Here is a 144179-nt window from a genome sequence, read left to right on the forward strand (position 1 = left end):
CAAATACTGAATAAAAGCAATTTGTTAAGTAAATAAAAAATTATTGATATCAAATGTAAATATGTTTCTGCAACTGAGAATTAATTATTGTAGATTATCAATTATCACCCTGGGGCATGTGTTGTTTAAGGGAGAGGCATCAGTGTTAAATTACTGGTATACATTCCCATACTTAGTATCATCCAACTACTTGGTTCTCTGTTGGTTCATTTGTGAAATTTAGATACTTGGTGATAGCTAATCTTGGTTATGATAGCTAATCAAGGTTATGGTAATGATAATTTTACTGGTTCCGAGATGTGGTTTACATGCATAAAGAAGGTCAAATATTACTCACACTACTTGAGTCATATTTAAACGATTACATGAATTTTCATTGGAGTGAAATGTAATGCTTCCACTATATTGGTATAGTGTAGGTTTGAATTGTGGGAAGTGAGAGTTTTCCCCTTTTTTTCTCATTGTTTGGCAGTTTACTGAAAGGTTTGCTGGCGTGCATTCAACAATCTCTTAGTAAGAGTTCTATACAAGTGCTAATTAAAGATATTGTTACTTTATAGATGAGAACAAAAAATTCTATGATATCCATTAAGGGTAAGTAAGGCTAGAATGATACTTCGTCCGTATCACTGTTTAATCTGAAAGGCTGGATAACCCTGTTTGAGGTAAAAATATGTATCATTGTAACGGCTGCTACAATGGATGAGAGTATAAAGTGGACAATGAAAAAGCAATATAATTAGTGTTGTCTACTGTAAAAATCTTGAACATACTTTGCTTAAATATGGAACTGCTGATGGGATGGGTGCATTTAGTGCAGGTCTTATCTGCCCAGAATCTCCATGGAAGAGGTATGTATACCATTGGAAGTTCACACTGCAGTTGAGCAAAGTAGTAGAATCTAGCCCTAGAGGATGCCTAGAATATTATAGCGGAATTAGAAAATGATGTGCAAATGTTGTCTGGGGAAACAAAAAGCCCCCCCAGGGTGAAAGACAAGATAATGTTATGAGAATGGTAGTGACAAACGATCTTAGAGCAGCAATGATTCAGGGAATGTGTTCTAGAAGAAACTGGAGGAAACCAGATATGGTCATTTTTACCCAGAGGAATAGGTGGGCAATATGGTTAGGTTGGATAGCAGTTTGGCAGTTAAGGGAAAGGTGGAGAGAAATGCAGCATATGCTTCAGCATAATTTTAATTGTAGTTGCCATGGGATCCACAATCAAAATACCATCTGACGCAGCTCATTAGCCCTTGTGTGCTTCCCAAGTAAGGATCACAATACAACAGAAAACCTTCTATTGCTGGGATTCAAATCTATGCCAAGTTAGGGAAAATGTCCTAATTCCACACTTGGAATGAAATATAACCACTTGCATCTCAGAAGGGCTCCCTATTGTGGACACCTGCCACTATGCTGGACCTCACTGAGACCTTGAATGCAACCAAAACGCCATGATTCATGCAATATATCCTTTGGTGCTATTGAACCAGGTGGCATGCTTGGACAAACCAGTACCATTTGAAGGTGTTTCCTTGCAGTGAAACCAAATATGCAGGAAATAAAGATGTATGAGGACAACACAGTGCTGCTACTTCATCAACCATTCCCAGTAAACTATTGCATTCTGTGAGGGTTGATGAAGCTCTCAACCTGGTGATGATGAGACTACAGGAGCAGGATAACACCACCATTTCAAGCATAGTTTTTCACTTCCTTGGATTAGGGGTTGGATATAAGAAGTTAAATTCTCTTTGTTTTGGTTGCTTTTCATTGATTGTCACCATAATTATTGTTTAAAGTTGAGAAGAGGACTTGATACTTAAGTATAATTTATTTTGTTTCAATAGCACTAAGGCATATTGATTAGAATAGGATGTAAATGGTTGTGTGCTATAAAGAGGAGTAAGTTTGATTTTGCATGTAGCTAAAGTAGTTCCTTGGATTAGTAGGATGGAGAGCTAAGCAAATGGATAATTAGATCAGTTGGTATTTAGGAATGGGAGAGGAACGTGGAGAAATAATGCGATCACTTATATAGAGGTGATTAGAATAAAAAGATATTTTTTTGTGGATTTCACGGTGGTTCTCAATAGAGTATTTGGGAAAAGTGTTGTAGGAAAAACTGCACATAGAAATGACTAGGAGTTTGTAACTAAGACTTACAGGTGATCAAACATAAGCTAATCAGTCAAGGGTTGACAATCATTGCTAAGATAATTAGAAAATCTGTATTTTAGGTATAAGATTTGAATCAATGTATGCAAAAAAAGATGACTAGGTTTGTGAGGAAGACAGTAATTTATATGTTGAAATAGGAAGGCAAAATATAGAGCTGTTGGAATAATCTACGTAATTTTGCAGTCATATAGTCAACAGTTGCAGGATATAGAATAGTGTCGGAAAAGAAGCTTTTACGTGGTAGGATTGGATAGCTAGAGCGTTGAGTTAAGATATTTAGTTGAGGCATGGAAAATTTTGGTATGGAGCAGTTTTGTGTGGCTTGAAAACTTTGTGAAACATGACAGGTGTGTAGATTTGAAGCTTTCAAGATGTGGGTGAGGAGGATGGAAATAGTAAAATATAGAAGTTAAGCGTTTTCGCTACATACAGGCTTTGGAATTAGTATTTTACGATAAATATGACTAAAATAAAATTAGTCCTTTTACCTGTACCGTGAATTTCTTATTTACATGATTATATCTTTAAATCTCAACTTATTAAGTCCAATACATTCTTAGAAATTTGTTATTAAAATTTCATAATTTTACTTTTATGTAAAAAGACTTCAATTGGGGACTAATGTATAAAACAAGAATTAAGAATTTCTCTATGAAAGAAGGAGAAGAAACCAACTTTTAAACATGAGCGTTCTTTGATATTTGGTAATCACTCTATGGAAGACTAACTGAAGCCACTTTGAGGTGGTATCGCATGGTGTAAAATTTCTTTAAGATTTGTTTTGAAGGAATTTACCTACATTAGCTTACATTTCGAGCGTTGGGCTTCCAACCGCATTCGATTAAATGTTAACCTTACGTCTGAGGATCTTGCCCTTAGACTAGGGGTCAAGGATCCCATAGAGTAAATCTTCTGTTTTCCCAAACTCAAACAACACTAGCTTATGAGCAAGTAAGCTAAATATATTTTTTTTAATATTTCGTTTGATATCATTTCCTATTGCCTTGATATTTCTATTTCCCTAAAAGCGGTCTGAGTTCCTTTTTTCTATTGGGATAATTTATTTTTCGTACAAGCAATTGCTTATGCAGTTTATTGGCGTCTGCGGTTCGTGAATTTATGCAAACAATTGTGGGAATTGCAATTGATCCCTCCCTTAAGTGTACCTTCAAGATGAAATTAAAACGGTAATAGGGTTGAGCTCCTTTTCAAAAATTTCCATGACTGATTGATTGTTTATTATTAGCGGGAATGATATGTGACGCGGCGATCTATACGAAACTGAGAATCTCTTAGGTTGAAATCGTAGCAATCGAAATGATGGTGCGAACGAGATATCGTTACATCCAGCTGTCAAAATCTACGGCGGAAACGACGACGAATGTGGAGTCTGAAGCCGAGTATTTTTGGGCCCTAGGAACTTAAATTGAAATTCGAACTATCCTAAATTGTTGCTTAACCCTTTTTTATCCACCCTCAAAATTTAACTCCCAAAAATAGCGTAGCACGTACTTCTGTTTAGCTTACTGAACATATCCCTTGCGAAATATTGTTGTCTCACAATGGCGGGAACTTCTAACTCTTCTCCTGATAAAATTAAAGAGTGCCGTGAAGGAGATGATAAAGGTCTCACGATGTTGGAAGTACTCGAAGGTGAGCAAGAATTGGAAGAAGACGCTAATGCCGTGTTGGGAGGTTCAGATGACCTACACTGCACATATACCCAGGTGAGTAGGGTAGTAATTCTCATATTTACATGAGTGAATTTGTAAAAAAAATAATGGCGTGCCAATTCCCATTGAATTCTTTGTATCAATGGTATAATTTTAAATGGGCATACATCCTTAGTTGATAATCATTTCCGCGGCTCATCTGCCAATATATTTTGCTGTTGGACCGCATTTGTCCAATTAAAATATCAGAAATTGTGTTTGAACTTAATTCTAGAGTTTTATCTTCTAAAATGTTCTTTAAAAATCTTTGGCTGTGTAGGGATATGTGAAAAGGCAGCCTCTTTATGCATGTATGACGTGCATAAATGCAGATGAAGAGAATAAAGGTGGCGTGTGCTTAGCATGTAGTTACCACTGTCATGAAGATCATGAATTGGTAGAATTGTACACAAAGAGGTAAATTTGGTTGATGAACATCGAAGATTGGTATGAGTTGAAGCCTGTGTCCTAACTGGTTATTGCATTGTGCATTTTTAGGAATTTCCGATGTGATTGCGGGAACAGAGCCTTTCCCAGCAAATGCACTCTTCAACCTGTGAGTAGATCGTTGAATCATAAATTAAGTTTCTATAAGTGACCAATGTTTACATTGTCCTTTATAATTTATCTAGGAAAGAGAACAGGTCAATGAACTTAACTCATACAACGATAATTTTAGAGGAGTGTACTGTTCTTGCAAGAGGCCATACCCAGATCCAGATGATGATATTGAAGATGAAATGATTCAGTGCATAATGTGTGAGGATTGGTACCATGGACGGGTAATTTTCTTCTTTATACTCTAATGGGTAGCTGGTGTTACTTTTCCTGAGAGCTGGGTATATTTTTAAGAATTCTTAAATATTATTTATCAGTAGTTTTTTTCTGAGTTTGTTTGCCTGAATTTATGCATATGATTTTGCCAAACTCTTATTTTTTTCGTATCAGATTATGCTTTGAACTGAATCATTGTATTAATATTCAAGGCAAAAATTGCATTATGAAATTATAAAACATGTAAACTTAATGGATCTTCTAATTAGCACCATAGTATTACCAGGTAGTAGCAATACATATTTCTATCTACTTTTCCTTCAAAAATTGCTTATCCATTTGTGAATAAGTTGGGATTTTCTCACAATGAAATCCCATAAATAAAAAGGTAAATAAATTTAGCTCTATTAAAAACCTGCTTAAAATTAATTTTCAGTTTTACTGAAATTTGGCACATCTAATTGACTTTAAGATAGGTTTTCTTGGCAGAATGTAAAAGTTTTTAATTATATGTCCATGCACAGTCTTGTGTTTTGCCTTTTCATGTCACAAAAGTGGTGATCAATATGAACTAGAATCATAGTGCAAATTAAATCAGATATTAAAAATCAATATTGTGTGAAGATTGATGATATTTTTATCTGCATTAGAGGAAGGTAATATGAAATAATTTTTTTATATTTTCTCTGCATCTCTAGTACAGTGAGGGAGGTCAAAACTGCTGTAAAACACTCTTTTGTGGCATTTTCTTTTTGTTAAAGATGGAATGATTTTGCATTCAAAGAGTACAGTTAGGAAAGAGGAAAAGTTGGGGAAGGAATTCAAGACATTGGGAAAAATTTGGAATAACTTCATTTCAAGAATAATTTTGGAAAATGGTCACAGTTTTAAAGAAAGTCAGGAATTTGATTCCTGACTTCCTTTTCCTGAATTTTTATTCCTGTTAATAATTATAATAATGAACCTTTGAGTTTTGAGACCAGTTTGTGTTAGGTAAAGGCCATCACATTAGGCTATCCTTGGGAAAACATAAATTATGTGGAGGAAGAATTGCAGTGACACCAAAGGCATTCTTGGAGATGAGAGATAATTTATAATAGTACCTTATCATATTCCTGATTCTGGAAGAGAAATTATTGAGCCATCAACAGAATGCACTCAAATTGTAACAGCATTGGTTTTTAGAAAAAATGTAGTGTCTCAATAATATAAAGATGGCTGGCACATTAAAGACCTTCATTGAATAAGAATCTGCATGCTTGTCCATTACTATTAGGCCTTCATAAAAATAACATTTTTATTGTACAATGACTATACATATCAAATTAAAAAGGAACAACTCCAATTACTACCTGTCATAGTCATACTGCTAATTGTGTGTGTTAATTGTACAATTGTATGTACATATGTACCTTCCCTAAGCATTCCCTCTCCATGGAAGGACTGATTAGTGCCTGACAGAAGTAACATAGTAACTTTGAAGATTCACTGGTTTGATTGATTATGATTTCTCTTCCAGTTATGTTCATGTTGCATACTATTTACAATAATTTCATTACATTCCAGCACCTGGGAAGTTCACCTCCTGCTGAAAACTATTCTGAGATGATATGTTCACACTGTATGGAAAAGTATACATTCCTGAGTTATTATGTTGGCTATTCAGGTCAGTGATATTTTATTAGGTATGCCAAAAGAAATTTGGAAAATTTAAGTGACTATCATTTACATATAAATCGTTTTTGGTTTCCAACAATTTATGCATCTGTTTAACCCAAGGTTTTCATTCAAGGTATTTTGGGGTTTGATAGTCTCATTTTGTTTTGACTTAGAATGGTTTTAGGCATCACTTTGTGGGGGAGCGATTCATATTGGAAAAGAAAATACTTAGTTATTCCATATATTTTATTATATATGATCTATGTTTCGACCTGCAAAGTCATCATCAGGTAAAGTACAGAGGACACAGCTTAATGGGGATTGAGATGGTGCGGTTGCGATCGTACTGGCTTCCCACCCGGAGGGCCCAGGTTCATATCCCGGCAGTGTTGAGTATTTTTCAGTGGTATCTCGATCCCACCTTGAGGTGCTTTGTGGAGGGCACTGTGAGTGAGTACGCTATCTGCCGAATGGAACGTTAAGCTGTGGACCCCCTGGCAACTTTCGTAAAGATTAGGCTAATGCCTAATGGTGCAAATGACCTCGGCTGTCATGTCGCCTCCCCTAAACTACTACACAGCTTAATATCGTAGACAGAAGAGGAGGGGGGAGGTGTTTGTGAAGTGGGAGGAGGAGAAAGAGAAGGGATACTGGTGTGTGTGTATGGGGGGAGGGGGAGAAGGTGGTTGGGGTCAGGGTGGGAGAGGGCAGTTAGGTAGGGCATCAGGGGGGAGAGGGGCTGTGGAGCAGAGGGAGGTACAGGAGGGGGGAACAGGAGGAATACGTTAGGTAATTAACTAACATACCCTTATGATGACTGTTCTTGGAAATTTCCAACCGTTCCAAGGCATCTAATCTCAAGCCTTTTTTCTCTGAATGTAGAGTTTATTAATTGTGTTGCGAGTGCTCTGCCTTTAACTTTGGACAAACTGGGAGGAAATTCAGTGATTGTGTGAAAGAATGCTGCACCTGTTTTTAAAAACAGAAATCTTTCTTCCAATTTTGCACAGACCTTATGGACAATAACCACTCCAGCTACTTTGTCCCTAAAATTGTACATTTAGAGAAAAAAGGCTTAAGATTAGATGCCTTGGAACGGTTGGAAATCTGCAAGAACAGTCATCATAAGGGTATGTTAGTTAATGACCTAATATATTCCTCCCGTTCCCCCCTCCTGGACCTCACTCTGTTCCATAGCACCTCTACCCCCCCTGACGCCTTACCCAACAGCCTTCTCCTTCTCCCCCAATGCATACACACCAGTTTCCCTTCTCTTTCCTTTCCTCCCACTTCACAAACACTCCCCCCCTCCTCTTCTCTGCCTACCATATAAAGCTGTGTGCCCTCTGTACTTTACTTGATGATGACTTTGTAGGTCTAAACCTTGGTCGTGTATGATATAATATATGTGCAATAGCTAAGTATTTTCTTTTCAGATTGTTTTGACATGTTCAGAGATTGATTTTTTCAAGTTCTTCCCATAAACTGGAAACCAATTATTGAAAATTTGCCAAACCCTGGTAGTTGAAAGTAATCTACAATTTTACTCTTAGTTTTCCATGTAAAAACTGCAGAAGGCACGTCATCTAATAGCATAACAACCGAAGTTACCAAAACAGATGATTCTGTACCCAAAGGCTCGCCGTCAAAAAAATCAGCTGAAAGCGAGGAAGAAGGTAAATAAGTTGTCATTTCATGACTAAGATCTTTGATAATATAGTATTGAATGAATGTCTTAAACAAATGCTCAACTCTCTTCCAGTTTGTAAACTATTAACATATAAGGCAATACCTTCTAAAGGTGCAACTTATTGGGGAGAGGGATGGAGGAAAGTACTCTGTTCTTGCAAAAAATGTAAGGTATGTTTAGTCTTGATTTTTATTTTACCCTCTATATGTTATATTTACTGTGGCTTTGGATAGGTTTGTCCGTCTTGAGAAATTTAAATCATTTGATATTCCATGAGCATGGGTGAACCTACCTGGAGCAATCATCATTGCTCCCTCCAGCAAAACTCTGGGGGTCATTGGAACACAAAAGCTTTCCCCCCAATGTCAAGGTTGCAGTCCATGGGAAGGAAAATAGTATATATACATATATATACATATACATTGCATATACTAGTTGTGGTCTGGAAGAAATGTTCATTCTTATCCTGCCCCATGGTGGCTATTCAACTTAAAGAAATAAAACTCCTCAGTTCATTTTTTGCAAATAGAGGAATGAAGATCGTGTGAATGGTTATTGGGAAATTGATATTTTTAACAACACATGACTTTATGATGACCATCTCACTGAGAGTTGAGATTGATGAAATTGCAGCTTAGAAAGTTGGGTGAAGTGTTGCTTCTAAATTACTCTCCTGTCCTGATTGTAAGATGGGTATTTTTACTGGTAAGGGATAAAAAATGCAACCCATATTTATTTTCGTATCATGATAACCTATCTCAAAATTCATCCCAGTAATAATGATGATGCACTACTTATTACTTGTGATTGAAAATTAATCCCGCCATGATTATAAAAGAAAAATTACATTTATTCAAGCCAGGCGCATATTGAAAAATAGATTTGTATTCTGCTACTCATATCACTGGTCTATATCATAGCTGCCCTTGGCCTATTGCCATGACTTTGCTGTTGAAGGAATTTAGTCATGGCATATGTTTTGTGGATCATTAATTACTTAGGTGTTCATATAAAATTTGTCATAAAATATCACGAGTTCATAGGAACTTGTCTGCATGTTTTTCTTACCAATCATATGCATCAAAAGTTTAACCATTAATTGGCTGCTCAAAAACTCAAACCATTTTATATTTTTCGCTGTCTTTAATTTGATTCGAAATGGCATTTCAGGTCAGTCAGTTTGTTTTTCTTGGACATCAGCCACGAGGGCTTAAATGTTTTGATTGTGTGAAATCAACTCTAATAATGCTAATCAAATTAAAACAAAAATCATTCATTCCATATTTTATGTAATCATTGGACCTAAGTAAACGCCATGAAGTGGTTTGTGAGGTAATGTAATAAAAATTGTAGGTCCAAAAACCAAAAAGATCCATTGTGGTCTGTTTTCAAGAAAGTTCATTTTGATGCTCCAACATTGATATTTTACTTAATGATGTGGTGAACACTTCAGTGTATTGAACATAATTAGTTACCAGATGTTAGTACTCTCTTCACATAATTGTCGACATTGAATGGGCATTGATCACTGTCCTCGTGTATCCTTCAATTAGTCTTAGATGTGCAGTAAGTCCTGTGGCTTTGCATGACATTGAAACACTATTAATATATTATTACTTGTTTTATGTTCTATTATCATGCCTTAACATTTTATGATGTTGTGTATTCCCTCAGGATATGTATGAAGAGCTGAAAATTAGTTTTCTCACTGATGAAGATGATCCAGTTCAAGTGTACGAGGAAGCAGCCAAAGCAAAAGAGCATGGCTCACAGTATGAGGAGGGAATGAGGGCCCTGTCCTCACTGGGTCATGTTCAGAAAGTGGAAGCCATACAAGGTCTCATAATTTTTTTATTATATATCATATAGGCAAGGCAAAGAGGTAGTCTAGTGGTAGTGCATTGGACTACTGACTGGAGGGCCTGGGTTCGACTCCCTGGTGTGCCTGAAAATAAAGTAACTTATGAGATTAGTACATAAGAATGGTGGCGATATAAGAAAACGGTAAAAGTAATTTTGAGTGTCGAACAAGGGGAAGTTTCTTGAGAAATTGAGTGCAGATGTTTATTTAGGGGTTGTTGTTTTTCTTGATACATTCCAGTCTGAAAAATGAGAAAACTACGGTCTATTTGCTTCTAGGTTTGAGTTGTATTTCTACAAAATGGAAATGGAGGTTTGGAAAATTTTCACAGGAAGATGAAAGATAACTAGGGGATTCCACAGGTGATATACACAAGGATGTCTGGACATACAACATGTAGCATAAAAATCTTGCCAAATATTTGCATGCAAAGAACTTCACTGCAACTAGTAGTTGTGTCTGGTGGATTAAGAGTTTGCTATGGTCATTTAAATTGTTTAAAAATAAAAAAATTTACCCAAAATAATTTTTTTCCTTTTTTCATTAAGGACTAATTGAATGACCCACTTACTTGGTCACAGGATTTAGCATCCCATTGGATCTACTTAGATTTCAAATGAGCACATCTGAAAGTATTTATTCAAGTCATTGCAATGTAGAGAGTTATTATAATTTACTTACTTGGTTTAGTGACTCTTTTGATTTCTGAATGCTTATTAAGGTAGATGTCTTCATTCTTCCTTAGATTTCCATAATTCACTAAAAACTGATTAACTTGACTTTTGTCAACCATTAGGAAAATTCCTGCAGCCGATAATAAGAAATTGAGGAAGCTCCGATAACATTATTTAGTTCAGCTGGTGACGATCAATGGGGAGAAGCAAGGGCTTGACAGCGAAAAGACATCAGTACCATAGCACTGTTTGATATCAAGTGAGTAGTGAATTAGGTGGGGGGAAAAGAGGAGGTGTAGCAGTGTGGAGGAGGGAGAGGTGCATTGTTAGAAATTTCTCCTCCCTTCCCCTTCCCCCACCTTACTAAACCTCCCCTCTCCTCCCACCTACTTCATTACACACTTGACATTGAACAGTGCTTACGGTACTGACATCTTCTGCCGTCAAGTCCTTGCCTCTCCCCATTGATGACCTCCGGCTGAACTAAATAATGTTATTGGAGCTTTCTAAATTTCTTATTATTGGTGATTGGAATTTACTCAACTTCACGTTTACTGCCAAAATCTCACACATCTTCTTTCCATATGAGTTAGTATTGGGTAAATAATATATGTATTTAATATATTTGCAAGGAGATCCAAGAACAGTGTTTGAGAATTTAAGGGGTGTCGGCAACTGAAGAGGTTAAGAATCATTGGGGTAGATACTTCATATCAAGAAACTGTGACTGCTGATTCTAAGATGAATAACATCCCCTTTCAACTACTCTTATTCTGTGTATATTTATTATAAATGAAATTTTTTCTTAATATTTTAGACTTATCTTGTCCGAAAGAGAAGGTTAAATGGAAATTTTTTGTGGCATTTTTTTATGCTTCAGCACATTCTTCATCTGATTTTGCAGAAGCATTGGTTTCGTAAATCTGAAATTTGAACATTATTTATCCCAAACTAATTTGCATTCATGTAATTATAAGAATTTTTTACTTTACAAAGGTATATTATATATAACAGGGTCCTATATACAAAGGTATATAGGACACTGTTGGTCCTGTATAATGGACAATCACGGTTGTGTATTAGTAAAGTATTGGTACCATGTTCACATTGCTGGGATTAACAAATCTATGGTTTTACGTGTGATTTTTAAGTTCGGATGGAAATTATAATTCTTCTAGGGTGAGACTTAGGGCCAATGAATGGAATATTGTTGTTCACTGTGGCAGTGTTGTATTTTTGCACTTCTCCCTTAATATTTTCCTCTTGGTTAGCCACTGATTACATCATCTGTGTTTTTCTGCGCTCTTCATATTTAAAATACTACTGGAGCTTGATGTTCCCATTGCTTTACTGCTTTTCATAGTTATCTATTTTATAATGACATATTAACAGTTAACCTTGTTTTACAGAGTACAGTCTGATGCGGGAAGAGCTGAAAGAATACTTAAAAAAGTTTGCTGATAACAAAAAGGTGGTCAGAGAAGAGGATATAAGGGAATTTTTCTCAGAAATGGAGTCGCGTAAGAAACAAAGGGTGGATGCTAATATTCCTCATTATTGTAATCAGTAATCTTTTTTTTATACTTGGACATAACAAAATTTTGAATACTTATAAAATACTGTATTTGGTTGACCACTTAACCTTGTATAAGTTATAATTGTTTGTCATTTTAGAGGGTATTTAAAAATTATATAAATGGTTGAACTTAGCAGTACTAAATTAAAATATTTTAGTAGTCTTACATGTGATTGCATTTCAATGTTTGAGACTGCCGGTCAGGTTGAAAATTTATGGACTTGGGTTAATGTATTCTTTATTATAACACTAAAATGATCCCTGGTTGATACTATGGCAATCAAGCATGGATACATTCTTGATCATTGTTAGTGTATGTTTTCAGCAAAGTAATAAAAAGAATATTTAACTTCCCATCTCTAAATTTGTATGATTTTATGACATATGTGTAAATATATTCCTGCTACTTTACCACACACGTGAAATTTTGCATTTGCTAAATTAAATAGTTGAACATACTATGATATGAACTTGTCACCTGAAAATTCACTGGGAAACTACGAGGGTCATCCGGAAAGTAGTACCCGTTCGTGAAATAAAGACACAAAAGTAAATATTAACAAACATAAAAAATTTTATTTGAAAGAGGATACTTTAAACTACTTCTCAACATAATCTCCAAGCAAATTAAGGCATTTGTCATAACGTGTGACAAGTTTCTGTATTCCTGCTGCATAGTCCTTCGCCGCCAGCTCATTGAGATACGCGAGGGACCCATCTTGCACAAATTTTTGCATAATGCAGATGGTGTTTAACAATTTCATGAACAATTGTTCGAGAAACATTGGGAAAATGCTCACAGATGTCATCAATTGTGACGCGCCGATCGTTCCTCACGAATTCGTCAACTGAGCTCACCAGTTGGTCTGTAATGACAGACGGTCTCTCCGAACGCTCATCGTCGTGTGTGTTCCCCCTCCCCATGTTGAAGTTGCGACACCACCGCCGAACAGACGACTCGTCCATTACATTGTCTCCATACACCTCCTTTAATTGGCGATGAATATCACATGGGCGAACGTTTCTTGCATTGAGGAATTTAATCACTGCCCTCACTTCACAACTGGCGGCGTTCTCAATTTTTTTAAACATTGTAAACAATCACAGAAACAACACAGGCAATGCTAGCGTCACGCAACTTGGCTCAGAGAAGGCAGACAAGCCACTGAAGCTATCTGACCTCGTCCAGCGGCTACTCGCGTCGTCAGCACTTCATGTGGCACGAACGGGTACTACTTTCCGGATGACCCTCGTATATGTATACAGATTTACGGTCACTATTCTTTAACTTGTAAATTTAGTAATTAATTATGCTGTCATTGAAAAATAAGAAAAATATTCTCCATGTCAGACTGCAAAAATATTGAAGAATATAGACTGATGAGCCCAAAGAGACAAAAATGTTTAGAAGATTGCTAAGTACTGTAGGGGTGCAAATCTTTAACACAGTGAATCCTGGCTAATTCGGACTCCATGGGACCCGAGGTCCAGATTAACCAGGAAGTTGACTCTTGTAATTTCATGGAGTATATTTAACCTCTCTTTTGCACACTTAATCGCAGAGGGAAATATGACCTGATATTGTGTTATGGAAAGTTAACAAATTCCTCTTTGAATAAAACATATTGCAGGATGCCCAAAGAGAGTAGCTTGGTTATTCTCAAGTAACTCCCACCAAAAATGATATTATTATCCCATATACTCGATCATTTTACATCAAATGAATTGATAAGGTGTTTATTTAATAAATGCATTACAGTGCAACAATTTCAGTGTGTAAAAATCATTTGTCTCGACTGGGATTCCAACCGACTGAGTGCTTTAGCCAAAGCAATCGCCCAGATGTCGAGGGATCTGGGTTTGAATCCCAGTCAAGGCGAATGATTTTTACCCTGAAATTGTTGCATCGTGATGTATATTAGTGGGTGACTCCATCAAAAGTTAATGTCGTGGCATCTCCCACAGTTTCTTGAAATTTATGATAAATGTAACAACTTTAAAAAATTGTGCTGTTTTCTTTTGTAAATTTTTGCACTGTTGATGCAATACTTGGTCACCTTTATTCTCAGGTATGCTTAAATCATGCCATCCACAAAAGAAGCATACATGCATGTATAAACTAGCAGGAAATCTTGCAGAAATATTTAAAGGTAATATTTCTGACAAATTTCTATGCAATAACATGATATGTTTAATGACAAATGGATTCCATTGTCGCAAGTATGCGACATAGTATTCCTTCCCTGGCTCCTAAGTTGGGTATAAAAGACCTGGTCGTGGGGCAAAAAGCAGTTAGTTGGTTATCTGGTGGTGACTGGTAGGATGTTAGGCCGGGGCTGTGTTGTGCTTGTTGCAACAGCGTGTCTTATTGCTGACACTCCTTTGGACGAGGGCTCTGCCTGGGTTACGAGTGTCGTGACCGCATCCATCCTACCTTTATTCCTTTCTTTCCGACGAATGAGGGCCCAGCCTGGGTTAAGAGTCTCGTGACCGGGTCCATCCTGCCTTTACCCTGTCCCAGGCAAATATTCCACCATGCTTTATCCGTTCTCGCTTTTGGTTACCAAGGGTCTAGCCATCCAAATACTCAATTGCTTATACTTACGTAAATGGTGTAATATGACTGATGTTGTATAATGCACAATTGTTTTGGTAAGACTCATCATATTTAATGTGACTTTCCCCGATCCCCTTTGTGTCACACTGGAAACGTCCCTTGGGACACCATTGATTTTATTAAAGGTAGCAGGATTCTACGTGCATGTGAATTTGACCAAGTTAACAGTTATTTGATGAAGAAATAATGCTGTGAGAACAAGTTTTCATTCTTGTGATCATTACAATAAAAATGTATCAATAGTAATTTTATTAAGAGTTGAAAAATGCATTTTCTTACGCTAAAATCATGTGAAGAAATTCTAGTGCTAGATGACTTATTTTATATAAGTAAAAGCTAGGTATCAATGCCATCTTCCAGAAATGAATTTTATCCAACTCAGTGCGTTAAAATTATAAAGACACATTAGATTACATAAAAACATTAAAGAATTTAGACTAAGGAAAATTAAAAATCACATTCGGAAAAAATTCATTCTTATGATACTATATATGTATACTAACTTTCTAAATTACATCATTGGTGTATGATGTAGTAGGCTGCAGAGATGTTTGGGAAGATGAAGGAAATATGTTAAAAGAGCCATGTATTTTACTTTGCTTGCTTCTTTGGAATTCCTTATGATTTACAATCTCAAATAGAGTTCTCAAATGTCAATTGTTTACTTTTCCCAATGAGTTGATTTTTATCCTCTTTCAGGGATTTAGTCTAAACTATGTAGAGATGTCACCTGGTGTTACATTTGCGCCCTTGTTTGTAAGTGGCTACATCATGATGTGTTCGGAAATTTGTCAATTTATTCATGAGGTAAAAACAATGGAGGTCTGGAAATACTTAATTTTACATCCAGTCTGTGCATCTTTAATAGTTTTTGGAAAATCACCTGGTAAAACTTAAGAGCAAAACCTAGAGCAAATAGAAGAGTGGAAGTGTTTTGGACTGAGTCAATCAAAGTTGTATAGACATGTAGAGAAGAAGAATGCCATTAGGCAAATAAACATTTTCAAGGAGGAGGGCATTTATGACCTTGAGTGAGGGTGTTAAGGAAAGATTGGTGAAAACATTGATATGTAGCATATTTTTGTATGGCAAAGGTACTTAGTCATTTATGCAATATAATAGGCTGAGATCAGCATTAAAGTTAAAGTAATGAGGTTCTCTAAAATTGTTAGGCTAAGGTTAGTGTTAAAGTTGGGGGACATAAGATAGAATAGGAAGCCATTTGCCAGAGAATGCCTAATTACAAAAGATAAATATTATAAACTTAAAGAATGCAGAAAAATCCCAATAAATGATGGCATTGCGTTCTATTGAAGAAGCTGGTTAATTTAGTTCATTCTGATAGTCTATTTATGTCAAAAATATTAGATAATCCTGAAAAAGACAAAATAATTTTTTTTAAACCACTTGATCACTAAATCTTTAATACTTAATAAGTTATAATTTAAATCACTTGCTCACAAAATCATCAATACTTAATAGGTATTAATTTAAGTTTTTTACTCCAAAATATGAAGATTTAGTGTTTGTTTTGAAATATAGGTTAACAAAATATTAAGAGCTAAGCAAGGAATGAATTTATTATTAATCATTGGTCATAATGACCCATTTGGGCATTGAATGATGTCACCTTTGGGAATATTTTTGTTGAATAAGGAGAATGTTAAAATCCAAGCAAAGTCTCAGAATCAGTATGTCTGATTTTGATAGAATTGCAATTTGATTCACTTGAAAATGTTGCTCACATATTTTTTTATTGCATAAAAATTGATTCCTAGATTCTGTACAAGCTATTTTGAGAAAACAAAATATGAATGTTTTATTTTACACTTAGTTTTCAATTGCTACAGAATAATTTATGCTGAATGTGTATCAGCAAAATATTGATTAAAGAAATCATAGTCTGCTAAAGCATGAATGGTACATCAATATTCTTCTTCCCATCACCAGTATAGTTGAAATAGTATTCAGATGTCCCAATGACATGAATGAATGTCATTCCAGGCCAAAACAGGTTTCGTACAATTAAAATTTGCCCTCCATCTTCATACTGCAAGCTCCAACAGCCTGTAAGTTTGCAAGTGGGTCTTCATTTAATGTAAAAACCCTATGATGATGGTTGATGAATAGGTGAATTTGGCTATTTATTACCAAGCTGATGAGAAAAAAATGATGTGGATTGGAATGCATTTTCCAGCAATGCATTCCAAAACCAATCTCACCAATTAGTAGTTCTGCAATCTCAGAGTCCTTCAATTCTAAGTTTCACTCTTTGAGACTTTCATGAATGCTAGAAAGAAATTAGTAGTTGGAGAGTATATTTCCATCCAACATTACTTGATCTGGGCACAATGCCTGTCCTAAGAAAGGCATAAATCTATATTGAAGGACCTAAGTGTTAATAATTTAAGGAAGTTTCTACCCACTGACACAAGCCAACTTGAAGAATATTAGGACTATTGACTGGCCAGTTTGAAGTTAGGAGTTGCTCTGCACAGCCTTACCCAGGTCTAAGCAAGTAAGAACCCTGATTTAGAAATTTTGATTGAATTATGTAAATTTATTTTTTCAGACTTGCCATTTTCATGAACTTGACTTTTTAGTTTATTATTATTTTTTTCATGTATCTTTTAGACTATCTCTTAGTGCATGCTTAGAACTAATCAGAAGACAATGCTTCTAGAAGTTGGAGGTGCACTTCTTAGAGTAACGGCAATGTTCTATGGAAATCCCACAAGGAAACAAGCAAGTGAAGTGAAGCAACATGAAGAATCAATTGAGGTTGCCAGACTGAGAGTAGTCACAAGCAATAGGGTGATTGTTAATCCTTGGTTGTTAATCTCTTTACAGGTTAGCTTAATTTAGCAATTATCATGGGTTTTCGTGAGCATAAATTTATCTGGAGAAGATGACAAGACCTTAGTGGTCTTCTTATTATTCTTAATACATTGTTCAAAAATACTTCGTAAGCCCAGGAAGAAATATCCTCATGAGGTGCGGATCAAAGAAATAACATCAGGGTAATACGAAGACAATAGAGGAAAGGGAATGAAAGGAGGAGGATGAGAAATTGAAGGAACTATCTGGTGTGGATGTTGAATGAGAAAAGGGATGAAGCAAGAAAAGCACCATGGAAAATCGAATGAGCAAAACCTGCAGATGCTTGGCTTCCACCACCTCGAGTAACCTGGGTTGGTCTCACTAAAAAGTTCTAGTAACACTATTTTGGCCTTTTAAACAATATTTTCAAATATTTCCAGGCAGAATTCGTTCCAGAGATTGGACCCTTATCAAGAAGTCTCAAAATTGAAACCTTTTGAGTAAATGGGCACTCTGAGTGAATGTTGCTGATAATCTTCTAGTTATGCAATTGTGAAAAACTTTCATCATAATAACTTATCAATCCAAGGATTAGTTTATAGCAGCTTACAAGTAATCCTGTTTGCCACTCATGACTTCATAGTAAATTTAGTTCTTAAGGCTGATATCCTTCATTGTTTGCTTTTCATAAATCATCCTAGTTCTTCCAAATTAGTATTCTTTATTTGTTTTTCCTTCCATATGGTTTTCACTTTACAGAGGTCTTCTTCATCAGTTATTTTGTCTAATCGTATCATTAATCTTCTGTGGCAAAAATTGTCAATTGCTTCTGATCTTATTTTCTCAGAAGCCATTATTCTCCATGACTAATAGTCTTAGATAAGAATATTCCATTGATAGAAATTCTTAGGATTACAGATGGTCACAGGATGACAGATGTATTACAAACTTGTTCTGAGCTATGTATTATAATTACATGTGATGTGACTTTGATATAGTTACTTTGGAAATCCGTCATCATTAGGAAAGAATTTAAATAGATTTGGGAAACCTTTCTATCTGCTTAGTGACTGTAATCTGCAATTGACAACATTAATTATATATTATGTCTAAATAACAAAATTCTATCACTCTTTTGTTTTCCCGGGTTTATTTTAACATTGTTTGTTCAACCTGATAGATTCTAAGACTAGTTATGTATAAAAAGAGGGTGAAAGGTTTTCAAGTTGGAGTCATTTGAAAAAGCTTTAGTATCATCTCTCAAATATTCCAAACATGCACTTTATGTCCCAATATCCACCTCAAGAAAGTTATTACATTTGTCCATCTCAAGGTAAGGAACATCCCAGTTGTCCCCATACCAAATGTTACTGAAAAAATAATTTAAATATTCATTAAATGAACTTCTTTTTGAAACGATACATTTTTTTAGTAATCCACTAAGTAATTTTTTTAAATACTTTTAAATTATCCAAGTTGATACTTAGTTTAATATCTCCTCCTGACTCATACCAGATGTTTAAAGTTTGGTTAAAATTTAATAATGTCAAAAATTGTTTTTATTACCTGGATCAATATTTTTTGTCAAGGCATGAGGAGTGAATTTTATTATAACCATTTCTCAAAATGTATGCATACATTTTTTGTTTTTGTGGGACATATCTTATATTTTACCATTATTATTATTATTAAAATTATTAAATAATTATAAAAATAACAAGATGAAATAATAACAAATAAATTTCAAAAGACTTCAAGACAGTAAAACGAAAGTAAAACCTGGTACAACAACATTGCCAGGACCTCAAATATATTTTATAGTGCTATTACACGTTTATTCATGGAAAACATGCCTTCATAAAAAATTTGGATTCAATTATTGGTCAGAATAATTGGGAAAAGTCTGGAATTACTCTACTAATTCTTTCAAAAATTTGAGGGAGGAATGGGGAAAAGTACTGAATGTCCGAAAAATGTTGGAAATTGTTCATTCAAATTGGGATATGACATGAGAATCTGGATATCCCAATGACAATGATGTTCCTTTTAATTGTGAGATCAGTGCATGCTTAATGTAGCCCTTGCAAGAACCTGGAAAAAAGAAAACTAAACCATTGAAACTAGAATTGATAGAGAATAGAATTTGCAATTGATGTTGTGAAACACGCCTGTAATCTTTTTTGTGTGAATAACGAAATGCTATTTTGAAAATTCTGAAGAGCTTGTGTCCAAATAGGGGATTGCCAATGTTTGATTTCTATGATATTATTAGATCTTAATGAAAACAATAAACTTTATATTAATTACTTTGATCCTCTCACATAATAAAATTCACTAACTACCAAGAGACACATTATTCTCATTTACTGCTTCCTTGAAATACAAGCTAAAATCCCATTGGAAGCTGTAGTGAGAATTACTAACAATGGTCAGGCATACTTTCTGAAAATATTAGATTATTTACAAATCCTGCACTGTTCATTGGGGACTCAATTGTGTATAGTTGTGGTATCAATAGTTTTTCCTGGAAACTTGAAGATTAGGTTTTTCTCTGTTAAATATCGATTTATCAAATTGTGTTTGGACTAAATGTTTTCCTATTTATTCATTTGCCTGAGGGTCTGGGTACATTCATGTTCCATGATATACAGCACGTCAAAGATCTTAACATAAAATACAATACATTGTTACATATTCAGAAACTCATCAATAGTGTAGAATAAGTGTAGCATGAAAAAGTCCCTCACTTTGAATTTTAAGGTGGACATTTTTTCTATGCTCTTGATAACCAGAGGAAGGTTATTATACAATAAGAGTCCCATGTTATGGGGGGAAAAAGTGGACTTGCAAGTTCTGATGAAGTTCACATGTAGATGACTGCAGGTCCTGGTATAATGATTGTGAATGCTATTGTTATTGGTATATAATGAAATATGGCGTTTAGCATAAACAATAGCACTTAGCATATACACACAGGGAAGAGGGAGAATACAAAGTTTTTTGAAAAGGGGGCGGCAATGTGAATAAGTGCTAATAAATAGTGTGCACCACACAATCGTATTTTTTAAACAAGATATAGAATGTATTTAATTTTTTACTGCCTATATTTTCTTTATACAATCTCTTTCTTGATTTACCTTTTGGAACATCTCCATCAATTGAGTCCAAAAAATCCATCTCATATGAAAAATCAGCACGCTTATAAAGGTTAGCGCTCCACTTATTCTTTGGAATTCTGTAATGAAGGTATGATTCCAAATGCTTACTCTCTTCCAAATTTAACCCTGTTTAGAATTAAGTGTTTTTGTTTAGTTATACCAATAGATAATTAAGATGAAAAATGTTCCTATTCCCATTCGTTGAAATTTCTTAACAATTCATACCTCGAAAATTTTCATTTTCTATCACAACTCCATTGACATTTTTGAATAATGCCCCCCTTGGTACTATCATAGCCTCATCGTTTATGAGCGATATGGTCGCGGCTAATCTGTCCTCCTCCTTAATCTTAATCAGCGGCGCCTGTATGAAAACATGCATTTATTAAAGTTACAACAATTGTTTTGAAATTGCTTATCGTTCACTAACACTACCTCATTTGCGAAACCATTTTGGCTATCTTTCAATAGCGCTGGATCTCCAGAAAACGGAGTAATGCAATATTTTAAGGAAGATGAGTCGAAGTCCGACGATGATGGCAACATACCCCATTTCACGCAATCCGTGCTGAAGAAAAAATGCAATTACTGACCGTTAACTACGACAGATTTGACCATATAATTATAATTTTACCTGTAATAAAATATAATATCCGCCAAAGCGTCCTTTTGGTATCCATATGAGATGTAATAATTGTGGTCTGTACCATATATTTTGCCCCAAAAATATACGTTACGAAAATGATTTTCATTCTGGAGAATCACCAATGAGCACTTCAGCATTGTACGTTCCTCAATCGATAGACAATTTACGGAATGTGCTATACATTCGATATTTCGGGCTAATTTATTTGCGTCCATGAAAACTCCTGAATCAATTCAATTAGGGCACGTAAAATTAAAAGCAAAATCACCGCCAACAGCGCCGAAGATGCTTGACTTGTTTCTTGATATACCACGTGACATATGACCTCATCGAAACGTTTACATAAATCAACAATCATGACTTATGATTGGAAGAATTCGTGAATACGCAGTACCTTCTGACATTCTGCCAAAGGATTTAAAAATGATTCCCCAGTACTCTCGGAAGAGTAAAGATATCCTCACTACTATCAAGATCTAGACCCATCTTTATCTGAGGAAGTAGTTGATTTGAGATATTTAGTTTAGAAGTGTCCCAATTATAGCCGTATAAAAATTATCACTCGGGGAAGGTGTAGTCACGCAAATATCTCATTTATTTTTATCATATAAGTCATAGAGAATTACTTCCCGGGGCATTGTCCTCTGTAATTAATAAAGAGCATTCAAATAAACCATGTTATATTCAAGAGGTAAATTGCATTATACGGAGAGGTCTATTTTCATGGCAAAACATCGTCCGGTAAAGTCAACTGCAATGGGCGATTACATGGATGTTAAATAATGGCGATAGAGCAGCAATATGTCACGGTCATGCAGCTGCTACGCCTTAAAACAGTTTTAGCCGAATAAAAAGTTTAAAACACTGATTTACCCTAAGATATACGAGAAATCCTGGGCACAGGAAAACACTAATCAACACAGTTAAGGCTTGTTTTAATTTCGCTCTATCATTAATTATAATCACTGTATTTACTTATTGGTAACAGCAAATTCATCACTTTTCCTGGAGTATCGCGGACCTATTTTACATCTGTACAGGTGCTATAGCTATTGATTAATATAAAAATTGTTAAGAATATTTTAACGGAAGATTTAACAAAAGATCCAATTTAATATCGTGAATCCCAATTTTTTCTTGATAGAATTGACTTCGCAATTTTGTTTGAAGAAATATGCGCTTAGACGAGAGTCATTTGTAACAATCATGCTCGAAACGTTTGGCAACGGGGCTCGATTTTCATGCTCTGGCATTGGAGAAGACGGAGCAAGTTGTGTTGAAAATTGATGACATCACTCCCAACCTAAGAAAACTGAGTAGGCCCAGTATGTAGTATAATGTAGTATTGTATGTTAAGTTATGATCTCGAATTTGTTTCAGAATATTTTATTCATCAGTTGTCAATCAAATGAGTGATCATTTTGAAAGGATTCTTGTTGGCGTACCTGTATCTAAAGTTTATGTGTGTGATAAGGCGTACAGTGTGTTGGGAATGCAGCTAATCAAGGTACATTTTTAGTATCGTAAAATTATATTTTATTCTAGACTTAAATTTGTTGGCTCAAGGTGTATATTTTTCCTCGTGCATGCCATTGTTTTTCCCGATTTCCACATTTTCAAAGGGTTGTTGTAACCTACGATTTTCCTGTTCATAATATATGTATGTGATAGGCCCGATGTCGTACAATAGCGTTCTACTAATGATTCCAATTACGTGGCTGTAACTGTAATTCCTTGAAGTAAACGAAATATAATATTGTTTCGTGAAAATTATGGGCCTTAGGTTAATCTTTTTAAGGTTCTTTAATTAAATCTATGAGAATTTTCGCATTAGTTTTCGTTCAGAACTATGACCATAACTGTTTTGCTATTATGTGTTGGCTGTTTATTGCCTGTCACAACACCTCGATGTAAATTAGAATCAAATAGTACAAGGCATTACAACTTTTTTACGAAATGTCTGAATTTTTAGATTGGGTCCATCGATTTATCTTCGCGAGACCGTCAATAAACGTGTTCGTTGTTGGATACATTTATTGACCTTTTTTGCCAGTTCTGAATTAAATTGATTTAACCGTGGAAAGGCAATTAAATCAAATAGTCCTCTTTGAATGCAAGATGATGCATCATAAAACCCAAATAAGTCTACGCTGGCTGATAGTACTTTACGTATGAATAGGTTTCTATTTAGAAGTTTTTATTATTTAAATGTCAATATTGATAATGCTCAACATATTTGTTTTCATTATAATAGCTTACTATTAGGCGCTTCAACTTTCCGGAAATGAATAACTTGTAGCCCCTACGAAGGAAGTGTCAAGGTAAACCATAGTTTGTTCATGTTTTATGCTCGCGATATAGATTTGATAGAATAGTGCTAATATATAGCGTCTACTGATACTAATACTCGAATTAGGTGTTACATTCATTTTATCTTTTAAACATTCCGAGTGATTTTAATCAGAATGATTTTTGCTAATTCACCCAGACGTTATTTAGAAATATTTGACTTCGTTTGACATCTATAACTAGTACTTTTTAATGTCTTGATATTTAACTTACATTATCGTCAATCTTTTCCTTTATTTTATTAAGCCTGCTTTATTCGACCTTGACCACGTCCGTCGTATGTATTATTGTGTTTGAGAAAAATTGCGAAAGTCAATGTGAAAATATCTTCTCTCCCCTGCAATAAAGGCGTGTTTATAAATTTTGTGAGACATATTAAACGGTAAAAGCTAGTCTGTTTTCACTGGTAATGATTTCGTCTAAGTTTAGTATGTCAGTTGTTCAGGATTTATTGGGCAAAGTGAAAATTTAAAAAAATGTGTTTGTGGTACCTGAACATTAATCGGCGGTTATTGTTGTTGGTCAATGCTTTAAGATCATGGGTATGTTCTGGGTATTTGATTCTCATTCCATTTAAATTTTATCAACCATCAACATTACGCATTTGGTGTTTCGGACTGAATTTCTACAATTAACAGAAGTTTTGTGAACCGTGAAATATTACTTTCTTGTTGTATTAGTTGATTTGAATAGCCTGTCGAGATGTACTAGGTGGGATCATTTGCAGAACAGAATGTCTTAATAGCTGTTTAGGTGCATATTAGAACGCATAACTCGTTTGTGAGAATTGATAGATATGTAGCCTATTCACTGAGGTGTAGGATGTAATAATACCGTTATTATTTGGTGTTTGGTTGGTCTTAGGCTCCCTAATAATAGATGGGAGTAGTGAAGGCATGACCAGAGGGAATATGATGGGGATTTTCATAATTTAATGAGAAAAGCTCGTTAATTAACCATAGATCTGTAGAGATTTATACATTTTAAATATTACCTGCGTCAATGAATATATGGTTAATTAATTATTTTTCTACTTTTAATATAAAGGTAAATTGCATAAAATCCTAACTAGTTCTGAAGTCGATACATTTACTGCAGGGCTTGTAAATGAATTCTGTTAGGTAGATGATATGCATGAGATATGCAAGCTTTCTCTTCAACTGTCAGCATGCCATGGAAAAATTAAAGTGAAAGGACATTAAATGGTGATCTCAAGAGTTTAAGGGTTGATTACATTTAGGAAGAAATAGCTTTCAATGCCAAACAAATTATATGTGTATAATTCCATGCAGGCTACCATGGGTTGTGGCTGGGTGGTATGGTGTTTGGACACCATCCTCCATCATGTAATTTTGTGTGGATGTACTGTGTTCACTGGATATGTTTCTGGTTGCAATTAGGTGTTTTGGAGTGTTATATGAGAATTTATAATAAAATATTTGGAAATATTATTCCTTTTATAGTTACCCTTACACTTCCAGGCATGATAATATAATTTGCCATTCCATATTAAAGGCAGAATCGTTAATATTATTTTCAGCAAATTTATTTGTAATATAATGCATTTTTCACCAACTTAAATGCAGCCATTAAGGTGGAAGTGTAAACTCATTAACATTGAGTTTTACCAAGTAATATCTAGTCTTAGCCCAAAATTATTGTTTTTAACAATTTCAGAGATAAAATAATTAAAATATTTTGCTGTGGTAAAACTCTGGTTTTTACTGAACATATATTTTGTTCTTTTCTATTAATTGGATTTGCATATAATCTGATCGTGATTTTTGTCGAATTATCTTTAAGCAACTAATAGTATGTGTCTATTTGCGTATCTTTACCAAAATTTTTTAATTAAATATATTAGGTGCTTAAGGCTCTACAATCTAACATTCTATCTAATGTACAGCATACTCTACTTGAAATGCTTTCCAAATGGCACACCAAGTAGGGCTCTGGATGCCTTGGAAAATTTCATCACATCTATTTGAATCTGGGCCCTCAAGGTCGGTAAACTATTCACAACACACACACACACCAATCTGAACCCTCAATTATTTTTTGGCTTGGGTATAAATGTTTCAGTATATATTGTGTGGGGCTTCATCCAGTAAGTGCTATGTGAGATTGCATCATCTCTGAGAAAAAAGTCTAATATTCTGATAATAGTAAAATACAAAGAAATTTAGAGCATTTGGTTATTTAAAATAATCACATCATTGCCTTATTTAGCCCTTGTGAGTTTAGCTTCCCGAATCACTTGGTAGTTGGAACCTGGCCGTATACCATGTTCTTTCAAAATAATTTTTTATAGTCTGAAAGTCATCAGTGGTGAATTTTGCGTTCATAATTAATCTTGTTAGTCAAATGTGATTTTAAACTGTGAATTCCATGGTTCTTTTTACTTAAGTTTAGGCAAATACTAATGCTGGGTTTTTCTCCAGTCATTTCTAAAAAAAATATGATCCTGTTTAACCACTAACCACCTAAGGGATTAGTATATGTCAAAAGCCATTCATCAGCTCTCTGGGTTGTAAGTAGCAGACTAGGTGCATATAGTTTTCACCATACGATGGCTATTTTGGCCAGTAAGTCATGATTTAGGGAAAACAGGATGGAATCAGTCAATATTTTCAAAAATTAGGGAGAAATGGGGAAAAGGGTCAGAGTAAAAAACGTTAAATGAATTTGATATGCAGTCCAGGAGTAAGGAATGGAAATTATGGATTCCCAATGAGGAAGAATTTAGTTAAATAGTCTTATGTAACTTAGTAAACCGTTGACTGTAAACTACCAGGACCTGGCATAACTCAATATTATAGTTTTAAAACCAAATTGAGTTGCATCAGCGGCATGAAAAGATGAGGGATGATCCACAAATAATACCGAATTGACTTCAAGACACCTGGGAGAAATGTCTGACAAAAGGGTGCATATGTTGGTTTGGAAAATAGGGAATGGGAATCCATTAAATGATGGACCACCCTCATAAAAATTTTAACTGTAACCGGGTTGCACCAAATGGTTGATAAGCTTTAGGAATGAAATGATACCATATCTGTCATTCTCCTTTTGCTAAATCGTTTTGATTCATATCTTGTTTTGTTATATTTCAGGACTAGGTTGTAGCCAGAGGGCCAGTTTCCTTGGGGCCTGGATATTCTGTCATCAAGGTAATTTAATCTCTAGTTACCTTAAGTCTTAGGCATCCTTCCTTTGGCAATGTAGATAAACTTTACTTGATGTTGTTCATTAGATAGTTTTTTTCACATATGCTTAATCATAATACTCTCTAAATTGTCACCATGTAAATGTGAAACATCATACTGTTGTAGCTTCTGACAGTCTTTCATGTTGAAATTGTATGCAACTTCCCATCCATACTTCATGATTCTTTTTGTATAAAAATAAAATTATTTCATTGTTCTAGGGCTAAAATGTATGCCAGGGATAAATTATACATTACTATTTATTTCCATGAAATATTTTGATTAGAAAATGTCACCAATTATGGACTTATTTCCGTTTCTGCATGGAAATTTATTCAAGCGAGATTTAATACAGGGTGCATTCCAAAAGTAATGCAATTGAATTTCCTGCACTGCTCCTATAGGTCGGAGTGGGATCGAACCACTAGTAGTAAATGGGGAGACTTAAGCTTTGTCGTGAAACTGGTCTCAGGGCTTTCTAAGCTGTGGAAGCATCAGGACGTCAGTTATTGTAAACCTCTGAGTGCTGTGTCATGAAAGGCCAACTGAGCAGAATTTTCAAATGAACTTTTGCAACATATTGGAAATGAACTTGATTATTTGGACAACTTCGTCACTGGTGATGAAACCTGGGTTTTTGAATACGAGCCAGAAACAAGATGGTGAAACCCTTCAGTGGCACACTGACCAGTTCCAGAAGCCCAAAAAGGCAAGAATGAGCAAATAAAAATTGAAAACAATGCTCATTGTCTTTTTCGACAGTAAAGGAGTGGTCCATTAGGAGTTTGTTCCTCAAGGACAGATAGATAACGCTGCCTAGTACGTGGACATGCTGGAAAGACTCTGAAAAAGGGTGATTAGGATGAGGAAAGACATCTCCTTTACCTGGCAACTCCATCACGACAACGTGCTACAAGTCCGCAAGTTTCTGGCTGCACACCAGGAGCCAAAGCTGCCCCACCCCCCCATATAGTCCTGATTTTGGCCCCGCAGACTTCTTTTTGTTCCCTCAGGTTATGGCTGTCCTTAATAGACCCCATTTTTCGTCCCTAGAAGAGATCCAATCAGCAATGACAAATACCTCGCAAGAGGTTCCTGAAGATGCCTTCAGGGCATATACCGGTCACAACAGAGTCATTGGAAAAAATACGTAGAGGACCAAGCACAGTACTTAGAAGAATTTTAAGTATTTGTGCAAATCTATTAATAAATTACAAAAAAATAATGGCATTACTTTTGGAACACATGCTGTATTTAAAATGTCTTCCAGTGTTTCACTTTTTAATTACTTAATGAACAATAATATCTGAAAATTGAAAGCTGAGAAAATTATAGACAAATATTTCCTGTAAGAAATGTTTAGTTTTATTTTTGATCGCGTGTTGCAGCAATGTACAGCGGTTATCTCAGGACAAATTTTAATTTGAATTTCCCACCAAATTGTAGTTTCACTGGTGGTCATGATTGGCGTTCTTGAAAGCTATAGGCATCTTGTAAACATTCATAACCTCAAAATAGCTGAGATGTTACGTACAAAGGTGGAGTACAATTTAAGAGCCACTATTATCAAAAGTGCTTGGCCTGGGTGTTTGCCCAGTGAAATAGTTCGATTCTTCGGGTACCCCAGATCAACTGTTAACGATATTGTGACTAGCTATAATGCTTAAGAGAAGTCTGTGAAAGCTTTCGCTAACCCAGCGAGGGGAAACACTCAGGTGCTTATATCAGTGGAAATTTTCAAATTTTTGCAAATTTGCAAATGTTGACAAAAATTTGCAAATTACCATCCAATAACCTTGGATGATAACTGTGGCCTTGGGATGACAACATGTCTTTCAACAGGACAGTGCACCTGCTCATACGAGTCATTTAGTCCAAAACTGGTTCTCAGATAACTCTGACCTGTTCTGGCCCATGGAGTTCTGGCCCCTGAATAGGGTGGACTTGAAGCCCACTTGACTATTATGCTTGCAGTGTAGATGCAAGAGTTACTATTAAGATGAGGCACCCTAATGTCACATCTTTACACACCGCTATCATAGCAGCATTTGCGAATATGGCCAGTACTGTTTTAAAGAGTACGTGTGATTGATTCAGGACAAGATTGTAAGTGGTAATTGCAGCTGAACGGGGCTACATTGAGCTGAAGGGGGTTACATACTCTTGACAGATATCGCTACTTGTATGTAAAAGGATTCTCATTTTCAACGTATTTTTTGTACTACATTAGCTTTTAAACAAAAGTTTTATTAATCCAGATTTAACTGCTGTACCGTATAATCCATTTTGTGGTGAAAATAACTGTTTGATTCATTGAATAGCTCCAGAAATAGTCTGATATGTCAATGGCATAATTCTAAAAGAAACATTTGCTCGTGTATTTTACTTCAAAGTGAAAAATATTCTTTTTTATGACTTCTCTAAAATTTTATTGTAGAATATAATCTCACTATGGTAGATGTTGATGACACTATGTAGCTTGTGCCCTGAAACATAAATTTGAATGGAAAATAAACTACAATGATATTATGCAAAAACTTTACTTTTGTGGCAGGAAATTCTTTAATTTCCGTAATGGTATTAGGGTACGCCTTCTAAATTCTTCAATGTATTGCTCTGGGTAGAATCTGCTGCTGACGAGTTGAAACTATTATCGGAGGAGAGGAAGATTAACTTTGGAGGGATGTTTCGATGTGCTGGAGTAAAAATATATTTTTCACATTTCCATGCAAAGATTTTTCCATTCATGCATTCATCAATTTGTAGGGCATAGTGGCTCATATGATTTATTACACACTCCATTTGTTTGGACACCACTTCCACACATCTATTATGGCATTTTTTTAGAATCAACTGGTAGCCTGTCTTCATCTTCAACTGAAAAATTTAGGTCATTAGTCATTTTCATCTCAGTGATCACAAATGCCAAACTTGCCCTTCACTATTATTTCTTATTCTGTCATCACTCCCAAAAGGAACCTTTTCAACTTGAGCTATTGTAAAGATCTTTCCTTCGTAATGGCCAGAGTTGATAACGGAAGCTTGCATGGTAATTTGACCTTGAGTTGTTGTGGACACTAACATGTTTTATCATCTGAGTGCTTGTACCATGTGCAGCAATCCAATGTTGTGGTCTGACATTTCAAAGTACAAATAAAGGTGATGAAAGACAAAAGTAATTTCATTTTGAAAGTGAAGGATATTAAATTGTCTTTTACAAAGCTTATTTCCTAGGAATGCCCCGGAAGAATTTTGTTTTCATGCTCTGATGGTGCTAATCAAGCTAATAAAGCCATATAATGCCTTCTTTATTGTAGTGTCTTCACAAATATGTAATATCGGCTATAATGTATCAGTGGATGACAACTGGTCAAGGTTCTGGATTGGATTCAGACTTATCATGAAAGTAACCCCTGGCAATGTGAAAACATTATTCACAAAATGATTGCACATACAAGAGTCAAATATGAAATCATTTCATCTTGGAAAAATTGTGATAAAAAAAAGGCTTGTAGGAACCAAGCAGTGAGTGTTTGAATGATTTCAACACTGAACATAATTTAACAAGATTGAAAATAAGGGGAAATGTCGAAGCCTTTTGTTTGTAAGCCAATGGGTTGTTTTTTTTTTACAGGTAGAGAGAGTGTATTGTAACTTTTGCTTGAAGAATACACTAAATTCACCTAGTATAGTTTCAACCTATGAATAGTAAAATGAGTATCAATTACAATGTATGTTACGGAGATATGGTTACAATTATGTTGAAACATGTGCATGGTTTTTTTTACAAAGATTAGAGATATGTAAATCAAGATAGGTGGAAGAGTCACCATTGTTATAAGACACTATTTTCCAAGTTCCAAATAATACAGATTGCTTCTTTTGACATATACAAGTTAGTGCATGCTAGGTTGTACATGGATTTAGGTATTTACTCATAAATAGTTGTGGAATTCACCCCAACTATATTTTTATATGAGTGTATTGTTTTAGTATCTACTGATTAAGAAATGAATCTAGCATTTAAAGTTTTTAATGGAAGCACACAATACAACAGCACAATATTACATTTCCTAGGCTCTCCTTCAAACTGCAACCTGACATGTGATGCTGCCAATAAACCTCTCAAATTCGGCATACTTCTATTCTTCCTTTATTCTGTCCAGCATCTATATCCCATCCCCTTCCTTGGCTATCTAAATTCCCTCTATCCCAGTCTTCAACCTTGCCTTACTAATCAAAATGCTCAGCATCCATTTTACCTGCCTCCTCTAGAGTTCTCTAAATAATCCCCTCTCTTCGTCCTTGTTTGTTTTCCTTTCCATACATTTAATCTTTTCAATTCTTCTCTGCATCCACATTTCAAAAACCTTACAATTCATCTAATTGTCTTGCTTCAACAATCATTTTTCTGTGCTGTATAAAATTATGCTCCTCAACTTTGACCATTTTGATTCAAAACACTGAGTAAACTTCAACCTGCTCTATGAACTACTATTTTAATATTTGATTTTGCTTTCCTCTTTCAATAAAATGGCTAAACCATAGTTTTGCTTAGATTGATTCTCAGCCCTTGCCTATTGCACTGACTTTCCTATGTGCTGAGTAATGCTTGCAACCCCTTGACAGACTGGCAAACTAAAGCTTGATAATCCACAAATGTCCCTGATTTAATGGATAATACACCACCTTACCTCAGATTTTCATTCCTATCTACAATTCTTCACATTCCTCTTCAACCATTTCCTCCGCTTACGTTGAAAAGTACAGATGATAATGGACATCCCTGGCGTGCTCCTTTGTAACACTGACCATCCGGACTCTCCATCAGCCATTCCCACCTGAGCAGTCTCAGACATGTACAGGTTGCAGATAAATGTCCCATCCCTCCATTCCATTTTAAATATTCCCAATTACTCTGGGAAATGCCTCTTTGAAATCTATAGAACGGATGAATACATCATGAATGTATTCCATGTTCCTCTCTATTATTGACTGCATTACTGCTATGGCATGATGGATACCTCTCCCTTCCCTGAAAATTTGATCATCCATAGTCATTTACCCTGCTCTCCATCCCTTTATTGTTGATCCAGAGAATCACTTAGGCTTCTAGAAAAATCAAACTTATTTTTCTGTAGTTCTCATGGCTTCATTACCTTTTTTAGAAATATGAACTAACACCAATCTGACAAATTTCCTCCCTCTTAAATGCTGGAAATTAGAACATAAAAAATCTTTCTTTCATGTTTTCTTAAACTTTTAAGTAGTTCTGGCAAAATGTTGTTTAAACCCACAGACTTTGGTTTCATTTCCATTGATGCTCTTTCTATCTTGCTGTCAAGTATCTAGATCTAAACTATCCTCATGTAAGCTCTATTTTTTTTCTTTGTCTAAACTTGACGGCATAATGTCTTTTTCTATTTGTCTAAAAAATATTTCCTGATTCAGTTGAGAATTTTCCTGATTTATCTTTGATTAGCATTGATTTTTCCTACTTACTTTCTGATAGTGCTTTCACCTTCTTGTATGGTGTACCAATTTAACTCTTTCTTTATAAAATTTTCATATCCTTGTACTGTGACTTTCATCATGAATTCTTTGCCCTCTTAGTTTACCCCCTTTTTATCAATCAACTCTATACTTTCTTCTCCCTATCTATGTGTTTATGTTCTTCCATTTCCTTCTCTTATATATCTTGGTAATCATCTCATATGTTATTAATCATTTTCTTCTTCTTGTCCCTTTTAATAACTTTATACTTTAGTTTGTGGCCTTTGTTGACTGTTTTTTGATATGTTCTCACTTTTCTTTTACTGCCTTTTACTTCGTTAATGATTTTTTCTACAGCCTGCTGATTATCCTTTCTTATCATTTCAGTTAATACTTATACATTCTATTTCCTCTGCCACCGTCCCTATTTTATAATTTTGAATCTGACACTACACTTCATTATTACTAAATTATGATCTGAATCTGCATCCTCCCCCAGGAAATCAAATTAATCATACTGTTTATAGCTCTGTGCCTAACCATAATCTAGTACAACTAATCTCTGGGCATTTTCCTTGCATACCTATGCTAATTGTGGCATTTCATTATGATTAAACCCTATTTCTTGCAGAACTCTATTGGTTCCTCCTTGTGGTCAATCCTTGTTCCTAAACCATAATCCACTACCTCACTCATAACTCTTCCTTTGTTTACCACTTCTTTCCAATCTCCAATCAATATGAAATAATTCCTTCCAAGTGCAATGATGTCATGTAACGATCATAAACCCTGTTGACTTCTTCCTCCGTGTAATTGGTTGTGGCATGTAGACCTGAACAATGACCAAGTTCGTTGGTTATACTTTTATTTATAGTGATGATATTGTATCAGCTGCTTGCTATGTTTCTTCCTACCGTATTGTTCAACATTATTGCCAAACATTGCTGGCTCTCTTCTTCTATGCTTGCTTTTACTCTACAACTATTGCTAAAGTAATCTCTGCTATTCTCCCATATCACTTTGCCAAGAACTGAAATATCTTTATTTCCTCTTTCCATCTCTCACTTTATATTCTCTAATTTTGCTTTTTCCTTAGCATCTCCTAATATTCCAAGTCCCTATTGTATTTATTTCAATCCTCTTCTGTGTCTTCTGCTACTGCTGTTGATTATGCTCGGCAGATTTTCATGATATGACGACCTTAGAAGCCCTTCTTCTCCCACTGTCTAGCTTTACACATGGCCTAGTGGGCTAGTAGTATTTAGGGAAGGCGACCAAAAACTGAGGTCATATGAGCCATTAGGGATGGACTGGAAAGGATGAAGGGTGGAGATAAAACCGGCGTTGGCATAGCCTACTCTTGACGAAAGGTGCCAAGGGGTCCACAGTTCAACGTCCCATCTGATGCATGGCATACTCACTCAAAGTGCCCTCCACAAAGCACCTCAAGTAGTTATCGAGATACCACTGAAAAATATTCAACACCTCTGGGTTTCAAACCCAGGCCTCTGGGTGGTAAGCCAGTATGATAGCCACCGCACCATCTCAATCCACGCCATATCCCATAGTTGCCAAAACTCATGCTATTATCTTTGTGTAACATAGTCATATAGGTAATTCAATATAGGTGGCTTCCCATCACCTTCCTTAATAGTGCTATTAACATGACACCATCACTAAAATGGCCAACCCACTGGGGTCAAATTATTTTGAAGCCTTCACTGTGGAACGGAAGCCACATTCTTTGGCCTTGTTCCTACCTTTCGACCTATCTACTTTGGGTGAATCCCACTGGAGAAGTTATCATTGCTCCTATTGGTAAAGCTCTAGGGATCATCAGGACACAGAAGCCCTTATACCACATAGGCCATGAGGAGGAAAATGAGTTTATATATGAGTACAATAAAACTATAATAATTTGTTGAACACACTATACTTAGGGATCATAATACACAGTTTGAACTTTTTATTTTATTATGAATTTTTTTATATATCTGGAGACAGGTTCAGGACAAGTGGAGGTTTATCCATGAAAAACCTATATTATTAACCCCATTGATTGCTGCATAGTATTGTTTGAAAAGGTATACAGAGAGTTAAAAACATTTGATTTTTATTATATTTTTCTTGATTTTATTAGGGTTAGTGCCTCTTTCCCTTGCGTCTTAAAAGTGAATGCCACTCACGAAATTACTATAGTAAACTTAATTTTTTCAAACTTACATTGTGGTACTTCCATGTGCAAATGAAAGTAACTTAATACATACATATATTCCATAGAACTATTTTCCCTCCCAATGTTATGACTTAATCTACCACTTTGAACTTTGAAATACCTGTTGATAATACCCTGGTTTAGAATATAATTGCTTTCGTAGACTGTGTTAAATTTCTTTCATTTACTGCATGTGAAGCGTTTGCTTTGCTTATAAAATTTGCTGGGAAAATGTATAAGTAGCATTGGGTGAATTTATATTCATGAAAGGGAGAAGAAACAGTGGCTTTGTATTGAGAATACTATTGAATATGCAAAGTTGTTGTATTGGTGTTTGATTTGAAATTTGTTTTAGATGGCGGAAGTGGATCCAGAAACTCTTTTGGAATGGCTGAGTATGGGACAGGGAGAGGAGAGAGACATGCAGTTGATTGCATTGGAACAGCTTTGCATGTTGCTGCTCATGTCTGACAATGTGGATCGGTGTTTTGAGAGGTATTGGATTTGTTTGCTTCATAATCGTCTTTAGAAATGTAATACGTAGGCCTGGTTTAGGTTTTTGTTAGTTATTTTAAGTGTGGTTTTAAGGTTGTCTAATCACTGAAGTCACTTTTCACTGCAAATTAGACAAAGAGAAATACAGTCATGCAACATGATATCCATGCTGTAAATATAACGGTAAAAATTCTTAATGTAGTTTGTAGCTTTGATGGCACCATGCTCATCTCTAAAGTTGACTGTGTGTGATTCACTCAATAGGAGCCATTAATGATGGAGTAAAATGTTTCCAGAAAGTTGGTAGCTATATTAAATACCTTAAATTTTATTCAAGCTGCAACTGCATCATGGTACTCTTCTTCACCTGTGAAAAATGTGGTTAAATCACAAATGAGCAAGTGTCGGAACATAACTTAATAAAAAATAATATTTGGACAGTTTAAATTGATGCTAGATTTCACACACACATGAGATTGGCACTCGGTCGATTTTAATTTTAAAATTTGTCACTTTATGACACCTGTTAGTAGATATAGATGGGTTGATAATACATTAATACAAATTAAACATTGTAAAATTATTATGTACAAATCCAAGAAAGTTCATCATTCAGCAGTGAGATGGGAAGATAATATGAGTTCCCAAGTGCACTTTTAATCTTTGTTCTTCTTAGCATCCCTTGCCATACTTGTTGGTTGTTGAGAGAAACTGTTAAAATTGCAAAAATTTAGGCAGTTGTTCATGCTGTATGTGAAAATTAAGGTCCAAGCAAGGGGTTTTATGCTAAAGCATTATTTTGTACTGTGTTCAGTGGGTATTCACCAATTCTTCATTTTTATTTCAGTTGTCCTCCACGTGCCTTTCTGCCAGCTCTCTGTCGTATATTCCTTGATGAGTGTGCTCCAGACAATGTCCTAGAAGTAACAGCTCGTGCAATTACATACTACCTTGATGTCTCAGCTGAATGCACTAGAAGGATAATAGCTACTGATGGTGCTGTCAAAGCCATATGCAATCGTTTGGTTGTGGCTGAGCTTGCATCTCGTACATCAAAGGATCTTGCAGAACAATGCATTAAGGTTTGTTTTTGTGAATAGGAGGCAATGTTTTTTTTGTCATGTTTGCAGTTATGCTAAGGAATATTGGCTGTAATAATGAATTGCATAGTTCAATGCATGATCATAAAATGAATGTGAAGTTCGTGAACCCATATTAAAGCAACAGCCTACCATATTGATTTACAATATCCCAGTTACACCTAAGGAACTATTTTATTATTTATAACCCAGGGGTGTTGTGCTGGAACTAGCAATTACTTATCTTTACTTGAATCTTTTAAACCAAAAAAATGCTTCCAAGGAACCTTTTAATTTATGATGTATATATTTACTCCTATTACATTACATTAAATCTCAGATATCAGAAGAATGAAAAGTGCACAATTTTATATATTAAAGCGCTCAGCAGTATTATATATGTATTTACATTCTTGTAATATTTGTTGGAATCAATAGATCTGTTAAAACATTTTGATGAAACCTCTATTTGTGTTAGGTGTTAGAGCTGATCTGTACCCGAGAAGCTGGAGCTGTGTTTGAATCTGGAGGTCTTGGATGTGTACTTTCATTTGTAAGAGAAAATGGGTGGCGTGCACACAAGGATACCTTGCATTCAGCAATGGCTGTGGTGTCCAGGCTGTGTACCAAGGTTGAACCACAAGATACATCTCTACCTCCATGTGTTGAATCTCTATCTACCTTGCTGAAGCATGAAGACTCTCACGTGAGTGATAAGAAAATTGTGTGTTGTTTAAATCATTGGGAAAAATGGAAAAACGTATATTCTAACATGATTCCTAAGTGGTCGTGGAATTTAAAAACTGTGGTTTATGAATGGTGTGACTTGATTGCTGCTTTGATCTGATGCATATCAAAGAAAAAGCTTAAAAATCCTTACAACAAAGAAAGATAGCAGACTATTTGGAATATAGCAAATATAGCTAATGTATATACATTAGGTGTTCTCGTACTATGAAAAACATGAAGGAAAATGATGGATTGAATGCTTTCGAATTATTCTTGCACTTTCTCTGATATTATAATCCGGTTATTGTTATGCATTTCTTTTTAATGTGAAAGTTTGAGAAAAAGAGTATGAGGTGGGTGTATAAAATTCTGTTGGAAATTTCCCTTCACTCTTTCAGTGACTTTTGGAAAAGCAAAGGCATACAGGTTAAAGCTACTCATATAATAGCTCTAGACCATGCATTTAATTCGAAAATATACATCCTAATAATAATATCTCATATTGAAGTTGTTGTACAGAGTTTTGGTGGGACCAAGTGCTGTTTGTTTGTTGATCAGAGGTGTTCATAGAGAAGTCTGTTAATGGAAAGTTTTACTTTACTTGAAGTCCATGAGAATGACTGCTTTTTCTATCAAAATGCACCTCTTCTCTTTTATGGACAGTTTCAAATCCATGTAACATATTTAGCAAAATCTTTCATGAATTGTTAAACACCAAAAATAATGCCAACTAAACTGAAACTCCATAGTTACATTGAAATAGGGAAAAGTGTCTGAGTGTTTGACTGCTATTTTTGGACACTCTATATTTTGTTAGTTCTTTTGCTTTGATATTTAATCAATAGCTGTCTACTCAGCTATTCAGACTTGATATCAAGTGGAAAAGTGTTACGATCAGTTATTCATTCCCTGCTAAACATCCTTCTTATACTGCACATGTAATAATCAACAGTTTTCCTATCTCTATCATCATAGCATGGATACATTAAGAAATCAACCTTTCTGTTAAGAGGAGTCATACCTATGAAAAGAGTCTTTAATGGGAGAGAATCAGTAATATTGGAATAATTCTCTGAAGGTGTAGCTTTATTGTTTACCAAATTACCAAAAAGTTCTTTTTAACTCCCGAAATTGGCATCTTTGCATTTCAAATTATTTGTTTTCAATTCAATTGTTAATATGATTGAAATGGGCAGCTGCAATATTCCAGTTCATTTATTCCATTCCAGTTAATTCCATTCATCTGTGTGACTGCAGTTTGCCAGTATAACATTTATCTGTGGGTATTACCAAATTGCATGCTATATTTCAGGTGTCAGATGGGGCACTGCGCTGCTTTGCTTCCCTTGCTGACCGTTTCACTCGCAGAGGCGTTGACCCAGCACCATTAGCAGAGCATGGTTTGGTGAACGAGCTCTTAACTAGACTATCAAATGCTGCTGGACCAACTACAGCTACTGGAGCTGCACCTGGTATGTACTTGACAATGTAACAATTTGTGGGGAATCTGTGCTTTTTACTTGAAAATATATAATTGATTTATGTACATTATGATTGAGAATCTATATGCTACAGTATGTGGTTTCAAACTTCTTTACATTAGAAATGTGAAGATAATAGAATTGTCTATTTTTGCAGGAACTCCAGGTGTCAATACATCTACAACCACTTCAGAGACAAAGTCATGTGCATCAGTTTCCACTATAATTAGCTTGCTTTCCACTTTATGCAGAGGATCTCCAACAATAACCCATGTATGCATATTTTGTATAATTCTTACTCAAGTCTCATATTCCTTGTGCATTTTAATTTCAGCATTTAGATAGATAGATAGATAGATAGATAGTTTTATTCGCCATAGAACAATACATAATTGTATGGGCTTCGTCAAAAATTCAATTACATCAATTGTATACAGGTTCTTAGGAATAATAATGTACATGACATATGTGAGTATTAAGGATTTAAAAAAGTTGATTTTCCTACATTGGCTCTTTCTGTGTACTCTTGGACGCTATAAAAAACATTATTTAAAAAGAAATGTTTTAACATTTTTTTGAATTTATTTTCTTGGGGGAGTATTCGTTTTAACTCTTCAGGAAGCCGATTAAACAGTAGTCTTCCTGAAACCTCTGGGGTTTTTTTTAGTACTGCTACTCTGTAATGGCCATTATGAAGATTTTCCTTGCCCCTGGTGTCGTACTTGTGAACGTCCCTATTTCTGATCAGTGAAGGTGTTTTCGTGCAGGCATACAATATCATATTATACATATATATACTGGGAATGGTCATGATTTTGTGACATTTGAAATACTCCCTGCAGGATTTTCTTGCATTTAGTTTAAATATAACCCTTAACGCACGTTTTTGAAGTGTGAGTATTCTATTGATGTTTCCATGTGCTGAACTCCCCCAGCAGACAATGCCATATCGAGCTATGGACTCAAATATACCATGATATACTGGGATTAATACTTCTGTATTACAATAGTTGGCAAGATTTTTTAAAAGGAATAGGGCTGAACATAATTTTTTACTACATTTTTCCATTTGAAACCTCCAGCTTAACTTGTTGTCTATTTCTAAACCCAATAAAGTGGTATGTTCTAACTCAGAAATCAATTGGTTTTCTATTTCTACAGAAATATTTGACTGAAGGTCTCTATTACTAAATACCAAGTAAACTGTTTTTCTTGCATTTAGTTGTAAATTATTTACATGCGGCCATTGAGCGACTGAATTCGCCATAGCATACATGTCTATTTCTAATTGAGATGATTTAGTATGACCTGCTATTAGACTTATGTCATCTGCATAGAGCACCACGTTATTATTCTCTGGAGAGATTATAGCTTTTTCAATGTCGTTCACATACACCAGGAAAAGTAAAGGCCCTAATACAGAACCTTGTGGAACACCATATTTAATTTAAATGAGATAGAATGTTAACACCTTGATCAAGTCAGTGATTTAACGGTTGATAGTTCATTCATAATCTCTCAATTGAGTCCCAGGCATTAATTGCATAGCAAAGAAAATAGAGGTCAGATGTCCTGAGAAACTAAAACAAAAACATTAAGTTGATTTCACACTCTGAAATGGCTGATCATTGATATCAAAATTCAAAATTAACAAAAGGGTCTAATTCCATTTAATTATTACTAATATTGTATAGTTTATATTATTGAGAAAGGGCTATAAAAATAAATTTAAACTTTCTGACATTTAGGTGAATTCTGTTATTTTTCGGTGGAAACATTTTACAATTGCATTCATTTTTACTACAGGATCTGCTGAGGTCAGAACTTCCTGATGCAATTGAGAAGGCTTTGAAAGGTGATGAAAGGTAAGAATTTTTTAATATATTTAATAATGTATTGCATCAAGAAGTAAACTTCTAATCTTAAGAAGGATAATCTCAAGGAATGTATCAATCAAGTTACCTATGATATCCAGCTTAAAATTTTTGAGAAATTCATGTCTTCTAATTTTTGTGAAAGATAAAAATTTGCATACAAATTAAAACGAGGTGATATGGTCAAGTATAACTGTATATTTCCAGCATTAATATTGAAGAAATACTTGGCTCAAATATAAATCTAAGGCAAGAGCAGTCTATGTCTATCTATTTGACTCGTATAAATTTGAGGCAGAAACAAATTAAAGTTTTAAATATTATTAAAATAAGAATAGTGAATAATTATAAGTTTCTCAAAGTAATCTGTATGATTCAGCCACAGTTTTCTTCTAATGAAAAAAATAATGCTGCCAAAGTATGCTCTTTGTTTGGTATAAATTTTGACGTATTGAACACAGCAACACAACACTATGCAAACACTTTTTCAATTTATCACTCGTGCATGTCCGACACTTGTTGATGGCACAACAAAATGGCATAAGTGTCTAATCATTATCCCACAAACTGAATTGGTGCACCATCTGTTGTTTGAAATCCATATTTCATACTGTACACATAGTTTATTTAATTTTTTCTTTAAATATTATGAAAAATAATTTCTCATAAATTAAGACAGATAAATAAAATGGTTGATAAGAGCTGTCTAATGCATAATCTTACTGTTAGTGTGTCAACATATGATGTACCATTCATTGCTCATTAATGTCTTTCTCTTAGGTGCTGTTTGGACTCTATGCGTCTTGTAGATCTCCTCCTAGTGCTTCTTTTTGAGGGTCGCAAAGCTCTCTCTTCAAAGAGTGGGTCTGGTGTACATTTGCCCACTGGCACTGGAGTGACTGTTGTCCCCGGTGGGCTTGGGAGCAGTGGGGGTAGTGGTCAGTTGCCACGCTTGCGTCGAATGGATGGAACAGGGGAAAAGACCCACCGCCAGCTAATAGACTGCATCCGCAGCAAGGACACAAATGCCTTAGTGGAAGCAATTGACTCGGGTGGGGTAGAAGTGAACTTTATGGATGATGTAGGGCAAACCCTTCTCAACTGGGCATCTGCCTTTGGTACTCAGGAGATGGTTGAATTTTTGTGTGATCGTGGAGCAGATGTAAATAAAGGTGAGGCTCTGTTATTAGTTTCTTTTGATATTTTGTTAATCCATATAAAATTTCCTATAGATGCATCAAAATAAAGAATATTTGGTTTTCCTGATGGGAACTCAAATGAAATGTATTTGATTGCACTTGAATCGGAGTAATTGTCATAGAGTTTTGATGTAATAAGCATCATACTCTACATGCTAAGTACAATGGTAATAGCAGGGCCTAAAATCTGCACCCTAAGTGGCTGAATGTTTTTACGAGTGATAGTTAATGCCTGCACAAAAATTAAAATTTTGAAATTAGATACTAATTTTATTGTCAAGTGCTCACTATTTGCTCGGAAGAATTAATAATGATAATTTAATATTTGTTCTTTTTGTGGCCCCCTTTTTTTTACTTGACTGAACAACTTTCCTGACCTGGTTACTGAAATGGCTTATAAATGGATTCATATTGAAATTCTGCCTATCCACCAGAATCTTTATTCATTTGAAATCAGAAGGATTTTTTAGCAGCTGATCTAGGCAATTATCATGATGCTTATTTCCAGCTGTATCAGCAGAGTTATTTTGGCAGATTAAAGTACGCCTCAAAATTAAATTGAATCTTTGTACATTGGTGATAGGATAAACATTGGAATTCAACTATACAGATGGTTGACTATCTGGATTAAACAGGGAAAATGCATGCATGCAAATACTGTTGAAATCACAACCCTAAATGAAAGAGATTCATAGAAAAACAATCCCTATATTTTATATAAAGTTAATGTGACAAGACTTTTGCAAAATATTTACTGATAAAACACCCGCTGGCTAGTTAACACCAAAAGGCGATAACATGATAACTGCATGTTCAGATATAACATTTGTTTTGCACCTTCATATGTGTTTCCACTGTAAAGGAAAGTAAAATTGGCCATCACCGGTCACCAGACAGTGACATTCAAGTAGTACTTAGGTTTAGCAAAAGATGTACATTTTTTGTTTTTGTGTGACATATATTATATTTTACCATTTTAAAATTAAAAAGTGAAAATAAATTTATTAATGTCAGTATTAAAAAAAATATGAAGCACAGGTAGAATTTGAATGATTGAAATATTATACTATGGTGTTTATACTTGCTTGAATTAAATAACTTCACCCTTTCATATAATTAAATGCTGCCCACATACATTTTTATCTTAAGTGGTTATTATGGCCTTGTCAACAAATGTCTTGGGTTAACCGTTACAGTCTGTCTAGTCAAATGAATTCATTAATATTGAAAAGACTTACAATTGAAAAAATTTAAATTGAAAATTAATATCGTTTAATTTCCAGAAAAAACCTCTAGAAGATATGTGATCTGTACTTCACAGTCATGTAATACTCATAGTACATCTTAGTCACTCAAGTTAATACAATTACAAAAGGGTTACTACATCTGCCTGAAGACATTTTAAAATGCTTTTACAGTGAAAATATGTTCAAAATTTGAAAGTTTTCCTTAAAAATATTACACCCTCAGCTATTTGTGAGGGTGATGACTGACTGACTTTGACCTCTGTGACAAACTAGATTAGTCACCCTTACCCTCTAACAATTATTATTACAGTATAATGCAAGTGCTACAAAAATCATTCAAAGTAGGTATAAGTACGAGGGAGGTCTGAAAAGTTTCCGACCTAACTAAGATACAAGACATTTTTTCTGAAATTCTCTGAGTCTGAAACTTTTCAGGCTACCCATGTATTTATAATAAATTGTTATTTATAGTTTCATAATGATATACTAATAGCAGTAATACCTGCAGTGATGTTACTATCCTGGAAGTTGTAGACATTAGCTAGCGAGTGGTTGTAGAATTTAAGTCGCCATCATTAAGTGCAAATACAATAGCATAAGGTTTTTGAGCTATTTTAATTCCTGCATTTTTATCTTAATAGGTCAGAGGTCATCTTCACTTCATTATGCTGCATGTTTTGGTAGGCCATCAATTGCTAAAGTGTTACTTCGCCATGGTGCAAATCCAGACTTGCGGGATGAAGATGGCAAGACACCATTAGATAAGGCTCGTGAGAGAAATGATGAAGGCCACAGAGAGGTCGCAGCCATATTGCAGTCTCCAGGTACACTTTTCTAGGCAGTACTGAGTTTAGTGCTAACTTCATAAATGTATTAGTTAGAGTATGATGTGTTAATAAATGAACATTTCAGGTAGTGTAATAAAAAAAGAATCAGACTCCCTAGGACAAAGAGTAAAGTTTGAAATTTCTGTATTACTCTAACTGCTTAGTTTTGTTCATTTTTGTGAATCATCATTTCTACATTCAATGATTCGTCCTAGTTTTATCAACTTCTAATTCCAAGCTATAGCTATCAAAATTCTATTCACTAATAAACCTTGGTCATTTGAAGAATTTTATTATTTAATGTATCCATGACCTTAAAGGATATTAACATGACACTTAATAAATGAGAATGACTGCAATTTTGTTGACATAAAACTTTAAAATGTGGCTCAACAGTCCTAGAAATATGATTTGACTATCACATAATCATAGCATCAATATTAGATAAGTAGATTCCATTAAGATTTCCCTGAAGGAAATATAAGTATAATGAATCATTAACATTTTAATTATTTTATTGACCATTTATGCATTTTCTCGGGTAACTTTTATCTATGCATTTGGTTCAAAGATTTGCTTCAAGTACAATTGGTGCATATTACTGCATAAAATAGTTGCATACAGACTGTGGGGTGATTTGTCTGGATGCCTCCTTTTTTTCAGTTATTTGATGTACAGTCTCTTAATTTCAACATCAATCGCAATTGGGAGGCCTCATAATAAGAAAAACAATGCATTTCTTCTGTATTAATCTTCAGAACATGTAATATTCACAAATATTTGTTTAAAAGAAGCATGGTACTCTGATATTTATTTGCATTTGTTCATCTAATTCTTAGCTGATTATTTTTCAGAACTTTTGTTATGTCCTCTTGTAATTTTAAAGTTTAAGGTAACATTGGGTGTACATTTTATGTAGCATTCATTACTATACACATTTTCGTTAATTTTATTCACTTGGTTAATTAGTTATCCTTATAAAAGTCTTCTCTAGTTCTGAGAGATGGCAGGTATATGGTAAAATGCCAATGTTCTGACAAGCTCAGCCAGCCTTAGACATATTGAATTTGATTGGAAATTGCTTTTCTTGGCACCCTACTTAATTTGCATTCTGGTAATCATGTATTTTGATTCTAAATAATGGTGTAATTATTTTAAAGGGGAGTGGATGATTCCTGTAGAAAAGAAGGCTGATGCAAATGAGATGGGTGGTGAAGAAGAAGGAAGTACTGAACCACGTGGGGATCCTGAAATGGCTCCGATTTACTTGAGGCGATTATTACCTGTATTCTGTAACACATTCCAAAGTACAATGCTGTCCTCAGTCAGGTATATTTTCCTATGTTGTTATACTGTTAATTAATTGGCATAAGAGTACTTAGGACATGAACTTTGTTGTTAATGTGTTCTTATCTCCTGCTACCTCAAATAGGAAAGCAAGTTTATGTCTTATCAAAAAGATGGTGCATTATATTCAACCATCCTTGTTGAATGAGGCTTGCATCCCTGAATCTCCAACTTATAATTTTGGCACCATGCTTGTGGAGGTCCTTGCTGCCGTCTTGGATAATGAGGTATGCCAATCAGAAGCTATGTGACCCTATAACTATGTCCACTTCCTTCCTTCCTTCCTAGCCACATTACATTGATTGCAAGTAAATTTTTTGGGGTGAGTTTGAGATTGTATAATCCCTCTTACTTAACCCCTAAGTACTACGTTGAAAACAATTATAAAACCGAAGCTATAGTTTGAAGGAAATCCACCTAGGTGGGTATCAAACCCACAACCTCGGGGTTGGCAGGCGAGAATGTTAAATGTCCAAATGGGTGACCACCCTGCAGTATTGCAGCTTGTCTACTTTGGCTCTCCTATCCAATATGAGTTACTCAATAAGCTATTTTGTGGTTCCAACTATAATTCAATTTTACTTTTCTTAAACTTAACTTATTTTTAATCCCTTTTATTGTTTCTATTTTTTTGTTGTCTCTACTTCCCTTATATCTTAACATGATTCATATTCCCTGTCTCTGTTCTAATAATCACTGTCTGTTTTTATCTTTTATATTACTTCTTTCAAGGATTGTCGTCTTTAATCTGATTAATTTGATAAATACTGCTTTTGATGATTTTCCTTTCCATGTGTGATCCAAGGCCCCAGGAATATTTTTAATTTTATTCTGCTATTCAGATAAAATTGCATTTCTTGTTTGCAAAACTGCCGGGATTAAGTTTCATTCTCTCTATTTTCTTCCTCAAGATTATCTTAATTGTGAGATCTGTGTGTAGTTGGTTCTCAGCAGTTTCGTATTTCTCACAAAAAGTAATTTATCTATCATTTCGTTGTTGTCCTGTGTGTGTGTGTTATATCACCTTGCTTTATGTTCACTTAATGTATTATGAGCTTTTTGTTGATTTGTTTGCAGGAGGATGAAGATGGTCATCTCGTTGTTTTGCAAATAATACAAGATCTGATGATTAAGGCTCAGGATATCTTCCTGGACCATTTTGCCCGTCTGGGTATATTTTGCAAAGTGATGCAGTTGGCTGGACCAGAAGAGACTCAGGATTCAAGGAAAGGAGAAAATGTAAGTTATTGTTTTCTGGAGTATTTAATTCCACCCACCAATTGATTTGTATGCCATTATTGAGTAGGGTAGTAATCAAGGGCTTAAAAGTTAAAAAGGGCTTTTGTCAGTGACTAACGTGAATTCCAATGAAACTTCATAAAATGAGCAATAAGAAAAAGAAATATGAAATGATTTTGTCAACGTAGCATGTAATATGTAAATGAAATTTTATGTTTTCATTATTCATTCATTCTAAGTGGATTTTTAAGTTGTGATTTGTGAGTTAATGTAGTTGTGCCTCTGAGAGACAAATTCCTTGGTGTAATAAGGGCATCAAACATGCCATGACATGGATGATGAAAATATCAGTATAAAATCCAGTCTTTGATGCAACAATGTCAGAGTGTAAAAATCATTCGCCTTGACTGGGATCCCAGTCAAGGCGAATGATTTTTACACTCTGAAATTGTTGCATTGAAATGCACATTAGCGGATGACTCCGTTAAAAGTTACTGTTGCGGCATCTCCCGCAGTTTCTTTGGAACTCTATTTAACCAGCTCATTGCTTATATATGTTGTAATTGCTGAACCTTCAGCTCAGAATCTAAGAAAAAATACAATAAAGTCTAGTCAGTTAAACAAAATCTTGTTAATGTGCAATAAACTTGCAAAAATAGGAGAAAATTGTGTGGAAAATTTGTAAAATGGCTGTTTAATTTGAAAGGAATGGTATTGGGGCATTTTTGACCACAATTACATATTTCTCGTGTGAATTTTTCCATTTCCCAGTGTTTGCCCTAAGTATTTTGAGTTCGCTCGGGAATATATTTTAAAACTGTGTCCCCAAGTCCACAGCCTTTGTGAAGTAGGACTCCATGAAAACGTTTGCTAGCCTGTTACAAGAGTTCAGAACATTTATTGTTTGTGTAGTGATATCACATAGCAAATACCTTTTGCCTGCCATGGCAAAATGATTTGATTTTTAAGTTTCATAACATTCACAATAAAATGTTCAACTCATTGTGATTTATACAGGGTGTGGCAGTTATCTCCGGACAAATTTCAATTTGAATTATATTGAGTAATGTTACTTTAAACAGATACCATCACTTGTATGTAAAAGGATTTTTATTTTCATACATATTTTTTTTAATGAATTTGCTTTTAAACAGAAGTTTCATTTGTCCGGATTTAACTGCGGTAACCAGTATATTTTCAGGAAAGCCTGTAGATTTCATCACCTCTCTGCATTTTTAATATTCTGAGATAACCTAGCCTTATTAATGTGACATAACCTAAAAATATATACAAAAAGTGGGATTGTTAAATACATATTAAAAAGCACTTGAACTTACTATATTAGTTCAAAATCACATTCAAATATGTTAGATCTGAAATATAGGCTTGCCAAGACACCCCTATTATCACCTACCCAAGAGTAGGGACTACTTTTCAGTTATCAGGCAATTATTGTGATTACCACATTGATTAGGAAGGAGGGATGGTTGTGGGCAGCATCAATACCACAGGATTTACCCCAGTAGCCCTATAATCACTATTGACTGTTGCCATTTCAGGTAGACCTTGGTATTGCATGTAAATAGTAATATTGTTAAAGATTCACGTAGTATGTCTATCTTTAAGGCAGATACAGCTCCTGCTTGGCTGCTGCAATCCATAGAATATCAAAGGTGCCAAATAAAAGTAAGGTTCACCTATTAACTCCATATTATTTTTCCTGATAGGAGGGAGGTGACATTTCTATTTATACCATTCTCTTCTCTTCCGAGTTCACTGTGTTTTTGCTTGTAGAATTTTATAAATATGGATTGTGATCATGTCATCCTGAAATGTTGGAACATTGCAGAAATAATCATTTGTCTTGACTGGAACTCGACCTGGATACCTTGATTTCTGAGTGCTTGAACTACTTAAAATACTGTAGCATTCCCTTGCCCTGCATTTCCAGGAGCCTTAAAGGAACTAGATGTTATGAAAAGGAACCAGATGTTATGAGGGATCTAGGGTTTGAGTCCCAGTCAAAGCAAATGATTTTAACTGTGAAATTTCTGTGCTTTGATGCACAGAAGTGGATAACACCATTGATGACATCTCCTGCAGTTCTTTGAATGCTGTCATCCTTGTTTAGAATGATTCCAAAAAAATTTGGATGCTTACTTGAACATGGAAATTATCTGGCTGTCATGCTTTTGTCACCTTGTCATGCTCCTCATAGTATCTGAAAGGAGAATTTTCACTTCTGAGTCTTTAAAAAAATAAGGCCAAATGTTTATGTGAAAATAAAGAAAGTAACGTTCTCATGATACCATGAAATATCTTGTAATTTCTGTTGCCTCTGAAAATTTGAATTTAGTGTAAAGAAATGTATTACACCTCAGCTTTGATATCAAATTAAAACTGGTGAGGATATTTGACTTAAATGCCATGTGTTGCATTGGTTTGAAGCGGATTGCTAACTGTAAAGGTGAAAAGTTTTTGTGACGAGTCTTAACTTGAGGAATAATGTGTGAAACAATGTAGTGAGTTTATTTGTTGCTTATTGAAATTTTTTTATATCAGCAGCACAGTGAATCAGGTGAAGTGGAGGAATCTGCTTTGGATGATGCGAAGGAGATTCTCCCAGGTCGTGCTTACCACTGGCGGGAGTGGTGTGTATGTCGAGGCCGTGACTGTCTTTATGTATGGAGTGAGGCAGCAGCTTTGGAATTATCCAATGGAAGTAATGGCTGGTTCCGCTTTGTCCTCGATGGGAAATTGGCCACCATGTATTCAAGTGGAAGCCCAGAAGGAGGTGGATCCGACAGCACTGGTATTTTGTGATTGGAGCCTTTTTCATTTTTGCTAAATGCTGGATTCTTTGAGATTGCATTTTTGTTTACTGTTTATATTTTGGTTTTCATGCTTGTGTTACTACTGGAGAGCTTTCACACATCTTTCACTGTATTGCCTAATGCTATATTTTGTGTGCTGTAAATGTGAAGCTTAATTTTCTGAATGGTTGAAGCTAGATATTCCAAGTTATCATTAAACATATTAGATTACTTAAGCTGCATGGTTCTCTGCCTGAACCCATTTTTCTGAAATTTTACATGCACCCTGTTTGTTGGTTGTCTTTTACTGGTATTGATTTCATACAGTACTTCTTCGGGTCTGAATGATGGATGGAAAAAATGGTGAAATAGCAAATTGCATGCATTACTTTCATGTAGTAGACTAGACTAAAAATGGAACTTGGTACTGTGGAATTTGGTTAGTATATTTTTGAAGAGACAAGAACTCTGGAGGCTATTTTGGCAAATGAACTTAACCAGGTATCATTTTCAAATTAAAAACAGAAATTTTGACGTGAAATTAGTTGTCAAAGTTAATTAGCTGATGTTGTAAATATTTCCTTTTATTTTGTGAGAATATACTTCTGAAAATTAAATGATCTGATCTCATCAACTACCCTCTCCCATCTGTTGCTAATGCATTGTCTCTCCTCCTCATTCCATGGTTCAGATACCTTGAAGCTGCAGTGGGGTAGGGAAGTTTTACATTGAGCATCTCACCCATCATGAAAGTTTACTTTAAAATACCAAGCTTGTGTGAGAGAATGTTCCATTGTAGAAAAACATTGTCTTATTTATGTTTGGCAATTTTTCATGATTCTTGTTGATATTAGTGCAGAAATATTTTTCCTTAGAACTAACTTCATACCTTAAATGTAAGGATTTCTCTTCAAATGCTGAATTTTTATTTTCTCAGTTTTCAAACTTTGCTTTGCCACTAGATATTTATCTAAGTATTGCTTTAATTCTTGATTAGAATACAATCCAACAAAACTACAAGCTACACACACATTCCACTCCCATTGAAGAGCCTTTCATTTTTCCACAAAATGACACATTAGGTCCAGCTCATAAACTAAATGACATGACCTAACTGAATGACTTCATTATTTAAATAAATTGTATTACTTCTTGTGTTGATAGCTTAATTGACTGATCCTTTTAGGCTTCTAGAATCCTAGGAACTATTTTATTTTGTTCAGCCCTTCCTGAAACATACTTACTGATTTAGTGTCGTCATTAATAACATATTAACAGAAGTTACATATATTTCAGTGGAATATGGTTGGGACTTTGAGGCATCTTTTCTAAAAATAGGATAATATACTAAGGAGTATTCTAACCAAGTTCTTTGTAAATGCATAGCATATTTATAATTCTTAGTTTGTCTCCCAAGGTGTGAAATTTTGATCTCCTAATAATTTTTATTTGGTGAACTTGAGAAACATGCCTAACTCCTTAAATTTAAAAGTGAGTCTTATGGTAAATGATAGTTTGACCAGAGAGAGTGATAAATCAAGTGATGAAGACTTGAAACATGTGAAAAGTTTCTTCATTGTTTTTTCATGTATTATAAAACCATAAACAAAGTAATCAACCCGAAGGTCGGTTGATGGTAGAGATCACCCAGTACTAAGCCCTATACAGCGTGTGAAAATTCATACATCAGGGTAGGGGGGCCAGTTCCTTTCCCTGTGCCGGTTATGGTTTCCCAGGAAGACCTGGTAACCGAAAAATCACTTTAGCTTGGGTGGAGCTGCAGGTGCCCAGAGTGCCTTGCCCGGGAATCGAACCTGGGACCCTCTGGTCAGAAGTCCAACGCTCTACCCACTGGACTACCGCGACCCACTCATGTATTATATTTGAGATTTTTTCAAAATCAAATTCCCAAAATGAATTAATCCAGCATGGTAATTTTGCAAAGAGCATTTCTGTGGAAAGGATTTTGCTATTAATTTGTCATTTTTGGCATTATTACTTATTTTGTCAATGTTTTAATTCTTATGCCAATTGTATCTAAAAATTCTTTGTTGGATATCACAAAAATCTGTAAAAAATTCATTTTATTCTTTTAAAAATTATCACTTGCTGAGGCTTGTGTGTTTGAATTTTTCCATCATTTTGGTGTTTCAAAATGGGATGCACTGGCAAATGAATTTTAATGGTATATCTTTGCATTCAGGAAAGAGACCACAGATAAGTTACTATCGGTTTAACCCAAATATGAAGAATTGCCTGTAAAATTCATTTTTATATGCAAGGACAAGAAAAGTGAGAATATCCTCTTTTCAGCTTTATTAGTATCAACGTTGCATTTGCTTGTAAGCATGATTTTACTTCCAGTAAATACTACAGGTGATGGGCCCACTTTGTATTCGTATATTTTTTCATTTATATCCATTACCAGCAATATGGATTATGTGATGTTAGTTATTTTTATTGATTTGAGTGAGGGAGTATAATTTTTATTCATTTTAATTTAAAATTTTTTTGTGCATGTGTTTATTTCCACTGGTTATGATATCTATGCATGGAAAAGGTTCAGGCATTTATTTTAGTGACTTAAGTATTAATCATTTTTGTTTCGCTGTATACAGGGTTCGGTGCTTAAATCCAGACAAGCACGCATTTCCTCTAATGAGATTTCCTCGCTGGGTTAGCAAAACCTTCCCCAGACTTCTCCGAAGCATTATACTTAGCCACAATATTGTTAACAGTTGATCTGTGGTAGCCAAAGAATTGAACTATTTCACTGGGCGAACGCCTAGCGCGAACACCTTCGATGATAGCAGCTCTTTGATTGTACTCCACCTATGCACGTAAAATTTCAGCCATTTTGAAGTTATGACTGTTTACTAGATGCCTATAGATTTCAAGAATGCCAATCATGACCTCCAGTGGAACTGCAGTATGTTGGGAAATTCCAATTGAAATTTGTCCGGATTTAAGCGCCGCACCCTGTATATTGATATATAAGAGTTACTAATAGCTGAAGTTAAATATCTGGTGAGCACAAAAAAGTTTATTCCTCATGCAATTAGTTGAGAAATGGGAAACCATCCGATTCTCTCCCATTCTAAAGGGTTGTACAAGGTTCTTGCATATGTAATTCTTTCATCAAAAGTTTCTTTCGTATTGAACATAATTTTTCTTCAGGTCTTCAGATTAACATTTAAGGAAACATACACATATGCAAAACACAGCCATGTCTTTTGTCTGAACCTTATTGTGTGTATGCAAAAACCACTCTTTGCCCTGACAATATTTCATATGATTAAAAAGGACTGATGCAATGCTTTCAAATCTCTCTTTTTATAATATGTAATGTATTTGAGATGCCTGCAATGATACTAATATGGCCTTGTAAATTGAAATTTCTCATTGTAATTATCATCTGATTCAATGCCGTAAAGGAATGGCATTTATTCATTGATTAGTATCCCCAAGGAAATGCCTTCCAAAATGATGAATTAAAGTTTACTGTAATGACTTTGTGTCACTTAATAGGCTTGTAAACCACTTTCTAAAATTAATATAATGATGGTATTGAATTTTAGTTTTGTATAATCAGGACTAAATAGCATTTAAAAATCCACAGAATATGGGTTAAATGAACAGTAATTTTGAATAAAATCAAGACCACTAAAATGGGTATCAGGCAGTAATGCCAAATAGTGCAACTTATTGAACTTCATTTATTAGTCTGGTAATGTCTCCAAGAAAAGTAAGCCATGGCTAGGAAAAGTCGAATTCCCCCAACTACTCTAACTAATAATTCTTATAATTTCAACGTATTTATGGCATTACATTAAAAAAATATTCAATGCTGTGGAAATTAGGGGATCTAAGGCAAAATGGCATGTGAAATTGCATCATTTTGTTTCAACTCAATGTCCATAAATGGTAGCATGGGTTATTGTTTTAAAATTCTTCACCATAATAGATTAAACTTCTGAATCCAGAGGTTGTGGTCCTGGCTTAGGTTGTTATCACCTCCAAATGGAAAAATGGTTTGAACCATTGATTGCCTTCAAATGGTATCAAATCACTGAATATGTGCAAGACTCTGTTTTGTGACTGTAATGTTTCATTCCTCTTATTTTCTTCTGATGGTTTTTTAGCAAAGAATAAATAAATGTTGGTATGAAATCCTATTGACCTAGTATAGAAAGTACTGAAATTCTTTTGAGATTCGTTGTTATTATTTCCAAACTTGGTACTCCTTGAGATGATAATTCCCTAGAATACATTCCAATCTGATCCACGTTATTAATTGAGTGGGCATCGATTTATTTTGGAGAGTTGTATAGGAAGTTATACTGAAGTATGTTTATTTGTATGCTCTCATATGAGACTAGAGACTTTTTTTAAATAGCATACCATATTAGCTTAACTAGTGATTCAATGTAACATAGCCACCTTATGATCTCATGGTGGTACAATCAATGTCTTAAATAGATGATTGCTTATGGTGCATCTTTATAAAAGATAAGGTCCCAAAATTTAGAATTGCCTGGCACAGAATGAAGAGTGCCAAAGGTGATGCACAGTAAGGTTTTTGAAATATCTAGTTGTGTCGCATGAAGCAAGGTAGTTTCCAGTAAAATAATGGTTAATCAATTATGTAATTATTCTATTTGAAATTAATCAATGATTTGAATCATAACTGTTCTCCTAAAAATCTCATTCTTCATTAGCTCTTTATTAGCCCTGTGTGACTGGGTAAACTCTAGAAAAAACTATTCCTGATATAACTGTGAAAGCTTGGCAGTGTTGGGTTTTGCTATGAATAAATAGGTCTATAATTAGTATTATTCTCTTCATCTGATTTTTCTCCCAAAGGTAAAATTTGTGTAATTTTTAATGAAAAAACATAAGTCATGGGTCGTAGAAATTACTGGCAATAAACTCTTCTTGTGACCTCTCCTGGGTTAAATGTAAATGCATAGTTGCCAACTTATCAAGGGATGTGTTGTTCATCATCTTAAACATGCAATCAAATTGCAGCATTAGTGTATTTTTGTTGAGCTTCAGACTCTCGAATCACAAAAATATGTGCGGCCTCCGAATCATCTCAATAAAAAGCTAATGTTCATTGTTGAAGGTAGTCATCATAGCTGTGGTATTTTATATTATTCTGGGACATTTTCCATAAAGGTCTATTAGCTAATTGTGTTTGTACTTATACAGGGAATTTTATTCTTTTCATCGCAGGTCAAGGTCACTAAATATCTAGACATTTTTAGGTCTGATGCTATCAGGTACTAATATTCAGAATCCATCAAGAAATGTGGAACTCACACCCCTTTTTATATTATATTCAAGCATTAACACTGGCTTGCAAGCTTTGTTGTCTGAGCACATGGCATGGCAGCAATCTCGTCTTCATGCCCCCACTCATTTTAATTGATGGATTTTTTGGGCTTGATTTAATTTTATTTAATCTTAATTTCACTTAGAGATCAAATAAAAAAATGCTTTGCACCTCCCTCCTTAATTACTTATGTTGGAAAATTATGTTTTTAATATCATCATGATCGTCAAACAAATTTGGTAAATTTTTGGCATTGTTTATTGTGTGTTATTGGATTACTTAGAATTGCATTCTCCAATAAATTATCAAATTTCCATAATGTTGAGATAAAGCATTGCATGTGTTTGATAAATGTTGTTCAACCTTTGCTCTAGGATTGATTCAGTGTGTGCCTATTCCCCCCTTTGTTGTATTTATGTTCTTAAAAAAATGGTTTGATATTTTGAATAGTTTTTGTTATAAATGAGTATTTGTCTTGAATGTTTACCATTGCCACCACTTTATGCTGACATTGGACATAACTTATTCCTGGCTCTTTGTTTATGTAAAAAAACTTTATTTGGGATCCTTGTTGCAAATCCTAGAATATGTTTAGCAGTGTTTGTAACAATAACAGTGACAGTGTAATGCCTACTGTAACAATCCATACATATGCCTTATGGACTTATACCTTTTTCTTCCAATAGGGAAGGGGAGAAACACTGAAACTCTCACTACTGAAGGTAAGTGTGTTGGGAGAATTGAAATTGAAGTACAGTTAGTGCTAAAGTAATGAGGAATAGTGTGTATGCATATCTAAAGAATGTGTTGGACATTTGTATTTCATTTACAACTTTAATTTTTATTATTAACATTTTTGGAAAGAAATGTTTTTAGTTGGTTTGACAGAGAAAGGTGAACCATAAAAGCAAGTTGTGTTGACTAGTAAATGTTTGGCACACCACACATCAGTAAACAAATATTAAAAATAATACTGACCTGTGTGAATTAAATATAATCTGTGTAGAATGCATTTTGTTAAAAAATTAAGAAATTCTTGACCTTTCAGTGAAATCATTAATGTGAAAGTAAATAATGGAAACAAGTAGCATTAGGTTTTGATCATTGAAAAGAATTTGCAATGCATTTTGACATGATATTTTGCTCACCGCATGGTTTGATATTTTAGGGTTTCATAAATAATTAATAAGTTTTTGTACTTTTTTATTTGGAGGTATATTTTGAAAGACACGTTAGTAGAAATTTAAGGAAATGGTGTTATTTTTCTGCCAGACTCTAAGGAAATAGAAAATGATGAAACAAATTTGCCTTAATAAAGAGATGGGAAGAACATAACAGTTTCAGTTTTACCCTCATCAGATGGGAAGAAGTACTGAGTGTACCCCTGTGGTTGAAAATTTTAGAGCTATTCAGCAGCAAAAAATTCATGCAACACTCCCTTCTTTGTTTTGGTCTGGCCACCATCTTGGTTTTGACGAGAGCCTTCCCTGATATGAATAATTATCTATTGTTGACAGTGAAATTTTTTTAAACATTCCACGAGTTTTAAAATCTCAAAGTATCATTTTCGAGGTGAACTACAACAGTTCTTAATGTATGTTTTAGTGTAGAAAAAAAGGCTTAGGGAAGACACCGAAAGAGTGCTAATTGGAATTCTCCAGTTATAGAAGAGTGGTAATTATGGGAGTTGAGAGAGATGAGAAATGAAGTGTAGACTGGCTTAGAGGTACTAGAAGAGTAAGGGAGGAATACTTTACACCTAACTTCACTGCTGTACACCTAAATAACAAGGCTGGTGATTTGCATTTTTCCATTAATGGCTTTATGATGTCAGGCAGAGTTAGTGTCTTCACAGGTGCAATATAAGCATCTTTTTTGCAAGCAACATAGAAAATTTATACCATAAAGTGATTAGGTTATTAATTAAAACTCTACTTTTTGTTAATATTTCATGGGACATTTGTTGATTTTCATCTACCAAAGCCTGTAAGTGTAATGTAAAACTCCCAGTGTTCATTACCGATATAATTCCTTTATTATATGCAGAAAATTAATATTTATTGAAGTTTGTCTTTTTAAGCTAAGATTTGTGAATTCACCATTAATGTTTTGTGCTCAGTATTTCATTGCAAAATTTCAACCTTTTGCAATCTCCCCCATTCCTTATATTAGGTCATTCCCTCCTACTGAAGGAAACTTTAGTTGGTTACTCTATCCTCTCATACTGATTTTGTATTTTATCCACAATGTTTTGAGTCTTGAACTTTATGTATGTAACGTTAAGGGAAAATTAATTTATAAATGTGTATAATGTTTTGGAAAAATGACTAAATTTTGGCTTTCCCAAATATTCGAAGTATTGGTTTAGCTTCTGCACTTGCTGCAAGTAGGCACCGAAGTGTAGACTTTCTAGGGACTATAGTTTTCGCCAAAATATCCTATTTTGGTGGAAAAGTATTTCATTATTGAAATCCTTTTTAAGTTGGTGTGTGAGTTTTTAAGTTTAAGGTATACATTGATTTTTAGGTTTTTAATTGACATTTATTTACTACTATCGAATTAAATGTGCTTAAATCCTATTGAATGTGAAAAGGTTTAAAATTAGATGGTATTTATTTTCATATTTTTTTATATTAGATGGTATGATTTTATTTTTCACTTCAGTCATCCCATCCCTTTTGTCTTTGATTGTTTCTCTCCGCAAGAAATAATGTTCTCACTAGTGGTGTGATGTTGCACGTCTCCTAACCAGTGCGTATTAATACATTTTAATGAGTGATCAGGCAATATATATCATAATGATTGCTCTGCTAAAGCAATAATTCCCTGCTTGTAATTGATTTTTCTGTTGTCCCTCTTTTTTTATTTCCCCATGCCATCTATTTAATTCCTTTGCCACGAGTGCTTAGTAATGTTTTAAGATCAGTTATGATTCAGGTAAGACTCCCTTCTTAAAGGAATTCTAATAGTTCCAAGGGACAAATTTACTGATGTCATTTAGATGTTGGCCATAGATAAGACTAGCACTCATTTTAGGTTGATTACTATTTAAATTTTGAATAAGAAATATTCTTAATCCAATCTCGGTGGATATATAATCAGGTATGGTTTTTGTTTAATGTTAATGTCGTTCTAAGTGTTAGTGTGTGTATTTGACTGGGTTGACTTATAAATATAATATTCCAGTTAGTTATGCAAAATGTGCCCTACTGAATACGTTGGCTTGAGAACTTTGCTGCTGGCATTTGTCTTCTGTATATTCAACAAAACTGTGGAAATAGTCTGTGTACAAAATGATTTTGTATATTGTTAATAAATTAATGGAATGCAAAGTATCTGTTATGATTATGAACTTCTGAAAGCTAAGAAAAATTCATCAAATTTTATTAATTAAAATAAAGTTATAGCTTATTAATCTGGCTGTATTAAACATGCTCATATGGAATTCCATCGTGTGTAGAAAACTTTTATGAATAAGTAAAATTTCATAATAATTTTGTCAATGTGGCATTTGTTTTTATATTAAGATTCGACACTTGATGCTTATGTTGATGTTTTCCATATTTGCAAAAATATTGTGAAATTTAAATAAGTTTTACTATTTTTTATACTTTGTCTCACATATGTGAAATTTTCCAAGTCAAGATTTCTACAGTCAAATTTATTTCCAACAATTTGTGTATACAATAAGGTATACCTGTAATTTTAATAAAAGGGGCCTAGCACTGATAAATTTGAAGTAAGGCTTCTCTTATAGAAATTTTTCCTAAACTTGTATATACTTGTTGCAAAATGTTCAGTGTCTTTTTGATATTCATTGATTTCATTTTTTCAATATTTTTGAAGCAGTATCAATTGATTTTTAAATTAAATGGTATGTAAATAAGGTCAGTCAACAGCTGTGGTGTTAAGTATTTTAAAAACCACTCTCAATGGAGAAATGAAAATATTGTTTCTTAAATATAAATTTGATCCACCATGCCAGCATATAAATTTGACCATTTTAAAAATTAACACATCCCGTAATAACCAGTTCAGTAGAAAAACAGAAATTCAATAAATCAGTATGTGTAATATAATTATAAAAACTTAATGTTATGAGTAAAACCTGGATAAAATGATAAAAATAGGATTGTCATTTATAAGATAAGGGCAAAGTCTTGGTTTTTGAGGTGTTTTCTGACTGATGTACATGCGGAGCTATCTGAACTACAAAGAATTACATAAATTCTAGGATTATGTTAAATTTATAGTTCTTCAATATGAGGTTTCTCTGTAGCTCACCGGGCTAAGGTATTTGATGGGAATCAGGGGGTGCAAGTTCGAATCTTAATATCAATGTTTTTCACTGTAAATCTTTCATATTTTTCTCTACTTCAAAGTTTGGTGTAGAAACTTTGACAAACCAATTCAGGATATCATTAAATTATATGGAGAGGTTAGCTTTTTGATACAGCTGTTCAAAAACAAATTTGCTGACTTGAAATTTTAAGGTTCAATTTGTATTGTGATATTTGGTGATTTTGGTCATATATAGTTTATTAATTTGTATTTCCTAGAAAATCGTGGAGAGTTCCTTGAAAAGTTGCAGCGAGCTCGTTCTGCTGTGAAACCCAATTCGCCCAGCCAACCCATCCTGTCCCGTCCTGGTCCAACTCGTTTAGTAGTTGGGAATTGGTCGCTAGCCAGCAGAAAAGAAGGGGAGCTACATATACACAATTCTGATGGACAGCAGGTACTGGGCTTTTCTCTTTGTAATATGATTGAGTGTTGGTTTAACTTTTTAAATATTTTATATTGTGGCATTTACAACGGGCAATTTCGTTCCTGGCATCTCAAAGAGTGCCAGGAACGAAAGTCATATGATGTTATTTGGCATCAAAATTGTTCTTTTATGATTTCTGTAGGGACCTTTGACGCTCCAAGATTTGATTTGAAGTTCAAAAAGTCAATTTGTTGAATTAAATAATTCTACAATGTGAATGCCATACGTCTTTACACTCCATAATCAAATTGTCATACATCCCATGCTTTGTATACTTTGCTGGGCATTATTCAACTATGAATTGAATGGCAAATTTTCCCATGAAGATTATTTTTGTCTTAATTAATACCAAGAAGTGACACCATGTTAATTCTCCATTTTCTTATACAAGATTCCTGTGCTTTGTACCTTTTTCCTACTGTACACTGTACTGTATTCCTACCTACAGTGTCCTATTTCTTCAACATTAAAGATTACTAATATTTTTTCAAACCTTGCACCCATTCATCTTAGGAGCAATATTGAACTAAATGCAAATGATCATATAGTGAATTCCAAACTTAACAGTTTAGTCACGGTTTGAATTGAACATGACCCCATTAGTAAAAGTATGTTAGCACTAATGATAAAATTTGCCTGATGGCATTGAATAGATAGCTAGCATAAACACTTCTTCAATCTCATGATGTACTGCAGGGCCTGAGAGATAGAGGAGAGAATGAGTCGTCTATCGCAGAGATTTCTGTGAAGGTAAGGGAGGGACATGAATCCATGAAATATGTGGTTCCTCTCTTTGGCAGTGATATTTGAGAAAAAGTGCGTGCATGGCCCGGAGCTGTTACGTGATTTTCAGTATTGTATCCGTTTTTAGTAATATAAATATGTTCTAAATGTAAAAAAATATGGTAAATGTTGCACTCATGATAATAACAAACTTATTATCTCTGTGCCTGTCTGATAACGGTTTTATTTTTGTAGCAAGCAACAATACTGCGGGAGGAGTTACCAGGCTTTATTTTTGAATCAAACAGAGGAACCAAACATTCTTTTACTGCTGAAACTTCTCTGGGTCCGGAATTTGCTGCAGGATGGACTGGGAAGCGTGGAAAGCGTCTCAGATCAAAAATTGAAGCTTTAAAACAGAAGGTAAAATGAATTTTGAAAACTAAGGTGACTCTGTCCCATGTGAATATGCCGACCATTTTCGTTCTCTTCATAGGTGTTGAAAATAAATGATATATTAGTTTAATATTACACATTAGCTTGTAGAATTGGTATCAAACTTCTGATAAGGTAGATCACAATAGGTGTTAATTAATGATTATCATGATATGATATAACCAAGTAAGGGACTGTACGTTTCATGGGACTTAGTTAAATATTAAATATAAACCAAGTATCACCTTTTATTGGAGATATTTAAAATGTTGATAGGGATAAGAAGAATTTTTAATTCTTCATTCTCTATCCAAAAGAATATCCTGGCTTTAATTTAAATGAATGAACCCTGAAATATGGATCTCTAGAACAATCGCCCAGACATACAAAAACAGTATGAAATCAGTGATGTCTATTTATTATTTTTATATTGTTTTGAATTCTGTCTTGTAATGTGCCAAAGAGGTACATTTTTTAAAGAATGTAGCTTGGTTTAACTAAGATGCTGAGCTCATCTTTCTTTTTTTTCATTCAATCATATTTTGTAACATTTTTTGTTTTGAGGTGTGTGTTGATGTAAGTTTCATTTCTTTTTTGTAGGTCAAGGTTCAAGCGCAAGAGGTCTACGAAAAGTATTTTAAAGCTGCGCAAGCACAGCCAAGAGGTGTGGTGGCAAAACTAGGAAATATTGTGGCACAAATAGAGAGGGCTTGCCAGAAGCAGGTGATTATTAATCTAAATATCTTAATAATCTTAAATATCTACAAGGGTCTCTCTCAACAAGTGGAGCAGGTGGAATAAAAAACTGAAGCATTTCATTTTGATGGTGAATTAAGCTGTTGAAGTAACTTTCATGTGTGCATTTGTGTGTTATTTTTATGCAATACCTTTTTTTTTGAGCAGTAAATAAACTACTGCATAATATGTCAATTGAATCGGATAGTAATTTGTTTGTCGATTGTTTTGTTCAATTGGGTTGTGCCTTTTTATCTGTGATTGATTCCTGTCAAATCACAATCATCCTATCCTTTTTTATTCACTTTCAGACAAACAATAGAGATGGCAGTGCTGGTGGAGGAAGGGCATGGCGTGAGTCCCTTGAAACAGCTCTGGATGAACTACTGGCCTTGTTAAGCGCTGAGCAGGAGGAAGGGGGTGTGGTCTCTGCATATGAGCTGCACTCCAGTGGTCTTGTGCAGGCACTTGTCACTCTCCTGTCTCCCTCCTCATCATCATCCTTTTGGTGTGGTGGCAGCAATACGGTATCGGACTTAGAAGACAACATAGTGAATGCTCTTCATCATAAATCTACTTCATCATCTATTTCATCGAGAAGAAAACTGATTAAGCTTCAGAAAGAGAGAATCAGTGTTTTTAAATCTTGCTTCAAGGTAATTTCTTACAAAGGTCTCTGCTTGCATATTATTTTAGGTCATCTACTGGTTTAGGATGGATACAATTTCCCAATAAATAATATGTCTCTCCTAACAAAATACAACCCAACATCCTACTCTACAACAAGCCCCTCTTCGTCTCTGTATACCTCCTTCCTCCCTTCATTCCGCCCGACAACCCTGTCCTATTTCTGCCCCTTCCTTGTGTGCCTAATGCCCTCTATCACATTCATGATTGATCTTAGAATTTAATGTTAAGCTGTTTTTTTACTTGAATATGTAGTTTTGGTTTATTTCTGGTGTTATGAAATAATTCCAGTTAGACTAAGTTTTATGTTAGCACCATGTTTGAGTTTTCCAATAAGCATATAAAGCTTTCCCTTCCCCAGTATGTCCTCTATATATTGGCTCAATAGCATAATCTGCCATCAGTGTACGTATTTTATGTATACCCTATCACTTTAGAGCATTTGCACTAGTAAAAAGTTATACCATGATGGAGCCCACAATTATAGGATGCTGGTCATCTTCTTTTTGAGTGATCCAATTTGGAACTCTGCTAACTTTGCATTTATAAATGGATTTTTGCCCATGAAAAGTGTGCAAAAAGTTGGAAAAGGTTTACAAAAGGTTGGGAAGAAGATGAAATTTCCTTATTTAGGTACATACCGTTTTCTTTGAAACTTTCATGTTCATTAAGGTCATATTGTTATTATGTCTATTTTAAATGGTAAGGGTATAATTTTCAAAACCCTGATTGTATGTAGACATACAAGGGAGAAATTGAACGCATTGCCATAAAAAAATATAATGCTGAGTAATAAAAACTGTCATGCATGGGCAAAAATTATGTTTTGATTGAGGTTCAATATCAGATGGGTGTTTATTAAGGAAAGGAAATATTTTTCTTAGCATGTTTAAGTCTAAATGTAAAATCTAATGATTTGGAATGAGGCTGATGCCAGTTAGCTTGAGCTTATTTCTTTCACAGACTTCAAGTGAAATTCAGAAAATAACGATTATAAAAAATGTAATTATCTTATTGAATATAGGAAATCAAGTGTCCGATTTACATGGATTTCATTGGCTCTGGAAAAATTATTCTGGGATTAAACTTCACGAAATGTGGGAATATTTAAATAAAATCATAATGTAACTTGGGAATGTTATAAATAGTTGTAATAAAGTTAGTAGTAATATTAGTGAAGGTGTGTGATAAAACATCCTTGTACTGATCAGCTTGAAAAACAGAAAACATTACTCATTTCAAATGAGGAATCTTTTGGCCCTCCCACTGTTTCATAACTGAGACCCCATTTATATTTTATGGTCATTGTCAGTTGTACTATAGTAGTATTTACATTACTGCCAGAAGAAAGCAGCTGAGAATGTGGACTTCAACCCTGAGAAAGTGTTGGTGCATAAATTGGTTGCTGTTCTGGAGTCAATTGAAAAACTGCCAATTTACCTTTATGACACCCCAGGTTCTGGATATGGCCTACAGGTATGTTTCAATATGATCATTATTTGCACATTGCTATTTTTATTGTACATGTCTCTTAATTTGCAAATTATTATTTTTGCAAACTTTCACAAAACCACTCATCAATCATTATCCAAGTTTCAATATATTAGCATTTACATCAAGTGAATTACAAGCATGGATACTCTCTTATTCAGTTAAGTAGTCCAGAGTATTTCCATGGTTCATAATTCACTCGGTGACAATGCTAATGCATTGAAATATGTGTTGTAATTGATTTATTTGTGTTGTTTTGTAGAAGCTTGCTATAAATATTTGCTATGGATTATTACAAAGTGTCATTTGCTTAATTTGCAATTTTCTGATTCACTTGTTGGTTTTGAAGTGCTTGTATTGTCTCCATGCTAATTTTATTCATATGATGAGCTGCTGAATATATTTCAATGTCTCAACCGTATGCCATGCCTAGTAGCCTTATAAGGATATGCAATTACCACATTTCCTAGCACATAAAATGCACCCTGATTTTTCTGGTTAACATTTACAAAAAATACTTGGATCCGAAAGAAAGAGATGAAAGTATTTTGATGTTAACACTTTACACAATGAAAATTCAATTTTTACATTAAAGAATAAGCAACTGCACATATGTCAGTGTTTATTCATTGGATACCTTCAGAAATATGACATCACTGGGCCAAAGTGCCTTCAAGCTGCCTTATTTGTGATCTGAAGCATAAATCATGAATTTAAGTCTAAATGAATAATGTATGACAATCCTCTCTCTGAAGATCCTATGAAGTTATTATTATTTAAAATTTTCATGTGATTCTTAGTTTCTGTTATTATTTTGGTATTATCGAAATTAATGTTTAAAGCGACCATTTTATATGCCTTTGCCATACTGTCATATTACTTAAGGTTGAGTATCTGTTGACTGAAAGTTAATTGGGAGATATGCAATGTATGTATATATTTATCAGAAGTATCCCCATGAGCCCAATTTGTATTAAGTTTTGCAGCAGCTCTACATGTTAGATAAAACTAAATGTGCTGCATTGTATAGATTTGTGATTAATTTGGAAATTTTTTAAGAAGTTCTTTTGATGAAATATTAAACTCTGTTGATTACTGCTGACTCAATACAGTGATATTGTTGAACCTTGTAATCAAGATTAACCATTTTCTAAGGCTCATGCAGGAAAATATACTTAATAGTATTTTTCTGGCAATTTGGTTTGACCTAATAGTAGACCTATTAGGTTTGACCTATTAGGTTTACTCATAAGACCCTGTCTTCTGACGTGGGTTGATTTTAGGGCACATTTTGCAGTAAAAAAGTGTTTAATGTGTCAAGATATTTAGTACTTCAAATTAGCACATAATATTTGATTTTTGGAAAATGAAAGGAATATTGTGATTGCTTGTCACCTCCTTGATTTCCGGGATTATAGATATTCAAAGTGAATTCATTGTGTTTTTTATATAGATTCTCACACGCCGGCTGCGTTTTCGGCTTGAAAAGGCTCCTGGTGAAAGTGCCTTGATTGACCGCACAGGACGTACCCTCAAGATGGAACCCTTGAGCACTGTGTCTCAACTTGAAAGATATCTATTGAAAATGGTTGCCAAGCAATGGTATGACCATGAGAGATCCTCTTATGCATTTGTTCGACGACTGAAGGAGGGACAACAGCATCTCAACTTTAATTTTCAGCATGACTTTGATGAAAATGGTGTCATATTTTGGATCGGAACTAATGGGAGGTTTGTTCTTTTTCTCTATAATTTTTCTGTGCTCCAGAAACATTTCAATAACAAAAATAGGAGATGCATAATTGCTTCATTTAATTTTTAATTAAGATTTATCAGGTTGTATTGATATTAAAAGAAGTGAGGATACATGAAAAATATATGGTTAAAAATATTCGGAATTGTAGTTATTTGAAATGTTGATTTTTTATAAATATGATCATATCAGAATGGCTAAATTTCCGGAAACTGTCGATAATAAGTTAAAGTGGGCAAAGATTATTTTCTTTTAGCTGTAAATATTGCTCCTTGACCATTGCTTTTACAAAAACTGCATGCACGAAATTCATAATGCCATTATAATGGCGGCATCCTATCCATTGACAGATGCAGCTTAGTGAGGTTCCTCTAGATGGGACGCTTTCCTTGTCATTTGATAATAATAATGTTCATTTTGGTGAGTATTAGTACTCAATCCAATGTGGGAAACACCATTCTGACAAAATAAATATCAATGTGGGCAAAAATGCTAACTAAGATAAGTGAATCTGTTGAATTTTGTTCAGGGAAAACATTAATTTAATATTCCATGAAACAGTTACATAGGTACATTTACAAAAATTAGGTAATTTATGTCACATAAGTAAATGGCATGAACGAGAGTTAATGTATTTTGTCAGGTTGTACTTTGAGACATGTTCCTTAAAGTGATTTCAATGTTACTTCGTTTTGTCAGTACATTTGTTAATTTATGAAATATATTATTGCAGTGCATTTTTATCATAATGTTGTAATGATGATATTTTATTTTTAATTTTAAAGAACTTGCCCTGAGTGGGTAAATCCTGGACAATATGGATTAGTGGTAGTCACTTCATCTGAAGGGCGAAATCTTCCTTATGGAAGACTGGAAGATATACTTAGTAGAGACTCTTCAGCTCTAAACTGTCATACTAATGATGATAAGAGGGCATGGTTTGCCATTGACCTTGGTCTGTGGATCATCCCAACATCATATACCATCCGCCATGCCCGTGGCTACGGCCGTTCTGCTCTGAGGAATTGGCTTTTCCAGGTAAATATGTTGTGGTTCTAAGTTGTTGTGATAAAAGCTTTGTTTTCTTTAAAATTTGCTGATTGTTGTGAAGGTACATGATCCTTAAGTGAATTAGCTATAATGAGGACCCGTCTAGATATTTTGTATGAGTAAACTAATCCCACACCATTGACTACCTTACTGCATTCATTAGTCACACTGATTTCCTCGATGATGTGCAAGGATAGTTAAAGCCAGATGCCAGGTATCAACTAGGAATGGTCATGGAGAGGGAATACGTGCTTGTACTAGTTACTCATTTATGATCCCAATACTATTTAAATGATTCATAGGGAAATTAATCCCAATGCCAGGTACCACTAATGGAGAATCATTCCCATTTTAAACAAGGAAATGGCTTATGGTCTTTTGTCAGGATAAAAAAAATGTAACGGCATAGGAGTTTGAATCCCCCATTCTATATTCTGAAGGCCATAGCAGGTTAGCCACCTTATATTGAAAATATTTTAGTGACTGGTAAAGTTGACCATGTGGCTTAATCATTAAAATTATTGAAAAAATACTATGAAAAAACCTATTATAATTTATTTCTTTTAAGTTTGACTGCCCCTTTTAAGGGGCAGTCAAATGAAAACCGGACACTCACCAAAACACAGTCTGTGCAAAAGGTGGCAACACTCTTGTTACGTATTGATAATGCCATAGCACAGTGAAAACTGACATGTGGATGAAGTTGATAGGCTATGTCATTGTTGGTGTGCAAACTGGTGTGGTGTGTTTGTCCGTTACGTTTTCATTTTTCTGCCCCTCATAGTTACATGCAAGGTTTTTCTGGACATTATATAAGACAACACATATGCTATTTGACTACAATATAGTATTTTTTAGCTTACATATTCATGTTTTATTTTTTTTCAAGAGAAATAGATTTTGCCTTTTGATTGTCTAAATCTGTCATGTCTCTCCATATGTTTCTATTATTTTTTAATGTTTTGAAATGCTATTTTATACCAAATATTACTACTAAATTACTAATACTACATTACATTATCAACCCAAGTTTCTTCTTTGGGTAATAGCTGTAGAAACCTATTTTTCCAAGAGTAATGGCTCAGGGTTATTATACTTATAAAAAGAGGTTTAATTATAAATAGAGAAATCTGGAGACTTAGAGACTGATGAAATGGTATGTCCTAGTTGGCTATATCTAGTATAAAATCTTTGGATTTGTATTAGTTAAATGGCTATAAATAATTATGTGCGGTATGGCTGATAGTGTTAGTATATCAAGATTTAGGCTGTTATTAAGCATTTTGCAATAGGGTTTCACCTCAATGACGTGCACAAAAACCTTTTCTGTGAAATTCTCTCATTTTAATTTTGTTGTGTCAATTCAACTGTATTGCAACTGTATGCAACCTTCAAGATGTGTTTATCAAGCTATGATTTAATCTTTATTTAAAACGTGAAATTGCTTAAGGTTACACATTTTCTTTAGGTTTCTCGAGATGGGATGAACTGGACCACTCTATACACACATGCTGATGATTGCTCATTGAATGAACCTGGCAGCACAGCAACATGGCATTTTGACCCTTCGATTGCAGCAATGCCATCCACTCATACCCACATTCAAGAAACTGAAGAAATAACTGAACAGCCTCCTCCATCACAACTTCCCCCTCAGCAACAGGTAACTTATTTCTCTTATACTAAGACAATTTTTATCATATGTGCCAAGACCCACACAGGTGGGTTTCTTTTTCCATAGAAAGTGATACTTTTCTCCCTCCTATCATATCCCTCCTACTTCAGATGTAATACATTGTTGAGAATACGTAATTGTTGCATGAAATATCTTGTCACTCACTTTAAAGCATCCATCTCCTTAATATTGTGATTGCTCTTAAGGATAGTGAAAATTGTTAATGTTGATGTCAATGATGTATGTGTATGCTAGGTCAGCCCTGCTTGCACCTCATTCTCGCTTTTCAATGGTCTTACTTTTCATTTATATGGTTATTTTTATTCTCTTTCTGCTGTCTTCATGTTGATTTTTATGTTGGGACATTTTCAAAACTATGCACAAAATCTTATAAAAATTTGCTAAGAAAAATGGCAAATAATGTGTTTTAAGTTTGAAAATAGTGTCATCCCTGGCAATTTTAAGATGGTGGCGGAATGAGTGCTAAACACAAACTGAAGTAGCAGGCATGCAATCATTCCAGGAATATTATCTCCTCATCACTCTTTATGCAAACACTTATTTGTTAAATGAGTAAATAAAAAAAATATTTTTGCTCATTATGCAAATAACCTCCTATGCAAGATGCTCGTTAGGTGAAGTTAGACTCCATTAAATGAAGAACACATTCTTTATTTACGTACAACTAGTTTCTATGCTTAAACGTCATCATCAGGTACAAATTAATCTAGTCTCAGTCCATTCTTGAATACTACAAAAGACAAAATAGGGAAACAAAATGAAAGTGGCATTTATAAGTTAACTTGTAAGGACTGTAGTGCTATGGACATAGGCCAAACAGGGAGATCATTAAAAACACGGGCGGGGGAACATAAACGCTGTTTTAGAAACTGTGACCTCAAGCAATCTCACTTCGCCAAGCATGTATGGGAAGAAAATCATGAGAATGATTTCAGCCTGGAACTCTTACACTGTATGGAAAAAGGAATGAAGATGGACAAGTGGGAAGAGCTGAAAATCATGAAGAATTTAAAAACAGGTCATTTGGGTGAACAATTTATTGTTTGAATACATCTCCCCAATCCTGGAAGTACCCCTTTCCTTTACAGAAAGACTCAACAACCCCCCTCCCCCCCCTCCTCTGTGAACCCACCAATCACCTTTCGTGACGCTTAACACCCCATCCCCATCAACGCTGATCACCCCCACTTTTTCTCCTCCTCCCCCCTCTCTCAACCCCTCCTCTCCCTCATGAATGATATATAAATGGACTGTGACTTATTTAATTTGTACCTGATGGTGATGCTTAAGCATTGAAACTAGTTATACGTAAATAAAGAACAGTGGCATTATACATTATGTTCTTCATTTAATGAACATGAATTTCTGCAAAGTTGCGCCGGGAACATTTGAAGTTAGACTGTATTAGCAAGAGAACAGATAGCTCTCTTGCATAGTAGCATTATTTGTTTAACATGTGGGGAATGACTCCATGTCAACACTATAATTCAAGCTACATTAAAAGAAAGCATGGCTAAGTGTTAAACCATATGGTTAAATATGTAAATCCTCTTGACGTGCATAAAATCCTCTTCAAGCAATGGTATCACATCCTGCCATACACTTGAATCATCTTGGATGTACATTAAGGTGATATTGAAGATTCTATCGAGTTGGAGGGAGTATATCACCGGGAAGATAAACTAGTGTTGCAAATATGACTGTGTGTTTTTGAAAAAAATAATTTGTAATAATGATAATGGAATGTTTGAAAAACTATATGAAATTTAAAAAAAAATGAATTACTGTCACCAAGAAAAGAAACTTCAGTTGAATGATGAATGCATTCTCAAGAGTGATTTGGTTGAAGTGATAATCACCTTTCTCTCAATCAAGTCTAAAAATAATGTTTATCTAGGTCTTAAGATCAATGTAATTTGGTTTATGATAATGTCCCATTCTCTATGACATGTGCAAAACGTTTGAATTCCCTGCCAAGCACCATTTATTAATGAAAATAAATGTACAATAAAGGCACTGTTAATTGTGTATTCTTGAGGATTGTAAAAAGCCTCATTCACCATTAACACTAGAATTAGAAAGGCAGCATGCCCTTTATAAATTGCTGTAAGTTAATGTTATTCACATTGAATAAAAAATTCCTTATGTGAAAGCTATAATAAGTAAACAGTATAGAATTTTATATTAACCAAAAAATTCACAATACTATGCATTTGAAGCCATTTTAAGTTTGCTTTCCCATTAAATAACGGGAAAATACACCATCAGCAAAAATTATGTAGCCATGATACCAACCACAATGTGTTGATAAAATCATCAAGCTAGAATTTTAACAGATATAAACATACGAATAAAATAAGAAAGCATAATTCTTTTGAAATGATTTTTAGCTCCATGGCCATAAGTCAGTTATTTCATGAAGTTTTTTTAGTTTAAGTGAAAGTCAATTGACATGTATGGAAAGTTTTAGTTTTCCCATTTATTTTCTGTGAAAAATATAATTGTGTCTAAGCTCATACCCTGGTCATTTTTTTGAAATTTTTAATATTTTCTCCTTTCATTGAATGAACAGGATCTTTGCCTGAAAAATTCAAGCCTCTGGCTGGAGTGTTATACTCAGGAATTGGTGGCAGTGATTCAGTCTCTTAGTAATATTATTTTCAGTAATGTGTAATTGCATGTCTTTTGCATTTTAATTTTGAAAGCAGAAAAATCAGTTTGAAATAAAACATCTCATGAAGTTGAACAAGGTGCTCTTACAACAAATATTTTTTCACCTCTAGTGTTATGCCTTGCTTAGTAAAATATAAATTTATATTTACAGGGTTGGAGGCATATACGAATACAGCAAATGGGGAAAAATGCTTCTGGGCAAACTCATTACTTGAGTTTGTCTGGATTTGAAATCTATGGAACTGTTCTAGGAGTTTGTGAAGACCTGGGTAAGACTTTTTTAAAATTGGAATATTATAAATAATTTATCATAAGCTGAAATTCTTTCTCCCAAATTGTCTTCCAAGATTCAGCATTTGGCTTGGATTTTTTAAATCTAAAATATAATATTAAATGGCCCTGGTTTGTGCTCTGTAGAAGGTGCCGCTCTTTAGTAGGTTCACACCAACATTGGAATTATTTTTCATTCTCTTACTGTCAGAAGTCGTAATAACACACACTACTAGAAAGTTAACTATACCTGTATGTATCAGTTCTATCCAGCATACATTCATTGAGAGAATTGATGTTTTGTATTTATTTGAAATCCATCAAATCAGGGCATAATGTTTAATTGGATCTTTGAAGTGTGTGATGTAATTCAAAATTATATCTAATTGTCATAACAAGATTTTTAGTTTATTTTGTCTGAAAGATTGGGGTTAAAGTTTTATTAATTAGGCTAAATTAGGTTCTATTAAGTATTCTTTTCAATGAAATGTTCCTCAATGCAATGTTACTCAAGGCAAAGCTGCAAAAGAGGCAGAGGCAAACTTGAGGAGGCAACGTCGCCTCATGAAAACTCAAGTCTTGCGGCATGTGGTTGTTGGTGCTCGAGTTGTGAGGGGAATGGACTGGAAATGGCGTGACCAGGATGGTAACCCTCCAGCAGAGGGGACTGTGACTGGGGAGCTGAGAAATGGTATGTTTTCACTGATTATTAGCAAGTTGTTTTTGGCTATGTCATGTCGCAAGCTTTTGGGAATGCGGATGATTTGATGTTGGGTTCATAAAAGATGTAATAATGGCATAATTCAAAACTGCATCAATCATTGTAATTGTTATATTTGTTTGGTGTGTTGTTGCGTTTGAATTGGAGGGTAGCTTCTTACTATTTCTCTATCGAAATGTTGTGCTTTTAATATTGTAAAACTTTATTTTTACGCATAATATGAGCATTAAAACTTTGATCCGAGTACTATAAATGCCCCTAACAAAATTAGTAATTCTGTTCTCCATCATTGCAAATCAATATCCTTGGTTCCTTCTTCAATTGCAAATTAATTCATGATACATATGCGTCAAAAGTCTCCTCTGAATTATATACTCTTATAAATGTTTAACCGGAGTCCAAATGGATATGATGATTATTTTTTCTAATTTTTTGTTTTCATTAATCAAAAACTTATGGCATTCTATAATGAATATAATTTATGTTATTTAGTCTTTTCTGTGATGAAATTCATACTTTTGAACAAAATCAATTCATTCTGTTTATTGGAAATTTAAACTTGCTTCAGGTGTAACTTTTAAGTAATTTGTCACAATTATACAGCATAAAAACTGAAGTAGTTTGAGAAAAATAAGGATTATCGTTCAGCGATGTCATTAAATCCATTTTGAAAAACTTCTGTGTATTTTCTGTAGATAATCCCACGTATACTGATCATGTTGCTGTATTTTGTTTTCTTGTCATTAGTAATGCAGGTAATTTTTAATTAATCGTCCAAAACACTTGGTAAAATTCATTGATTTCAATATTCTATCTTTGGGTATTTTAGAATGACAGTTGTTGCTATCTCATTGGATTTGCATGCATTATTGGCTGATGTGATTGATTTATTTTCAAAGTGTGCTTTTCTTTTTTTATAAGGTTGCTTTATGAGACTGGCACAAAACTGTTTATTAAATAGTTAATGGTCCAAAAAATCACCTATAGATCCATTGGTTCAAGATGCATCAGATAACTTTCCACTCTCAATCTAAAACTATGTGCATCACTACCAAAACATAATTACTGTTTAATGTATGTTTTGGTGATATCTAAGATTAGTTAATGGGTTTCAATTCAACTTTTTCTTATAATTCAATGTATTTGACATGTCTGCTTTTTTGCGATGAAGCATTATTTGCTTTGCATACATTTTTCAAATCTCTTGTGACTCGGCTGTAGTTATGCAATTCTCTTATTGTCTGCTTATATTTCCAAATTCAGTGTTTGCTTTTATGTACATTGAGCACCTAAAGCACTTCAGTGTATGAGCTAACCTCCATATAAGGGGTTTTAAAGACATAACAAGGAAAATGTTGAGAAGCAAGAGGGCAGGTAAAATCAGAATGGAAAAGATCAGAGAACTTTAATTTCCTGGTAAATTCACAATCAATAAGTGGACAGCTGCCGCAACCTTCAGTAAAATCTCCATTGAATGAAAAGGAAGGGATTTATTTTAAAGTTATGAATTGGCAGTTGTTTTAATATGTGACATAGCAGATTGAGAGACATTCTTGGCAGTTGGAAGGCTAAGGATTGACTCACATTCCTGAAGTTCAGTTACCTTGGTACAATTACCATAATTTTGTGATGTGTCAACTCGAATGGATTCAAACGCTCCAATACTTGACATACCCTGTGAATGACATGCCTAACCTCAGATGCCATTCAGGGTGGTCAGTAGCTGAATTCAATTTTCAAGGAAGAAAATGACATATACCCTGGTATTCTTTTAGCAAGCCAGGAGGTAATAAAAAATTGGATACTTTTTCTTGATTAGACATTACCCAATAGTCTACAAAAAGTTTTATTTGTGTGGTACAGCTTATAGAAATAGTAAGTCAAATACTTGCTTACATTATTCTGAGTACATGTATTTGGTATAATGACCATGCCAGCAAGTAACATTGCTGTCAATAGTTTTCTTATGATACCCAATTTTTTATTCAATGATAAAAAAATGCAAAAAATGCCTTATACCTGGGTATGCATGTTTCAATTTAGCCTCTTCATGATCTGTTTTTTTAATTTTTAAGCATACATTTTCTCATAGTTTATTGTGCCAATGCAGCCTAGTACTATTATAGTATCATTCCCTTTGGAAAAAAATTACAACATTAAACTACACAGGGGAAATGACCTTCCATCTGTAACTTCTGCATAGTTAATCAATTAGTTTTTTCTGCAAGCTATTTAAGTGCAAGTTGTGGCAGTAAAGTGATAGTGAGAGAGTGATGTGTGAGGAAACAAACACCCTATGCACTACCGTTCCCCTCTAGCCACAGAGAAGGGATATTATCATCATAAAAGAACTACAATGTGAGCCTTTTATCAGTCATCCATCTGGGACTATCACTTGAATAAATTGCTGAGGCAAGAATTTCAACATTTGCATTTCCCCTTTAGGTATTCCTTAGTTTTGTGATTGGAATGCTGAAACCTTTTTGCAAATAAAAATATTTGAAGTTCATTTTTTTTGACAATCCATCATGTTGGCAGTCAGTAGTGTTTGGGAGAGTATGATAAATGATGTAGAAATGAAAGAGTAAAATTGAAGTCTAAGATTATGCACAGCTATTATTTTGGTTGTCTCTCTCGCTGAGTGTATGTGATAATGCGTATCCTTCCCTCTTTTCCATAGGTGCTTGAATTCACTTTACTTTTCCCTCTCTCCTTGGGTAATTTTAGGGAGATACCTCTTAGGTCTTCAATACATATGTCCTACTCCCTACCGCATTTTTCTGTCGACACCACATTAATTTATTGTAATGTGCTGCCCCTTTCCAATATTTTAGTTGGAATAGGTTTACTTTATATAGAGTTTAAAACAAAATCAACTGTCATGAGACTTGTTTTACATTTGGTACTGGTTCCTTTGGACAATTGTGACTGTAAATTCTATAAGACATGTTCATACAAAGGTTAGGCAAATACTTAATAAAATAATATGATTAGGCAACTTCCTGAATTTCCAGGCCATATAAACTCCAAGAGATGTGCAATATTTTTATAGGAACTAGAAGCAATCTGATAAGCTCTGAAGAACTCTGTGGTGTAGGCTATTCATTTTCATGGCAATGTCTCTCCTCGTGACAATGTTCAATTTTGCAAAAACTGGTGATTTTAATATGGAGAAATGTACTGGTTGGAGAAGAAAACCGAGTTGCAAAAAATTTGTGAGCAACCCTTTTAAACTTATTTATTTGGTTTTTCTCAAAGAACAACTTTGCCCTTGGTTTAAATCACAGGGAACCTTGCTTGTGAAGTTAAAAAAATTCAATATCCAACAAGCTTGAGACCCCTTGAATGACATGTCTTTCATTATTCAAATCTTAAACCAGTATAAACACTAAATTGGCTTACACCAATTTTGCTGTTTATTAAGGCATGAGAAACTATCTAATTTCTGCAAATTTTCCAGAAGTTTAGCCAGCTAAGTCTCAATTTACTGTAGCACTTTTCTATACTGCAAATATGGGTGAAATACTACCTTGATCAAAAATTTCCCGGAATTTATTCAGAAAATTAAAAATACAAGTTTATTCATCTAAATCTATATTGTCCCCTTCAAAGTAATCCCCATCGACTGCAACACACTTATGCCAGCGCTTGATCCAATCCTCGAAACATTTTTTATATTCGGTTTTCGGTATGTCCATCAGTGCTTCCTGCGATTTTTCCATTACTTCCTCTCGGCTGCTAAAACGCGTTCCCCGTAATGGTTTTTTAACTCGATTGAACAGAAAGAAGTCACAGGGAGCCAAATCAGGTGAATTCGGTGGCTGTTGGATGGTATTTGTTGCATTTTTCGTCAAAAAATTACGAATAATGATAGCACTGTGCGACGGTGCGTTATCATGGTGCAAAATCCACGAGTTTTCTGCCCACATTTCTGGTCTCTTTCGGCGAATTGCTTCACGCAAACGTCTCATAACGCCCAAATAATACTCTTTGTTTACTGTCTGGCCTTCTGGCAAAAATTCATGATGCACTACACCGTTGTAATCCATGAAAACCGTCAGCATTGCCTTCTTTTTTGACTGAAAACGACGTGGTTTTTTTGGTCTCGGCTCATTTGGTGAACGCCATTCACTTGCCTGATGTCTGGATTGCGTGTCGTACTCATAAACCCACGTCTCGTCTCCAGTAATGATCCTTTTGATGAACGTGGGATCGGATTCAGCCTCGCAAATCATGTCTTTTGCGACGTCAACACGGTCTCTTTTTTGCATGAAATTGAGGTCTTTTGGCACCAACTTTGCTGCTACACGACGGAAACCCAAATCATTAACCACAATGTCTTGGGCGGATCCATAGGCAATGTTCAAGTCCTCCGCTATTTCTCTGATGGTTAATTTGCGGTTATTGACCAACATTTCTTTTACTTTATCAATTTTTTCACCGACTTTCGATGTCGATGGTCTGCCACTGCGTTCATCATCTTCGATTGACTCACGACCACTTCTGAACCGCTCGTGCCACTGGTAAACGACCGTTTTTTTTAGAGAATCGTTGCCGAAACACTTTTCCAACATTTCCAACGTCCGTGCGCCACTAAATCCGTTTTTTACGCAAAATTTAATGCAAGTTCGTTGTTGCAAATTTAAATCCATTTCTGAAATTGTAAAAAATCGCCAACACACACAGAGATAGATGTACTCTTGGCTACGTAACTTTTGCAAATGTCAAGTTATGACACTAAGATTTAAAGGGAATATCAACAACAGATGTACCAATTTAACAAAAAAAACAGAACTCAAATCGGAACGATGGGAGCGCCACACGGTGGTTATTCCGGGAACTTTTTGATCAAGGTAGTATTAGCGATTAAACTGAATATGGAAGATGAATGCCTTTCCCTTCTACTGACACATCCAAAACCTGAGATTGCCATCTTTTGAGTTGTATTTTAATAGCCATTAGGATTGATATTTGGATGCTGTTTGATTATGGGATAAGGCCAATGTTATGGAAAGTAATTCATTGGTGGTACAACTTATTGCCTCGTGCTGGAGGAGAGGTTGACAGGGCAGTTATGTTAGGATAGGTGGTGAAATGACATGGACCCTGCTGAGTATCAGGTGACTAGGTGAGGGGGAAAAGATGGGGGATGGTACAAGTCTTGCCTGCATTAGATTAAGAAAGGAGAATCACCTCCAATTTACCACCACTTTCCTTTCACCATTTTGTGATCCACCACCCTCACTTGGAGGAAGGAGGTTACTTTCTACCTTTCCCTTTGAACACTCACCATCTTTTTCATCATAGAATTATCCCAAGTATTAGTACGTCATAATATTTATATTTGTGGCCTATCTTTCCCTTTGCCTAATTCAAATATCCATCGCTCTCATTATGCAGTTTGGAAAGGGCCACCGTTTAACTTTAAACCTACATTAAACTGAAAAAAATTTCTATCTACGTGAAAGTATGTGGTAAATCAAAATTTTGTTATATAAATACCTGTAATTTCAGTATATACCTATGTTGATTGCTGGTCTGAAATATTTTGCAATACTATATATACTGCAATACTTGTGTATAGTACAGTATTTTCATGACATAAACACACAGCAAAAGTTTCATGGAAAATGATTTATGTAACCATCGCAGAAATTAGCAAGAGAATGTTTTTCATTGCAATTTCTTTTTTATAAGGCACCTTTTACGCTTGACTCACTTAATAAAGTAACCACTAAGGAAACAAGTGCAACTTCATCTTTGTGACTTCTCCTCGCTACTAATCATATGGGCCTGCACACACTCCACTGGCAACCTTAAGTAATGCATGCATCAATTGGTCAAATAAACAAGCAAGCTATTTGCCTTTGCTGGGTGAAATAACACGGTGACCAATTGGTGGGCCTCACACTTCCCAAATAGCTTGGCTGTGCACACTATCTACTGCAGTGCTGTTGTGTTGTCATAGTTGCCATTGCAGTAAGTGGATGCTGCAATAGGTTGAGTTGAGGCTAGTTAGAATCTAACATTAGGCATCAGACAGCAGCTGTTTTTTAGTGCTGAAAGCACCAATTTCATTTTTAGTACTCGTTTTATCTTGGAAGATTAGATACCCTTCACATTTTTTCACTGAATAAGAAACTTAATATTGCAAACGTTTTAACACTCAGAACCATCCTCAGACACAAGATACGACTCGATTTGTGAGCCTTATTAACAATTCTGTAATTTCTCCATTAAATTATGTAAAGAATTTGCTTCATTGGAGTGCATGTCAGTAGTAAATACTCTTATTCTATTATCAATTTTGGTAATTTTTAAGAAAATTTTTTTATTGAATCCAGTCAGCTCTTGATAGCATGTTTATGATGGGTACCTAAATTCTTTATGTACTAATGTACTTACTAGTAAAACATGCATTCCAGTGTTGTACATCTATGGCAAGTTGCAATCCCAATGTGAGTAGCGCAGCTCAATGGCACATAATTAATAGCATAATAATATATTACTGGTAATTCCTTAGGAAATTGGTGATAATATATGGCAGAACATTTCATTATGTCTGTACAGTAAACCCTTGCTAATCCGGACAGTATGGGAGTGGAGGTTGTCCGGATAAGACAAAATGTGGATTAAATAAGGTTGAACCCATGTAACCCCATGGAGGATTTCCCTCCTCTAGTATTGTGTGCTGTTGATTGTAGATGGCTTCTGTTAACTAAATGTGATGCATTGGATCCCTAATATATAAGAAGATCCCATTTAAATTTGAGGTAAACCTATTTAAAAAAATTCAGAGAAACACCGGAAAATACCTCAGCAGTAACTTTTAATGGAGTTATCTTCTGCATATGAACATTACAGGGCAGCAATTTTCAAAGAGCAAAAAACATTCACTTTGACCAGAATCCTGTTGAAGGCAAAAAAATTTTAAGTTTGAAAATTTTTGCATTATTTAAATAAAATATATAGCCAATTATTTTGTGAAATTAAGAATGTAGTAAATAATCAATATATTTGAAGAAGCAATAATAATTGTTTAATTGAATTCTTATCAAATCTATTTTAATTATTAATATAACTAATTTGAATTTGCAGAATTGGTTGTTGCTGCTAAAATGTTAATGAATATTGCTGCAGAAGTTTTCTGCTGCTTTGGCGCAATTTGGTCAGTGGTGTAATGTGGTGATAGTTCTTCAGATCAATGTTGTTCACAGAATCATTCATTGAAAGATCCGTATTACCATGAAAGTTTATGCATTTTATCATACATTATCTTAATGAAAATGAATGATTCGAGATTTTCACTTGTCCATGGTAATTATAAAAAGGTACTTTTATTTCTTCAGCAGATATTCTCAGAACATCAATTTTATTTTATTTTTTTATTTATAGTACCTTGCAAGCCACCGCTATGGTGTGTGGCAGGTAACAGTGTGCGGCAGGGGTTGATTACAAACCTGACTACTTTTGATTAAAAATAATTTTCTGTCCTAGGGTTATCAGATGTTATTCTGATCCCTTATTGTTCATGGAGGCTACTACTATTTGATCTATCTTTTCTACACTTAACCTCTCTATATTTTATTTATATGACCTCTCTTACCATAGTAAGATGGGGCTAATAATATATTTTCATCATAATTGCTGAAGAGACATCCTTCTAATTTTTGCAATAGATTTAACCTGCAATTGAACCTTCACTCCATGAGTGATTCCCAAGCTAGCTTCTCTAATATTTTGGATATACTACTCGGTTGATTATGACAACATTTTACTAATCTAGCTCCTCTACGCTACACGCGATGCCATATTATAAATGAGACCTAACAAATTTAAGATAACATTTTTCTTTAACCTTTTCATCACATTTCTCCAATACTCTTCTAATTTATCCTAATTTTTTGTCAGTTTATATTATTTATAACTTGGATCATTAAACATTATGAAATTTCATCAATATACGAATGTGGAGATTTCTGTTGGGTGTTTGTTATGGCTTTACCCTCCAATCAATCTGGAAAAGGTTATGGTCCATTCATTTGCTCATATAGTTTGAATTAGATTTCCACTAAATGGAAAACGGGTATGGGAAATTGTGTTGGCAGAAGTTTAAGGACGGCAAGAGGCTGTCCCTGAGTGTTATGTGCATACAAAATTATGCTAAGTAGAAATGTATGGCATTGACATATGAGATACCACATTGAAAAACATCCTGAATTCTTTCAAACGGAGAACTTCAGTGCGAGTGATTGCTTGTGAAATTTGCCTTTTTACATGTGTTTACAATGTTGCAATGCTAGCATTTGTATCACTTCTAATGATATGTGCATAATACTTGGACTCGTGCTATAACACCGCCACGAAAATTTACCAAAGAAACAAATATTTCTATAAATATGCATGTTGTGACATCTCAAAAAATAATATACAAGGGAGGGACCTAAAAATAACATGAAGGTTGTTATAGATTCTTTATTTCTCAATATATTTACATTAAATTTTGTTCACCTTCAAAGTATTCCCCATTGACCACAATGCACTGCTCCAAACGATGCTTCCATTATTCGAAACATTTCTGAAATTCATTTATCAGTATGTCCTTTAGGCCTTCTAGTGATTTTTGTTTTACCTCCTCCGCAGTGTCAAAATGCTTTCCTTTCATGTCCCTTTTGAGTCTGGGGAACAAAAAGAAGTCGCAGGGAGCTAAATCCGGTGAGTAGGGGGGGTGGACAATCAATGTTACGTTATTTTTTTGTCAAAAACTGCTTCACAGAGAGGGTGTTATGAGCTGGCGAGTGAGATGGCGAGGGACAAATTTTGCTGCAACCGTTTTCATATGCAAATCTTCAGATAGAATCCTCTGAATTGAACTCCTTGACAATCAAGACATCTCACAGAGTTGATCAATGGTTCTGCGACGGTCTTCACGAATGAGGGCATTGATTTTGTCGACGTTTTCGTCAGTTCTTGATGCTGAAGGGCGGCCTGAACAGGGTTGGTCTTCAATTGACATTTCACCATTTTTAAAACGTGTAAATCACTCGTAGACTCAGGTTTTGCTTAGGGCAGCTTCCCCATAAGCAGTCTTGAGCATTACAATAGTTTCCTCGGCCGATTTTCCCAACAGGAAACAAAATTTCACTGCAGTGCATTGATCTTGATAATCCACTATCACCTTTTTAGCTGAAATGAAAAAAGTTGTTTCTCTGAAACAGCTATCATGGACGGACCAATCCAGTCACAGCGATGGCGCTGCGCATACTGATGCAGGAGGTGTGAGCCTGACATATGACTGGTTGAACAAAGGCTTCCCCCACTCTCGCTCCCCACCGCAGCCCAATTCCCATTACTTTTGGGTCCCCCCTCGTAGTATATTAGTGGTTGCTTCTTTTTAACATGATACGATCCTTCTTTATGAATCTTTACCTGAATTAAATATGGCTTGAACTAATTTTGATCTTTCCATTTGACGATTCTCTTTGCATAGGTTTTTAAAAAAATATTTTACCTCTGCATTTGATTACTTAAACACAGAAAATGTGTAATTTCCTTTCCTCCCTGCGATGACATTATTGATATACTGTGCCTACAAGATCTTACCTTGATATGATGTATCTATTTTTGTTTTTCAAGGCATATTTGAAAAATGAATCACCACAGGTGTAGTCGTGCTTTAGTCTCTCACTGCAGATACATGATAATGGTGATAGTTGTAATATTTTTTTGAATAACTGTGTTTGCAATAAAATCTGCCCTTATCACATTCTTAGTATTGTGATATTTAGGCTCAAGCTGTATCTTTTAGGACAATTGGTTGATAGATAGACTTAGAAATTCCCAGTTAGCTACCAGAATTGAGTGGTAATAGAAATTGAAGATTTCTGCTAATTTTTAATTAAATTTTAGGTCTAATGATGTCTTAAACAAAACTCTCTCTCTTTGTTCTCTTTCCTGCCTTTTCTTCCACATTCTGAAATCCACTTGTCAATTCTTAACAGTGGTTATATTTTTGGCAAACAATTCATTTTCTCATGGATGGCTCTTATCCATTTATATTATCTTTTCCTTTCCTTTATAACTCCTCTCCTATCTCCTTATCTTGTGGAGCTGTCTCCCAGAATGGATAGATTTAGTCTAATTTAAAGGGTGCTTCAATTTTGTTTCTTTTGACCCCACCATATAATGCTGCATGCCTGCCATGATGAACTCTGCTGTTTAGATGAAGCTTAGCATCACTAATGACATCATTTTACCTTACATTCCATAAGTTTTGCAACTAATTCTGGGCCATTGCTATTGAGGAAAATTGGAAATGTGCATCTTGTTATGGACAGTGTAGGTCTTTGCACTACTGATGAAAGATTTCTTTTGTGGTTGGCTGCTCTGATGACATCATTTTATTGACTAGATATAGGTATCTTGTATTTGATAATGTGCATTTTCCTGATGATATATTTTTCTAAGCATTAGCAACTCTTAATTGATCAATTTAATAAATTTTTGGAAGCATATAAAATTTTTAAAACATATCATTTTGCATGTAGTTTTATCAATTAAATTTTGTTATGAAATAATTAAACGAACAAGTAGTCTTTTTTTTTACTTCAACTTTTACCTAGGATTTAAGTTAGCTGAAAAATACACTTAAATTCTAAAGAAAACCATTATTACTTGAAGAGGTAGTGATAGAACTAAAGAAGGAAATTATTTGGGGCAAACAAGATTGTTCTCAATGCAAGACTCAAAAAGACAATATTTGTTCAGCACCATACAAAACCCACTATTTTTTGACTTTTTTTAAAAAATAAGCTTACCTTTCAATCTGTCGGAAAGAGTTTCCAAGCCACCAAATGTTGGAGAAATAACGGTGAAAATATTTTATGTATTAAGTGTGAGGGATTTTCTGAAATGTTTAATGGACTCACTAACTGTCATTTGATCATACTTCTCAAGGAAATCCTTTCATTTGGTACTTAAACATGTAAACTTGGTTGACATTAAAACAGTTAAGCTATGACATCTGCCCTAAATAAATATAATCTCGATGGCAATCTTTATTTTGCTCACAAAATAGTGTCATTTCCAACCTTAATAATTAGCTATTAGTTTCAATCCTCTGATTTTTTTATATCTGTGCTATAATTAGGTATTTGGATTGTAAATAGCCATTCACAATGAATGGCCATTTACAGCCCATCTTCCTAATCTTATTTTTTATTTGGCAAATTCATCAAATTTGGCCATAAACCATAGCCCCTTTCCCACATATTTCTTTTAGTTCAAAGAGATTTGATACCATTGCTTAATTTCCAAATTAAGTGTTTTCTCCTCAGAACCCCATTTCCCAAGCAATTTTTTGCCTAAATGAAAATTTACATTCTCACTAATAACATCAAGCATCCCTCAGATTTATTGGAGTACTGCTACTCTTGTGTGTTTCTTTAATTCCATTGGAATGATTTGAAGTTTTTCCAGCTTCTCAAATCTTCGCAAATATTCATTGAGAAGATGGAGATGTTTCTAGGAGAGCCTTTCAACTCCAGGAATTTGTGAGGCTGATAAGAGCCCATGTCTTCCAAGGTAGATAAGATTCTCCAGCACACTTAATAAAGAGCTGTTGCATCTTGTATAGGAATGTTTCATCTTAAGTCCTGATGGGGTACCATCTTACTCTAGGCAAATGTGTGTGCTACATTTAGAAATAGTTTTTAGTCCACAGGAAGCAAGATTGGAGCATGTCAAGAAGCAGTGAAATTGATAAAATAGCTGAAAGGAACTCCTCTCACTGCAGAATTTTCTGCTGTAATTGACCAAAAGGCAATTATACCAATTTGGTGACCTAAGTAGTTGCGGTTGCTCGAGGAATTTTTAAATTATTGTTTAAGTATCTAAAAAAGTGCCTGCAACTGAGAATGGTTATTTAGTGACTTGAATTATAACATCAAGGCATTTTCTGCTTTTTATTTGTTTAAAGAATTATTTATACTCATTTGGGACTGTGACTAATGCTTATAATTTTATCTTGTAATACTGAGTGCATGCCATGAACTTAGGGTTGCCATTTTTACTGGGACCAATTATTCAGCTTTCTAAGAACATTTCTTTGGAATGAATTTAATAATAAGTTCCCAATAAAAGTTATTACTGTATATAATGTTTTTTTGTCTCTTAAAAATCTTGAATTATCCAAGATTGACATATTATTTCAGCTGATTCTTTCTTCTCATTATTTCTGTACATGGTGTTATAATTGGAACCAATTGATTGATCGGTTGATTCTTCCCCTGCACATTGTAAAAAGAATTTCCGGATTGCTGAAAAGGCTGGCACTGCATTAATGTATTGAAAGATTATATTTAAAATTAAATGTATGTAAACTGATTGGAAGAATCACTACCTCAATTTGTACAAGTTCGGCAATTACATTTAGCCAAGCAAGGATTTTATCATGTTGCCCAAGCCTTAGACTTAGTATGTTTGCTGACTGAAAATTATTCCTCCCTCTTTTACCCTTCACCTCCCATAGAATTTAGTTATTGGCACATATAAGGCACCAAGATGACTTTGCAAAAAAATATGCTAAATAGGAAGGAGCTCCACAGTTGACATAATTAGAACAGTTCTTTCTTTCCATGCTTGTTGAAATTTCAGAGAGATATGCTATGTTGGCTTGGCATAATGTGATTGTTAGGCATTCAAATCATCTTGTGATCCAAGTGAAATAATTCCTAAACTTTGTCTCTTATGCATAGAATATTTGATTTAGACCATTGCATTAGATAGCTTTTAGTGAAAAAATTGCTTGCAGCTTTGAGTGGGTTGGGCAGCTTACGCTTGGATGATTGTTATATCATAATTTTGTAACTAGGTGCTGACTTGAAACGTTTTGTCACACATCAGCTAACCATATTGTAGTTAAAATATTTGCTATTAATAATTACTTCAGTATGACCTCCATTTTAATCAGTGAATTTGCTAAGTGATTTGGTCTATTTGAATTATAAAGACCATTAAAGTATGGCGCTTAGTTGCCGACATATTGTATTAAAATAATCGTAAAGTTGAGTTTTTACATGAACCCAGTCTTTCAAAACTTTGCTAAGATGTATAAAAAGGGGGCAATGTTTATTCACCAGGAGAGACTATGAATTCCAATATTAAGTTTAAGTAGTTTTAAAAGTATTCAAAATAGTATATAAAAGTGGCATAAGAGGAGATTTTTCTAAATGGTCAGAACACTAAAATGGTCTTAAATAATTTTAATCTACTCTACAGGCCCTCTTTCAAAATAATCATGGAGAGATGTATTTACAAAATTTCAGAATCTTTAAATTAACAATAGTGTAAAATACTATATTTGCTATCATATGTAAAAGAAGTTGATTGGTGCATTTTATAAATTCTTATGCGAAAGGCTATTTTATCATGATTTTCATTATTAAAATTGCTACATATGTTCACACCCCAACTATATATCTATAGAAGCACATGAGAATCATGGCATAAAATATTGAAATTAACTGGAGCTAAACAATGTGTTTAACTTTTTATCCTGGTTACCTTAGGAAACCCAATCAAGTTTATAGTTTGAGAGTGTCCCATTTATTTGATTTTGAGAACTTAGGGGGGAGGAATCCTATTACTTGTTTAAGTACTAATAATAGAAATTTGTTTGATGCTGATGGTCTCACGGATCTGTGTTACCACTTACACTATGGGGCGTAAGTGAGTCCTCTTTCACGTTATTTCTTACAGATAGTCTCATAGCAATCAATCCTATCGGGTGTTAGACCTTTGGAAGCTTATTGTCTTTTTTACCGCATCCCTATCTCTACCTATAACTTTTGATAAATTGCTTACTCAGCAAACCATGGAGTGCATGTGAGTGAGTGTGTAGTGATGACTAGTGTGAAACTAGCCCAGCCTGCTGCTTTCCTGATGAGCATGGGAACTGCAGAGCTGTAGCAGCTCTTCACACAAGCTTAATTCCTCCCGTATCTGCATATCATTCATGTTGTAAGGTTGGATTGATGTCACATGGGACCATGGTGGCTCCAATTCATACCGCATGGGTGCAGAGGGGAAGTACGACCTGAAATTGGCTCCTGGCTTTGATGGTGAGGCCCATGCTCAGTCCGCATCTGCTGCTCTCTTGTCCTCGATCTCAGTGCCTCCTCCTGGCTCAACCAAGTCAACTCAAGGCACTGTGGTGATGGGAGGTGAGCGGTGGCCTTTCATCCTCTAATGCAAGGCATGCTGAGTGAAAAGCCAAAAATGTATTTTAAGGGGCTCCTAGATTTCTCCAGTAAAGTCTTATGCAATGTAACTTCATCCACTAGTTTCTTCTCCTTTTTTAGGAAGTACAATAGTGGATCATGAAGCAAAACTTAAAAGGAAAATCCTATATACATATTTACTGGATATAAATCAACATTTTCAGTTTCATTTTTGAGCATCACAAGTAGTGGTTATTCATTAGGGTATGCTCCCTTTTTTATTTTAGGTGTGAGTTGTTATAGTTTGAGCGGGCATAAGATGAAATGCTTTTATATATAATAAGATCATTGACGTTTACGTAACATAATCAAATAATTAAGAAATTTGGAAGCGATGATCTAGCTAGAACATGAGGGTGGATAAAATCATAGCTTCTTGTAAAGAATTCCCCTATCCTCCATGGAATGCTAGTCATTTATGTTGCTCTGATTTTATAACCAAAGTTTCAGGGCTAAATACATTTAGAATAAATTTTGCAGTTTGCATTCTCCTGGAAAGACTATAGTTCCAGGGTGATCCTGTTGGAGATTAGCATGGCGTGGCAGTTTTTAATTCCTATCCATTTTGTTAAGATACCTGCTCTCTTCCTCTTCATGATCCTGTTGCAGCCTATAAATGTCTGTATGAAGCTCACAAAAAGCTCATCTTGTTCCTAGCATTATGTGTTTGTAACCTCCTGAATTTGAATGAAACTTTGGCTTGTGGATATTAATTATCAGTGTATGTCAATGCTTTGTGTGTTGTGTTTGGTGCAATTAATTTTGAATGATATCATAGTGTATCTTAAAATTTTTTGTCATCCATGTGTCATTAAAATTTTTCCTTTAGTTAAAAAGAAAGCATTATTGTCAGCAAGGTGGAACGTAGTATTTTAAGTCTTAATGTGTATACATTGAAGCTCAGGGAAAACTTGTTCTTGCATTTAATTTTGATAAATACTTTTCAGTGAGAAGTGGTAAGAATATTACTGATACATCCAAAAGTTCAAGTGTGTTGGCAAGCAGAAAGTCAAGCTCCACTCCCAGTTTACCCGATGCAACAGATAACCACAATAAAACCTCTGTGGCAAGCACTGACCAAGCTGCGTCAGCTGATAACTTAGCTGCTAAGGTAAGAGTTGGCATTTCCTGGCATTTACTTTATATTATAATTGCATGCCATGTATTTCTTTTTAATGTTAATTTCATTGGAGAAAAATTATTAATTAGAGAAAAATGATTGTCTTAATATCCATTTTGACCTGAATATATGACTCAGTTGTCATCCCAATTTCAATTCAGTTGTTTTTTTTATACACTTGAAAGATGTTAAACATGGCAACTATATTATTTTTAGACCCGTAAATTGAAACTTATGCATGATTGTGATGTAAATCTACTTATTCTATGTAATCATGCTTTCAAAACTCATAATACTTATCATATATTGTTTGTAATGATGCATAGCATTTGCCATTCCTTATTGATTCTTCTGAAATTTTCCTTTGAGTTTACAATTTGTAATGCAGCATAAACATCTGCCAACTTCAAATGAGAGCAGAGATACTTTCCTGATGTAATGCCATGTCAAAAATTTTTCTTCTTGTTTTTAAATGTTTTATATATAATCTCTTGTGGCTTGAAAATAATATGGGACAATCTTCATTATAGGGAGTTAACTTGAATGAAGTAAGTTTTGAATGACCCCTGATATCTCATCTGTGTGTAGATATTGTCACTTGAACTTCCCCTTGCCTCAACTCATTTTCCCTACATTTTGTTCTTCTTCACCTCTTCAAGCTTGCCACCTCCCTTTGTGCCATTAAAAATTCCTCTCGTATTCAGTTATTTTCACAGATGTCCCAACATTCTGCCTTCTGTCTTGGCCTTCAGCATCCCATCACCTGTTTGAGTCATCTTCCTTCCCCCTCCCCCGACAATGCTGACTTTTAAAATTTCCCCTAGTACTTTTTGTTTTCTCCCATTACTAGTAAAACTTTGTAACTTGACTTTTATATTGCAATTGTTTTTCCTCCTCATTCTACCGATTATCTCCTTAACCACATCTAGAAGGCTGTAGTATTTCCTTATCTACTTGCCTCAATGACCAGGTTTTTGGAGCCTTACAGTTCCATGTTACCTTATTTTTCATTTACAAATTTGTGTTCCTGTCATCAAACCTTTTCTCTTTGCCAGTAATTCATTTCCCTCTTCAGTTCTCATAATAATCACAATTACTGTGCCCATTTTTCCCAAAATATTACCTATAAGTGTGAACTGTTCTATCCTCTCTAGTTTATTCCCTCCTACTTTCCAATTTAGGCTTCCTTGAGAATCTCATTACTATTGTTTTTGTAATTATTCTTTGTCATATTATTCATGCATTTGTGCTGTAATGCAGTCCTTTGGTAGCTGAGCCACTTATTGTTTGATCATCTGAAAGTCTGAATAACTTAATCAGCTCTCTACTCATGTTCATTCCCCCCTCTAATCCACTCTTAATTTTTCCTTTGTGGGCACGTTAGAAAACACTAGCAATAGCAGACAGCCTTATCTTACTCCCGTATTTGTCACTGCCTATTTGTTTTCTCCCTCTGTTAGCCTTATGTTTGCCATCTGATTTAGTAAATATTTCAAAATTCATATATCTGTGCTCTGTCTACTCCTATATTCCAGCATACTGTCATCCCTTTGGCACATGTTGACTCTATCAAATGCATTCATTAAATCCTTGGAGAACGCAGAAACATTTATGTTCTATAATATAACCTATCTATAAGTATCATCATGTTTTCCATACCTTTTCTTAGCCCCGTCTGCTTTTAGCTTGGATTTTTGTTAATCCTGTTGCAATCATCTTAATTTGATGAAAAAAGATTGCATTGCATGCAGTTTCATATTGCTGACTTTCTATTAACTTGAACATGGTGACCACTTCGTCTGGAAAATAGGGTAACCAGGAAACTTAGGGAATACCTCAATTTCTTCAAAAATTCTGTAATAAATAGGAAAGAAGGTATTTTTTTGAAATTCGAGCTTTTGATAATTTAATTGGAAATGTGATTGGGCAATTTGAAATTTTGAGTTAAAATATTGTTTCTTTTAGTTGTCAAATAGATTTCTGTGGGCAATTTTGCCAGCCGACAAGAACTAAAACTTTGTGGGTAAAAGTTAATGATATTAGTGGGTATGCAAAGCAGTTTGGGATCATTTCAAAACTATATCTACCCAGTTTCCGAGCACTCATGAAAAAATTTAGGAAAGAAAAATTAGGGAAAAACATCGTTGTTTATCAGGAAAATCAGAAAAAGGTTGTGAATTGGAATCTAGCAAATGCATGGCATCTCTTCTGAATCAAAATCCTATTGTCTCATGCTCTGTGAAGTTAAGGGTTTATTTTTAATCCTGATTTTTCAGCAAGCTGCTGAGGCGATTGCTGAGAGCGTATTGAATGCTGCTCATTCAGAGGCAATAATGGCAGTATCATCTGAGCCGCATACATCTGCCCCAACCTCTCATGTGCTGTCCACCACAACCACCTCTTCACAAAATGGACTTACCGAGCTCTCTGTGTTTGTGCATGCCCTGCAAGAAGTGGGTGATGTACCTGAGTCTCCATGTACTCCCACGACCACTGCCACTAGCACTTCTTCGTCCATCCCTCCACCAACATTGGCAGCTGCCATGGCCACAGCTGGGGATCTCGCAACCATTGTTGAATCTCTGGCTCTGGGAGAAACTAATACGTCTGCTGCAGCCATTGCCATGGCCACTGGTGCACTTCCTACGTCAATAACCAGCTCAGGAAATCAAAAGTATGATTTTTTTGCACCAGGATTGGTGCTTCTGTATTATTAGGTTTAAAAATTAATTTTATAATTTCAGAGTTATGATTTTCAGTTGTCGAAGGGATTGAAACTGATGTGCATCAAGGATTGAAATTGACGTTTGCCATCATTGGCAAGAGATATTTAACCCTTTTGCTGTGGTTCATTCTCCGGAAACTTACTCCTCACATGCGGCCAAAAAATAGGGTATTGTGTCTCCGTAAGCTTTAGTAATCCTGCAATAATGAATTGATATAAATAATAAAAGTATGAAAATAATAAAAATAATGTAGATTCACTTTATTTTTTGAAAGGTTCCATTAATTTACTGTGACAAATAAAATTTTGACGTATAATAGTGCAACACAAAGGGGATGAACAGATATGTTCACAGCAGTCTAGTATGCAAACATACTGGGTATGTTCACATCAGGGAAAGGGTTAATAATCGAGTGAAAAGTAGTGTTAATTATCTACTACTTGCCCAAATACTGTGCATGAAAATTTATCTACCCATTATGATGCCTAGTTGAATCTCTCCCCTGATTGGCTGATGCTAACATACAGTGATAAGGAAACTAGACCCTGGCCAGACGCTGGGCCACCACTATTGTCATGCCTCAACTTTTTGTAATGTATTATTAGTCAAATTCCCATTTTACTGGCAAAGTAAAATATGAAGGCAGTATGCTATGGAATAATCCAATTTTTTCAATTATTTGTGAAAAAAAATTGTAACATGAAAGTTGTTTGTGTGGACAAGTGGTTATGGCACACATCAGTTTTCAGAAGTCAAATTTTGGGGAAAAGGTGAGCTGACTGGTAATGCAATTTACCATTGGGAAAAGGCTGAATCCCATCCCATAAAACTGACAGCTCATGGTTCTTTAGTACATCGGAAAAAGGCATTGTAGTAAACTATTGTGTCCATTGATTTCTGTTTTATGTTCATAGTTTCAAATTTTTCGGATGAATCCAAAAACCTTTCCTTTCTTCTCCAAACACTTGGAACTTTAAATGAAACCTGTAGAAATCTAGTTACTGCTACTCGAATAACACTGAAGCAGGTATAATGAATCATTGTAGAGCACTTACCTTTTTAGACATGTATTTTGGTTGTTTGTCAAAACAGACTACTGCATAACTAGTCTCCTCCCTCATCCACAGACCATTGGGCCATCATAATATAAAAGTGTAATCAGTTCACAATAACGCTGATTAAATCCATTCAAACTTTTTATGGCTTTTCGAGAAATAACTTTCTGTGCATAATTGTCTGTTACTCCTTCTCTTATGTATCAGAGCAAAGTATGATGCAGTTCTTTGATTTCAATTTTTAATCTGTTAGCCCCCTCGGTGCATTGTCCTTTGATCTAATTTATTTTGCTTATTCTTTAAATTTGTAAAATGCTAATTTCTATGCTTATGGTCCAAAATGATTCAAGCAGTTACTGTGAGCATTTGTGACTTAATGTTTGTTGGAGGTGTTTAATTGCAGTTTACCAATTAATGTCCTAATGTAACACCTTGGAAAGAGTTATTGTTATCAAAGAAGTTTGTAAAAATTATGCTAATCATATATTTTCCTTCTGTGCAGAGTACCATTGTATTAGAGACAGTTTTAAGAACTTAAGATAGTGATACTCTAAGAGTTTCCTAGAGGAAGGTAGCATAAAAAACACCAAAATATAATTCATCAATAATAGATATTGTTAATTTTGAATAAACTAAAATTGAAATAAAAAAAGTGATAAATTGTGTAGTTCTAATGGCATATAGGTTACTGAAGCCATTCATACATAAATTAGAATATTAAAGGCATTTAATACTATTTGAAGCAATTTGGGACTCATCAGTGGTTTGTTTATTATTGTCATTCAATGGAATTACTAATGAACATCCTTCCTGATATTACAGGCATGGCACAGAGCCATCTTGTGGTAGGAGCAATATGATGTCACGAATCAGCAATGGTTCAGGAAACCTCAGTTCTGGCACAAGAGTGCGGGTCACATTGCCAGCAAGCCACAGTGATGATAAAGCTGGAGATAACTGCTTCCGAAACAATCAGAACAATGTGCTCTCCAGTGAGTATTGAGTATGGTATAACATTAGTCCAATCTGCAGCTCTTAGTCCTTATCTCTCTTTTGCTTCTCTCTCTAAGACCTTATGAAACTTCCCATTCTCTAAATATTAATTGTAAGGCTTGGTGCTTACCTGCTTGCTAAGATCAACTCTTATCCCATTATTGTTATCATTATTGGGTAGTTAATTTAAGGTAGGTTCTGGGTGGGCACAGATGGAGCAACAATACACATATTGGCCTCTCCTAATAAAACTTTTGTTGACAATTGGCATTACGAAAAATCCTTTTTGTTTTCTGCATACTTCTGTCTCACTTCACTTCATCCGATATTCCTCCCCTTTTCCTAACCCTTCCTTTATTTGTCTAGCATCCCATCCATCACCGTATTCAACATTCCATCCCCAGTTAAAATTCATTACATCCACCTTTCCTGTATCCATTTGATTGATCCCAACAACACTCTCTCCTCCCTCAGTATACCTAGTACTACTTCATTGGTTTTCCTTTTTTTCCATTGCACCTTATCAACTCTTCTCCAAAACTCAAAAGCATCCAATATAGGGCCATCATCTTGCTTCAACAGCTGTTTCCAAGCTGTAGAAGACCATACCCCTAATCAAAGTTCATCATTTCATGTGGAATTTTTTTAGCCGCAAACCCTTCCCCTTTTTCAGGCAAGAAAGACATAGTCAATGGTGGTATCTGCAGTGAGGCAAGTGACAGCAATAGTGGCAATGGGACATCTTCCTATGTGGGAACCACAATGAGCGTCAGTGTGCCGAACCTGACCAGCAGCGTGAGCGAGTCTGGATCCACGGCTACTCTACTGGAGACATTTGCAGCCATGGCGAGGGGTAGGCGCTCCCTGGCGGCGGCCAGTGGAAACAATTCCTTGTCAGGAGTGGCAGGGAGTGTGGCGGCAGTATGTGGTGGAGGGGGTACAGGGGGTGGTGGGGTGTCGTCTACAGGCACCCCACCCCATACGACGCCTTCTCCCTCTCCTTCCCCCTCCCCCTCCCCTGGAAGCACACTCTTTCCCAGGGGACCAAGCTCTGTCTCCAGTTTAGTTCGGCTAGCCCTTTCTTCAAATTTTCCAGGTGTGTGAGTGGCCAAAGATATTTTTTTTGTAAATTGATACCTACCAATTGTTTTTAGTTAAAATTGGCCATTTTGGCTTACAATCAGGTATGATCATGGGAAAATTAGGCAAGCTAGAGATGTTTACTTTTTGGAAAACAATTGAAGAATATTTAGTTAAGAGGCTAGCCAAAGAAAGAAGACTGCTTCCACGCTTAACATTATTTCAATAAGTGTAGAGGCACATGAGCTTTTGATCATTCTTTCATGTAGTTATGAATCTAAGTATGTTGTATCTGAAGTACATATGTACAAAATATGGCAATTAATTAATCCTTTTTAGTAATCGTCTTGAAGGGGAAGGATATCATACTGCCCTAGTAAATGTTTATCAACTCTGGGTTTCCAATATGACAAGTTGCCCTTATCTATCTATCTGAAAGATAAACTGACAATATGTAGAGGGATGACTCACATCCTTTGAATTTATATAAGATATAGTTGTACCAAGTTATACTAAGGCCACGAAACCCATTATTAAACTCCGAGAAACAATGGAATGAGGGTCGTTCACCTTGATATTGTGTCAGATTTTAAATACAATCTTTTTTCATGTTAGGGTACTCTTGAAAATCTCTGGCTAATTATTTTGTAGTGCATTGTAATTGCTTATTGTGAAGTATCACAAATTAGTATTTCAATTTAAAGGTATTTATTGAATTTGTAACTAATTGTAACCATGTGCTAGAATTTCAAAATTTTATTGGTGATCAGTAGTTATGAGAGGTTAAATTACCACTGGCCAATCAGAAACCAGCTTTCACAGTAGTTTGAAGCCACATCAAATACAGTTAAACCCCATATTTGTGTTATTGGATTTTAAAATTTCAATTTTATCGGGTCTCATAAAATTTCATATCATTTCAAGGTGTGCGGAATTCCGTATCTATACAATTTCAGTTTTCCCACCATTTACATCACTAAGCGCTGGATTTAAAAAATTTCATATTCTAAAAGATTACTCAAGTACATCAGTCTTCATAAAAAGTTTTGTGACTTTGTATCGCACATACATTTTTATGCCTCAGAAAGATGAGAGAGAGAAGTAACGTGAATGGTTTTAGCCAAGAATTTGAATATAGTGGGCACTAGTAATCGTAATGTGAACTACTTGAACTCATAATCTCATTCAGCCTGGAAAAGATTCGTGCAATCAAATGGATGCATTGTCTGACTAGGAGTTCGCTACGTAATTTATGCATCGTATCAGCACCTGAGGGAGAGTATTCGAATGGCACATTAGTTGAAAATATGAGGAATGAAAATGACTTTGACCCAAATGTGGTGAAGCCTGATAAATGTAGGTAAAATAGAATCTGTATTGATTTGGTTAAACATCTAAGATTGTAGGCCTCTACTATGAATACAATAGAGAAAAATCACGATTCCATTCTGAAACATGGAAATCTGGGGAGAAGTTTGTCTAAAAAGAGAAAATACATGTATGTCAAGAATTCCAAGTATGAAGAATTACTGAAAGAGTAGTTTGTAATTGGTATTTCATCAAATATCACCGTGAATGGTGTCATTGGAAGAGAAAAAAATATTGCAAACTCCCACAAGATTGGGAATCAAAGATTTCACCGCTTCCACTCATTGGTTGGATAGGTTTAAAGATGGACACATTGAATACAAGGCTGTATGTGGTGAAAGTAGAAGTGTTGATGTCAAGACTACAACTTGGTGGAAGATGTCTGAATTAAATAAACTTCTTGATGTTTATAGCCAAAGAAGATGTTTTAAATGCAAATGAATGTTTATATTTTTATGTGCTGCCAGCCAAAACACTGATTCAGAGGTGAACAACGTCATGGAGGCAGTGCCTGGCAAACAAAGATTTACTGTCTTATTAATCACAAATGCACATGGAAGTGAGAAGCTTCAGCTATTTGTGGTTGGTTGATCAAAGAGTCCTCTGTGTGTTCTGGGTCTAATATGTAAAAATGTTGCCCACTAGATTAACAACATTTTCCAAAACATGAATGGCCTCAGAAATATTTGAGGATGAGCTTCCTGCTCTGGATGCCAAAAGATCAGGGATTTTCTGCTATTTATCGATGTGTCCAGCTTATCTACCAAATATTCACTTGAGAGATGTACAGTTGCGACTTATTGCATGCAAACTGTACTGGTGAGCTCTAACTTCTGGATTTAGGTATAATACTATCATTGAAGATGCATTATTGAAGAATGATTGCAAAGAAATTTTCATCTCTGCATGATTGTGATAGGGATATAAAGACAATCAAATGGAATGTACTGAATGCTTTACACTGCATATCATCGGCTCGGAAGGAAGCCAAGGAATGTACAATATATAACTGCTTTAGGAAGGCAGGATTTCGTGTTGGTTGTGATGAAGTAATTCCAGTTGATGTTATTTGTGATGATGTTGCAATAGAATAAGACTTCAGTATGTATGTATAAATGAAATTCTCTTTAGCCCACATTTTATGTGGGTCCCTAGAAAAGTGCAAATAAGGGGTTTTACTAAGCATTATTTTCAATACCAGATATTGGTATGCTACCTAATTATCTTTATCTGTCACTTGATATTCATTGTTTTCACAAATATAATTGGTGAAACAAAATGAAGATATAGCAGAAGGATATGTAATTGTTACAACTGTTAAGAATTCTTAAAACATAATGCAACATACATTGAATGCATACTGGATGGAGATGAAATCTGGATATACTAAAATGTGGAAATTTATTAGAACTTTCTTATTGATCATTTGCCTATCATTTGATTTTGAATGTGGCTTTCTTAGTTTCTCATTCATGTGACTGAATCAAATTTATGTTGTAAAATTATTGTACAGCTGGTACAACTTCTTGTTAATATGGAATTTTTAGTAATGTGGTATGCAAAATGAGTTGGCGTCGAAGCTGATTTTTGAATGGCTGGGTTTATTGTCTCAGTGGATTGCTTTAAATTCCCTTCTTACGTGTATGTGCGCTGCTGTCACATACGTATTGTGATGAATAGTGGCATATGGCATTGAAAGTTTCAATTTTTTTCATGTGTTTTTTCTTGAAAATGACATTGAAATTTTTTCGCCACTGTTGTCAAACAGTTTAAGAGATCGATTAAGTGACTGGATATATTTTTTACACTGAATAATACTTAAAGCATTGTGGTATGTATCCTATGATGCTCCATGTGAAGGAGTTTCTAGCCCTTTACAAATTGACCTTGGCTGCTCTGAGGGGTAAGTATTCACTGCTCAACCTAATGTGTTTGCTTTTCTTAGTGTGTCTGGCTTGGTTCCTTCCATTGCCTTGTAGCCTAGCAGTTTCCTTTCTAACAGTGTTGAGCTTATTCACAGGTGTATTAAAATAAAATAATATTACATGCTCTCATCTTTCACATGCCGAGGTTTTTAACTTGGGTTATGTATCATTCATGCTAATGTGTTTTCCAATCAAGGAAATAATCATTATAAGATATAGTTTATTGAATGAATCCTTCATAAAATTCTAAGTGAATATCTCAAATGTGTGAGTGAAATTTTAAGTCCTTGTTGTTTGCCTATGCAAAATGAAAATGCAAGAATCTGCTGGAACATTATCTTTTATATCTTTCCCTAAATGCTACGTGGGTCATTCAATAAGTCCTTAGGAAAAAGTAGAAAAACAAATTATTTTGGGTTGATTTTTCTTTATTTTTCAACAATCTTGTTTTAGCTCAATGCACTTCAACAGCATTTTTCTTATTTTTTTAAACTGTCCAAAAAGTAGGATTTCAGGTCCTAAAATAGGCATTTGTGTTGACAACGAGGCATTTGTGTTGACAACGAGGCATTTGTGTTGACAACGAGGCATTTGTGTTGACAATGTTGGCATTTGTGTTGTTTGGTATGAATTATTTTCTGCTGAACCGTTTTTTCAAGTTTGAAAATTAAAAAAAGTCAACAAGAACCAATGATGGTAAATAAAATGGATGTTGTAATAATTCGAACTTAAATGCTATAATTTTGCCATCATAACTTTACAGGTTTGCACTCGTGCATTATCATGATGTAGAGAATTTATTCTTTGACAAATGCAGATGCTTTTTTCTTGATTTCTTTGTATAACTGGTGCAGCAATGATGTATGATACTTTCCATTTATTGTTTGTCCTTTTTACGAGTAATCTTATGTAAATGATGCCACGTGTATCCCAAAAAACCGGGGCTATAGGTCTGTCCGTCTTCTTCTGAGCCGAATTGCCTTTAGAAACCCACTATTTGTCCTTGGAGTAAAGCAGTGTATCCATTTTTCATCCACAACTATGTATGGATGCAGATTCTGCTTAGGTTTGCCACAAAATTGCCGAACCAGCCTCCACATCAACCATATGATTGCATTTATTTTCCATTAAGAGCAAACATTGTGCCTTATGATATGCCAGTGGCCTCCACTATATTGTAAACATTGATTTGTCGTTCACTCAATCATATTTTGGATTTGGTCATTCATTTTGGAGGAAGTTACTTCCACTGGACATCCAAAACGATTTTGATCATTTATGGATGTAGTGTAACATCAAAACTCATTTACTCAATTTTAAGCGGTCACAAACACAGGAGCAGATGTGCTATGAACTTCTTCCAACTCGGCTTCGGTCTTGTTTGTGTTATGTGTTTTAAATTGAAGTGTTTAATCACTACAAAAAACTTCATTTTTCTTAATAATTAAGTTTGTTGCTTCAATCGACTGTGAAAATGAAATCATTTAATGGATATAGCTGAAATGTCTATAGTAGTCCAGTAAGAAGAGTCTTACTGAAAGCAAACCTTTTCCTATACTAGGAGCGTTATCTCTTGAATTTTCTATGGAGTTATTGAACGACCCATGTATTTAATAAACTTTGTGGGGCTAATGAACCTCTATTACAGCACTTGCAAAGCACATTGTACTCTTGCCAATTTGGATTTCAGAATCCCAGTATTTTACTTTAAAAGCACATGAAAGAAAAATATGATTAAATAAAAGTTTTAAAGAAACAAGGAATTCTCTATATTCACCATTACAGTCCTCATGATTTTAAGTATGGTGAAACCTAAAATTTATGTATTCTTTATTTACATAATCCTAAATTTGCATAATTATCACTGTGAAAATGTTTCCTTGTGTTCAATTGTGTACTTACACTGAAGACTGCCAAGAATGCCCACCTTACTCTCATCACTTCAATCATCATTTCATAAGATACTCCCTTTAAGCCTGGTGATTTTCTTGTACATTTATGAAAGGCTGTTACTTGCTCTCTTGGTACTCTTTACTCTTTATGTTTTCTCAAGTGCAGATAAGACTTCAAATTATATTAATTACAGCATTGACGAATAACTAAAATATTATGATAATGATCATGTACAAGGAAATTGAATTTTGTATTTATTCTGTATGGCATAAATAATATACTTCAGTAAACAGTTAAATACTGCCACAAGTGCTTTAATTTAGATAATCTTGTAATAATCAAGTGGCAGGTGTTCATGAATGTTGCATGTCCTACAGTACAAGTTCCATTTAATAATTCTTGATTTTTCTTGACCATTGTAATGTCTCAAGTATGCTTTATGCAGGTAGTTTTTCTGCCCTTGTTCTTGACATGTTCGTTTATGTAATTGTTTTTGAATGATTTGGGATGTCACTGGTCTTAGTGTTAATAAATTCTGCTTTTAAAAATGCAGCACTATGTGCTTCAAAATGTTTTGTACCCGACCATTTATAAGATGGAGATCAGAATGCTGCGGTGCTTAATGAACTGGCTTCCAATCCAGGTCTCTCCAGGAGGTGGTAGAATTTTTCAGTGGTTAAGCATAGGTTAATACCAATGTCAGGATTCTCTCCATTCTTCCTCCAGTCCCTGAATATCCTACTATACTGAAATCCCTACCCAAAGCACCTTTCCCTAACGGCCCAACTCCCTTAATAACTACTACTATTTTAAAAGACCTTGACATAATGCTGCAGGTCTCTTTTGAGTGTCAGAGTGAATTTACAAAGATATTCATTGTTCTCAAAGAAAGTGACAAGTATCATGCCGTGCATCTGAAACCTATGGTGATCCTTGTGAATCCACCCCATTGCCATTTTGTCATTGAGTTCTCATATAATTGCTTCCTCTGTGAATAACTATCTCTCTCTTTTTATTTCTGATGCTCCCTCCTGTGTTCAGCTGCATTGACTGGTGGATTGCTTAGTGCAGCCCAAAGCTACCCAAGTCTCTCATCAAGTGGCACTCACGCTGGCAGTGGTGCTGGGGGAGGTGGGAGTGTGGGGAGTGGTGGAGGCCAGGGCTCTTGCAGTGTGAGCGGAGTGACTACTGGAGGGGTGGGTGTTGGAGGTGGTGGAGGGAATGGTCCCTCAAGTCTGACGCAAGTACTGGACATGAGTCTCACATCCACTTCTAGTGACAGTGAGCAGGTCAGTCTCGAGGTTAGTGCCCGTTTGATAAACGCTTTGTTAGGATAGTTTCTCATTATTTACATGCATAACTTTTCATAGAAAATGCCTGAATTTTTCATGAATATTTTTAATGAGTGATGAGAAAAACAGCCAAATCTTTTTATTACTGATTAAGTTTGGATTGTTGGGGGTCCACAGATAATGTGATTTTAGCCACTTGATAGTTTTCTCACAAGTATTTAGTTGTGCAACTGGCACTAATTGCTTTCATTTTAAGATTATCAAGCCATTTCCCTTGGAAGGAATTGAAATTGTTTTAGATGGGGCAGGAAAACCTTCAAAACTTTTACAGAAATTTTAAAAGGACAGCTGCACCTCTGTTTGCATGAAGGCATCATTATATGAAAGAATTGAAAATCCCAGACAAATGGTGTAAGTTCAAGGTGCATGTTTCTATCCCCTTATATTAATGGCTAAATCTCTAAGAGTACTTTCCACTTTGTTTTAATTGTAATTTTTAAAGTCACCTTTGCATTATTTGAAATTTTGGTGTTGTTTTTCATCAGTTATTATTGAATTTAATACCAATATTAATATCTATGTTTCTTTCTTGTTGGTGTTGCATGCCAAAACAGTTTTATTTATAGTGAAACTTCTCTTTTATGTTTACCCTGGACTATGTTTTTCTGCCATTCATGTCATTTCTTCAAGTCCCTATAATCAGTGAATTGTCGCAACATAACCTTATAGTGTTATATACTTGACATTTCAAGTTTTCTGTGATGAATGAGAGTTGATGAAAGAAGGAAAATAATAGATTACACCCTATTCATGCCATGCTTTGAACAAGACTGCTACCATGGATAAACTTCATTATTTAATATGAGTGAATCCAATATATGATTTTATAAAAAATATTTTTCAGTTCAACAAGACATTGTATTGAGTTTCTTGTAATTCTGAAAATGTGGTTATTAATGGATGTGACTGACAGCTAAGGTCATTTTTGCCATTAAGGATAGGCGGCCATTTGACAGTGATAGGATTTTAAGGATATGATGGAAGAGTAACCAGAAACCAGATTTCAGTATTAGCCTGCTCTTAATGAAAGTTGCCATATGATTTCTCATTTGATAGACAAACTGCCTACTACACTTGAAATACTCTCGTCTGGGCTTTACTGAGGGTTTGGGATATCTCTTCAAAGGTTCTGCCAATAATATGGCTGTTTAAGCAAGATGATTGGCATAAATTGGAAGCTTTTGAGATGCGTGGAGAAGGATGGAAAAGTTAAAATGGTCATAAAGGAAATTGATTGGAGAAGTACTCTGTATAACGGGGGAGAAGAGTGTGTTATTGGGGAAATCCCAGAAGGCAGGAAAGATGAAAGAAGAACATTATTCTGGCAATCAAATGTTAAAGACTGACGGAGGGTGAAATTCCAAATGGTAGAGGTAGGAGCAAAGTCTTAAAAATCTAAGGTCAACCATTATTGTTTTCCTAGTTGGTATCTTCATCAATGTGATGTGAAATTAAGTGAAAGTTTGATTATTATGAAATTCATGGGAATTAGTGAATAAGTGATCATAAAATCACCATTTGTAACTGCGAGAACACAATATAGTAATTTTTTTGAGATTTTAGAATCTCATGTCCACTTACATATATGTACTTATCTCCACTCTTAACTCCATTTATGCTACACTAATTTGTCAATGAATCTTCTTGAGCAAGCTTTAATTATCTAGAACTCTAACTAATTAATTTCAAAATCAATATAACAAAATGTTACATACCCATGCAAACATGTAAAAGGGACCCTTGCAGTATAGCCAAGACGGCAATGAGGACCTTTTGTATTGCCCTACGAGACTACCTATTGGCTTCTAGTTTTTGCAATAATGATTTCTCTCAATGTTCATTTTCTTTTGATTTTTATTTGACCCTCAATTGTAGAAAACATAAAAGAGGAGTTTCACTCTATATGTGTGTTTGTACTGAAAAGTCGAGAAAATGGCAGCTATACGTTTGCTTGTAATATTAGATTTTTGCCTTGCATTTGACTTTGTAAAGTGCCTTTATATTGTATGTAGTTTAGTGTGTTTATTTGCCTAGATGTGCTGAAAAATCTCTGCACTATTCATTTATTTTTAATGCATCATGCAAATTATCGTTTTTGCAAGTGATGTGAATTGACTTCATCTTATTTAAAACTGAATTAAACTAGTGATTGAACTGTTGAGAAAAAATTGTGTAAGTTTTCTGCTTATATTGACTCATAATGAGAAAGTATTTTTCTGAAGGGTCAAATACTCATCCTATTTTTTTTTGGAACGTATTATACAACATTTGTGTAAGTTAGATATTTGTAGGAGATTATTGTTGTTGTTCAGCTTTCTTGTTCTCTAATAAAAGGATTTCCTGGAGAGTTGTCGAGCACCTACACTACTTGCTGAGTTAGAGGATGATGATGAACTACCAGAAGCTGATGATGATGAAAATGATGAAGATGAAAATGAAGAACTTGATGACTATGAGGAAGTAATGGTGAGCATGAAAAATTTTAAGCTAAAACTTTCATATTGGAAGGTTTTCTATGTAGCGTAAGGTTTCCTATAGTTGTAAATAGTGATTGATGAAATTCTCGTTTCTGATTGAATTTCCATTTCTTTCAGTCTTTTCAAAGGAATATCAATCATAATTTAAGAAAATAATATGTGGCTCTGATCATTCTGGCTGTAATATTATCTTATGTGATAAAAGACGATTCTGATAAAAAAATGAAGGCATGATACATAATTTATGAAGTTGAGGTTACCATTGATAACTAGTCCAACTATTACTGTTAAAATTGATTGATAAACACTAATGATCAATTTATTAGCGAAAATTTATTTTGTTGCATTAACATGCATACTCGTAATGTAAATCTAAAAACTTACAATTTTGAACATGAACTGGGAAAAATATTTGATAAAAATCAACGCATTATTTCCTAAGAGCAGGGAGCTTTTAACTGACATTTTGAATTCCGGAACGATTGCATTGATTTCTGTGGAGAACTGTGGGGACTAAGAAAAAATGGGTCAATTCAAAGTTTTACTGTTCAAGAGTTGGCTTGGCTCATGGAATTGGGGGAGGATTCAAACCTGCTACCTTCGATTTACGAGGTGGCATATTACTCACGGTGCCAAAAATAATAGTAAAACTAAATTTGAATCTCACTGTTTCGTATTGGTTGTAGGTGAAGGAATATTCTCACTGTGTTTCTTCTCCCTTTTTAGGAGGATGAAAGTACTGTGGGTTCTTATCCAGGAGATGCTGCCCAAAGAAATGGTATGGTTGGAATGTGCCATGGAGGATCAGTTGGTGGTGTCATGGGAAGTAGCAGTGGGAGTGGCATGGGGGGCATGGGTGGGAGTGCTGGAGGAAAGAGACGTAGTTGGGACGACGAGTATGTACTCAAGAGGCAGTTCTCTGCCCTCATCCCAGCATTTGACCCACGCCCTGGGCGGACAAATGTTAACCAAACTACAGACTTAGATGTACCGCCACCCCCTCCGCCACCACCTGCTGGTGAGGACGAAGATGAAGATGGAGAAAGTGAGGGCAGGCGAGGAATGGAGGATATGAATGGCATTGCTGAGAATTTTATCAATCAGCCCAAGTTGAGACTAGTGCTACGAGGGCCCAACCTACCTAGTGTAAGTCATAAGGCATTTATTTAACGTTTAATATTTTTCAGTCACTCTGTTTATGCTTTGGGAGGAACTGTCATTAATCGGAGCAATGACCAGGGAAATTCTTTCTAGTTGGGGAAGATAAAAATAACATCTATGCGATTGTTTTTTTTCATAGCATATGCACGAGTGACTACATTAATACTGTAAATTCTTTTATTTAACTAGCATTTATACTTTTTGCCAAAAAAAGATGAATAAATCATAATTTTGCTTTATTGGTCAATAATATAGACCATTTTATTTCTTTTGTTGATTTTATTAAGTTATGTCTTTATTAAAGTATAAATCTTTACTGAAGTTGGTAGGAAGGACGACACTAGTTTACACATTCCAGTAATCAAAATAAATTGTCTTGATTGGTTTTATTGTCTATGTAAGAATAATACGAGCAAATGTTGTTTATTATCAGAGATTTTCTTGTAGCATTTTACACGGAGTGGTTGCAACTAGAATGAACGTATGCATAAGTTATTCTGTACATACTGTAATCTACAGTTGTAAACACACACTGGAAATTTTATTGAAGTGATATAGACTTTTCTGCAATGAGTTTCCTGATACTGCACCTCTTCCTGCAGCCTCAATTCTGCATTAATGTATTTCTCATTTTTTCACCCATCCCCTCTAAACAATAATTTTGAGGTTTTATAGTTCATATGGCAAGTTATTAATGTATGATTCTCATGTTTGTATCTATTTTTAGATCCCAGACGTGGAGATTGAGCTTGATAATCCTGACTGGACCATTTTTAGAGCAGCTCAAGAATTAATTCAAATGGCAGACCTTGGCAGTCGACAAGAAAAACTAAGAAGAGTATGGGAGCCCACCTACACGTAATAAACTGAATTTTTCAGATATGCTTATTTCGTTCATAAATAGTTTTGTGATGTCTATTTATTTTTTTTGTGGTGACTGGGATATCAAATGGTGATTTTTGTGAGTGAGTTAACATTTTTACGTAGTGGCAACTTTGGTTCATGAGTTTTAATTACAATTGCTCAATTCAAGTATTAAAATATTATTGGAATTCTATACTTTATTTAAAATATATTGTCACAAGAAGCTTCCTGTTTATGGCACATAGTTGCTTATGAAGCAAGTTTAGAGATTTTAATCAGCTCATTACCAAATGATGAGGGTTATTGTGCCAGGAGAAACTAGTTAAGAAAACTATTTGTCAGAACTTGTCATCCTTGGAAGTCAGCCATCCTTGAGAATGGTCTTACTCGGAGCAGGAGTAAAAAATTCAAGTGGATTAGTGGGCATATTTGCTCCCAAGTATTTTTGATACTTGCAATTTGTGGGTTATTTTTTGAGTACTTGCACTGTCATGACAATGTTACTCCTCATTTGAAGTGGGGAAGGTAGCAGTATGTTGTATAGATGAGTTGCAGGGATGAGGTGATAAGGTTTAACACCTCTCAAGAGGTGAAAATAATTTATTGTGTTTAGATGTTATTCTTTTCATTGTAATTAAATGACTAATGAAAGCTCCCAGTTGAAATTAAGTAAGATTTTCAAGTTGATAATCGCTTACGTTGATGCCATAGATTGTTTGGTGGTTACATTTTAAGAATTCTGCTTTGTGGCCATGGCATTGTAGGTAGGGAGAACCAGCTCAAGCTACTGCAAAAAGCCAGCCTGTTAGTCAGTATTGCCTTTCAGAAATGACAAATGAGAAAGTTTGAGGTGAGCTTTTTCATGCTTAGTTGTGCAGATAATGGCTAGGTTGTTTACAAGAGTTAGGAGATCTTGCATATTTGATCATAAAAAGTAGAGATATTAAATATGCAATATTCATTGTATCAATTACTATGAAGTAATGTTTACCATTAAATGTCAACTTTGTGAAATAAATTATCCTGTACATACATATTTATTTATAGAACCAAATAGATCATGAAGAATAAATTCCAGGAATTCAATGTGTTACATGGTTAAATTATTGATTGGTCCAATGGCATCTATTAATATCATAAAGTGAGGACCCATTGTATACAATTTTGTCTTTTTGTATGAAGTTAAGATGATGCATATTTTCATTGCTGGTTAGAATATAATGGCTTGTCTTAGGCTTTAAAGAACTGCAAATTTGGACTATGAGATTTTGAGGCATATAAAAGGTATATTTAATGGGCAATGGTGGCTGTTGAAAGCATAGTGAGGTAAGCGATGTTGAGGTTTGAGGGTTTAACCTTCAAAATTTAATATATTTGAAATTGAAGGTCTGTTTATTTTTGAAAATTTTCATTTAATAAATGTGAGCTGAGTGAATTTTAGGCAGCTTCCATTAGAGACATCAAGTCTGTTGATATTGCAATTATGCAAAATACTGTTCAAATATTTAATCACAAATCACAACAATAATGTGACTTCTATTATATCCAAGAAAGTCTGAATAAGAATGTATGTTATTAATATTATTAATATTGCATCATGAAATGGGCACATTCTCACTCTTTGATTCCCTGAAAATTTCCATTTATGGTTCAATTTTTTCATTTATATATTTCAGGATAATTTATAGGGAACATAAGGAGAGTGAGGGAAGCTGTGAGCATGTTGGCGAGATTACACCCACTGCCACGATGTACTCAACACGACAGCAGAGGGTGGCAGTGTCATCCTCTCCTTCTCCCTCCACTCCATCTGGTGGCCCGCCCTCCACTCCCCAGTCCTTCACCACTGCCATTATGGCTGCTACATCTTCATCCTGTTCTGTGGAAGATGTATTGCAGCTCTTGCGACATCTTTTTGTCATAATGGCTTTGGCAGACAATAACAACATGAATTCTCGATCATCACCACCCTTGGTTGCAATTGAAGGTATGCATGTGAATTATTCCTCTGTCAGGTTTGCTTTTAACTTTCTTTATCCGCTTGATACCATCTTTTGGGGAATATTCGGGTTTGGTGAATACTTTGTATTATGATGTGCATTTCAGCTCACTGAACTATCATCAGAAACATTACGAGGGTCTTGTACCTGATTGATGACCCAGAGAGCCAAGATACACATTGCAATGAATATTTTTTTTGTGGAAAAGTGCATCATATTTAATTCTTCATTATGTATTCCTTCCTCCGTGTGAAGTCTGAAACTGTGACATTAATTTGAAAAACACTATCTGGTATTTCAGAGCAAGATGGAGATCTTAATTTAAATTCAGAGGATTTCACAAGTAAGAAAATAACCAACAAACTCCTGCAGCAAATTCAAGATCCTCTTGTTCTTTCATCTGGTGCCCTTCCCCTTTGGTGTGAAAAGCTCAACCACATCTGCCCCTTCCTCTTTCCATTTGAAACACGGCAGTTGTACTTCAACTGCACAGCTTTTGGAGCTTCCAGGTGAATCCCTGCCCTTTCTTTTTGTTTTTTTTACTTGATATTTTCTTATAATTTTTGATTCTTTCAGTGTTTACTATAAATCAGTTGCATGATTTTTAATTGGTTCATGAAAGTTAATTTGCATGTTTGATGGCATAGTGTTCAGTGGTGGATGTTGTAGATGACTATAACATGATATGTCTCCAAATAGGTCCATAGTGTGGCTGCAATCTCAAAGAGATGCCACACTGGAGAGGCAGAGAGCTCCAGGCCTGTCACCAAGACGAGATGACCCTCATGAGTTCCGAGTTGGCAGGCTGAAGCATGAACGGGTCAAAGTTCCTCGAGGGGAGAGATTGCTTGACTGGGCAGAGCAAGTAATGAAACTCCATGCTGATCGTAAGAGTATTCTTGAGGTAAGTGCTAAATTAAGATAATTACTTATTTTATTTTGGGTTTTTTTCTTTCCTTTTACTAATTTCCAGTGCTGGGTGAATTCTATGGTAATAATTTTTGCTTATCTGTGAACAATAATGTCTGAAATAGAGCTAATCCAGAAGCATCTTATATCTCATAGAGTGTGATAGGGGAATGAGAGAGGAAATAGAAGAAAACATCAGATTTTTGTCCTTTCCCTTAAGGAAATTACCGTAAAATATGAGGAAATTACCTTAAACTGTGGATAATGACAAAACCTAGATTCTCTTCAACTCTTGGCTGTTTTGGTATGTGAGAGTGGAGCTCGCTGAACCCTAAAGATTCTGAAAATCACACGTTCAAAGCTGGAGGATTAGTGATATCTTTGCAAAATCCAAATGATTATTTGCCTATATCAATTTGGGTGGGCTAAGTTAGAAATGTTTTTTAAAATGCATTGATTGACTTGTTAAAATGGAAAATATTTAGTTGATTATGAAATCAAGTGTTGAAGCTGTAGGTTACCACTAAATACTGTTCCTTCAGCGCAAGAAAAATAATTAGTCCAACAACATACAAATATTCTAGTTCCACTGATAATTAATTAGGTATTTCCATCAGCTTTGTTATTTTTTTCTCCCCATTTTCACTTCCTGCTACATAATTAATATGGATTATTGCACTTGAAAAACGTTAATTTATCATTATTATTGATAGTCGAACTCTGCCATAAATGGAGGAAATGGCTTCAAAATTTACATGTGAAAGTTATCCATTGCTGTGATGATGAAAAAATGTGATAAAATCCCTGTAACAGTTGTTATTAATACAACCCAGGTTTGTAGAATCATTAGGTTGAATCTTATAATGTTGAAATGTAATGCACTCCTGGTCATAAGTGAGAAAGAAAATTAGGTGTTTGCTATGAATTAATGTTTTTGTGTAGTTTAAGACAAACATTACTCATTTGTCATATTATCTAATTTTTAGATGCCCGAGTAACATGGGATATTGAGCTATTGGTTCTCCCTGATTATTGTTGTTCCTCATTTTTTTTCAAGGTTGAGTTTGTTGGTGAGGAAGGAACAGGCCTGGGTCCTACTTTGGAGTTTTATGCTCTTGTGGCTGCGGAGCTTCAACGGAAAAATCTGTGTATGTGGCTTTGTGATGACGATGAAGAGGATAGTACTCCTGCAATGAGTGTGGAAGAGGGAGAAGATTGGCTCCAAAAGCCCCCGGGCTACTACGTCAGGCGGCCTGGAGGCCTCTTCCCAGCTCCCCTCCCTCAGGACTCTCAAGTCTGCAAGCGTGCCTGCTGGCATTTCTGGTTTCTGGGAGTGTTTCTTGCCAAAGTACTGCAGGACAGTCGTCTGGTAGATATGCCACTTTCAAAACCTTTCCTGAAGCTCATGTGTCAGGGAGAAGTGTGCCACAACATGAATGAGAAGTATGTTATTTTTTAATTAGCATTCATTGATTATTTTTTAATGAGCAATAATTTTCTAATATTATTTTCCTAAAACTGTGAAATTCATTGAAACTATGTTCTAACTTTCTTGGAGGTTGATATCTGTCATACGAATTCAGGCTTCCCTTGATTAGGAAAATTCTGGTAAGGTTGGGAGTTAATCACTGATTGGGGAAAAGTGCGAGTTTCTTGAGTGTTGGGAATTTAATCTCCAGACCGGGAAATCCTAAAGATCCCAAAATTTATTTTAGAGTGACCCATTTATGGATTTATGAGGGATTGGCATGGTGTAGTGGATGATGTACTTGGGTGACTACCCAGGGGGCCCTAGTTCAAATAGCAGGTGGCAGAATTTTTCAGTTCTTACTTTGGGTGCTATGTGGAGAGCATTTTGAGTGGAGCATGCTGTCAGTCAGATCAGATGTTAAATTTTTTAGCCCTTGGTGTTTTTTTGTTATTAGATTTGTCTAATACTGATGGCAGGTTTCTTTCCTCCCCTTCCTATATCGGCCAAATTACCTACATGCCTTTAATGGCACAAATGACCTCTCCCATCAGTCACCCTCATTGCTACTAAATGGACTATCAAGAATGGAATCATCATGCAAAGTGTATTGTGTTTTAGAAATATTGGGGACTTGGCTCTCAAACAAAGAAATCTCTTTTATTTAATCCTTCAGCTGACAACTATTTCTTCTAATCATGTTATAATTTCTTTCTTATGCCATATTTAGGTAAAAAATAATGAAATATTGTGTGTTGTGTATGTGCTGTGAACTTGAGGCCACTCTCGAAGACTGTGAATAATGTGTCATTTTCCAACTTTTTGCGAATATTACAAGTTGTAGGTAATTTGGAATTTTCAAACTGCCCATGATGAAATAACAATAATTGTAATACTGGAATAATTCCTAGTTTATGAAAAAAACTGGCAAATGGAGTAAAAATGCAAATTCTGGACGCATAAATTTGGAAGAAGTGAAATACTTCACTTACTTACTGGAGGAAGTGAAATACTTCACTTATTATTGACTAGCACACATGTAGTGAAGTGAGTCACGTTAGACCAGGGTTAGAGCATTGGGCTACTGACAGGAGGGCCCAGGTTTGATTCCTGGGCAAGCCTCTCGGGGCACTCTCAGCTCCACCCAAACTTTGTGATATTTTGCGTACTAGGTCTTCCTGGGAAACCGTAACTGGCACAGGGGTAGGAACTGGCTCCCCTACCCTGATGTGTGGACTTCACACGCCGTTGGGCCTAGTACTGCGTGAACTCTATCATCACCTAGCAAAGTGACCTTTGGGTTGATTACTGTGTTTATGGTTTTTTTATGAGTAGCTATTGAAGACATTTATGGAAAAAAGATTGTTGTGGATTTAAAGTTGAGTAGCGAGAGGGCCTACAATAAACTTTTATTTTAATATGTTTAGGATGAAGGTCAGAGCAGTCAATACTATCAGTAGTAATTATAATTAAGGGCTTGAACAAAATGCTTTTCAGTTCTTGGATGAGTTGTTTTGACTTACATTGATTGACAGACTAATTTTTTTGGAGACAAAGTAAGGAATGAAAATTTTGTCAGTAGTGTAAACTAGATTTAGTAAAACTTCTAATACTTGAACCCCTAATCAATGTATTTTTTAACATTATCATTTACTACAACACAGAAATTCCTCAAATTTCACTTAATGAACCAAGAATTTATGTAAAACCTCACTGTCTTTCAGAAAATACCCTAAATTATCACATTTTTCCATGGTTTTAACCTTCTCAGTAAGTTTTTGTGTGCATTCTTTAGACATTTTTGTGAGGTTATTTGCTTAATTCAAAATAGTCATTGCTACTTAACAGATGATAAAGGCATGTATTTATTACATCTACATAATACCCCGCAAGCCACCGCAAGGGTGTGTGGTGGGGGGAGGGGGGGGGTGTTAGGTCACCAACTGTAAAAAGGAATAATACCACATGCAAAACAACAACATGGAAAATTACACCCTCAGCAGTGCACACACTCATGCAAAAATCCCTTCATCCAACACTCATGCAAACACAAATGCCATAAATCAACAAACAACTGCACCCCAGGATGCAGCACGAAAGCGAAGAGGGACGAGGGATTGAAAGGGAGACTTAAAAACAGATGAAGAGAACACTAATGAGGTCATTCGGAAAGAATGGGTTATGATGACAAAACACACGAGGTTAGTGGAAGAGCATGCATTTAAGTAGAACTAATTATTCCCTAGATGCTGATGGTGGCAAGTGGAATTTTTGCTTTGCTCCTTTTTGACAAGCCTTATATCATGTACATATACCACCCACCTGGTATTTTTGTATAGTGATCTCTGGGCAAATAAAAATAATGATGATTGCCTATGAAGTAAACTGTTAAGTTTTAATGGCCTGTTGATGAAAATGTTTAAAGGGCATTGTTATGTATGCGTTATGTGTGCATTAAAGTATGGGTAAGAATGTCGTGCTCTCTAAATGATGGATGTCTTCACTATGATGTTTAATTGTAATATCATTCTCTGCTTCTTATTAATTGTAATTTTTTTGAATTAATATCAGGATTGGGATTTCAAACAATGGCACCCATTATCGCTCACCTAATGGAATTGAAGAGGATGCGATGACATCATCATATATTTCAGAAGAAAGTGAAAAGGAGTTGGAGTTAGATCCACCTAAGGTCCATCAGCATGACCCCACAAAGCCATGGTAAATATCACTCTAGTTGCTCGCTCTGGTTGCATGTTGCAATAAATCATTCCCAGTGCCAGCATACTTTTTTAATGAAACCATTATGTAACTTATGCTAGTTCAGTGTAAGTAAATGAAGAACAGACGTAGGAAAAACCTATGCTACAATTAACATGCCCTTGAGTATCTTGAATACCTGTGTAAATTATAAGGTAAAGTAAGAGATATTAAGGAATGGAAGTTAATATTTATTTGTACCTACTACGTAAATATCCAATCTTAAGGACATAAAGTATGAGTGGAAACATCAAATAATGATTTAAAGTTAAGGTAACCTTGAATTTGAACATCACATCACGGAAGTAGGAGAGGGTAAGCCTTGTATTGAAATTTTGAGGGTGGGGTGCATTTTATAACATTTTCGTTGGTATAACATTTTCTCATTTTGTTTGTTAAAAAAATGGGTGCAATGGGCCACCTGCTTTGTAAAAGATTTACAGTATATAATATCTTTGACCAAGTACTTGATAATATGAAGTACTTAATAATTATGTTACTTGATTAATTTTAAATTATGCTCCTTTGTATGTCTAGGTTCTATGGAATCCTAAGCAGTGAGGACCTGGCTGATATTGATCCAGCACGGGATCGATTTCTATGCCAATTAAGGGAGCTGTCTGCAAGGAAAAAACGTATCATATCATATAAGACCTTGTCTCCTGAGGCAAAAGCCCACCAGCTGGCCAATCTGGCGCTTTCTACACCCTCCACCACAATTGGATCGACTTCGCAGTCATCCATGGCTGTCAGACTTGAAGATCTTGCTCTCTCCTTTCAGTATCTCCCTTCGTCTAGGGTGTATGGCTTTGCAGCAGCAGATCTGACGATTGATGGTGCTGATAGGGAGGCAAGTGATACTTTTGCATTGTTTAGTGGCATGTAATATTGCTGCAATAAAGCAAAGTTTGTGCTCTAGACATAGTACATCATATTAGTGTAAAAGTGTGGAAGAAATGTTTGGCCTACAACTTGGTGTCTGGCCAGTAAATCAGCGCGATTCAATTGTTCACAAATATAATCATTCAATAGGAACCATAGAAAAGTTAGATGGATCTGCTCATGCATGATATCTTAGTTGCATGGTTTGTCTGTGGTATGAAGACTATGAGTTTTATTTTTGTTTATAATTTCCTAGTGAGAAATTAGTTTATGTTTCTACAATGGAGAGAGCTATTACTTTTACTTTCTATTACGTTTATAAGAGCAAAAACTGGAAACTGCATTGAGCTATGTAAAGCAATGCTGTGGGACATTACGATTCATTCTCCTTATTGTTTAGTTAGCTTTGAGAAATTTACCCAGCGTGTTGTATCTTGAGAAACTCTAGTATCAAAAATCATTAATTTATCATCATTTACATGTTGTATTTTTTGCTAACTATAATCATAGACTGAATGAGGCTTAACAGGAGCTAATGATGAATCCTGGTTTTCATAATAAAAAGACATTCCACAAGTTTCGTGGATGTCTCCATTTTCCGGGTTCCCGCCGCGTTGGTTGTCATGGTTGACGACAGTTTCGCCTGGATTCCACCAGGCGTCTTCAGGTCGAAGTGCCGATATCATTTTGGCTGCGCTTATATAGCCCTCGCTCTCTCGCTGCTGCGTTGTGATTGGTTGGTTTCTGGAACACTCTCTTCCAGGCGTTCGTCAGGTGGTAACCGTCTTCCCGGTTGAAGTTTCTCGGCGTTTTTGTGATCTCAATTGATTCTCTAATCAGCCGAGGATAGTATCTTTTTTCCTTGGTGATTATCTCGGCTTCGTCAAATTTGATGTCGTGTCCGGGTTCGCTCCAGGCATGCTCGGCGACTGCTGATAGGCTGAATTTCTTATTCTTCGTTGCCCTCTTGTGTTCTTGCAGGCGGGTCTTCATGGACCTGCATGTCTCGCCGATATACGATTTGCCGCAAGAGCAAGGCACGCGGTACACACCTTCGAGAAGACCTTTCGGGATCTTGTCCTTGGGCCTTGGAATTATCTGGCTTATTTTGGTCCCGCGGGAGTTTCTTCGAACAACGCGAAGGAGCGGCAATGGGCTCACCCCTATCCCCGGTGATAGCAGACATCTATATGGAAAAATTCGAACAAACGGCGATCAAATCCCATGATAAAAAACCAAAGTTATGGCTAAGATACGTGGACGACACGTTCGTAATTTGGCCACATGGACCGGAAGAACTGCAGAGATTCCTGGAGCACCTCAACTCTCAGCATCCGGCAATACAATTCACTATGGAGACCGAAAAAGACAACCAAATCCCGTTTTTGGACATAATGGTGAAGAGGAGGACCAACGGGAGTATCGGCCACTCAGTATACAGGAAGGCCACCCATACTGACCGCTACCTGAACGCCCACTCACATCATCACCCGTCCCAGAAGGCATCACTCGTGGCAACACTCCTGCATCGCGCATACAAACTTTCGGATGCAGAATCATTGGCCAAGGAAAAGGAACATTTGATGACGGCACTGAAGATAAATGGATACAAAGAAGAATTGGTCCTGAAAAGGACCGCTAAAGTGGAAAAACGCCACCAGACACCCGACAAGGAGAAACATCAAACTGACAAGCCAGGAACCTATGCCATCATCCCCTACGTCGCCGGCACAAGCGAAAAGATCTCGAGGGTCCTGAAGAAGAAAGACATTGTCACAAGATTTAACTGCGTGACCAAAATAAGCCAGATAATTCCAAGGCCCAAGGACAAGATCCCGAAAGGTCTTCTCGAAGGTGTGTACCGCGTGCCTTGCTCTTGCGGCAAATCGTATATCGGCGAGACATGCAGGTCCATGAAGACCCGCCTGCAAGAACACAAGAGGGCAACGAAGAATAAGAAATTCAGCCTATCAGCAGTCGCCGAGCATGCCTGGAGCGAACCCGGACACGACATCAAATTTGACGAAGCCGAGATAATCACCAAGGAAAAAAGATACTATCCTCGGCTGATTAGAGAATCAATTGAGATCACAAAAACGCCGAGAAACTTCAACCGGGAAGACGGTTACCACCTGACGAACGCCTGGAAGAGAGTGTTCCAGAAACCAACCAATCACAACGCAGCAGCGAGAGAGCGAGGGCTATATAAGCGCAGCCAAAATGATATCGGCACTTCGACCTGAAGACGCCTGGTGGAATCCAGGCGAAACTGTCGTCAACCATGACAACCAACGCGGCGGGAACCCGGAAAATGGAGACATCCACGAATCCTGAACGCCACGGAAGACTATGATCCAACATTCCACAAGTTGTTGTTTCAAAAAAATGTCAACATTTCATAAAGCATAGCATATGTGGCAAAGGTTTTGAAAACATTTTATGTATTCTTTAAGAAAAGCAATTTGTTTAGGTGTAAATCTTATGTGATGTCATTTCTTGTAAGTTCTTCAATGGCCAATAATTATTTCAATTTCTTGTTAGAATATTTAAAGACGGTTCTCTCAACTTAGTTTTTGTAACACCTGTATTTAAACCATAAAATTAGGAATACATAATAATCATCTCAGAAGTCATTGATGAAATTGATAGTGAAATAATTGTGTTCCATCTTTCAACTTAATTCCAATATATCAATACTGAAAAAGAGGACATGAATTTTGCATACATTCAAATCACTTCCTTATCTCTGCCTCTATAAGAAGTCTCAAGGTTTCATATAAATCCCCACAATGTCAACCCCTCCTCCACCTCTCAAGTCCTGAACCAGGGAGGGAGAGTATTGTTCACTTGCTGGCTGCCATCAGTCACCAACTACTGCTCTCTATTCTAACCCTTCCACAAATTCATTGTTTGTTTCATGTGATTTGCTATACAACTGCTTGCTGTGCACTTGCTATTCAACTGCTGCTTTAACTGATTTTTCTTTCTGCAATCATTTAGATTCAGTTCCGTAGTTCGATAACATGAATTGGTGCAAATTTGTGTGCTTTAGCAAAAGTACAAAAGAAGTAATCCAAGATTGCAGCAATCATATACCAGTGAGGGCATTCAAAAGTACTGCAGTGTTGTTAATAGCTGTTTATCCTTAAACCTATGTATTATGTCTCTTTATACATAATATTTTAAAGAGTGGGTATTCTCAACTTATATAATCTGCATTGTACAACATTGGGCAATTACCAGCATATTTTTTATTCATGATTTCAGTTCCAAGGGATTCCCAGACTGTGGCTCTGGAGTCTTAGAACTCACATCAATCACCCATGACTTATGATCTCACATCTCCTTGAATTTGTGGGAATAATTCAATTCCCTTAGTGCATGAACACAAGTGGATCTAGTTCCTTTAGTGTTCATTATCTAATGACAGATGAGCAATCACTTTGGCAATGATTTGTGAATGCTGATATGAAAAACTTAGAATTTTCATCAAATTACCTAGATTATCCCTTGAGGTGAATGAATAAGAATAAACCACTCATTTGAAGCAGTTTGCATAATATTAAACCATTAATGAGACTAGCAATGACGTTTTGGGCCTTTGGATGACTGGCCAATTATTACAATTAATTACAATTCCTGCTAAACAATAAACATTAATTTCATTTGCCTCAATAGATTACTTCAGGGAAACTGTGAAAAAGGTGGTTTGACCTTAAAACACCTTGAATTTAAGTGAAATTGTGAACAGGCAATCTTAGATACTGTGCTAATAATTGGCTTCCTTTTACACAGGTAATGTTAGATAACATTGAAGAGTACTCTGAGTTATTGACATCGTACTGCCTTGAAGGAGGAATAGTGGCTCAAATGGAAGCCTTCAGGAAGGGATTTGACCGTGTGTTCCCTATGTCAAAGTTGCGGGCTTTCTCACCAGAGGAGGTAAATATAGATTTTTTGTAATTTCATTTGATTGAATAATTCTTTAGTTGCACATCTGTTACCTCATGAAGTTAGTCTTAAAAATGACAATATAAAATCTTCATTAATAATCAAAGGCTAACCAAAAAAACTGAATGGTAATTACATTTCATATAAGCTTTTGTCTGGTCTTTCAGTGTTAGGAATGTAGTATTCATCAATGACACAATTTTTCTTCTTGCAGGTGCGTGTGATGCTATGTGGAGATCAGAATCCAAAATGGACTCGGGAAGACCTCATCAACTATACAGAGCCAAAGCTAGGATACACAAGGGATAGGTAAGTGTTGATAGTAAACTGTGATAGAAACATCAACTATAGTTAGTTGAGTATACTAGTTATGCTGCTTCGTCATATTTTCCCTCCTCTCTCTTTTAATCTGAATAAATATGTAGAATGTCATATGCTGGCCAGAGTTTTTATGTTTTTCCATTGCTTTGGCCAAAGATTAGGATAACTTTTAATTATTGATTGATAACATATTGCATTATTCTGGCCTATTAAATATTTTTCTTCATTCTTCAAGGAAAAATAAAGGAATATTCTCAAAATTTCTCTTTTTACAGTTTATTGTTAAATATGTAATTTTTAATCACTTTTATTCTTGGATTTAATGGTTTGGTAGGGTAGTGTTTATCTTTTGGCTGAAGTGTGGTCAATTAAGGAACAAGTTTTCTCTTTTCGTTCACTATGATCTTTTCAATGATTTTAGGTGTGTGTGTGTTGTTTTAGATGTTCATTATTGTAGGATTGTTAATTTTAGGGTACTGTAAGCAACCTGTTCATAAAAAAAGTGAAAGATTCCAATTTTTGTTGGCATGAGTGGCGTGAATCCACTTTTACGTAGTAGTTGGTGTTTATCTTTTTCCTAAAATATTTCAAATACATGAATGCCTTGGTTTTTTATTATTAATATTCAATATTGTTATGATGATGATAATAATGATATTGTTAATATTTAATATTAGGAGTTATTTTGCTCAATATTAAAGTTAATTTTTATTGATTTGTGTATTTTGGAGAATTTGTCAATGGAGTTATCAATATGACCTTTATCAATTTCAAAAGCAGCGAATATTTAATTGACTTGTCCTACTGGCATCCTGTCAAATTAAACTCATCAGAAAATGAAGCTCTCACTTGCAGTAAGGTTCCAATAAAGATTTCTTTGCTGCATGGTATTTTATTGTTTATGAAATCTCATGTTTAGCTGATGATAGTCATGGGTTGCTGTCTGACGTATTGATGTATTATATTTTGATGACAATCATTTGCAGCCCTGGATTCCTGCGCTTTGTGTCTGTTTTGGTAAAAATGTCCTCAGAAGAACGGAAGGCCTTCCTGCAGTTCACCACGGGCTGCTCATCCCTCCCTCCTGGTGGTCTGGCCAACCTTTATCCCCGATTGACTGTGGTGCGTAAAGTAGATGCTGGAGAAGGTTCCTATCCATCTGTAAATACCTGTGTGCACTACTTAAAGCTGCCAGATTACCCTACTGAGGAAATACTTCGTCAAAGGCTGCTGGCAGCAACCCGTGAGAAGGGCTTCCACCTCAACTAAGCTTTGCCTCCTATGAATCACATAAGCCATCCCAAGAGAGTCCATTCCTCTGCCCTTAAAACATCTGGGAAATTGTGCTTTCACAGTGCTTGACTTTTCTCGACTCGTCAGTTTGGTTATTCTTTATTTGTGTTTTCAACAGTCGTTGCTGACAAGTATTGTCATAAATATTATGAATGGATTTTCTTTCAGTTTGTTCATATAATATTGAGCTTCTGAGTTTTTGTAAAGTTTTATCTAGGGAAATTATTTTTTTATACATATTGGTTTTCATGACTTAGTATTCTGATGATTTCCTTAAATTATTAGAATTCCTACGCATTGCATAATGGTTACAATTTAAAATGATTGAGGAACAAAAATGGCCAGTTGACCCTTTCATATATAAAGAGCACAACTAATTTCACTGCATTTTTGCTTCTCTCTAGTTTTGAAACCATTGAATGTTTTGAAGTCGACATAGTTTCATATTTCAAGGGCCAATTTTGGTTTCTTTTGCTAGAGTGGTAGGCCAAAGTGAAGGAATGGAGGTTAGGGAAAGGTGTTAAGTTTTCTTGATTTAAAACTCATAAATATACATGTTATGACATTGATTCTATGGAGGAGAGAACTGTAGTTTGGCAGCCATAGGTGATAGTCATTTGCTGAATCCTTATTGTGTTAAAGCTCACCCTATGCTGCTGCTGTGTTTGTGGCAGATTCCTCACTGTGCCTTATTGTGCATTGGCTGAGTTTGTTGCCAGCAGGTGAAATGGAATGGAGCATATTTATATAGGAGCTAGTGTGCTCACATTTAAATAGTCTGTGATTTAAGATTTGCGTATGAAAGTGATGGAATGTGTGTTGGTATATTGGTGAATGTGCACAATAACTACCCAATGGGAAGTGCGTAGTGCCTCTCTGCTTTGTGTTTCATGCATGTTGTGAGAAGTTACACATAGCAGCAGCATATCTCTAATAAGAAAAAAACTACTGATAAGTTGGGGCACGCATCCTGAAAGCCTGTTTCTGTGAAGAAAATGTGATTTTCAACAGAGTTTTATTAATAATATTAATAGGCTATTATCCAGGATGCTTGCATGAAATTTCATCCTCATTGGGAGTTATAAATGTAATTTAAGTGTTAATAACCTCAATAAAAATCTTTTCCCAGCTGATTTAAAAAGTGTCCATTTTCATTTCCAGTCATTATTTCCGGGAGATAAGTTTGACATAGTTAGTTATTCATTGTCACACAACCCAAAAATTCACTCCACCTGTTAGTTGAAATGATTGCTAATGTGTTTGCCATAGTTAATAGGTTTGTCGAAGACCTTAAGTTTTGAAAAACAACAGTTTCTTGGATGACCAGAGACACATGCATGCATGTTGTCTCCATGCATGCCATGCATGGAGACAACATGTCAATGATGATGGAGGATAGGGTTTAAAGATTAAGACTGCCAAATTAAGAATTATTGAGAGTGGGAATAAAGCTCTTCTATTGAGAGTTTAATAATCCTTCTAAGTAAGTAATATGCTCTTTGTATAATTCACTGTGTTCTTGGCAGCTGAAAATTCTTAATGAAAAATCTCTTAATGATTGATCATGTTCTTTGAATCTTGGTATTTACTGTTTTATCCAACATTCTTCACCCAATAAAATTTATATAAACATATGGAGGTATTGATTCATGTATCCTTTTACCATTGTCTAATATGTAAGAGTTGTTCAGTAATTTTTTAAATTATTCATTAAATTTTTAGAATACATCAATTCCACTTGATTTGATCTTTAGAGAAGGGCAAAAGAAGAATTTCTTATCAATTGCATAGATCATTTGTTATAAATATGCATCATCAACTGTGCATTACGATATACGCGCAGTGGAACCATGCCTAATGAGCAGCTCGTACAGTGAGTAATTCTCGTAATGGCCAAATATATTTAAAAAACTGCCTCTCTTAGCAAGTGAATTTTCACCTATCAAGTGACAAGAAAAGGGGGATCCCTGGGATAATTTCATACATGCTGCTCCAGTTTGTGTTTAGCACTGGTTCCGCTAGCAATTGGGTAGTGATCACACATTCTGACATACTTGTGTTCAAAGGTATTATTTGTGATCTTTTGTGAAATGTTAAATAATATTTTGTAAATAGTTAAAAAAATTACCCTAAAAAATTACCAAGAAGACAACAGCAATTGGTGAACACCAATGATTTGCACTGTCCTCAAGAAAGAAAATGAAATTAAGGAAAGAAATAGATGCTTCAAAGGTAATGGCAAGGGTGTCCATGAACCCGTTATATGTATTCTCAGCATTGTTTAATGGAGGTCCTCATATGGATGATCAAAAAACAATTGCAAGGTGATGCTATTAATGAGAACATCATTTGTGAGAAGGAGAAAATTAATATCTCTGACCTCATTGAAAAGATGCCAGGATCATCAATGGCTGAAATGAAATATTTAAGTGAGGTCTCGGGTGGTTTTAGAAGTTTGGATGCCCCTCAGCATTGTCGGGCATGGTGAAGCACCAAGCTCCAACTCAGCAGAAAACTTCCTCGGCGACTTCATGAAGATTCTGAGGTTCATAAGAAATTTTCCAGATTAAAAAATTATGTATAAATTGTTCCTTGCAGATAATAGTGTTAAATGAAAGCCAAGGTATATCCAAAAATACATTATTGAGGGGAGAGTAATCAGATTATTGATTTGCTAATTTTTTTGTGAGACATAGTGTCTTCATGAATGGAATTTGCTGTAAATAAGTTTAGTACAAGTTTTTACCCGGAAAACGACTCGCACGACCTATAGTGTTTTAGTGGGCATATTTTTCATGTTCAGGAACATTAAGAATAAGAGGGTAGGATAAGGAAAACAAATTGCGGGTGTGGAGAGAAGACGGATTACTCTTTTTTTTTCTTTTTGATCCTCTCTGGCAATGGGATGCAGGTTCTTTCCTCTATCCTGCCAACTATCTTTCCCTCCACTCTCCAATATAGTGTGCTCTACCACCAACAGCAAAGCCTTCCTCAAACACATTCATACTACCTGCTGACGACAAATATCAAAATCATGAGACCTAAGCAAGGTCAAGCCAGCAAGCACTACAATGGGCCCTCAATATATAACGGACTGGCTAATCAAGCCTGTGGACGCATTTACCAATTATTTATCAGCAAATAAAATTCTTCTCCATTGATCCAAGCAATTCAATGGAATGGCACAGGAAAATTAACCCACTGCATTAAGTCAGAGAGAAGAGAAGGGCTCTCTGGTTATTCTATTCACCAGAAAATGGTGCATGAAACTCGAGTATAACCCCTAAGAATTGAAATTTAAAATAATTGCTATCTGAAAAATATGAATTGATAACAGATCTTATTTGCTTACTATTCAAAATACTTTCATCAATTAAAAAAAATCACTGGTGTAGTATATAATCACATGAGTGAAATTTGTACTTTCAGTAAGGGATCCAATTATGCCTTAGTTAAAGATAAATTAGCTGTAAAGGGTGGGGCTAATGACGATTATCTCAAGTTAATATGTGAAGAAAAGGCTGGTGAAAACACGAATAGGGATCGTAGTTCTCTATACCATGCATGCCTTGGACCCTTGATTGTTGAGGCAAGAAAGAAAACCCAGCAATCAAGTTCTTGGCACAATAGATGAAGATATATGGGTGTTGGCAGAAAATCGAAGGCAGGTCAAGTGGATGCAGAAGGGAAGCTGAATACGGAATAAAGGGGGAAAGCGTGGTAGAGGGAGGAAAGAATTCGCATTTCGGATGCAAAAGATGCTGGTGGAAAGTGTGTACATACAGTGAACCAACTAGAAAACTATGGCATAGACGTCTGCTGTGTAACTGAAATCAAGAAGAATGGGATTTTCCGGGGGTGTTTCAATGTTTTCCGAAATGCGGATTCAGACCATAATTTAGTACTGATGGCGTAACTTCAGATTCGAGAGGATAAAACTGGGAAGAGGAGTGAGGTAATGGAAGGTGGAAGCTTTAACCGGAAAAAATCATTGTAGTGTCAGGAGGCAGTAGAAAAAAATAAGGGTGAAGACAGGGTTCGGTTACAGTTGAAGAAAAATGGGTACACTTATAAAAAAAGGATATTGAAAGTAGCAAACGAAACTATCGGGACAGTTAATAAAGGATAAGGAAACCATGGATTTTGACGATATGATTCAGAAGATGGACGAGCGAAAAATACGGGAAACTTGATCTCTGGCGTCGGCACTTTCTTTGAAAAACAAATATTAATGGTACAAAGTTGAAAAGGGGAAGTTTGATTCTAGCCTTCCTTGTAACTTTCGGTCTTCAATGGAGAGTTAAGTCGACCGATTAAATACGTCGATCAGTGGTTTGCCTGCGCCAAATCATATTGAGGTCTGTACAGATAATTAATGCGTACGATGTTATCTTCGAGGTTTAAAGCTACTACAACACGATTCTTAATCACACAAAAGTCAAGTGCTACCGGGAATAATCACTCCAATCATAGCATTTCCGTTATCACACGTGAATGATAAAAAATTCAATGACGACGACGGTGATCGTGATCATCGTCCCACCTCTGGTAACAATTTGAGTTCGCAGTTGATCACGCACAGCAATGGCCCTTCAGCCAATCGGATCGCCCACCTGTACGGTACAAAAGTGACTAATTGACACCGTTGATTCAGTCAATCACATGCATGAAGCTTGAATGATGATTCGAGATATCATGCACTTCGTCCCTAAAATCACATATCTCAAGCGATAGCTCGTGGCTGTGCCTGAATTTGATGGATAACCACGCGATATGGGCTTTAAAGTTCCTTGCCAGATCATGAGAATCCCAAAAAAGGGTATTTATGGAAATAATTGTTGAGTCTTTGTGTACGAATATGAGCCGGCCCGCCAGTAGTTATAGTGCCGCGGCATTTTAATACTTGGTAAATAGACATGAAAGCGACCATATATTAAGTCATAAGGGAAAGTTGAATGAGGAGGAATTTAAATGTAAATTGCTAAGATTTTGCATCAAAAGTCGGTTTAGGCCTATAAAACACGAACTTCTCCAATAAGATCTCATTACAACATAAAATATAAAGTCAAGTAGTGTCGGGGTTGACATTACATAATTAATTAACGGATAGCCCCAAAACAGTTGCCCTTGGCGTCCTTTATAAAATCTTGAGAAACAGTAATTTTTTTAACTATTTGAGTATTTAATACCCAAAGATAGCTGATAACATACGACTATATAAATCCCCCATTCAGCTTGCCTATTCAGTTCAAACCACCTTTCTCGTCCCTCCTGCGTTCAACCTGCGACTCACGAAGTAGATGGAGACTACCGATTAATCAGTTGGTAAAGAATAGAAAAAGAATTAAAAATATTAAACACCGTCTCAGGTATGCTTTGTACGGTTGGTTTACATTAGCGTAATTTAGAAAAAAATAGCTCAGACTCATCTCTGGAGTCATCATTACGTTCTGTAGAAGCTAATAACAACAGAAATGCTAACCTTGCTAAAAAATGTATTAATTGTAAGCATTGAAAATTAAAGCAAAATCAATTGTAAGTACGTACTGGAGCAATCTTTGATACTTGTTCCTATAAGCAAAATATAGTTTTTATAAGCCTTATAATTTGATAGCCTTTTAGGTCTTACTTTGTTCATAAAAAATCCGATAAATAACTTATCATCAATCAAGTTCTCAGGGTCTGGCAATTTTGAATGACCCCACCCGCTCTTATCGTGCATCAAAAGCTCAGTGGAACAGGTAGGTTCGTGGCTTGTGTTCGGCCCTATCAACAACTTCCTCGTGAAGGGTTTCAGGTAAACATTCGCTGAATCCACTTCCCAAACGTTTGAACCTCCGGTTTCCTCTCCACTCGTGGACCTTTCCCCCCTCCACGCCGGTCGTTTCTCTCTCCATTCCCATTGAGTGACCGCACTAAAGAGTCGCAATTCGATACTTAAAAGCGGTGTTCGACTGACGAATATGACCGTTCGTCTCCGAGGCTTGAAAAACCCTACACGATCGCTCCGATCCGATTTTCCGAAATTCGCCTCCAACACATGCCCCAGAATCCCACGCAGTGTGCTTCGGCACCTAAGATATCGCTCTAGCCGTTGGACGCGAACTGTCCTGTACTCGTACAGTGTGAATCTTTCAAAACACGCGAAAGTTGGCCGTCTAGCTTGTGATTTAATTTTCCGGAATCTTTGAGACTGGGGCGAATGTGCAATATTTGTATTTGAGCTTTCAAATCTGGGGTGCCGCATGGAACCCAAGAACCATCGACTACACACCTCTAGCTGTGGTTCTGTGGTCCTAATCCCGCTTTTCCTGAAGTAAAAACCTCTATCCTTCCTCACTCGTATTCCTCATCTGTTCCGCTGCACAGGTCTTTACAACGGACTTAATAATGCGGAAAATACTGTCTCACGACGGTTACGAAAACTGTATCCCTTCTGTAAAACTATATCTACAGAGATGTCCGTAATCCTGAGGACACAGCAGCTTCAGTAGCGAGAGTAGGTAAGAGCTCGTAATAATCGATTCGTAAGCTCACAAAAATAACCTCTTAAAACTTAATAATTCTAATTTTTATTTCGCACTTGTAAATTTCTTCAGAACCATAAAGGATTGATTGGAAATTACGAGTGTTCCTCTTTAACTGATTATCCTAAATAGGCAAATTCGTGCCGTGAGAACGTTTTTAAAAATTATTATATCCCTGATACGTAATAGACGAGCACCCAATTGGAATTAAAATTAATTAGGTTATTTTTAATTCGCCATTTTATTAATTCTACATTCCTCATATACCTACTTATTGTCTTCAAATGGTACTTCGGGGAGGTGCAAAATTTTTTTTTCATTAAAAGATTTTCGTTAATCCCTGCCTGACCAAGCGGCGTGAACGTAGGAATGAAACAGATGGCGTCCATTGAAAACGGAAAGGTAAGGCGTTAGATTATAATCCGAAGGGAAGGAAAGAAATCGAAAGGAAAATAAATCGACGCCGCTATGGTCTGTTTTTCTCTTTCCGACCCTCCCGTCCCTCCCTCCCTCTTTCGTCCTTTTGCCCTCTCCTCTCCTCCTCTTCTCCTTTTTCCCTTTCGTCTCAGGAATCCCGCCCCTTGACGACCCTCGAATACACCACCTCCCGCCCCCCCCCTTTCCGTTTTACCCATCTCCATTCGCTCGAAGGAAAAATTAATTTCTCATGAAAACTGTCGCCGGGCAAGGATCTTGGAGCCAAATCCCACCCGTGCGAATGACAACAGACGGAGGACTGGATTTGGGGAGGAGGAGGGAAGGGGGGGTACGGGAGGGGCGTTGGGGTTTAGCCCGAAGGGAAAGAAGGGGTATAATAGGGTCAGAGGGGGAAGGGCGCGTGAAAATGAAGGGTGTGGTTGGTTGAGAGATGCCATTTGGGGATGCGGAGAAGGGATCTAGGGGGGGCGAAAGATATCACTCATTCCATCCGGACGTGTGGGGGACTCTATAATTACTCCATTACCATCAGATCTATGACATTTGGCACTGCCTCTGAGCCGATGCGAGTCACGAAGAGAGACGAAAACCAGCCAAAAGTGATCGGACTAGGAACTAACAGTGCCGTGGACGTTCCCCTGCAAGTAATTTTCCGCAGGCACTCATGAAAATGGCGATAAGATTAGTGCGGCGCAAAACGTACCCCACGGTTACCACTCGTTTCGAACTCTGTTGACAGTACGCAGCAATTTGTTCTTTTACCCAATCAAATCGAGGAGGATCCCTCACTTATTGACTGAGCTTTCACCAAGATTCACTCATAATAAATTCGCGTCGAGCCTAGGATTTTAGTATAATATATCAATTCACAAATGACCTTAAATTAGTCCCAATCAGGGTCAAGCTTTACCCTCCTTCAGGATGAGATGTTGCATTGATTTTGATTGTTAGTCGAAATTACTTAATACTCGTGGGAACCGAAAATTTGACCAAAAGTGCTCATAAACCTGAAGATGTCGAAGACGCAACAGAAATCTGGGTCATGATCAATCTAATAAACGTTAATCTCAATCTTCAGCCACTTTTTCTATTTTTCCGTGCTCGCGTCTAAATTTTAGTCTTTCTCTTAAATGCGTAAATATTATCTCAAGCATTAAAATAATGGCAACAACAATGGATTTGTTTTGTTAAGGCGTAAGACATTCAGGAAAGTCATGGTCCTGGTCAACGAATGTTCTAACGCTCCCAGACCGCGAAGATGAGTTTCTTTACTGTTTTACGAGTCTTTGCAAGGCTTTGTACGTCGGACATATATCCTCATTTATTTGAACACATGCTCCTTACGGAGTTGTAAACGGAAAGCGTTGCAAACAAGCTTCTCATGGTAGGAGGATGTGAGGCCGTTCATCTGCCCGTCGTCTTCCTTACTTACAGGCCCGGCGAGCGGGAGAGAATGAGGGGCAGCTATGGAGATAGTGAGGGGATGGAGGGAGGGAGGACAGGGAGGTAAAAGCGGGATGAGGAAGAGCATTCCCTCGCGAGGGGATGATGGCATTCTCGTCATCATTAACAACAACGCAATTTTACTCTTTCCGCTCTTCCACGGGGGGTCAGCCCTCTGGCGGGGGGAGGGGGGGAGAGAGGCCGCGACAGCGAGAAAAGGGTGGATGTATCAGAGTGCGTTTCACGGGATAGGAGCGAGAAATTTGGAATGAGGAGTGGCGGGGGGAATGAGGTGAAACGGGGAAGTTGAAAAATCCTGGGTGGGATTCTCTAAGTGGCAGACGGAGCCCCAGCCGGGGGCGATATAAAAAGATGGGGTGAGGTGAAGACTGGGGCATGGTTAAGTGTAAAACTGGCGAGGTATATTCCCAGGTCTCGGCCAGTGATGGGCATATAATTGCAAAATAGTGTGCTATCTACGTGTAGACAACACGTAGAGAGCGTAAAGTACGAATAAAAAGTAATCTAAGACAATACAAGACGTTGAGTATTCCTTGGGAGTTACGTTTGGGATTTGGTGTCAAGGATATACTATTTCAGGGCCGAAAATATGACTATGTCTGTTAGTTATTGATGTTTAGAAGAACAAGTCTAACAAAGCGGAAACAGATGTGACGTTGGAGAATATTTATAGAGTTGCGCAGGGATATTTTAATGCTTGAGATGTAAATGTGTATTTCGAAACGAGATGAGTAAAGTGACATCGTAAATAAATCAACTGCTAAGGAAAAATTTACTTGAAAAACCACTTATGCATTTCCCTGATAGCTAAGGACACTGTTCTCATATTTGCTCTTGAAATGGAAAGGTAAACACGTAAGCATTCTAAGTTATTACGTTTAAAGGACCTCACAAGCGAGCCATATTTGAATGTGGATTAGGCTATGCTATGCCAATAATTGCATATCACGAGGAGAATATTTCAGTAGATGTTCATTTTCACACGCACTCGAACGAACTGATAGAATGTTAGCCATCTGACAATGTTCACCATAAATGTTAATAATTTTGTGAATATGTCAACCATTCATGACAAATGTTAGTGTGAACATATGTGATTTTACGGGAGAATGGTGCGGTTTAGTTGACTGATTGACTTGAAGCCTAATAATTATTAAAGAAGTACCATGCAGGTGGAGAAGAATGAAGTATAAGGAAAACGCTATATGGCTTCACTGGGTACATTATGATACATGATAGCATGGTATGGAAAGGTAAATTAAGGAAGGGAAGACTTTGAATGAGATTCATGCAGCAAATTATGGCCGTCCAGTTGGCGAATAAATATACACGTATTGAGAGTGTAGACATTTGGAAAGCCAAGCGAATGGCTGCGTCAATCCAAACAGAGAATTCACAAATGAAATGATTTACATTGAGATTTATTGGCATATTTTCATTAAAAAACGAAAGAACACTCATTAATAATACTCTTATTAATTTCAGCAAATAATGTACGTGGTATAATGTGTTACTCCTTACGTCAGGAATAAGTGATAACTGAAAATGTTTAATAAGAACACAAGCATTTAAAAACTTGGATTTTTAACAATCAAAATATTTTATTTACTTAATGGCAAAGCTATTTTTTTAATTTTCAAAGCTAGATTGTTTAAATAAATCATAAAATGTGAATTTGATAATAATAGCCAAGCATTTCAAACTTTTTTTTGAAATTTCAGGCATTTCGTTACCAACGATGAAGTGCGTGTATAAGAAATGGGATATAATGATGAATAGGATAGGATGATTAGAGATGACGTGAACATTTTTGTAAGGATTTTGCTCGTTTCGACCCAAAAATTGTCTCGCAACGAACAGAAATTGCGAAAGGCTGGTGTACATTTTAATTCGAAAAGTATAAATAAATGCGCAATTTGTGCTTCTGGCGATTTTTGATACCAAAAAGGTCCCCAGATCCAAAGATTTCTTAGCTTTAGCTCAAATTGTAAACCATTGGGCCTCCAGGGTTTAGAAAACTAACGGAATTTTTTTTTCGCGCGGTTGAGATATCACCTTTCATCTCGAAACGGCAACCTTTTCAGTTAAAAATATTTAAAGCACGTATCATTTGACTTTAATTTTTCTCACAACAAACAGCCAAGGGAAACATTTAATTTTGGTTATATGATATACATTTATCTTAATTAATGATTTTTTGACTTCCTCGTTTTTATTTTACTGAACTCTGGAAAAAACGGAAGATGAGACGGAAAAAAGTATTGTACATTTCATTTGAAGTTAAAGTTAGGAGAGAAATTGATACATTTATCATAGACCATTTGCTGCTTTTTAATTTATCATTAAATAATCGACTGTTGTATAGTATAACTTTGTTGGAACAGCAGGATTATTTTAATATCTAAAAACAATGGTGTCATGGAACTAAATAGTCAAATTACCACAGCAACTGTCGCAAAATTAATTTAATTAAGAAATAAAACTAACAAATGAGTGAAAACACCTTTTATCCTTGAAAGGGATAATTTTATGTTGTACTGCTCTGAAAAATAAATATATTTTAATTTCAAATTTTATAATTCATGAATGGGTGATGTGATATCCTCCATTTTATCCCTAATAAAACCTCATTTCATTAATCTCGTGCGTGCATGAAGCATTTCAAGTATGTGGCGAGAAGATAAATAATATTGATTGTCATTAAAATTCCATTGCGAAGTCGATGAATCTTAATGAATAAAAGCCTTATTAAAATTAAAAGAGTTTTTAATTCAGTAAGTAGGCACCTCAGTACTTTGGTGATGATCGTCTCTCCCCCAAACTCTTCAGCGTCTGAATGCCATTTATCAGGAACACACATCCGTTTTAGATTACATGCATGGTGTATTTTTACGGCTAAAATACTACCATGAAAAATATCAAAAGCTCCATCCAGATTATTCTTTCCTAAAATATGCGATATAACGATCACACTTAATGTGTGAGGTATATCAATGCACATACATGCTGTTCAGCTGATCTGAGACGAATTGTGCTTGTGAGGACTTGATGGATAGCGTTAATTGGAACGGCGCTCCTGGATTTATTTTGAATATGATAGATATATCATGGTCTTTATGACAATGACTTAAACGATGAAGTGTAAATGACGACTACATTATGTTAATCAAACCATTTGAAAAGTAAAATTTCTTCAATTTCAATAATTTTAACTAATTTAAAGCAGTTGGTTTTTAATAAGATTCGCTTAATTATGACAACATTGTTTTTCAAATAAGTTCTAAATTATGCTCGTTTATCCATATTTGCAGGTTTCCACGTTTTGCCATTTCCCCGGTTATTATAGAAATAACAGGTAATGCTTCATATTTTACCCTACGGCTCTTCACCCTCTGCCGTATGCCCTGAAAACTACACAACTAATACTTGAACTAAATCGCAGATAAAAAAGTCACAAAATGCTGGTAGGTTACTAAATAAACTAAAACCAACATGAACAAAATTTAATACATATCAATGCCGTATCATGTTTTCGCATTTATGTGTTACAATCTTCCTAGAAAAATGGTCTTTATTCGATATTTAATGAAGTATACATTTTGCTTAGCTGGATAGGATACTTACATATTTGGTGATTTTTCCCGTTTCGCCGGAGATATTTTCTCCAATTGTAAAATTATGTATTTTCGTTATTGATATTTATTGGTAATCACCCCTTTTAAAAGTGGTCGATTTTCTTGGAATAGAAGCTTGCCATGTTAAAGAAACCCACGGACGACATATTGCAAACGTAATTAATGGACAGATTAAACATAGATCCTGTGACGCTTGCGAAAGTTGTGTGTTTGATGTTCTCTCCTTGGCTCAAAGAAAATTTTCTAAACACGCAGGGAAAAAAATTCCTAGCGAAAAGATTCGATGAAAGATTTGCTGCGATTCACTGAGCCGTTACATTAGAATTCGTCTAGGTTTGGGTAGAGAATTCGTTCCTACCTCGGAGTTGGACGGCATAAGGAGTAGAAGGTTCCGAGTTTAAGGCTTAAGGTCGGCCGAGTCGAGCTCTCTCCTCGCCACGATGCGCGCCTGGTAACTTCCACCCGAGACAACGCCCTCACGGACCCGGCCGTCACCTACTCCGCACAGACATTGGCGGGAAAACTCGCCGCTTCCTGGAAGTGGAGTGGGAGGAAGGTGGGCTCGCTTCCTCCATTCGGTGTGCGAGCGGGAGAAGATAAATCGAGCCGATTTCGCACTACTTTAGGCTGAGCCATACTCGTACCGCATAGAGGTATTCGAATGCGAAGAATGAATTATGTTAAATTCATAAAACTTATTTTACGGTTGAATGAAAATTATACTTCGTTGAATGATTCATCATTCGCTAGTTATGGTACTTGCTATAATTAATAAACTAATACTGTGAGCTTAAATTATTATTGATATTACTGCTCATTATGAATTGATTACTTTATTAAACGAAAAATTTCTCTAAATATAACGTTTTCATTTTGTAGATCATCACGCCTTGCACCCATGTTACTTCTTTGGCAGAACCCATAACATACCCTTCCTTAGGTACAATACATTTCAAAAAGAGAAATTTTTCTACTCCTGCAGTGGCGACTCTTGACTATGATAACGTTTGAGATTATTTCATATACATATACAAGACTAGCGAGTGCTTCATTGTGTACTTACAACATAAAATAAAGACTGGGAGTTTATGTCTTTAAGGAGATACCTTTTATAATTCAAAAGATCATGGTATAAAATGTGGAGTTTTGGAAATCGCTTAAAAAACCTCAGTTTTCTCACTTAAAATAATAGTGACAAGACTAGAATAATGACTTAGAAGTGAGAGACAGACTCTCCTCTTCTATTATTATTGATTTCTCAATAACCGCTTGAGAGTCATGCTAAGGTGCTGACTTTTCACTTACACAAGCATACCTATGATTGTATAAAATACATTTGGTGCTGATTTAATTCAACGGGAAACATCTTATTCAATATAATTAATACTCCAAAAGAATGGAATATAATTATTACCGGATAAAAACATTGTTTGCAAAAAATAGCAAAAATCCCAATCTATTTACCAAATATAACTAATTTCATTCCTCTAATTATTTCTATACAAATTTCGCATTTTTCCACTTCTCTGATATACATGTTTTTAAATAGTGCATCACATGTTGCTCGATGGAATGCACTGTGACTTTGTTGAGGAAGGTAACTTCGGATTTTATCATATTTTATTTATGGTAAACCTCCGTTATCAAATTTGTGATTTTCTCGTGAATTTACTAAAGATAATCTTCAGTCAAGAGTGTCATTGAGATGCCACCAAAAATGTCTGGTAATACGAGCTGGGACCTTTGACGGTCTTACCTCACTAGAAAAGAAAAATCGACCCGGTTGGGTTGCTAATTTGGATAGAAAATTTCAAAAACGATTTGTATTTACGAATGTTTTTATTTAATTCCGTCATCTGTTTAATACTACATGAAAATGAAACTAAAGATGGAAGATTAACTTCCTGTTAATTCTTTGACTTTAAACATAAACGCTCTCATTTAACGTCGTGCTTGCTAGGCAATGTCACAGATTGATTCAAGCTCATACCGATTAATTCTATTAAGTTAACTCACGTTATGAATGATCACAATTTTGATATTTAAGGGTAATGCATTTTAACATTAATACTATTTATTCAAATTACAAAAATAAATGCAACGATACATGGAAGAATCTATTAAAGAATTCACTATAAATCCATGATCGTGTCGATTTCAGGTCCATTAAAAAAACTCGCGCCTCGGACCGGGGGACCTGGATCGAAAACGTCGACACATGCAAACCTCCTCTGCGAGATAAGACCGTTACCATTCTGATGTTTCAATTTCCTCCTGTGTCACACAGTGAACGGATCACCGCGCTTCCACTCTTTTTGCGAAAAGAAATACGGGGAATCGGGCGAGGTCACGTCACCTATCACGAACATATCGTATACGCCGTTCGTGCAGGGATTTAAACCATATGGTTCGCGATCTACTTTTTTGGATTTGTACAAATCCCGGCCACCCTTCGGCGGGGAATTTCCCTATTCACCACCATTGGTTATTGCAACTATTATATGAATAATGGTTGTTTCAGAACCTCCAAAGTAATGTTCATGATGATTTTAAATGAGGCTAAATAAAAAGAAAGAAGATTATGTAAAATAGAGAAATAGAGCATTCACCATAAGGCTATGAATGCTTCTCTTTTCAACAATTGTGCATGCATACAAGAACGGGTGTGAAGGAGAGATATGTTTATCAAAAGTATGATGAAGTTCAAAGAACCTAATTGTAGTTTTTCATTTATAAGACACGAAGTCAATTGGGAATCTGTATCAAAAAAAACCTCGAAGGCATTTTATTTCCAGCAATTCAAATACATTTCATCAATCGTGGGTGAAATACATATAATAAAAGAGCATAATTTCCGTATGAATGGGATCATGAAAGTGGACGAAAGACTTAAACGAGGGAAGTTTTCAAGTGCTAACTATGTGCCAAGCCGATGTGTCATTACTGTTACAATTTTCATTTAAGATCAGACTACCACTCTCAGTAGGTTTTTGATGAAACCTGAAAACTGTTACATATTACCATAATATATTATGTAACTTAGTACATATAAAACCTTGTTCAAGATAATTATGGCTATCATTACATTAATTCATTCATTGCACTCAAATACTTCATTGAGTATGTGGATGGTAACTTAGCTCTACGTCTAAAATGCCTTTCCTAGCCCTCAGACTACTTCGCTCATCCTATATTCTCCTCTCGATCAGTCTTCAAAATCCCATTGATCCCAAATATCAATAATCTTTTTCTTTTCATCGACCATACTTAATCTTTGTCTGCCTTCCTATCCGCTCGACTTATTGTTCCTCACATTATTTATACGGAGTAATAATCGGGTATTTTATTCGAGCTGCTATAAAATGAGAGTGTCAGTCATACTTGAAACATATTTTATGAGCGCACTGGTCCATTCACATTTATACTAGAATACTTTGGAGTGGAAAGTTCATGTGCTCAAGCTTTCCAGAGATTATTCATGTGTATTATCATAAGGTTTAATATGAAAAGATTCATATTTGCTATAGCCTTTCGTCTGAGGAAGTTTTGGATCTCAGATTTTTTTTTCATTTCGCCGGGATATCATTTCAAAGTTTTGAAAACGCCTGAATGAACACTTTCGAAGGGGCGTGTTCCCAACGGCTCGCAGAATTAGCTCATTTGGTAGACGTTCTAATGAACTCTTGAAAATTACATTTCACCTTAATAATCTTTTATTGCGGAACCGCGCCCAGAATCTTCGTTTTTTTTAAATAGCCACCCGTCCTTTCACAATAATAATCGAAATTCTATGAATTTAGATCTCCACGGCAAACATTTCCGAAGCCCTAGGTTCAAGCCGACGGTGAAAATTTTTGATTTAATGAAATTGATGGTCTCAGAGATGGATAGCACTAAGTACGCCTTTGATATGCTACGTTGGGAGTATGCTATCGTTCGAGTATTTAGTATCCATCGGAGAAGTTGTTTCAGTTCTTAGATGATATTCAGAGAATCTCCACTAGGGAACACTGTGCCCGGATGTAAGGCAAGTTTGACGATATTCTTAGAGAAACTAGGTTGGGAGTCCTCAAGACAGGATGATGAGAGCAAGAGCGGTCAAGGCTTTAACAAAAGCGGAGATTTACTGCCGACACCAAGGGATTTATTAGGACCAAACACTACATCGGCAGATCGGATTATCCGATTTAAAGAAGAGAAATAGTTAAGAAAACGCCACTGGCAGAAAAAATATTCTCACTTCTATCGAACTGTTTGTATTCGCGACAAAATCCAGATATCTCAACAACTTTTTCTTTTACCCTGAAATTCCTCCTGCAAGCATCATGCCGAATTATCCTGCAAGACATGGTATCAGGTGTCACTTGGTGGAAACTTTCTACGTTCATTTTGAAAAAATAAAATCTTTTGGTATATAGTATTTCTACACTTAATTTATTTTATCGACCATGATTTCGATACGGGTGCCATTTTCAAGGTGCCTGATAAGTGAGTATTATATAGTCAATGGGGAAGTGGGGGGCTGGATAGTTTCATGGCTGAAGTGGGTTTGAAGAGGTAAGGGTACAAATTTTCGAAAACAAAATGAAACGAAATTACATATACTCCTTCATTGCTTCCGTTGTACGCGGCGACGAATAGGTTAAGACACGCACCGCTGCTGCTGCGTAACGACACGACGTAAAAAAACGCAACACCTCTCGCTTCAGTCGTCAGATGTGTCGCTAAATGGCGTACTGTGTCTCTTTTCGATCCGTTGAACGGTTTCCACATAATAAAATCAGTCCGGTCTTTTTTTGCTCACACCTTGTATTAAACTACTCTGTGTCAACTTCGGCTTGGTCGGTAAAATAAATTACGCGCGAAAGTATGCCATTTAATTTTATTTCTTCAACATGACCATAATTAAGTTTCAAATCAAACGTAGGAACACTGCTTAGTGAAAGACTTGCAATCAAAAGGACACAATGGTAAACACACATTCTTTGATTTTTTTTAAACGGAGAGGTAACTTCACACCACTGATAACTCCAAGACACACTAAACAAATAAAGTGTATCATTCCGAAATCTTTTGCGAACCCAGTACAGTAAACAGCACTTGCATCACGTTACAGACCCAATACGAATACTAACCCCACCAGTGGAAGTTTGCGTGAATATTAATCCACGCAATAGACTACCACACAACACCCTACCTATTAATGGCGTCTCATTGGGATTTTTTGAAGGCTCATTAAGGGGAATGCTTCCCCTTCCTGTTTCATATTTTTCACCTATCTCCTTTATCCGCAATGGCGCCGTAAAGCCTGGTGTCCTAAAACATCCTGCCACCACACGCTCCCTGGCGTCTTGTGGGATAATCCGTATATGCTGGCAATGACTGGGCAATCTAAATTGCTTCACGGGCTACTCATTTGACGCTTTACTTTTCCGCGGGCCACGTCTATTCATACAAGGTCTAAAAAAATATGACGTGCCAGGGCTTTGAGACCCGTTGTCCCTCCTTCCCCCCCTCCCGACTCGACCGGAAGAATCGCTACGCTCTCTCTACTCCCAGCGTGCCCTCTCCACTCAAAGCAAGCGATTATTTATGCAACATTTGCTTATGTGACAATAATCATTTCGATCCCAGCGAACCTATTCCTTGGAGGTTAGCCGTCGACCCTATTTCTCACCCCCACATCCCCATACGGACGCAGCAGATATGTAAGCCCACTCGTGTACCCTTGGCCCCTCCTCGTACCCTTCACCTCCCACCCCAGCAACCTTTTCTCCTTCCCCCGACCAACCCTCTAACCTCTTCCTCCCTCACTCCCCCTCTCTCTTTCTCTCATCCAAGGCGAAGGGTCGAGGAGGGCAGGGAAGAGAAAGGATACGGAGGGGAGAAGTAGTCCCTTTTTATGAAACACTCGAGAGACCCATTTCGCGAAAGGGTTTCACGAGTCCCTTTTGGCAAGCGGTAAATCGCGAAAAAAGAGTAAAAAGCGCTAGTGGGGCGAAAGGATTGAAAGGACGTCGGGGTTGGGGGTTGGGAGGGACGGGTGGGGTCGGAAAGGGAGGTTTTTGGCGCTGCGTCGGGGGTGGAGGAGGGGAAAGGGATCGTGTGATGGACGGGAGGAAGGGGATGTGCAAAGGGTGCTGGTGAAATGGGGAGAGAGAGGCTAAGGGTGAAGGGTGGTGGGAAGGAGAGAGCGGTGGGGTGCAATGTAAAGGGATAGGGGTGGTGACAGATACGGAAAGATAGATGGAAATTTATCATCGCGGGAAGAGAGAGAGAGAGACCTGCGGAACACGGTGCATTAAATAACAAGGGATTAAAATATATTCTCCGTCCGCGCATTAATATCACGCAAAACGATAAAAAAAAGTTACGGAAGGTAAATGGAACGACATGTCTCCTCTGTGAAAAAATTGTGTATGTATTGCGTGCTCTATCGCAACGTTTTGAATAGGACTTGAGTTTTGCAGCCCCAAGCTCGTCGCTTAGCAATTAGTTGCAAGGTTTCAGGTGGCAGAGGTATTCAGCATTGCGAGTCGCATGTGCTCCGTCTCGAAGCTAATGAAATGCTTAATTTCCTCTTTTCATCGTCAAAATCTTATTGAAGCTTTTACTTCCCATGTTGTTTTTTTGTGTGACTAATACCTTCCTTTTTCTTTAGTTATTACTTAATATTCTACAAATCTACACAATTCAACAAATCTATGCAAAATATTGAATAACTATTAATATCGTTACGAAATATTCATGTCTATAATAGAATAATGACATATTAATGACCAAGAACGATCACATTCGCTGATTGCCTGTCTGCTTTGCCATACTTAATCTTGCTGTATTTAAGAACATTTAATGCCCAAGGATGAACCAGAGTTTTAAAGGTATACATGAATAATACAGGGGCAATAAATGAGAAACGACAAAAAAGTAGGGTGGAGGGAAATGTTTTGAGGGTATGCATGTGGTATAGAAAACAAAGGACTCGATAATTTACCAACAAAAGTATGTAATTAGATGTATTGATGCAAAGTTAGTATAAAAGGAAAACATCGATGTGAATACGTATCAATTTTACAGTAATGAATAATTGTTGATAAAAATCCTAATTATTGCTCACAGGTATTATTTGTTGAGTTTTTTTTTGCCAGAAGAGCAAAACAAATAAAATTTTTTCCAATAGTGTTGACGAACGCATCAATTAAAATTACTCAAATTGGGTTTGCCTCCTGTTTCAGATGGCAGAATTTCTCACTTTGGACCTGGTTTTAATTAATATGATGGGGATCGTGCAAGATTGTATTGGGTTTTGGCTTAATGGAAACATAAAACAAATGGCAAGAGCAATATATACCCTGAAAGCTTTGTTTAATTACACAAAAAATTTAAAATAAAGATGTAATATTGAAACAAAAATCATGCCGTTTCACTAGCATAAAAATCAGGAAAAAGACACCTAAATATGCACCCGCTTGCTCGCTTAATTTCAATAAAAGCTACAGATTCATAGCTGGGTGACTCAGTATGTAATTCAGAAATACGTACATCTGTTAACATGCTTTCGAGTACCTGCAGGTTCGAGTAAATTATCAAAAGAAATTTATCAAGTTCGAAAGTTCCTTGTATCGAAAGAATACTATCAATGATAGTAAAGTAACGGTATTTTTTTCGTATCCCTAGTTGGAGGTGGGGGGGGGGGTGAGAAAAGAAATAGGGCCGATGGCGGTGACTGATGGTATCACCTATGGGGTCAAATTCAAGGACAGGAGAAAGGTTAAGGTTGAATTTATCGAAGAAGTTCAGAGGAGAGAGATTTATGTTTCCGCAGATTAAACGTAGACCTAAACTTTTACCGACCAGGCTTGAATGCAGGAGTGCAAGCCGGCGATGGTATCATGGGGAGAACTTGTCTTTGGACGCTGTTAAAATACATGACGTGAGTAACCATTCGTTTTCTCCGTGTGAGATTGCTCGTCATCCTTTGTCAGCGTATCATCACACAATTAATCTTACTCTTAGAAAAGATGAATTCTGTGCTTTTTTGTGGGGACTGTAATTTATCTTGTATAAATATTACGCCTTCTCCCTCAAATTACTTGGAAAATAATTGGAAATTCATCATTATCAACAACAAACGGATATGATTATTTCTATACGAGCCGATTTTTATTCATCGCGTCCGTATTTCACTTATGTTTAAAAAGTAAATTCCGATTTTGTGAGCTCATTTGAACTTAACATGAAAACGAAAAAAATATATCCAAATGGCATTACCTGTACCTACTTCTAATATTATTGTTAACAATGAGTATAGTCATACAAAAATCGGGTTCCGTTTAGGATTTTCATTATCACGTAAATATATAAGGTGTGTATTTTACTCTGCAATTTTTTAAATTCAACGTCAATTTTCCTGGAAGAATCAGATTTGTACGTTCCTGAATAATCTGGTGACCATGGTGTTGAATACTAAACGATATGAGCAGTCGTACCAGGGGAAGATCAGCATTAATTAGATTCAACGACAGGATACGATGTCAGCAATAGGGGTACGCGCTACTGATAGAGAGTGCTGAAAATATACTTACTGCACAGAGACATTGCATTGATGGAGTGGAAGATTCATGGTTATTAGAGTGAACGGAACGAAACGACATCGGCACATCGAATGCTGGCGTGATGACGAAGCAAATACCAACGCTGCCATTGGCTCGGGTTCTGGCGAATTCTCCGACGGTGTTTACGGGCTTCGGAGTCATGGCAAGTAATGAGAAATACGAAGCCGTAGCACGAATCGCTCCCCCATATCCTTACTATTGGTGGCCTGGATGTGATTCCCTTAATACCCTTGGGAATACTAGGACATCATTTTCCTGGAATCCAGAGCAATTACCAAATGATAGCCAAATTGGAGCCAGCAAGAGCCTTGAATTGCATAACCATATCTCTATTGATTGCGTTAACGCATACTCAGGGATAGTTCAGTGCTAAGAACGGCTGATATTTACGAAGGAATACACTTTGCGACCGTCTCCTCCTAATGAGGACAATTTCTGAAAAAAAATGTGATCGAAAAATGTCGAATGCATGAGAAAATGAATAGTCCTTTTTTCCAAAACGCATTTCATACAAAATCTCATTGAGAAATGGCATGAGAGACTCATTTAAAATAACGGCTTTGTGCCAGGAAGGAAACAAGGAATCGCATAAGACGTTATGTCCCTTAAAGATTGACCAATGAGAACTACAGCGAGCAAAGAAACAGAACGTTGCCTTGAAAATAAATGATTGGAGTACTTATTTTTTAGACCCTTATTATATATATGCGTTCTTGTTTGTATAAGAAATACGACATTTTAAATATCTTCCAGCCGACCACTCGACTTAGGTAAAATTGACCTGCACTCTTAAACCGTAGTAATTCTCTTGGTTACAAACCAAACAGGGATGACAGATTTTGATTCCCTGCCCAATCTCTCGGTTTCTGTAATTATCTACAGACAACTTAATACGCCTATGCCCTTACCTGCCGTGCATTATCATCGATTATACTCCAATGATTGAATTTCTGAGTTTCTTTGACCGTTTATTTCGTCTCTCCTCCGTATCAGCATTTCTTCGAACTCCATGATTTTCCATATCTTATTCACTGGTCCATGCCTTCCCAACTGATCTAATCCAGGAATATTCCAATCCTTGTCCGTTTCTTTTTGTTACCAATAATTTTACTACGCTTCATACTGGTCTAATCTTAGTAGTACTTTCTCATTGACCTCTTTCCATACGACCTTATTATCAAGACTAGATAGGGTAGGATCACGTAGCATAAGTGGATTTCCGTAGAAGATAAGGAGAGTATCTATGGAGTCGTGCTCTCTTTGTATTATGAGAGAGCTTATAAGTCTTTGTCATCGTCGAGACATACGCATAATACAAGGTCGCTCGGATGTAGATGCTACACGTACTTTTAAGGAAGACTTAAGCGTTCAAGCAAAACGCGGCGTATGAATACAAAACTTTGGACTCCGATTTTCCCTTTTTCCGGCACTGAATCGCTGGATATATTTTTTTTCAGACCTGTAGAACGTTTTCGAAAAAAAAACCATCCGCGGAATTTGACGAAAAGCGGCCGAAATTCAATCAGTGGCCCTCCCAATCATCGGCGGAGGGTTTTCTGGCAGCAGGTTGACGTCTGGCTGACTGACGCGCGCACGCACTCGAAAATTTCCATCGATTTCAGATTTATTATTTTTTTCCCACCCCCGCTCCACCCTTCCATCTCTATTTCTCTCTCTCTCTCTCTCTCTGGCGTGACGTGCCGAATCGTGTGCGGAAATTGGCATCCGCGGTGGTGCCGGCTGTGCCGCGCGGTGGCGATTCCGGGCGAGGTTTCCCGCGGGTTGGGCGGCGGGAGATGGGCTGCTGACTGCGGGGTCAGGATGGGCGGGGGGTGGGGAGAGGCAAAACGGATTGGCGCCCCCGCTGCTCTGGTGGAAAGGTCAAGAGAACTCGGGTGATGTAAGGGCCAGGGGGGGGAGAGGGACGGGAAGGGAGGGGATATTGGTGGTGGTGTGAAGGAGGGGGATAGGGGTGGACTGTGTGTGTGAGAGAGGAAATGGCGATGGTGGGGGTGGAGCTGGGTGTGGCGTTGAAGGCCGGAAGGGAGTTTGGGGAGGGAGGAAGAGACCAGGGTGCCGCTGCCGGGCGATCAATTATTATTCAATTGATCAGAGAGATCGTCGCTTTAATGAAACTTGACCGCTGAATTTTTTTTCCACCCGCCACATTCAAGAGACGATTGGGAACGAGAGTAGTGTGATTTGAAGGAAAAATGGAAATGGAAGAGAGGAGGGTAGGGGAAGGGAGGAGGGGAAAATGAAAGAGGAACAGGAAAAACACTGGAGTTCTCTCCTTGTAGCACATCTCCATTACGCGCCAGACCTACTCTTTGGAATTGTGTAGAAACAATTTTGGGCAACTAGTCTCATCGTATCGTAATAATGACATTATGATACGTTTAGAAAGTTGGATGTACCAAATGAACCTGAAACGCTCGAGGAAAGTAACACGACAGGATTTTGATCTCATTGCCCATGCTCATTGAGTGTCAACGCCTTTTCAGTGAACCTCAGAATGCTATTCTCTCCATTACAATTTTTAAAATTTCAATCATTGAATAGATCGAGTTACCACTTTGACAAGACTCATATTTCAGCATAATAGACTATCCTGGAGAGTCACAGAGTTAACTCTTGGACATGCAAAGAGTCTTGTTCCTCGCTTTCTTTATTCAGCAATCAGTTTGGCAACCTGGATCAACTAAGGATTCTGATTGGATTTCGCTGTTGAAATTTAGTTTCAGAAAATTTCTCTCTTGACACGAATATAGACGCAATCATATCGAACGACAGAATATTAACGAACCACGTCACAAAGCCTCAATCATCGAGCATGATCGACAATGTTTAGACAACCAAAGATTCCCTCAAGGCCGCGTATTGGATACAAGACACGTCATGCACCGGCTAGAGAGAAATATGAAATCATGATTGGTCGATTGGACAGCAACGGAAGAATAATATGGAGACGAAGTTGGTGGAGCTTAAGAGCAGGAAAAACCGTCTCTATTCATATAATACTTCGTATAATAAAAGTTCAAAACACTGAAGAAATGAATGAATCTGGTACACTTTGTGTTTGACGAAAAATAAGCATCTGAACGAAATAATAAACTGCTTTTATAAATCCGAAGGTTTGTTTGATAATAGCGAAACGAAAAATATATTAACTTATTACAATATGATTTCCATACATTTAATCAATTAAGAAAATAAAATATGATTTTCGCGTAAAAAAATCCTTTGTTTCGTGGAGAAAATTTATTTTTCAAAAGTTAATGGAGAGAATTTCTTTTAAAAAAGGTCACATTCCACAATCGTAAAAAGGGCCACGCGATAGAAACTAACTCTGCAGATTCTTAAAACTTTTTGTTGAGCGAATAATACTTTATCTGATTCTAATATGGGTACCACGATGTATTCAGAGTTTTCAACTGCAAAGACATCTCAATGGCAAGAATTGGAATATTAATTTATTGGCACGCGCCTAAATCCAGAAACAGCTATCATATCATGAAATTTTTACCGAGGGAAAAATCGACTTCCTTATGTTAACAGCGCAGAAGTTCCCGATTTTACACATAATGGAAAATTACGCAAGAGAGAAATAAAAAAATCGTACCAAAAATCCTTTTTCGTGCAACAGACATGAGCACTTGCCGTAATGAGTTGGAAGAGATTCTGTGATCAAACTTTAAGTTTTGGTTAATCCTGCCCAATGCCTCTGTGGTGACACGAAACGGTAACAATCTCAGTTTTCACGGCTTCGTCACAAACGTGAAATTTACGGAAAAATTCTCATTCATTATACATCCATATGCATCACCACCTCATAACGGAGAAGTGAATTAACCAGAAATGAGTTATGTTGACGTTTTTTGCTTACTTAGTTGAGGATTATAACTTGGGCTGCATAGTGACCTAGAACAGGGAGTTAGGCCACGCGGCGGAGGGCTTTTCACACCGCGGGCGATACTTGAATATTGCCATTCAACAAGGTGCCTTCAAGTTCTAAGGCATCCCAATTTTTTCCGGGCAAAATAATTAAACGAGAAAGTTGAACTTCTGTCGCCTCTCAAATTAATCCATTGACCTGAAATATTTGACAGCGTCGACGCTATTCGTCCATGGCATCCTAGAACGCTTTAGTGAGAGTCCCTTTTACTCACTGGGAAAACCGACTGGTCCGTGACTGAACTCGGAACAGTGAAAGACGTTCGATCTCCGCTGAACTTAACTAACGCACAATTTTCATACCCATTTAGCACCATCACCGCATGTCTAACTCAATTTACGATGAATTTCGATGGGTTTCGAACCACGCCATTTGAGTAAACATGATTTCACGCTGTTCTTTTACACTTGACGACCACATATTTTAAGGATTGAAAACGCTTCTCGTCTAGCGACAGCTATACAAACCCTTTGCTCTGTACGCTGCTGTCATCTTAATCTTCTACTTAAAAACAGTTGGCCGCATATTTCAAGCTCAACCATATTTTTCTGTCTACTCCCAGTCCCTAGAAAAAAACTGGGATATCTTAGAACTTGAAAGCACCTCGTAGAAGGTGGACTAAGGATTTGATATCCCTACCGTGAATTTCACAAGCCTCAGGGCTTATCTCGAAGTGAATACGCGCATACATTAAACAGAACTAGATTAATATTTGTATGGTCGACTTTGTTACTTATTTCCTTTGAATGGTTAAGTAGTACTCTAGGATTTATATTAATTAAGAATCCATTTCAAGTTGGATTTCAATGTATTAATTTCGTTTCAGAGAATTTCTCTCTTGACACGAATATAGACGCAATCATATCGTACGACGGAAAATTAACGAACTATGTCTCAAAGTCTCAATCATCGAGCATGATCGACAATGTTTTGACAACCAAAGATTCCCTCAAGGCCGCGTAGTGAATACAAGACACGTCATCCACCGGCTACTCATAGGGTACTTAGCACCCGACTTTTATGACACTATTGAAATCCAATCAGCTTAAAGAAAAAAAATAACCATTCATGATGTTCAGAGAGTAAAACGGATTCCTTTCATCGAGAGCGAATTTTACGAAGATTCAAATATATCGTTTTTATGCAGCACTGTTAAAACAGTTAATTATTGATCTCAAACTAAAACCTGATGTGAACTTCACATTTTTGAGGGAACCGGATGCAAGAAAACCCGACTGCCTGAAATGAATTCCAATTTTTTTGTTACTTAACTATACCGTAAGTGGATAACGTGGTGCATATGCTAATTTACTTTAGGATATTCTTACTTTTGCTCTACCAATGGCACAAAATAATTCAGAAATGCGTGCTAAAGATCATTCCCCTAGTTTTTTTAATGGCGGAAAATAATTCTAAGTAAACTTTGGACACCAAACTACCCAAAAAAAAATTACGACAGTGAGTCCAATTACTCCTTGCAAGATATGAGGCAAACAATCATCAGCATCATACTTATTAATGGTAATGACAGAGGTGAGAGGAATATTAAGACAAACACGGGATAAACCATCGTCATCTATTTCATCTGTTCTCATTATTTTTATTTATAAGAAATATTATTTTCGGTTCATACCACCTTTTTAAAACTCACCAGCTTGAAAATTAGAAGGGTCGTTCATTAAAACAAAAGAATACCCGGCATTGAAGAGAGAATAAGGTCTGGCCAACGAAATGAGGAGACGTTGAGTTGAAAAATAAATACGTATTTCCAGGGCTGAGATACTTAAATTATTTAATGAGCGACGAAGAGTTGAAATCCAGAGGAAATTAATGAGATAATATCTTTGGCACAGATAGGGAAGAGAAAAGAATTAAGCTCATGAAATCTACTAATTGATTTCGTTTAGGGCGCGTGTTGCCTTCACCCCGAGCAAACTTTTCCCGGAATGAGCGATTCCATGAACGCCCAATCTGACTACGTCGATCGAGGTTCAAACAACGCGAATGACGTCCGATCGTATCCTCATCGACATAAAAATGAGTCCGTATGCGAGCTAACGAGTTGTGATCGGTGTGAATACCTAATTTAGACGTCGCGGTGGTAGTGTGCGATCGTTAGTAGAAAGCACGGCGAACACATCCCCCTCTCAAACCCGCGCGTTGCGATCCCAGCGAATCCTGTTTTATCGTTTCCCAGACAAATGATTTGGAATATATATATATATATATATATATATATATATATATAATATATATATATATATATGCATATAAAAACCATAAACACAATAATCAACCCGAAGGTCGGTTTAGTAGGTGATGGCAGAGTTCACCCAATACTAAGCCCTATACGTCGTGTGAAATTCAC

At 35.8% G+C, this 144179-nt stretch overlaps 4 protein-coding genes across 12 annotated transcripts in view; 3 read left to right on the plus strand and 1 right to left on the minus strand.

The window, feature by feature from the left end:
- Positions 1-40, plus strand: part of Mdh1 (malate dehydrogenase 1) — a 14145-nt gene extending 14105 nt beyond the window's left edge. The window contains exon 6 of the mRNA XM_071598587.1: positions 1-40. This exon is cut by the window's left edge and continues 1324 nt beyond it. The gene's annotated coding sequence lies outside the window, so the exon portion shown is untranslated.
- Positions 41-3516: 3476 nt separating this feature from the next.
- Positions 3517-12504, plus strand: LOC139700088 (putative E3 ubiquitin-protein ligase UBR7). Its single transcript, XM_071598588.1, has 9 exons — positions 3517-3913; positions 4179-4315; positions 4397-4454; positions 4531-4680; positions 6239-6338; positions 7885-8007; positions 8094-8191; positions 9696-9858; positions 11966-12504. The coding sequence occupies exons 1-9, from the start codon at positions 3749-3751 to the stop codon at positions 12124-12126; spliced, it is 1155 nt and encodes a 384-aa protein (XP_071454689.1). The 5' UTR covers positions 3517-3748; the 3' UTR covers positions 12127-12504.
- A 4151-nt stretch (positions 12505-16655) lies between these two features.
- Rsph9 (Radial spoke head protein 9) lies at positions 16656-21510 on the minus strand. The gene is made up of 5 exons (XM_071597639.1): positions 21362-21510; positions 21154-21295; positions 20953-21091; positions 20707-20853; positions 16656-16816 (listed from the first exon to the last, which is right to left on the minus strand). Exons 1-5 carry the CDS (start codon positions 21508-21510, stop codon positions 16656-16658), a joined length of 738 nt encoding a protein of 245 aa, XP_071453740.1.
- A 1153-nt stretch (positions 21511-22663) lies between these two features.
- Positions 22664-118557, plus strand: Ufd4 (ubiquitin fusion-degradation 4-like). Of its 9 annotated transcripts, none has more exons than XM_071598592.1 (43): positions 22664-22880; positions 26836-26892; positions 34992-35131; positions 35979-36213; positions 36689-36916; positions 38252-38411; positions 38578-38693; positions 40227-40285; positions 41075-41466; positions 43382-43564; positions 44728-44896; positions 45000-45141; positions 45992-46153; positions 48719-48965; positions 54988-55023; positions 58861-59036; positions 60045-60212; positions 60825-60947; positions 61271-61615; positions 62991-63122; positions 64591-64868; positions 65676-65928; positions 67409-67603; positions 70461-70578; positions 71094-71270; positions 85325-85522; positions 86527-86690; positions 88976-89373; positions 91303-91472; positions 92147-92569; positions 98781-99040; positions 101426-101557; positions 102295-102714; positions 103457-103587; positions 105270-105580; positions 105895-106102; positions 106293-106497; positions 107560-107945; positions 110542-110691; positions 111268-111580; positions 115408-115554; positions 115778-115872; positions 116871-118557. In XM_071598592.1, the coding sequence occupies exons 3-43, from the start codon at positions 34992-34994 to the stop codon at positions 117151-117153; spliced, it is 8628 nt and encodes a 2875-aa protein (XP_071454693.1). In that variant the 5' UTR covers positions 22664-22880; positions 26836-26892; the 3' UTR covers positions 117154-118557. The 9 variants fall into 9 exon arrangements, with proteins under 9 accessions (XP_071454693.1, XP_071454690.1, XP_071454694.1 ...); XM_071598589.1 differs by having other exon boundaries at positions 48716-48965; positions 116871-118556; XM_071598593.1 differs by having other exon boundaries at positions 48716-48965; positions 98781-99028; positions 116871-118556.
- Positions 118558-144179: the final 25622 nt, after the last annotated feature.

Source organism: Hetaerina americana, unplaced genomic scaffold, assembly GCF_022747635.1.
Source record: "Hetaerina americana unplaced genomic scaffold, ioHetAmer1.1.p SCAF_10, whole genome shotgun sequence".
Lineage (NCBI taxonomy): Eukaryota > Metazoa > Arthropoda > Insecta > Odonata > Calopterygidae > Hetaerina > Hetaerina americana.

Bases quoted from the DNA above. Each gene is read 5' to 3' on its own strand.
- LOC139700088 (XM_071598588.1), top strand. From the start codon at position 3,749: ATGGCGGGAACTTCTAACTCTTCTCCTGATAAAATTAAAGAGTGCCGT. The intron at 4,316-4,396 runs GTAAATTTGGTT...GTGCATTTTTAG, and splicing joins GTAGAATTGTACACAAAGAG to GAATTTCCGATGTGATTGCG. The intron at 8,192-9,695 runs GTATGTTTAGTC...GTATTCCCTCAG, and splicing joins GTTCTTGCAAAAAATGTAAG to GATATGTATGAAGAGCTGAA.
- Rsph9 (XM_071597639.1), bottom strand. From the start codon at position 21,510: ATGCTGAAGTGCTCATTGGTGATTCTCCAGAATGAAAATCATTTTCGT. The intron at 21,296-21,361 runs GTAAAATTATAA...TTTTTTCTTCAG, and splicing joins GATATTATATTTTATTACAG to CACGGATTGCGTGAAATGGG. The intron at 20,854-20,952 runs GTATGAATTGTT...AATTCTAAACAG, and splicing joins AGAAAATGAAAATTTTCGAG to GGTTAAATTTGGAAGAGAGT.
- Ufd4 (XM_071598589.1), top strand. From the start codon at position 34,992: ATGGCGGAAGTGGATCCAGAAACTCTTTTGGAATGGCTGAGTATGGGA. The intron at 64,869-65,675 runs GTTTGTTCTTTT...TTAATTTTAAAG, and splicing joins TGGATCGGAACTAATGGGAG to AACTTGCCCTGAGTGGGTAA. The intron at 106,498-107,559 runs GTAAGTGCTAAA...TTTTTTTTCAAG, and splicing joins ATCGTAAGAGTATTCTTGAG to GTTGAGTTTGTTGGTGAGGA.